At 43.9% G+C, this 132,867-nt stretch overlaps 2 protein-coding genes across 3 annotated transcripts; both read right to left on the reverse strand.

Annotated features, from left to right (window-relative positions):
* Window positions 1–2,430: 2,430 nt before the first annotated feature.
* Window positions 2,431–40,997, reverse strand: LOC115799966 (protein NLRC3-like). The gene is made up of 10 exons (XM_030757270.1): window positions 40,919–40,997; window positions 40,596–40,727; window positions 39,606–39,707; window positions 38,513–38,748; window positions 36,512–38,390; window positions 22,221–22,394; window positions 11,483–11,656; window positions 9,321–9,494; window positions 8,996–9,169; window positions 2,431–2,541 (listed from the first exon to the last, which is right to left on the reverse strand). Exons 1-10 carry the CDS (start codon window positions 40,948–40,950, stop codon window positions 2,520–2,522), a joined length of 3,099 nt encoding a protein of 1,032 aa, XP_030613130.1. The 5' UTR covers window positions 40,951–40,997; the 3' UTR covers window positions 2,431–2,519.
* A 14,236-nt stretch (window positions 40,998–55,233) lies between these two features.
* LOC115799965 (NACHT, LRR and PYD domains-containing protein 14-like) lies at window positions 55,234–118,026 on the reverse strand. 2 transcript variants are annotated; one of them, XM_030757269.1, is made up of 11 exons: window positions 117,987–118,026; window positions 115,051–115,182; window positions 107,363–107,494; window positions 100,518–100,649; window positions 94,711–94,946; window positions 92,807–94,589; window positions 87,978–88,151; window positions 86,154–86,351; window positions 67,762–67,935; window positions 56,924–57,097; window positions 55,234–55,948 (listed from the first exon to the last, which is right to left on the reverse strand). In XM_030757269.1, exons 2-11 carry the CDS (start codon window positions 115,161–115,163, stop codon window positions 55,933–55,935), a joined length of 3,132 nt encoding a protein of 1,043 aa, XP_030613129.1. In that variant the 5' UTR covers window positions 115,164–115,182; window positions 117,987–118,026; the 3' UTR covers window positions 55,234–55,932. The 2 variants fall into 2 exon arrangements, with proteins under 2 accessions (XP_030613129.1, XP_030613128.1); XM_030757268.1 differs by having other exon boundaries at window positions 92,807–94,592.
* Window positions 118,027–132,867: the final 14,841 nt, after the last annotated feature.

Consider the following 132,867-nt stretch of genomic DNA (forward strand, 5'->3'; position numbering starts at 1 on the left):
ACTGTATCATCTGAATAGCCGTCTTGTGCCAAAAAGTGATTTCCAGTATTTTCCCCAAAAATTACTGCTGGTATTTATATTGTTGTAAATTACTTGTTGACGTATGGTCTGTCAAGCATATCTCGAATATTATCTCTCATGAATGATGTCAACTCATTTTGAGTCATAAATAACATTCCTGTCACATGGTAGAAGCTGCAACTTTTGGCAACACCAGCGTATAGTGTTGCCAACTTAGTGACTGTCACTTGGACTTTTCAGACCCCCCTAGTGCCTTTTATTTTTTTTATTCAAAAAGTGACTAGCATCAAATTTAGCAGCTTTTCCATGCCATGTTGTGCCAAAAAGTAATTTCCAGTATTTGCCCAAAAAAAATTTTGTTTGTATTTAAATCGCTGTAGATTAATTTTTGGCCTAAAATCTGTGAAACATGTGTCAAACATATCTCTCGTGAATGATATTTATGTCATTCTGAGCGAGAAACAATACTCCTGTCACAGGTAGACGCTGCAATCACTTCTTGGCAAAGTGCCATTCATATATTCTTTATTAATGAGGTTAAAAATTATCATTGACATTAAAAATGTCAATGATAACAGACAAACAGACAAACTGACAGGTTACCAGTGTTGCCAAGTCCGCTTATTATAAGCGACTTTGGGCTTGTTTTTTTCTAAAGTCGCTTGTAAATCTCGTGAGTCTTGGGTTGCGGTTTTTTGGGCTTGTTTTTGAACGTGGAGTTCCTTATTTGGGCTTGACTTTCTTTCCAAGTGAAACTCCTTGATTGTCTCTCGGCGCCCTATAATAAAGCAAAAGACGAGTGGTAGGTAGTTTGTCCCTTCCAAGCCCCCGTTTCCTGTTTATCGCTCTTGCACAAGTTGACCGGGCGCACACCCAAACTAACACTCGTAACAGCCCAGAGTGAGGAGGCAGCGTAAGAATGAACTCCAGTAAGCGGGAAAATATAGAAAAAATGTAATAAAGAGTGGGAGAAAGAGAGCGCACTTACAGAATGGATCCGAGCTCAGATGGGAGACAGTGGCTAAAAGTGGGTATGCACTATATGCAATGCATAGGGGCGCCGCACAAGAGGGCTGCGCCAAAACGATGCGACCAAATTATTTATCTAGTCGCATTTACTGTATTTAACAGCTGTGCATATGAAATGATCAGTAACAGAGGAACGGCGCTGATTAGGCACCCCTGTGTGCCGTCACCTCCCCTCCTCCTGTGCACCCTTCTCTTCTATGAGGCTAAGAACCATGGTACTGTTTAAAAGCGGCCTCAGGTTTACACAGTGTTGTGGGTTGCCAGTTGGGCTTCTTTTGGGCTTGTTTTCATAGAGCTGGTTGCTTGTTTCTGTCACGAAATCTGGCAACACTGCAGATCGCATGCAGACGGGCGGTGTCATGGTCCTGGGCCGTCTGCCCAGCGTTTTGTGTTTAGTTTTATTTCCTTCAGTTTTGTTATTTCCCAGTTTGTTTTGATACTTTTGTTCCCTTTGTCCCTGTCTCCCCTACTTCCATGGTCTTGTCTGTTTTGTCATTTTGTCTTGACCCTGACCTCCTATGTTTTCTTATTGAGTTTTATTCCTAGTGTTGTGACTACTCTGCGTCTCTGTCCCATGTCTGTGTGCCAGTTCCCCGTATGTAGTCTGTGCCTACCTTGGTTATTCACTTCCTGTTTTATTTCACCAGTCTTGTGTTCCCTGTGCTTTGTGTTTAGTTTTGCTTCCCCTATGTTGTTAGTCTCATTTGCTTCACCTGCTGTGCCCTGCTGTTTCCTCTTGCCCTGATTACCTATTGTGTGTTTAAGCCCTTGGTTTTCATCTGTCCTTTGTCACGTTGTCTTCAGTGTTCCCTCACTGTGTGTCTCCCTGCTCCTCCCCGGTTTTTGGTTTAGCGTCCTTCCCAGTGTAGGTTTGTTTTTGTCTTCTGTTTTACTTCCAATAAATAGTGATGGGCAAAGCGAGGCTTTCTGAAACACTGAACCATTTGAAGTGATTGTGCCGGAATTGTGTCGAGGCTTCGAAACAATCTGAAACACATCTCTATAGTGACACCCAGTGGCTACTTTAGCTCATTCCACACCTGATGTTCTCTGAAGCAATGAAACGCACAAGTGCTGAACAATTGTAAGCGAGGGTACTTATTACACCACACTATCAATAATTATGATCCGCACATGTTTTGGGAGAAACCAGCATCCAACAAAGCAAGAAAAACTCTCTTGTCAAAGACCACAAGCTGTGACTGTAAAGAACTGTGTTTTAATATGTGTTTCAGTTGCTTATTAATTCAGTGTAATGCACAACAAATGTATGAAATAAAATATTTTGTAACAAGGCTGCCTTCACTTTCTCCTTGGTGATCTTGTACTGCTCCTCCACCATTTCTTTGAGTGCTTTCCTTGATGGCAGGTTGTAGCTGGGGTCAAGCTTTTGGACAAAGGCCCTAAAACCTTCATCCTCCACAACAGTGAAGGGCTGCAAGTCCTTCACCACCAAGTTCACCAGAGTCTCATCCAACTCTTTCTGCCTGCCTTTTAAAATAGAACATCAAATCAATCCCAAAAGAGTAAATGTAGAGTAAAAGTAGATGTATCTTCAAAAATCGCTTTGGGTATGAGGCTGTTACTTGGCCATACAACAGCACTGCCAAAATACGCTAAACAACCAAGCTGTGTTATAGGGAGTTTCTGTTCAGTGTGCTGTCACATTTCCATCTGAAAATAATAAAGTCTTTGGGAATTACAGTTAATATTATGTCAAATACACACAGACACAAATATATCGTGCCTTTGGTGGTTTATGCATAAATTCAGACAGGCAGGAAACACACTGATTCAATACAATTCTCATTTTTCAGCATTTGTTTGCTATTTCAGTGTTGACAGTGTAATGTGGCTGAGATTTATCATTGTTTGGGCATTACTGAGTCCCATTTCAAACTGTGGCCATTCTCAGTGAGTTTTAATGCATTAAGGCTCAATCTGAATAATCTTTCAAACAATGCATACCTTGATTAGATGGCCCAGGAGCAGGCCTGCGTACAGAGGGAACATTACCTCCCTCTGAACCCTCTAAAATGGCAGGATGGGCACTCCTCAAATGGCGCATCATAGAAGATGTATTATTGCAGTAGGCCAGCTGCTTAGCACAAATCATACACCTGACTTTATTTGGTGTTTCCAAATGGAAATGCTCCCACACTACAGATCGGATCTCTTACAGGGATGTTCCATCTTAATCTATCTAGTCTATGTGACTACACCTGAAATTGCTGCACTATCTCGTACCTATCTTTATCTCGCTGCTACTATCACTAACTATATTTACTGTGAATGCTGCAAAGCATTCACAGTATTGTTCTTGTACTCCAAAAACCTTCAGTCGCTAAAAACTCAAGCAGCGTTTGGGCTACAGACACCGTTCTGGTATCAAAACGTTCAGCCTGTCCTGGAGATTTGTGCTATTACTTTTCTTTTTTGTAACCTTTATACTTTTTAAGATATTGAACTTTTTATAATCTTCATTTTTGCCATTCAAAATGAATGGGGAAGTTTCAAATCCTTTTCAAATCCTTTCAGGCTTTAAAAGCTAATAACTTCAGCACACTTTCAGCTAGAAAAAACATTTAAGCTTTAAAATGAAGCCAAGCCTTTCAGCTATTCAGCTATTACTTTTTGTATTGATATCTTTTATGGTTTTTGAACAGTTACAGTTTAAGCATAAGAAGGTTTTTTGCTCTTTTTAGTGTTTATAATGGTTGTGTATGGGGCCGTCTAGAGTGCGCATTCCAAAGGTTAGAGTGGGAGACTTCAAATTCTTAAGCTGAAAAATTTCTCTCTAAACTGCCGCTGTGTCCACACTCTTCACTCTACAGCCATCGTTTTATGATCAAAACGTAGAGCCGCTTCTCTACTTTCAAACAATGTGTCTCTCAGCCCTGAGAAATGTAAACTTTTTAAACTGTGAGGCTTCAAGCAGAGGGAGCACCCTCCAACTCCTCCATCTGCCTCTATAGTAATTTTCGGGAGGTGATTTTCTCAAAACCAGAAAAGAGCCCTTTTTTAAAACTGCTCCCATGACCACATTTTAAAAGCCAGGAAAATAAAAATTATACCATTGTTTAGAGCAGGGCCTTGTGACACTCACAGTTCAAAAATTATTTTGATAGACGCTACGGGTTTTGATTTATAAGCAGTTGTTCGGGAGGTGCGCCAATACAAATTCAACAGGGCTTTGCCACAAAGTGCATTTAAACAGTTACACAGCTGTTTTGAGTTGGCAGAACTAAATGTCCAGCAGCATTCTGATTGGCTCATAAGACTTTAAACTGATTGGTGGATTTATCTTCTGCATGCAAGCTGTTCAAAGTTGAGCTGTTTTTTGTTCTCTCATAACTTCAGCACCGTTTATGCTACAGAAACCGTTCTGGTATCAAAATGCTCAGCTTCTTCTGCAGATTTATGCTAATACTTTATGCCATTACGTTTAACAGCTGTTAAGCTGTTTAACAGCTGTTCAGCATTATTAACAGCTGTTCAGCGTGTTTAACAGCTGTTCAGCATTATTAACAGCTGTTCAGCATTATTAACAGCTGTTCAGCAGTTTAACAGCTGTTCAGCATTATTAACAGCTGTTCAACATTATTAACAGCTGTTCAGCAGTTTAACAGCTGTTCAGCAATTTTAACAGCCGTTCAGCTTTTTAACAGCTGTTCAGCAGTTTTAACACCTGTTCAGCATTATTAACAGCTGTTCGGCATTATTAACAGCTGTTCAGCATTTTTAACAGCTGTTCAGCTTTTTAAACACCTGTTCAGCTTTTTTAACAGCTGTTCAGCAGTTCAACAGTTCAGCGATTCAGCTATTCAGCAGTTCAGGTATTCAGCAGTTCAGGAATTCAGCAGTTCAGGTATTCAGCAGTTCAGCAGTTCATTGAAGCTCATTCAGCAAATAAAGTTTCAGCTGTTTTAAGCCTTTCTTGGCATTTCAGCTGCAATCTTTCAGCATGCAGCATTCACAGTGCATTTTCTTCAGGAAATGCTTTTTCTAGTTTAAACTGAATTAATTTAATGTGATCCTACCTGTCTGCTGTTAAGTAACCTATGAATAAATATTCTAACTTGACTAATCTATCACTCACTAAATCACGCTATCAATTGCAATGTCACTATATCAAATTCTTCCTCCTCTCTCAAAACCGCTTGCCTCTCACAAAAACCCTCAAAGTTTCGATGTGTTTGGGTTGACTTTTACGCTTTCTGGTGGTGTCAGCAGGTAAGCCACCTGTCGCAGCTACGGTGAAATGTACCAAAGCCTCGCTTTGCCACGGTCACGTGAGATGGGTGTTTTGAACCAGGTTTCGGAGCAGTGTTTCGAAACATCTGCGCTTCGGAAGCTCGACACAGTGTCGGAGCGTCTGTTTCGAGCGTCCTATCCCTACCAATAAATCACTTTAAGTTCACCCTCTCCTGAGTCCTGCATTTTGGGGTCTACCCGCTCCTGCCACACAGCACCATGACAGAACAACGCGACCATTACACAGACCCCGTGGACTCAGACCTGCGTGACCGGCAGCTAGCTGTGCAAGCTCACCTGCAGGAAGTGGTGAGGAGGAAGCCGTGGCTAGCTCCAGAGCGCGAGACACAGTTCCGGAGCACACACCGTGTCCAGGGAGATCCCAGCTGGGATGAGGGATCTCCACATCAGCGCTCGCCACAGTCTCCACCTCTGCAGCCACAGCCCCGCTCACCAACCGTACCGCAGCAGCCTCTCGATACGTCAGCTGCCCCTCCTCTGCCCCAGCCTTTAGGGATTAAGCTGGGCGGTTTCTCCCTGGCATCAGATTCATTTCCACGTGCCACTTCATGTCCCAGCACCACATCGCCTTCACGACCTGCATTGCCTGCATGTAAGCAGGGTTCTCGGCGCCACAGGAGTAGAACAAAGCTACCAAACCCTGACTCCTGCATCGGCCACTGTGAGTACACTGTGAGTACACTGTGAGTACACGGCCGCCTTGTGTGAGTGAGAGTTTTGTTGACATGAACAGTAAAATGGTGGACTCTGAACCCAAGCCAGCCTCCGACACAAACTGTCCATCGGCAGTACTGAACAGTGATAATAACTCTGTTGTGGCACCTGTCCCCATAACCCCCACCTTACACGCCGCCACACCGCATCTATCAGAGTCTGTGTTCCCTCCGATTGATCCTGCAGACGCTGCTATTTTTATGGACAAAGAACTTGGACAGGAGGTTCTCAGATTTTTCAGAATCTCCTCCCAGATTTACAGCTGCTCTGACTTTTTCCGTTGAGTTTTCTGCTGTGCTCGGTCTTTTGAATGCTCACCCACGCTTGCTGCTGTCGCCCACTATTGCCGGCTGGATGGCCTCTGCCGTTCATGTGGAGGCACACATTAGAGCACTGAACTCTCAATCCTCGTCAGCTGCAGCAACCACCAAGCCTCACTCTGCACCCGTTCTGTTTCCTTGGGTGGGAGTGGCTCCGGACCAACCTGCTTCTGTTCCGTGGGTGGGGGCAACCACGGACCAACCTGCTCCTGCACCTGCTTCTGTTCCGCGGGTGGGGGCACCAGCGCCACAGTCATCCACGCCGCCTACAGCAGCCCCAGTGCCAGCCCTCCTTCAGTCAGCAGCAGCCCCAGTGCCAGCCTTCCCCCTCAGCCTTAGCCTCAGCTAGCTCTCCCTGCCTCAGCCTCCCCAGTGCCAGCTCTCCCAGTAGCTCTCCCTCAATCAGCCGCAGCCACTGCAGCTCTCCCTCAGCCAGCCGTAGCTCCAGCTCTCCCTCTGCCTGCCGTAGCTCCAGCTCTCCCTCTGCCCGCCGTAGCTCCAGCTCCCCCTCTGCCCGCCGTAGCTCCAGCTCTCCCTCTGCCCGCCGTAGCTCCAGCCCCTGTAGCTCTCCCAGTGCCAGCTTCCCTGGTCCCCACAGCCAGCGCCTCAGCTTTGCTCCCTTTAGTGGCTTCACCTCCTTGGTCTCTCCAGTCGTTTCTGTTTCCTCAGTTTCAGTCACAGTCCCCTCATCCTCAGCATCCTCATCAGTGCCCTCAGTCACAGTTCCCCCCATCCTCAGTATCCTCATCAGTGTCCTCAGTCACAGTCCCCTCATCCTCAGTCTTCTCAGTTACAGTCCCCTCAGCCCTCTGCTCCTGCGCCCTCTGTAGCTTCGGTCCCCTTAACTTCCTCGACTCCAGTACCCCTGCAGTCAGCGCCCACACAGTCAGCGCCCACGCAGTCGGCGCCCACGCCATCTCCATCACCTGCACCCAGGCTATCCCCTAAGCAGCCCCAGCTATCCAATAAAGCAGCTGTGTGGCAAGCACCGCAGTCCCAGCCTGCGCATCTGGGGCCTCGCCCTGTAGGCCCCGTTAAGCCCAAGGGTCACGCTCGGTCCAAGCGTCTGGCTCAGCCTGAACCTCCTGTCTGATCTTGCCGCCGCTGCTGGAAGCGCGGTCGGCCTCCTGCCTCGTCTCCTCGTCGCCGCCGCCGCTGTAAGTGCGGTCGCCCCCCAAGCCTCGTCTCCTCGCCGCCGCTGGTGCCGTGGTTGGACCCCTGCCTCGTCTCCTCGCCGCTGGTGCCGCGGTCGGCCCCCAGTCTTGTCTCCTCGCCGCCGCCACTGGTGCCACGGTCGGCCCCCAGTCTCGTCTCCTCGCCGCCGCTGGGACCGCGGTCGGACCCCAGTCTCGTCGCCTCGTCGCTGCTGCTGGAACAGCGCTCGGCCACCCAACTAGTTTGGACTCTGTGTTTTGGCCCCTTGGCCTGGACGGCCCCCCAAACTGTTGAACTGTTTCCCCTTTCCTTCCCAGTGTAGGTTTGTTTTTGTCTTCTGTTTTACTTCCAATAAATCACTTTAAGTTCACCCTCTCCTGAGTCCTGCATTTTGGGGTCTACCCGCTCCTGCCACACAGCACCATGACAGGCAGGCCAGACCCATGTGGAGAAATTTTTATTTTAGACTTTACGACTCATTTTATTTCTCCATTTCATAAGCAAACTTCAATGCACATATTAAACAAATATGTAGGACCGCTTTTTTGCATTTGTGCAATATTTCTAAAATTAGAAACATCCTTTCTCAGATGCTGAAAAGCTAATTCATGCACTTATTACTTCTACGCTGGACTATTGTAATTCATTATTATCAGGCTGTCCTAAAAGCTCCCTGAAAAGCCTTCAGCTGATCCAAAATGCTGCAGCTAGAGTACTGACAGGGACTAGAAAGAGAGAGCAGATTTCTCCCATATTGCCTTCTCCTCACCTAGAAGTTCTTGAATAATCAGGCCCCATCTTATCTCAAAGACCTCATAGTCCCATATCACCCCAACAGAGCACTTCGCTCTCAGACTGCTGGCTTACTTGTGGTTCCTAGGATACTTAAGAGTAGAATGGGAGGCAGAGCCTTCAGCTTTCAGGCCCCTCTTCTGTGGAACCAGCTTCCAGCTTGAATTCGGGTGACAGACACCCTCTCTATTTTTAAGATTAGGCTTAAAACTTTCCTTTATGATCAAGCTTATAGTTAGGGCTGGATCAGGTGACCCTGAACCCTCCCTTAGTTATGCTGCTATAGGCCTAGGCTGCTGGGGGGTTCCCATAATGCACTGTTTCTTTTCATTCACCTTATTTACTTTGTTTATACTCCACTCTGCATTTAATCATTAATTGATATTAATCTCTGTCTCTCTCCCCTCAGCCCCCCCTCAGCAGATGACTGCCCCTCCCTGAGCCTGGTTCTGCTGGAGGTTTCTTCCTGGTAAAAGGGAGTTTTTACTTCCCACTGTCACCAAGTGCTGCTCATAGGGGGTCGTTTTGACTGTTGGGTTTTCTCTGTATTATTGTAGGGTCTTTACCCACAATACAAAGCGCCTTGAGGCGACTGTTTGTTGTGATTTGGCACTATATAAATAAATAACAATGAATTGAATTGAATTGATTTAGATTCATCTCAGCACAACTAAAACATGGAGACTGACCTCAGAGTTTCAGAAACACATCGTTGACTCTCCAGAAAACCACACAGCTGCTTCACTCCCGAATCCTGCAGCTCATTGTGTCTCAGGTCCAGCTCTCTCAGATGGGAGGGGTTGGACTTCAGAGCTGCTGCCAGATAATCACAGCTGATCTTTGACAAACCACAGTTTATCAATCTGTATAAAGAATCAAAGATGTGAGTTTATCAGCCGTTTTTTTTTCTTGAAATAAATACTCTTTATTGTGATTTGGCACTATATAAATAATAATGAATTGAATTGAATTGATTTAGATTCATCTCAGCACAACTAAAACATGGAGACTGACCTCAGAGTTTCAAGAACACATCGTGGACTCTCCAGAAAACCACACAGATGCTTCACTCCTGAATCCTGCAGCTTGTTTCCCCACAGGTCCAGCTCTCTCAGATGGGAGGGGTTGGATTTCAGAGCTGCTGCCAGATAATCACAGCCGATCTCTGACGAACCACAGTGCACCAATCTGTATAAAGAATCAAAGATGTGAGTTTATTAGACAAAGTTTGAGCTTGAAATCATTAATATTGTACCACTGTTAACAACATCACATTGTGTTGAAATAAAGTTTAGTTTTGTGAATAAATGTGTGAAATGCTCCTAATAATTCTCCTAATATAACTCTCTGATCACATACGATCATCCTCTCATTGATTGGATGACGCTGAGATCGTTCCAGTCTATTAAACAGTGCTGAAACAAACAGGCATGTCCACGTGTGATCACAGCAGAACACTGAGTCCATGTTAAATATGAAGCGGCTCACTGATGACTGTGGAAACATGGAGTTTCCTTCCAGCTGCTGAATGTGTTTCATTCCAGCGTTATGGCTTCATTTTGGTCCTTAGTTTGGTAGGAAAAGTGTTTTTGGACATACGTGTTAATGGTTGGACAGCGACGAGTAGTTCTATTTAAAGATGAACTTTGGCTCCTCTAGTTTTACACACATTATCAGATTAAACAGTTATTGTCAGTGGAACACAGGATTATGGACACTGTGGCATTAATAATAAATCTTCTTTCCTTGGCTGTTTGAACACTACAGCACCATTTATCATTTTTAGTCCATATTCAGGTAAATATGAGCTGAAGCTGCTGTCCTGTTGGAGGCTGCAGGTCTCCTCGAGGGCCTGGCTGACTGCCACAGATGTTGGGCTGATGTTTGCACTGCTCTACACTCTCAACACTGAACATCCAGAGAACTGGAACTAATCTAAGAGCTGAGAGCCAAACTGATCCAGGAACAGCCTCTGAGTGTTGGACTCAGACTGATTAGATTTAGATTTAGGTTGGTTTGAGCACAAAGCCCTAAAGACACATTTCTGATATGTCAGCACTACTGAGGGGCAGCTGGTCCCATCTGTGGACACACAGTAGTACACAACTCATCTCATACTCAACACACACACTTTGCATAAATCAGCAGCAGTTTGACTGGTTTCCAGGTGAGCTTCAGGTGAGCATTTAGGATTCCTCCAGTCTCTGAGTCACAGAGTCACATGACCTCACAAAAGCTGATTGGTCGGTTGCGGTGACGGTCCTGGAGCCACATTAATTGTGATGTTGTAGGAAGAACAGGAACACGGGGATATCAGCCTGTTAGTGGGTTTAGTCGTTCCTGTTTGTCCTTCTTATTGAAGTTACCTGCTGAGAGCTCACACTGTTCTCTGTAGGAATGATGTCAGTCTGACTCGGCACATGTTTGGAGGCAGGTTTGACTCTGCAGCACATTTTGGGGCTGATGTTTGCTCTTCTGGAAACTCTCAGGATAAAATATGGAATATGCAAAGGAGTGGAGACACATTTCAGTCTTTATGGACCTTTTTCTGTACCTGCCACCATCATTCTGCATCTTTGTGTTTAAATGGACTTTATGGTTTTTCTTGCTGTCTGATGGTTGCTGTTCAAAAATGTTTAATGCCATCAGCTGATCAAATCCTGTCTGTGGTTAAAGTGCTGATTTATTACTAATTTGTTTCAAATCAAAGCTTTCAAAAAGAAATGCTTGTATGCTCGTACATGTGAGGCTGCTCATTCACCGCAGTCCTTCCATTACAGTAGAAACAGCACAGCACACATCGAGGCAGCAGTTAATACAGCCACAAGGGGGCGAGCTCGCTCTCAGCTTCCTGCAGCCATTCAGAAAAATGCAAATGAGGGAAAATCTGTGACGGCTTCGGTACTTAATCAGGGTACCCGGACTCTGAATTAAGAAAGGTCGGCAGGCTGGGCGGCACCCCGTGGAAGGGCCACATTTGGGCAGTGGGCCATAAGTTGAGTATCTTTGAAATGTGAACATTGTTCTGCTACAGTCAATGGACTAAAGCATAGAAGAAGAAACCAGGTTTTACCATGAAGATCCTCAGTGTGGATCAGTATAATATCAGCCTTATGTCTGCAGTTTAGTGTTTCACATCAGATTCATCTCAGCACAACTAAAACATGGTGACTGACCTCAGAGTTTCAAGAACACATCGTTGACTCTCCAGAAAACCACACAGATGCTTCACTCCTGAATCCTGCAGGTCGTTGGTGGTCAGGTCCAGCTCTCTCAGATGGGAGGGGTTGGACTTCAGAGCTGCTGCCAGATAATCACAGCTGATCTCTGACAAACCACAGCTCCCCAATCTGTATAAAGAATCAAAGATGTGAGTTTATTAGACAAAGTTTGAGCTTCAATTCAATTTTATTTATATAGCGCCAAATCACAACAAACTGTCGCCTCAAGGCGCTTTGTATTGTGGGTAAAGACCCTACAATAATACAGAGAAAACCCAACAGTCAAAACGACCCCCTATGAGCAAGCACTTGGCGACAGTGGAAAGGAAAAACTCCCTTTTAACAGGAAGAAACCTCCAGCAGAACCAGGCTCAGGGAGGGGCAGTCATCTGCCGCGACCGGTTGGGCTGAGGGAAGAGAACTGTGGAAGAGAGCCAGAGATTAATATCAATTAATGATTAAATGCAGAGTGGAGTATAAACAAAGTAAATAAGGTGAATGAGAAACAGTGCATTATGTGAACCCCCCCAGCAGACTAGGCCTATAGCAGCATAACTAAGGGATGGTTCAGGGTCACCTGATCCAGCCCTAACTATAAGCTTTATCATAAAGGAAAGTTTTAAGCCTAATCTTAAAAATAGAGAGGGTGTCTGTCTCCCGAATCCAAGCTGGAAGCTGGTTCCACAGAAGAGGGGCCTGAAAGCTGAAGGCTCTGCCTCCCATTCTACTCTTAAGTATCCTAGGAACCACAAGTAAGCCAGCAGTCTGAGAGCGAAGTGCTCTGTTGGGGTGATATGGTACTATGAGGTCTTTGAGATAAGATGGTGCCTGATTATTCAAGACCTTGTATGTGAGGAGAAGAATTTTAAATTCTATTCTAGATTTAACAGGGAGCCAATGAAGAGAAGCCAATATGGGAGAAATATGCTCTCTCTTTCTAGTCCCTGTCAGTACTCTAGCTGCAGCATTTTGGATCAGCTGAAGGCTTTTCAGAAAGCTTTTAGGACAGCCTGATAATAATGAATTACAATAATCCAGCCTAGAAGTAATAAATGCATGAATGAGCTTTTCAGCATCACTCTGAGAAAGGATGTTTCTAATTTTAGAAATATTGCGCAAATGCAAAAAAGCGGTCCTACATATTTGTTTAATATGTGCATTGAAGGACATATCCTGGTCAAAAATGACTCCAAGATTTCTCACAGTGTTACTGGAGGCCAAAGTAATGCCATCCAGAGTAAGTATCTGGTTAGACACCGTGTTTCTAAGATTTGTGGGGCCGAGAACAAGAATTTCAGTTTTATCTGAATTTAGAAGCAGGAAATTAGAGGTCATCCAGGCCTTAATATCTTTAAGACATTCCTGCAGTTTAACTAATTGATGTGTGTCATCTGGCTTCATTGATAGGTAAAGCTGAGTATCATCTGCATAACAATGAAAATTGATGCAGTGCTTTCTAATAATACTGCCTAAGGGAAGCATGTATAATGTAAATAAAATTGGTCCTAGCACAGAACCCTGTGGAACTCCATAATTAACCTTACTGTCTGAAGAAGACTCCCCATTTACATGAACAAATTGGAGTCTATGAGATAAATATGATTCAAACCACTGCAGTGCAGTACCTTTAATACCTATAGCAAGCTCTAATCTCTGTAATAAAATGTTATGGTCAACAGTATCAAAAGCTGCACTGAGGTCCAACAGGACAAGAACAGAGATGAGTCCACTGTCAGAGGCTCTAAGAAGATCATTTGTAACCTTCACTAATGCTGTTTCTGTACTGTGATGAATTCTGAAACCTGACTGAAACTCTTCAAATAAACCGTTCCTCTGCAGATGATCAGTTAGCTGTTTTACAACTACTCTTTCAAGAATCTTTGAGAGAAAAGGAAGGTTGGAGATTGGCCTATAATTAGCTAAGACAGCTGGGTCAAGTGATGGCTTTTTAAGCAGAGGTTTAATTACAGCCACCTTGAAGGTCTGTGGTACATAGCCAACTAATAAAGACTGATTGATCATTTTTAAGATTGAAGCATCAATAATTGGAAAGACTTCTTTGAACAGTCTAGTAGGAATGGGATCTAACAAACATTCCTGTGGAACAGGATCAAAAATGTTTGGTTTTTGAGATCATTAATATTGTACCACTGTTAACAACATCACATTGTGTTGAAATAAACTTTAGTTTTGTGAATAAATGTGTGAAATGCTCCTAAATAGGGCTGAAACGATTCATCGACGTAATCGATGACGTTGACTACAAAAATTTGTCCATGAAAATTTTTATTATCAAAGCTTCGCTTTTCTAAACCCCATGTAAATTTGTTTTTGTAACTGCAATACACTACAGGAAGATAAGAGGGCAGTATCACCTCTATTATCTGCCAAGACTGCAATCATAATAATGAAGAAGAACGTAGCGCGAAAAACAGAACATTTGCAAAACACAGAGAGAAACAGAGAGGAGGTGAAGATGGAAGAAGAAAGAGACAAAGACTTTCAAAAGTGTGGGAGCATTTCATACAACACAAAAACAGCGTTGAGTGCAGACAGTGCAAAGCCCAGCTCTCTTTCCATGGCAGCACCACTGCGATGCATGAGCATTTAAAATGCCGGCACCCTGGAACCGTGACGTCAGCTTTGGATAGGTACGTTTTAGAGTCAGTGTGTCATGTTGATACCTCGTTAATGTTTTTAAAATAATTCTTATGTATGTTAGTTTACCTGTCGGAAACAAGGTTTCATGGATGAGGCATACTAAGCAAACTTTTCAGTTATGTTAGCTAATGAGTGAAGTGTAGTAGGAGCTGCTACGTTGTCTTCATTCTGAAGAGTTCACCTCTTCCACCTATCTGTGGGCTTGAGCATATCAATAATTATATATAAAATGAGTTAAATTCTTTAAATTGCATTGGAAAGTAGACTGAGCTAAACTGATGCATAGCCTTAAATTTGTGATAATTAGTAACAGCTTTCTGTTTTGTCCTGTTTTAATAGTACTAAGCAAAGGCGTGTAGACGAGTTTGTCTTGAAGAGAGGCTCATGCATCCCTCAAATGGCTGGAGTTTTGACAGAGAGCGTGCTCAGTGTGATTGTCAATGACATGAGACCACTATCCATGGTTGAAGATGAGGGTTTTAAGCAGATGATCAACACATTCCGTCCAGGTTACACCTTACCTTCCAGAACTCATTTTACAAACCTCATGGAGGGAAAGTATGAAGTCACTCTTGGTAAGATTAAAGAAACTCTTAAACCAGCCAAGAACAAGATTGCCCTGACAGCTGATGCCTGGACCAGTGTTGCCACAGAGGCATATCTTGGCGTCACTTGTCACTTTATAAGTGATGACTGGGAGCTCAATAGCTTCCGCTTCACAACCATGCCACTTGGCACACTGGGCCAAGCATTGCTGCTTGGATTGAGCAGACTGTGGAAAAGTTTGAGATTCCACCAAGCAAAATTGTGGCAGTTGTCCATGACAATGGCCCCAATGTAGTGCTGGCTGCAAACATCCTGCAGGAAAAACATGGGTGGATGTCTGTCCGCTGTGTAGGTCACACTTTACAGTCGGTGATCAATAATGCACTGAAACACCCTCAGATCAGTAAAGCACTTGGAGCAGCAAGGTGTCTCGTGGAGCACTTTAAACGAAGTGAACTGGCTTCAAGCAAGTTGAAGACCAAGCAGAAGCAGATGGGGGCCCAGGAACACAAACTTGTCCATGATGTTTCGACCAGGTGAAACAGCACCTATTAAAATTATTTATCTAGTTGCATTTTCTGTATTTAACAGCTGTGCATGTGATATGATCAATAACAGAGGCACAGTGCTGATTAGGCACCCCTGTACTCCTTCACCTCCCCTTCTCCTATCGCCCCCCACTTAGAAACACAAACATTTTTTTTGTTTGTGACTGATAGAAAATAAAAGCCTGGAATAGAAACCTTGTATTTTACAAGTCCATGAATAGGTGAGATCTGGAGGCAGAAACACAGTAAACCTTGAGTGTGTGTGTGTGTGTGTGTGTTATGAGGGGGCTAAAATTGTGTCCACAAACACCTCAGAAAGCAGCTGGGGTCCTGATTGGAGACATATCAAAGGCATTCTGCTGATTTTGCAAGTGTGAAATATGTTCTCACCATGCTGATTTAATGCAACATGCTAATACAGAGAAGCACACAAAAAAAAAACTGTGCACCCTTCTCTTCTATGAGGCTAAGAAACATGGGTTTCACTGCTCCGAAACATGATTCAAAACAAAGAAATGAGCTATACTACTATAGAGCTATACTGTTTAAAAGCGGCCTCAGTTTTACACAATGTTGTGGGTTGCCAGTTGGGCTTATTTTTGGGCTTGGTTTCATAGAGCTGGTTGCTTGTTTCTATCGCCAGATCTGGCAACATTGGATAGTACTCATAAAAGCGAAACAGATGGGAAAAGACGTCTATGGAGGACAGCAAAGGTCTCGGTCATAAGGTGCCTGCTACTTTGGCATGCCCCCCGCTACTCCCAAACAATTTGAAAGCCCTGTAACATCTAAACTGAACTCCAGCACAGCCTTGCTTCTAGATCTTAGTTTCAGAGGTTCTCCAGCTCCTCTGGATCCACTATATTTGAATCCAACATGTTCCACTTGTAGCGCTTCCTATGTACCCCTGAGATACAGCGCCCTGGGTCCGTTCCCTTTAATAACACACAACTAGGGAAAATTTCACTCTCTTGGATCTGACAACTGAACGTAAAATTATTTAGCAAATTGTTGTGTGCTTTTACCTTTTTAGTTCTCCCACTGTAAATCCCTCACATTCAAATAAACTACTTATTATTACCACAAATGAAGGAAATAGGGCCCAAAGAACAGTATTTATTTACAAACCTCAGCGGCACATTAAAAGAAAACCCACCCACTTAAACAACTGACCGTTAAAACTCAATACAACAGAAAATATTCATTAAACTTCAAACACATTTACATTTGTGGACCCACATGAAAAACAAAAGAAAACATTAAAGGGAAAAGCCGGTAATACCATAAGCTAACCCGTTGCAGGCCTGATCATCTGATGATGGCGGATGATGAGAGTTAGTGAGCTCACAGTCTGTGCTAGTGTACTCAATGTGTGCGTGATAACAGGGTCACTGTTACACCCTCTCAGCAGTCCATACTTCCTTGTTGCTGCTAGCAGTCCCACAGACCACGCAGTTGCCTCGTGGTAGCAAAAAAAAAAAAAACAAAACAAAAAAAACCCCTCAGCTCCACAAAAATCCAGTCCTGTACACGGCGGCAAAAACAAAATCTGATTCTGTGTGGGCGACAAACACACAGTCCAGCTCTTTGTCGAACAAACCAACAACCCCAGCCTCTTACTGACAGGAGAGGCTACTGCAGGTGATGTCCTCAACTGGAAACAGTCTCTCGGCTCACTGTTAGCTAATTGCTATCAGCAGATATTTTGCATGACACTTAAATGTCCGCCAGAGAGCACGAACTGCCTCTCGCTCCCGCTCCGTTCACCGCCCCCCCACCAGCTAGTCTCTTGCCGACCAGCCAATCAGAGTTCAAAAGGTATGACTTTGGACCAATTTCTGGCATTACACCAAATATAACGCAAGCGTCCGTTCATGGTTCACCACTAGATATAGCTGTGGTGCTGTTAATGCTGTGGAGAAAGTTTATACATCACGTTTTTTTTTTGAGTGCTTTGTTTTCTATTTTCAACATTTTCACGGCATTTATGAGAGCAAAGGATTAATAATATTTGATATCGAAGTGGTAGTAAAACGGCCATCTTGAAAAGTTTAGTTTAAAGTGACGGTGACATCACTTCCGGTTCAAAAGGACTCGATAGACAGTTCATATGAGCACACCCGATACGGAGCTAATTAAGAACAGCGAAGATGGAAAATAAGTGTTTCCAAGTCCACCGGTTTGTACATTTGCAGGCCAAAGTGGTATGTTTACTCTGTTTGTAAATTGTATATTTTATATAAGCTGAGACAAGTAAGGTAATATTTTGTACATCTGTGTGTTTATCAGTTCTACGGTGTACTTGTGGTGTAACGGGCTCGACACACGGGGAGCGACAAACGACAGCGACAAATGGGCCGCATCGCCACTGGGGTGAAACCGAACACACGGGAAGCGATAGCGGCGGCAGCTTTGCGAATCGCGCTCTCACGTCACTCGTCTCCAAGAAATGTGATTGGTTATGAAACTGGAGGGATTTAGACATTTTCAAAGCAGTCCGTGTCAGACACGGGAATAAAGATGAGGAGTCTGAAGATTTTATTTGAACTGACAGAAATCTTGCTGTTAAGTCTCCTCTACAAAAGAAAAAGACAACCTTGGTTCATCCTATATTAGCACAAAAGTCCTCTCTATCCGTCTGTTTAACGTTGGTCTTGCACCAACACGTTGCCGTATGGCTGCCTTTTATGTGTAACTCGATAATCACTGCGTGAAGTGTCATATAATATAGGAAAGTCAAACACAGCTAAAATGATGCTTTCCTTCATGCTGAAAGTGGTTGCAGACTGCAGTGTGTAGCATACTCTCCGCTCATTGGTCAGTCAATGAAACTCTTGCTGATTGGTTTAGTGCCACGCGACAGCGACAAAAGTAGAATATTTTTCAACTTTGTTGTGTCGCGTCGCCTGGTCGCATGTGCACGTCTACGTGTACGAGCTCGAAATTTCACATGCACGAACGTCGCCGGTCGCTTAGCTGGAGGAGGGCAAGCGATTGTCGCCTCATCGCACAAGCTCCATAGGAAATGAATGGAGAGCGAGCGACGTCGCTCCCCGTGTGTCGAGCCCCTAAAAGAGAAGCAAGCTGGAGATTCAAGACCACAGTAAACATCAGTTGAAGGAACTCTCGTGTCTTGTGTTTGTGAACAAGCCGGCATACCAAACACTTCACAAACTTTCACATAATCCATCGTAAAGTAAATACTTGCAGAAAGTATGCATATTACAACTTATTTTTATACATTGACACCCACTATGAAAAGGGGGAAATATCTTAAAGTAACACAGTTTATTAGGATCTCAATCAAAATTTCACATTTTCACCAAACCTTTAAACACTGGAGGGTTTCCCCCGGGGTTACACACTGTTTCCCTCTCTTCATGTTCCACACTGCCCTGGATTAGTTTTTCCTACAAGCTGCATAGTTGACTTTAATCCTGTGTGACCTTCCTGACCTGCAAAATACAGCTTCTTCCCTTCTCTTTCTAACTGTTGTCTTGACTCCATCCACTTCATTCCAGCCCTTCTGCCGCTTTCGTAACACATTCTTGGTTTTAAGACCAGCTAGCTTGCGGGGCCAGAGATGAACCTGTTTTTCAGCGAGTGCATTTCCGGGGGAAAACCGTTGAATGGTTCAAATGCTGGTATCACCGGCATCTCTTCCTTGGAAAAGCGGCAAAAGAGACTGTGGCCTCACAGCAGGGGGGTCCTGGGTTTGAATGCAGCAGCCGGTCGGGGCCTTTCTGTATGGAGTTTGCACTTTCTGGGTACTCCTCCTCCCACAGTCTAAAAACATGCTGGTTAGGCTCACTGCTGATTCTGAACTGGCTGCAGGTGTGAATGTGAGCGTCTCTGTCTCTGTGTTCGCCCTGCAATAGACTGGACCATACCTGTCAAGTTTTGTATTTAAAAATACGGGAAATTTTCCGCTGCTGAAAATAGAGGTCACTATATGATGTCATCACCTAATTTGCATAATTGTTAATTTGGATGTACTGTAGTTGCAATCGAGGCTGCAGGAGCAGAAAAACATCTTTGGAGAGACAAAAAGTGAAGAAAAAACACCATAAATATGTTTAGAACTACAAATAAACTTTATGAAATAACTTAATAACTTTAATGCTTTGTGTAGACCAGGGATCCTCAAATCCAGGCCTCGAGGATCAGGTGTGTTGGATCAGGTACACATCTAAAACCTGCAGGACACCGGCCCTTGAGGCCTGGATTTGAGGATCCTTGGCCTAGACCCACATTACATAGATCAATTTTGTCACATATTGTTTAATATTAGAATATCAAATTTAGCGAAAACACTGTGGGGTGAGACTGCTAGATAAGTTCAACCCTCCTCCTTTATCTGAGCCACTGTTGCCAACTAAGAAAACTTGCTGTCGCCTGTCTCAAAGGTTGATAAAGGCCGAAGCGAGGACCGGGGAGCGGAGGGTGCGGGTAGGCAGGCTTGGTGTTTAAGTGAGGTTCGGGGGTTGGAGGGTGGAGGGTGGAGGGTGGAGACAAAGTGAGGTCTGGGTGATGCCAAAGCGTACGAAGGGATGCAGTAAGAAGGCTTTATGTACACAAAACATGGTGACAGCGGAGGATTTTGCTGTATCGCTTTATGGGCCAAAAAAAACCCCCGCTAAGTTGGCAACACTGAGCCCTAGCGCAGATCTTTTTACGCTGCTAAACTAAACCAGAAACACATCACCGAACTCTGTGATAAGGGCACACTGAGGTCCAGTTGTTTTTACGGGTTTGTTCCCGCTGTCGGCACTAACCTAGTGATAGTGACAATGCAGTTTGGAGCGGCACAGGTATGCTTTAAAAAAGAAAATGAAAATGAAAAATTGAAAACTGAAAATACGGGAAAAATACAGGAAAATAAAATTACAGGATGATGCCGGGACAGAGGGGTAAAATACGGGAATTTCCTGGCCAAAACGGGACACTTGACAGGTATGGACTGGACACCTGTCCAGGTGTACCCCTCCTCTCACCCTGAGACAGCTGGGATAGGCTCCGCCCCCAGTTAGACTGCAGCTGTCCTCTCTGCCTCCCACACTCACATGCTGCACTCCACCCTCTTCCCTGCAGGTGTCGCTGTTGGAGGCATTTTAATCTGAATTCCAATCAGGAATACTTTCCAAAAATGATTTTATAAATGATGGTGAGATTTGGTAAAGATTGATTTCAGTCACTTCCTGTTTGGAACATTTTGACCTCCCTCATGTGTCGCTAAAATAAAGGAGGACCAACCTCCTCTGCTTCAATGGACCAGCCACCACTGATGGAGAATTTTGAATATGTGCTGATGCAGAAGTGAATGGGATAATATAACTTTATTGATGTCACCATGCTGCAGTCACAGAGATGGAAATAATCACAGAGGTACCCTGGGTAATGATGAGCCAGGATCTGGTGGAGTTCACCCCAAACTGGCATTTCTCCTGAACAAGCTGACGGAGCGTTTTGGGGGTGTTTCCTCCTTTTATTGTTGTGTTGATCAAATGTGTGCTGACAGGTGTGAGTTGGTTCTCCAACAGTCGATGCTGCCTAAACAGCCTGTAAACTTCCTCTGTCTGATTGTGGCTTTGGACCAAGACATGTAACGCAACCCGACACATCAAAGCATCGACTCGTTCCATTATCTGACTCTACAATGAGACCTGAACAGGAAACAGAGACAGCTCTCCTTCAAAGTAAAAGCTGCTCCTGAACACAGTATCAAAGAAAGTCTTCAGAATAAAATATCAAAGAAAGAAAAAAGTCTGACATTCAGATTTTTGGCTGTATTTTTAAATTGGGCAAAAATGAAAGTACACTAAGCTCAAATATCTGACAGACATTTAATCCCAGTTTGGCCTCATCCTGGGCCGGATTATCCAACACACACTCTGGCCACAGGCCCGACCCACGCACAGCTGGGGGTCCATCCAAGAGGCCAGAAACCAAAGCAACAAGCAAATAAAGCCAATCTTACTAAAACATGAGGATCTAATTGTATCTTCTGAGAAATCTATTGAATTGGTAGAATCCAGTAAAGTGTTGGTGTTCCAGCCTCTTCTATGGTTTTAATCCCGTTGAGCCAAAGTGAGAGAAAAAGGAGCTTTATGGAATGAAGAACTCTGATGAATGAGTCATTACAGATATACCTGAATCACAACACTCACAACACTCCAGCAGTCGCACCCATAGGCCATCAGCTGTGCAACAGTGACACAAATATATGAACTGTGTTCAATATTTAGGCACTTTGTTCATTTCTGTGCTTCAGCTCTTCTTCAGTTTCACCGCTGCAGCCAACATGTTTCAAAAAGCTTTTACTTTGAAGGCCAGCTGTCTCTGCTTCCTGTTTGTTCCTCTGCTTTAACACACACCTCACCACAGCAGCTGTGTGGGTGTCTCTGTAGCAGCCATATCAGCTTCTGATCCATGAACATCATCACAGCTCCTAACTTCACCTTTATTAGCTTTGACATTCATGTCTTTCTCTTCTTTCTCTGAGCGTCTCTCTCTCTGTTTCCACAGAAGCTCAAAGTCTCTGCAGCCTGTTTGGATCTGCTATCATCACATCTTCAACAGCCTCATTCACATCCCTCACACACTCTACAGCCTCATCAGGACTGACTTCATCTTCACTGACTGATGGAGCACAACATGAACCTGTGGAGGCTGAAAAACTGTCCTGTCAAACATCTCCCCGTCACCGCTCCACTTCTGTCAGCCTTTAAATGAACTGCTCGAGTCTGTCACTTCTATTTGGAGCCAAAAGGAAAAAGTGTTGTTCAGTCGTTTGGAAAGACACAACATTTCTGAAAGCACTCAAACTTCTTCACATTTGTCTTCAGACACATCCTGAACATTTAGGAACCAAAGAAAGTTTCAAACATCAATCAAAGATCTGAAATATAGAAAAACAACAACAGCTGCAGTGAACTGACCTCAGAGTCTCCAGTTGACAGTTTGGACTCTCCAGTCCAGCACACAGAAGCTTCACTCCTGAATCCTGCAGGTTGTTCACACTCATGTCCAGCTGTGTCAGATGGGAGGGGTTGGACTTCAGAGCCGAGGCCACAACTTCACAGTGAGTCTCTAAGAGTCCACACTGAGTCAGTCTGTGATTAGAGAAAATATGAAATGTGTTATTGTAAAAGCAGAAATGTGCATTATAAACACAGACTGAATGTATATGAAGACAAAACAGAGTGAGGTCATAATGTGATGAACATCTGCTCTGCACATCTGTGCTTCAGCTCCTCTCAGCTTCCTGTGTTTGACACAATGATTGTCTGCAGCTCTCTCAGACCTGCACACTTTTAATGAGAAGCTTTGTTTGGCTGCAGATCTGCAGATGAAGGAGGAAAATGGCCTCACATTTAGGCTCCATAATGTCCACAGTCTGTCAGTCACAGCTGATCCAGAGTCCCGGCTCAGTGCTAACATGATTAGAGCTGAGCCCGTCAGTGATCACAGCTGAAGGAGGTGATGTGTCTGATACATTTAATAATACTTCTTCCAGACCAGCCGGTCTAAAGCTCAGCAGAGAGAACCAGAAGCTTCTGGGCTGCACAAAGAGGAGTGTTTAAAAAAGCTGAGAGTACATCTTACATTAGGTGATGAGTAGCTGCCCTCTGTAAAACCAGTCTGACTGTTAGCAATCACAGAGGGAGGATCTTTGTGAGAAGTTTCAAATCTAAAGGACAACAGGAACAGGCCTCTATGAAGAGCACTCTGCAGGGATCAGAGCTTTTTTAATAGCAGGGAGGTTTAGCCTGTTTGGGGGGGGGGCTCTGACTTTGTTAATCCTGAGCTGAGATTCACCTCAGAGTCAGTTAACATGGTAACCTGCTTTCTGGCAGGTTTAGTTCACCAAACTCTGAGAGTCTCTCTCTGACTCCTCCCCCTGCTGCACCTGAACCACCTGTCTGACCCTCTGACTCAAAGTCAAAGGTCAGAGCGGAGCCCATCAATCTGCAGGTTCTTACACTGAAATCCCAGTTAGACGTTAGTTTGTTGTATTTGTGCTTTTATGATGGTTCAGGTGTGTGAGGGCCGAGACAGCGATGACATCACAGGTTTATTATGACCTCAGCATCAAATCTATATTCTCCATCTGTGTAACTGTGCAGTGATGCAGCTGCAGACTGTCAGCTCCTCTGAAACATTTGCTGTAGCATCTGTTTAAATCACACTGATCTGTATGAAGCTTTGGACACAGAACTCTGATCAATGATCAGTTATCCTGTTGGAATGAGTTCTCATCATTAAATGCTGCCAAACAACATTTTAAAGCTTCAGAGTCTGAACCTTGAACTGCGACATATTTTCCTCTGAAATCACCTAAATCAGTTTGAGTGGGTCGACCCAGAGCCGATCCACCTGAACGCATCACAGGCTCAGTAACAGGTCAGAGCAGCTCTGCATCACAATCTACTCACAAGAGAGAGAACGATCCCAGCTTCTGTCAGAGTACACTGATTTATGAGGGCAGTAAAAATATGATGACATATTTCTATGGCTGGAAATATAATTATAATACTTCATAGTTCATAATTCACAGATATATCATAAACAGGCGGTGAAATGCATGTTGGGAATGACCGTGCATCTGTGTCAGCAGAGTTCAGATGAAATTGTGAACTTTTTCATGAAAATTTTTCCTTTTTATTGAAAAAAATGCTTTTATATACAGTGATCAGGGTGATTTTTAAATGAAAATAAGACCAGCTCTTTTACCCAGAATGACTCAGTACAGCGTGTAGATTTGTCCTTTCCATCCACATGGCCAAAATGCACTGCTGTGGACTGCGGTGGAAATCACTATTTCATTTTGTTTGTATATTTTTAATTCCTTCAAAAATAACTGAAAACAATATTTGTCTTAAACACTGGCATGCTTCCTCCCAGGTGACGTTGTAACTGCACGATAGGTGTTTGCAGAGTGTACAGAGTCAGCTGTTTGCAGCCTGACAGTGAAAGCAGAATGAGAAAGAAAGCAGGCCAGCCGTGCTGCTCGGGTCCCCCACTTATAATAATGAAGAAGTATTGCAGTTGGTGAATGAATATTGCACTAGTGAATGAATGCTGGATATTACACAATATAGGAGTGATAGATATTGTTCAGTATGAATAATATAATATTGCACAGAGATGTGGGTGTTGCACAGTTACAGTGGGTGAGTGTGAGGTCAGGGTGGTGATTGCTCTGGTGAAGAAACTGTTCTTGAGTCTGTTTGTTCTGGCTTTGATGCATCTGTAGCTCCTGCCAGAGGGCAGCAGGTCAGAGGTCAAAGCCAGGGTGTGAGCTGTCCTTGATGATGTTCCTGCTCTGCTGAGGCAGCGGGAGGTGAAGATGTCCATCAGGGAGGGGAGAGGGCAGCCAACGATTCTTTGTGCTGTCTTGACTACCTTCTGAACAGTGGCAGATGCTGGTCTTTCAAAGAGGGGAAGCTCAATTTCGGCCTACATCATAAAATGTATCAGTTTATTTATACAGCAGCACCCGCTGGACAGAAACTGCGATAGAAGCCACAGAGTGATAGAAGTCAGTCTCCAAACACAAGCAGCTACAAAAAACCACCAGAAATAGAAGCTCGATTTGTCTCTAGTCGTTTTTAACAAAGAAAATGCCACTAAGACGATTAGGAAAGTCTCTGGTTCAACTCAGAACAGAATGAAAATTTAAAAATTCTCCGACGGATGTTTACACCAAAAGATCGCTGATTCGCTCATTTCGCTGTCAATCAAAAAGGGATTCAGCCTCAGACAGATCATCCAATCATCATGCAGAAGCTGAGCGTCCGGGCCGGCCGAGGCCAGCCCACTGCCCCATAGACCCCCAGAGACGCTGAGTGTCCGATGGGCGGGACAAAGCCCAGCAATTATCCAATGACTCGTCTCGTTTCGCTGCAGTCTTTGCTTCACTATTGAACTCTGTAGACGCTCAGTGTCCACACTGTTTAAAGCACTGTGAAGCTGCGGGAATGAGTGAGAGGAAAGCCGCGTCGTTACCAGTGATAAGAAGCTGATTCTGAACAAAAGTTGAGCGCGTTGTAGCGCACATTTAGTCAATGACATGTACACACAACAGTATATATTTGATCACTTATTTTTTGACATTTTAGGGGAAGCTGAGCTTCCCTTGCAGTCTTAGAGCAATCGCCTCTGCTCAGAAGCTTCACCCTGTCTGCCTCAGTGCAGCTGCCGTACCATACTGTGATACAGTACGTCAGCAGGCTCTCAATGGATGAGCGGTAGAAGGTCAGAAGCAGTAAGCCAGCAGTCTGAGAGAGAAGTGCTCTGTTGGGGTGATATGAGACTATGAGGTCTTTGAGATAAGATGGTGCCTGATTATTCAAGACCTTGTATGTGAGGAGAAGGATTTTAAATTCTATTCTAGATTTAACAGGGAGCCAATGAAGAGAAGCCAATATGGGAGAAATCTGCTCTCTCTTTCTAGTCCCTGTCAGTACTCTAGCTGCAGCATTTTGGATCAGCTGAAGGCTTTTCAGGGAGCTTTTAGGACAGTCTGATAATAATGAATTACAATAGTCCAGCCTAGAAGTAATAAATGCATGAATGAGCTTTTCAGCATCACTCTGAGAAAGGATGTTTCTAATTTTAGAAATATTGCACAAATGCAAAAAAGCGGTCCTACATATTTGTTTAATATGTGCATTGAAGGACAAATCCTGGTCAAAAATGACTCCAAGATTACTCACAGTGTTACTGGAGGCCAAAGTAATGCCATCCAGAGTAAGTATCTGGTTAGACACCATGTTTCTAAGATTTGTGGGGCCGATTTCAAGAATTTCAGTTTGATCTGAATAGAGGGGAAGGGGGCTGGGTCAGTCCTGTGCTTCCTGAAGTCGATGATGATCTCTTTGGTTTTCATGGTGTTCAGCTCAGGTTGTTCTCTGAACACCAGGCTGTCAGCTTCAGGACCTCCTCTCTGTAAGCTGCCTCATCTCCCTTTGAGATGAGTCCAACCACTGTGGTGTCGTCAGCAAATTTGACGATGAGGTTGTTATTGTGGGCCGGACTGCAGTCATGGGTGTCTCAACACATTTACTGAGCTGGCTAGAACTCTGCTGACTGAAGGAAGGAATTTGTTCATTCAGTCTGTTTATATGTTTATTTGCACAGAGTACTGGATGTACAGGAGTACACACAGGAGGAAGTACTTTGGTGAAGTCTACTTCACTGCAGACTGGCTTTGTAAAGAATAAATCAGCCTTTTGCTGTTTTTGTTCTGATCTTTTCTGTTTACATTTCAATAGCACAGCTGTGAGTCTTTGTTATGGAGGAAAAAAGCATCAATTTATTTGAGGAGCATTATTATTTAAATATGCCAATAGTTTATTTTGAGCAGTTTCTCATGTACATCTACAGCTGAATGTTAATAAAAGTGTCTGTGTGACATTTGGGACATGTAGCTTTGACTCAGAAGGGCCTTTTTGCTTATACCTTTGGGAAGAAAAATATCGAGATATATTTCATATATCGCCATTCAGGTAAAACTTACTGAGATATTACTTTTGGTCCATATCGCCCAGTCCTACCTCATCTTCACTCAAACATTCCCAACATCTCCAGGATCAGACATTTTTCCATCAGTGAGCTTTTCCAACACGACCAATGATCGATCATTGATCACTGATCAGTGTGTTCTGTGTCAGCAGCTTCATCCAGATCAGTGTGATCTAACAGTGATGCTGCAGTAACTACAGTAAATGTTTCAGAGGAACTGACTGCAGCTGCCTCATTATAAATGCGTGACATCATCGCTGTCTCCGTCCTTACAGCCTGTTGACGAGTGAACGACTGTAAAAGCTTCATGTTACAAAAATAACAAACTAACGTCTAACTGGGATTTCAGAGCTTGTAGAAACATAAACGTCTGCAGATGAATTCGCTCCTCTGACGCTCTGACAGCCACTTTATGAAGGAGGAAATGAATGGGAGTGTCAGACAGGTGGTTTAGGTGCAGCAGGAGGGGCGGAGTCAGAGAGACACTCAGAGTTTGTTGGATAAAACCCGCCAGGTTAGGGTCACAGAGGCTGTTACCATGATAACTGGCTCAGAGTTGGAGTTAGCTCTTTCTGGAACTGAAAACCCGAGTTTCCTCATTTTAGGGTTACAAACAAGAGTTGGAGCTAAACCTGCTTCCTGGAATAGGCCCCAGAACACGACCACAAGGTAATTGACAGATTTGCTGCAAGGTGGGATCTGCACCATCCACAACACAAGCACCACAGCACTGCCAGTATAGCCAGTATAACCAGTATAACCAGTATTTCCTGTGTCGGCCTGAATAATTCAGATTCAGTCTGAAGCTGAACATTTTCTGTTTGCTCTGGGCTGTAATGAGCCAGTCTGACCAGAGTCAGGGATGTAGAATTAGGCAGGGATAATAGAGACACATTCCTGCCAATAAGAGATAACGTCTGTTATGTCCCGGCCAATCACGGGGCAGGATTAGCTGAGTGTGACCTTTGCTCCTCATCACTGCTAAAGCCCTGATTCTACCCTAACCCTTTGAATACATGTACAGGATCTGATAACTGCCATTACATATCTATTTATTTATTATTTGTTTAATTTATGTATTTATTTATGATTTATTTATATATTTATTTTCAATAGACTGCAGAAGTGTTCTAGATTTCAAAGTATTCACTGCTCTTTAAGTGCAGTAAATTCAGTGTGTTTCCAGTCAGTGAGTAATCGTGTTAAATAATCATGATTTCATTGACCAAAATAATTGTGATTATGATGTTTTCCATCATCAGCCTGAAACACGACACAGCAGGAAGTTTGAACCCAAACCTTCTTCCTGTCAGCTGACAGAGCTAACCGCAGCCCCACCCCGACCTCAGGACAAATACTGCATTTTATTCTTCTTAGTACATGGGAACCTACACTAACATGTCCTGGTAAAACACTGCCACCTACTGGTGAAGGTATTAGCTACAGATTCTGATTACAGTGTGTCCATTTAATTCTTACCATAAAATAATCAGTTTGCTGTTTTCAGAAGTGTTTTATTCTCAGTTAGTTTGAAGTCTGTCAAACACTGAAGTACGGCTGCAGCGATTCATCGAGGAACTGAAATAACTCGATTATAAAAAATCTTCGACTCAGTTTTTGCTTCGATTCTTTGTTTAAGGTGTCACCGTGGAAACGTGAGTGTTTCTCCCACATTTACACTAAAAATAGACGTGCAGTAGAAATGTGAATGAAAGCCAGAGGAGCCCACAGTCGTCTCTACGTGAACATTAATAACACAGCAGCAGGTACCGTGCTGCTGTAGTTCAACACAAAACCATTTCTAATCCTATAATTCCTTCAGTTAATTGAGTAATAAATAGAATAACCAATACCAATAAAATAACCAATAGCTGCAGCCCTACACTGAAGACAGCTCTCTGCTCTCTTCTCAATGATACAATCATACTGTAATAAGCTGTTTGACTGGCAGCGTTTTTATGGCAGTGATGGTGCCATGGGGGGCAGGTGAGGCAGTGCCTGCCCTGTCATTTTGACAAGTAAAATACTAACATTGATAAAAGAAAATACATTTGACCAGTTGACAGTTCTATAAAACTGTTTTCTGAATTATTTCAGCACTTTAATGGTCCAAATCACGGAATTTATGCATCACCTGTTCAAACACATGGAAGAAATGCCGGGCGAGGCAGTGCAGTGCTGTGGATCACCTTTGGGGGCGCTGTGTCACATACAATAATGAAGCAGACGGTTAGCGCATGCCCATTGCTGTCTCTCTTTATATCGCCTATATACATGTTTGATTACACATGTGCTGCACATGCTGATGTTCCACAGTCTGTCTAATATACAGAATGAATGTGTGTGACATGTTTATTCTTTGTGATCGGTCATAAACGCACAGTGAAAATACACAGGGGGAGACAGGAAGTACCATGGCGCACCAATAGGGGGCAGTGCTGCGGCAGTGCTGCCCCGCAGGGAGAAGGATAGGCGAATGGACTTCATCTTCAAATAAAGGTCAGATAGTACATGTTTTATGTTATTTATTTAAAAAGAGAAACACCCCCCCCCCCCCAAAAAAAATAAATAAAAATAGCTTGACCTTACATTAAATATTTTCTTTTTCTTGCCATCATTGTTGAACAGTATGGACTTGATTAAAGCATAATTATTCATTAGCATAATTAAAATTGAAATATAAGCTTCTATTTATGGTTCTTATACACTGATAAAAATATCCTGCCCTATCGACATAATAAAATTAAGGCAACTATTTGCATAATTTATTTATGTTGATCAAGCAAGACTGTTCTGTGTTTCTGTTTCTTCAGCTCTCAGTGGAGACGGTCACACTTTTCTTCTCTTCCAGCCCTTCCTTTTTCCCCTGCTTTGCTGCTTAGAGCCTCTCTTCACACAACTTCACACAATTTATAATTATGGATCTGGTCAGCTGGGCTCTCAATGCCATTGTTTTGATCAAATTTTCACCATGAGGAGATTGGGGGAAGGAGAACCCTATTCCCTCTTATCAACTGACATTCCAGCTGGCTATGTTATGGATTCCTGTGTGGTGTGGAAGATGACGTGCCTGGCCGTATTGTCAATGGAATATACACACACATTTGGTTTATTGACACTGGGATTTCTCTGAATTGGACCTGGAGATACCTGGCTTGTCGTTGCAATTCAGGAAGTCTAGGCAGCTGTCTGGCCTTGGTAAGGCTGCTTATGACGGGAATGCAGAAAGGTACAGACTCAAACTCAGACTCTGTATATCTGGAGCTGATTCTGAGGGGTAAGATCTTGGAGATGTATGTATCTGTTTCTGCACGGCGAAGGAACGAACCAAGAAGATTCGGATGAATTGGATTTTTCGCCACAGAGAGGTGCCAGTAAGACTGAAGCCTGTCAACAAATTAATCAGTACAGTCTGCACCAAAACAATTGTAGAATCAGAAATTTGGCTCCCTGGCGGCCTTGGACTGCCGCTTATCTCATTCTTCTCCAGGATGTTTTGTAAACAGATGCTCTTCTTCTGACCTGTGTTGGACTGATCTCCCTGACCTAGCTGCTGATGAACTCTACATTTTATCAGAACTGTTAGCTGAGGAGGGAGTTTGAGTCAGCCCCACAGTAGCCCAACCCCCCCTCTCCCGCCTCCGCTGGCTCCCCTGTCCCTGACCCTAACCCACCCTAGTGCTCCCATGCTATATGTTTCTGCTCTGTCGCAGAGGTTTTTGTAACCTTATACTGTGTATATGCATATGTATACAAAGTATGAGATGATTTTTTTCCTCACTCATCCATATATGTTTTCACTATTGTTTCTGTCTTTTTAATGGCAGCACCTCCAAAAGGGGGGCAGCATGGCCACAGTTCACCTATCTCCCCATGTTTGTTCTGTTTGTCTTCTTGGATGATGTTCTGTCAACTGTAATTTCCCCATTGTGGGATCAATAAAGTATCATCATCATCAAGTACTTATTTATTTCTTTACATGAAATATAAAATCCAAGTAAAGTGAATTTAATTTTGTCAAGTAGATTAAGCAAAACTAAACTTTGTATAAATCACTCAACTTTTTCAATGTAGTAAATTAAATTAGCAAGTCAAAGCAACTTCATTGCATTATGTAGATCAAACAAAAAAACCTTTGTATAAATTACTTAATTTTGTTAAATGTATTTAATGATTTTTCTTAAGTAGAATTAACTTGATTTTTGCATGTACATGTAAAGCAAAAGTATTTGGTAAATGGACTAGATCTTATATAATGCTTTTCTAATCTGTGTGAGCACTCATACAACACATTTACCACTTCACAGCAATTCATACAAGTGCTTCTATGAGTTATTGTCTAACATTCACACTCCAATGCTTGCATTGGAGAGCAACTTGCCCAAGGATACTTTGGCACGCAACCCAGGAATTGAACCGCTGACCTTCTGATCAGTAGGTGACCTGCTCTACCGCCTGAGCTACAGCTAATTTTATATTCATATTTATTTTTAGATATCTAAAAGTGAAATTTATTGAATTTATAACAGATTGAGCACAAATATTCTATTATTCTATTCACTATTTTACTATTCCTAGCATAAAATGAGAGTTGTTATTTTAAAGTAGCATTTCATATTGAACATGTATTCAATCTTATCTGAATTGCATGCCTGATAATGACAAAAACTTCATAAGCAAAGGAGTGATATTGGGGGGAAAAAAAGCATTTCTCATGTTAGAAATTATCACTTTTTTTTAATTTTGAATATGCAAATATGTGAACAACACACCAAAAAAACTGAAATTTTGTCTCCCCTAGACGTGCCAGACCGATTGACAAAGATGTGTAGTATGAAAGCAAAAAGAGGGGTAACAAACAAAAAGAGGAAAGGCTTCCAAGCCATCAGGATCTTTTTTCTGTATCAGAATAGAAACACATACAACAACAAATCAAAACAGCACGTATAAAAAAAAAGATGCTTTTTCCCAAACTTTCTCCTATCAAAGGAGAACGAATCATTTGAATCTTCTAGAAACATTTGACAAGTAAAACAAGAGGCAACAGAGTAAAGAACTGCTGACTCATGTGTTCAGTTCTGCTCCCTGGCTTCAACATGAGCTCCACAAATCAAGTAGCTAGCTCAAGCAATTATACAAAATACAAGCTAAATAAAAGCACTGAGATTAAAGTGGTTTCCACGGGTAGAACAGAGGAAACATAAAATACAACCAATCAGGCTCAAAAACAACTGTGAGCAGAAACAAGGTCTGTGGCAGTTTATTGCAAACATTTAATAATTCTATTAAACACTGTACATGGAGCAATGATTGTTAAAAAAAAGAAAAAAGCTATATGTGTGTGTGTGTGTTTGTGTGTGTGTGTGTGAAGTACATACACAATTTAAGTCCATTTTGCATTGGCAGAGAAAATGTATTTACGAAAGGCATATCAATTGCATTTCAATATTAACCTACATTCCTCAGGGTTTACAACTTAAGAAGACATCCATGTAGATATCATGATAGAAATGATCGAGCCTCTGTCTCATTGAGAGGATAAACTCCTCATCCCCTTCAAGTCCATGCAGCAACTTGCATATCCCTGGTAATGGACATGTTTCTCCCTGCTGGCCATGATGCGAGGATCTGGAAGAGGACCTGCAAAGTGACATATGTCAATTTTAACATAGATTTCATTTTGTCATGTGACCTTTCATACTATGACAGTCACACTAATCACCTCCCTGTACATGTTTGTAATGCAAAATAACTCTTTTAATAGTTAGTTTAAGCTGCTGCAAAATTTAATAGTAAAACTTTATTATAAATTGGCAAGGATAATATACAGGACATATATGGAAAGCAATACATACTATTCACTCTTATGTTCATCTTGGAAATGCATTACCATCTTTAAATAGCTGGGGGCTCATATATATATATGTGTGTGTGTGTGCGTTCCATGTATGCCCTGCCTGCTAGCATCTTGCACCCTGCTGTTATGTGCTGGATTGTCTCAGGGGCATCTCTGTACAGCCTGCACCTGGGGTCCTGCCTGGTGTGGTAGACCCCAGCCTGTATTGAGCTCGTACTTAGAGCTTGCTCTTGTGCTGCCATGATTAGTGCCTCTGTGCTGTCTGTCAGTCCAGCCTTGTCCAGCCATTGGTAGGATTTCTCTATGTCAGCCACTTCTTCTATCTGCTGGTGGTACATGCCATGCAGAGGCCTGTCCTTCCATGATGGTTCCTGTTCTTCTTCTTCTTCTTTCTCGAGTTTCTGCTGCCTGAGGTACTCACTAAGCACATGATCCTTTGTGGCCATCTTCCTGATGTATTCATGGATCTTCATTGTTTCATCTAGGACAGTGGTTCTGACACTCACTAGTCCTCGGCCACCTTCCTTCCGCTTAGCTTACAGTCTCAGGGTGCTGGATTTGGGGTGAAACCCTCCATGCATGGTGAGGAGCTTCTTGTCTTAACATCAGTGGCTTCCATCTCCTCCTTTGGCCAGCTTATTATCCCAGCAGGGTATCTGACAACTGGCAGGGCGTAGGTGTTGATAGCCCGGATCTTGTTCTTCCCATTCAGCTGACTCTTCAGGACTTGCCTTACTCTCTGCGGGTACTTGGAGGTTGCAGCTTTCCTAGCGGCCTCTTCATGGTTCCCATTTGCCTGTGGGATTCCAAGGTACTTGTAGCTGTCCTCAATGTCTGCAATGTTGCCTTCTGGTAGTGTAATCCCCTCAGTTCTGACTACTTTTCCTCTCTTAGTTACCATCCGACTACACTTCTCCAGTTCGAATGACATGCCGATATCATTGCTGTAGATCCTGGTGGTATGGATCAGTGAATCGATATCTCGTTCACTCTTAGCTTACAGCTTGATGTCATCCATGTACAGGAGGTGGCTGATATTTGCTCCATTCCATAGTCAGTATCCGTAGCCAGTCTTGTTGATGATCTGGCTGAGGGGATTCAGGCCTATGCAGAACAGCAGTGGGGACAGAGCATCTCCTTGGTAAATCCCACACTTGATGTTGACTTGTGCAATGGGCTTGGAGTTGGCCTCTAGTGTTGTTCTCCACATACCCATTGAGTGAAGGCTCTTAGGGTCCTGTTGATCTTATACAGTTCTAGGCATTCCAGGATCCATGTGTGCGGCATCAAGTCATAGGCTTTCTTGTAGTCAATCCAGGCGGAGCACAGGGTGGTCAGTCTGGTCTTACAGTCTCGAGTGACTGCTTTATCTACTAGTAGCTGGTGTTTTGCTCCCCTGGTCTCTCTGCCCATCCCTTTCTGGGCCTCGCTCATGTATTGTGCTACATGCCTACTCATCTTAGCTGCTATGATGCCTGACAGGAGTTTCCATGTTGTACTGAGGCAGGTTATGGGCCGGTAGTTGGATGGGACTGGTCCCTTCTGGGGGTCCTTGGAGATCAGGACCATCCAGCCCTCAGTCACCCATTCTGGGTGCGTCTTAGTCTCTAGCAGCTGGTTCATTTGTGCTGCCAGGCGCTTGTGGAGTGCAGTTAGCTTTTTTAGCCAGTAGGTGTGAATCATATCAGGGCCTGGTGCTGTCCAGCTCTTCATGTGTGAGACTGTTTCTTGGATGCCTGCCACTGTGATGGTTACTGGGGCCTGTTCTGGGAGGTTGCTGTGGTCTGCTCTTAGATCCACTAGCCACTGAGCATTGGTATTGTGTGAAGCATCCTTCTCCCATATGTTCTTCCAGTATTGCTCCGTCTCCAGCCTCGGTGGGGGTGCTATACTCATATTGTTCCCCTCATATTGTTTTGTATAATAGTAGGATCCCCCCTACATGTGTTTTATTATCTGAAGAGATTTTTTTTTTTTTAGGAATAGAAACTTTTTTAGAAAGACTCTCTGGTTCCCCTTCCATATATATTTATATATATATATATATATATATATATACATATATATATATATATATATATATATATATATATATATATATATATATATATATATATATATATATATATATATATATATATATATAATTTTGTTGAAAATATTTCTTTATTTACTGTTAATCTATTAGCATAACTCGTTTTTCAAGTAGCGATTTAGATGACTGGGGGATGTATGAATGTGACTGATGCCTGGGTCTTCTAGGTTCTTGTTTGTCTGCTGTGTTTATCTTGTGACATCAGTTGGCTCACCGTGCGCCGTTCATCCTCGCTCAAGCTGTTCAGCCTGGGATAAGCGTTTAACTTCTTAGGACTCGGTGTAGTAGCGGGTGGACAGTAATAAAGGCGCCGGTGTGTGGTGTCTGTCTGTAGGCAACCGAAACTGCAGGACGCTCAGGCAAACACCGGGAAAACACATTTAACTGCCAAATAACAAACGATTGCGTATTTATGGTGACGGGTTGCAACCCTGGATATACTATAAGGATCTAATCAAGATTAGAGCCTAAAGATGTTCTAGTTGCAATGCAGAAAGGTCACATAATGTTAGCTAGCTAACAAACTGACTAATGCTATCCTAGCATATTAATTAATAGCTAGAAAAGACAAAAACACGTACCTCCATGACGTTCAATGAAGAATTTGTAGCCTTTGTCCAGTTTTGAACGTGTTGTCTGCATGTCATAGTATATCCCAATACCGTATTTGTGGCAAATGTATTGGACTGCGTCCATCCACCGGAAGTAAAGATCCCCAGCATCGAGGCCAAACACAAGTTGTGTGACGTCATGTAAAAAGGGTCTACAGTAATCCCTCACTTATCGCGGGTGTTACGTCCCAGGATCACCCGCGATAAGTGAAAATCCGCGAAGTAGGGACGCTATATTTATTTCAATACTTATACATTATTTTAGTAGTTATATACTATTTTAAGTTTTTATAAACCCTCCCCACACACTTATACACCAAATATATACATTACTGTACAACACGTACTACGCATATGAAGAACGAGTACCGCAAAAACCCGCGAAACAGCGAAAATACCGCAATAAATATTTTACACTAATATTGATTGATAACCCGTGAAACAGCAAGTCTGCGAAAAGCGAACCGCGAAGTAGCGAAGGATTACTGTAAACCAAATGAACAACACAGATGAAACGCAGTAAAGATAACAAGATTATTTTTTGTTGTGTAGATGAACTTAAAAACATTGGCTCCTAGTATTTGAACAATTTACTTTCTAAAAAAAAATTACAATGTCTTGTATCTTGAACAAATGTGTTTGACCTCATTACTATGTATATTTGTGTAAAGATACTAACTTGATTTTTTATTGTTGATTTCACAGATTCAGTTATGTTAGATTTACTTCACCACAGAATCATTTTTATCAGTGTATGTGAACATCGGACACCAGGTGAGTCAGTGCCTCACCTGTCACAAACCTCACCGCACATCACTGGTTTATGGAGATGTCTGCATTTATTTTATACAATCAGCAGCAAACTGATCTCCACCACCATCATCTCTGTCCTCCACCCAGGTGTACTGAGGTGTCATGACTCTAACCCCCCTCCATCTTTCAGTGGCCTCAGACGACTCCCTTTACTGAGTGAAAATACTGCAAGAAAAACTACTGATGTTAGCTTCAGCCAGTTAGCATCACTGATTCCTGCAGTATGAAATTAAAACTAATGAGAGTCATGTAGTCCTGTGACTATGTGAAGAACTATAATACTAATCTACTCTGATGAATGATGTTAATTAGCACATATGGACTCACCGAGCCTTTCTGCAGTTCCTCACAGCTGGAATCAGTCTCTGTCGTCCCTGCTTTGATGTGTTATACTTGTGCAGGTCCAACTCATCCAGAACCTCCTCTGACATCTGCAGCATGTAGGCCAGAGCTGAGCAGTGGATCTCAGAGAGTTTCTTCTCTGATCTGTTCCCTGACTTCAGGAACTTCTGGATCTCCTGATGTACTGAGAGGTTGTTCATCTCCATCAGACAGTAGAAGATGTTGATGCTTCTGTCAGGAGAGATTTTATCACTGTTCATCTTCTTCAGGTTCTTGATGACTCTCTGGATGGTTGCTGGACTGTTCTCTGTCTGACCCAGCAGACCTCCTAAGAGTCTCTGGTTGGACTCCAGAGAGAGGCCATGAAGGAAGCGAACAAACAGGTCCAGGTGGCCATTTTTACTCTGGAGGGATTTCTCCATGACTCTCTTTAGAAACACACACTCAGATGAGCTGTCATCATCATCATCATCAACATCATCATCAGATGAAGAATAATAAGGATTATCCTCACAGTCTCTCCGCAAGACGTTCTTGTTCTTATGTTCCCAGTCTTTTCCCAGAAAGCCCTCCAGCACCTCTGTCTTCCTGTTGGTGTAACAGTGGAACATGTAGACTGCAGCCAGAAACTCCTGAATGCTCAGATGAACAAAGCTGTAGACTGATTTCTGGAAGATCACACACTCTCTTTTGAAGATCTCTGTACAAACTCCTGAGTACACTGAGACCTCTGTAACATCCAGACCACACTGCTCCAGGTCTTCTTGGTAGAACATGATGTTTCCTTTCTCCAGATGTTCAAACGCCAGCTTCTCCAGTTTCAGAAGAACTTCCCTGTCAGCCTCTGTCAGCTCCTGTGGACTCGTCTCATGTCCCTCATGGTACTTGTTCTTCTTCCTCTTTGTCTGAACCAGCAGGAAGTGTGAGTACATGTCAGTCAGGGTCTTGGGCAGCTCTCCTCTCTGCTCTGTAGTCAACATGTGCTCCAGAACTGTAGCAGTGATCCAGCAGAAGACTGGGATTCTGCACATGATGTGGAGGATCCTGGATGTCTTCATGTGGGAGATGATTCTGCTGGACAGCTCTTCATCACTGAATCTCCTCCTGAAGTACTCCTCCTTCTGGGTGTCAGTGAAGCCTCGTACTTCTGTCAGCCTGTCAACACATCTAGGAGGGATCTGATTGGCTGCTGCAGGTCGGGAAGTTATCCAGACGAGAGCCGAGGGAAGCAGCTTCCCCTCGATGAGGTTTGTCAGCAGCTCGCTGACTGATGACTTCTGTGTGAAATCAGACACGAGCTTCCTGTTGGTGAAATCCAATGAAAGTCTGCTTTCATCCAGGCCGTCAAAGATGAACAGAAGCTTCCAGACAGCGAGCTTCTCTGCTGGGACCTTCTGTAATGTTGGATGGAAAACATGGAGCAGCTCCAGAAGACTGTACTGCTGATCTCTGATCAGGTTCAGCTCCCTGAATGAAAGCAGCATCACCACACTGACATGTTGGTTCTCCAAGCCCTCTGCCCAGTCCAGACTGAACTTCTGCACTGAGAAGGTTTTTCCAACGCCAGCAACGCCGTTGGTCAGAACCACTCTGATGGGTCTCTGTTGGTCAGGGAAGGCTTTAAAGATGTCGTGGCACCTGATTGGTCTGTCATGGAGGGCGTCCATCTTGGAAGCTGTCTCCAGCTGCCTCACCTCATGTTGGGTATGAACCTCTTCACTCTGTTCCTCTGTGATGTAGAGCTCAGTGTAGATCCTGTTCAGGAGGGTTCCACTTCCTGTTTCATCACTTCCTTCAGTCACACGTTCACATCTGCTCCTCAGACTGATCTTATGTTCATCTAAAACCTCCTGCAGACCAGCATCTGCTGAAAGACAGAAAAACACCGAGACTAAAGAGAAAGAAAATTCTGAAATGTGTCAACAACACAACAAGAAGTCCAGTTTTCAGAAATGAGTCCATCAGCAGACAGATGTTCAGTCTTACTTTGTCCACAGCTGCTCTGACTGGCTGTCTGCAGTCCAGCTCTGGTTCTGGGTCTTTTTCCACACTGGGGACAGGAGGAGTCTCCTGATGAAGCAGACTGGTCCCAGTATGAGGAGATGCACTGTCTGCAGAACCAGTGTCCACAGCTGGTAGAGACCGGATCCTTCAGGACGTCCTGACACGAAACACACCAGGACGGCCGCTCCTCCACACAGACCCCGCTCCTCTTCCTCTCTCTGTGAACACATTTCTTTATGACTAAAATCATTTGCTGACTGTTGCTGACAAAGATCCAGATGTGAGGACACTGTGCAGAAGCTCGGATGGTCACAGAGAACAGGAAAAGTGGAGCTACTTTTCTGTTTGAATCCAGCATTCAGGCTGGAACCAAAGTGATGCTTCCTTTGATCTCAGCAGCACTAATGAACTGCTTTTCCTGTCTGATTAAACACTGAGTGATCTGCCTGCAGATACTGAATACTTTCAAATTGTTTCTGACACAAAATAAACAGGGTTTCATTTGTTCCTGAGCCAATCAGTTTGTTTGAGATTAAAGTTAAGCTTCATAACAGGAAAGTTTTATTTAAACTTAATGTCTCACTGAAGCCCCGTCAGGACATTTGGAAATGAATAATTGGCTTATATTTACTTGTGGATGCAACAATGTTGCAGTTCCTCAAGGAATAAATAATTAAAAACAAACAGAGAGCCAAAATTTGGGCTCCATTTTAACAGCTGTGCTTTGCAGTCTCACAGTTGCTAGGTGACAGAGCTACACTGAGGTAATGGCATGAACACCTGTATGAAGGTGAGACCGTCCAGTTTAACAGCTGCTCACTTCTGGCCTATGAAGGATGCAGCTCCTGAACTGGGACACAGCTGATGTCCTTCACTGTTTCACAGAAGAACCCAAATAAACAGATGAGAGAAACTTGATCATCATCATCATCATCATAATGCATGTTTACAGTATGAGGAACAAAAAGTAGCTGAAGCTTTCAGTGTCTGCTGTGACCTCACTGTGGAACAATTAATGCTGAAAATGATAAAGTGGTCACAAACTTACAAACACCAAAATAAGCAGTTCTCTTACACTGTTGCTGCAGCTTCATCACTGAAGTGTGGAGGTTTGTCTTTGGACCCATCACTCCTCACAGACACACAGCTGGATACTGGAGACTGTGACCTCTGACCTCTGCAAACACAAACAGATTTTATTCACATCACTTACTGAGTGATTCTAAATTCTGTTGAGGTTCAGACTCTGAACAGCTCTTTGTAATCAGATTACATTCAGACTCTGCAGCTGCATTTAAAACATCTGGTTCAGTTTTAGAGTCTTAAAGTTGTTTCTGCCTCATCTTCACTCAAACATTCACATCATCTCCAACATCCACCAGTGAGACATTTTTCCATCAGTGATTCCAACATAATATATGATCGATTATTGATCAGTGTGATTTAAACAGTGATGCTACAACAGTGGTTCTGACCTTTGACCTCATGTCCACTTCACCAGATGAGAATTTCACTAGTAGCTACCGGCTAATGTATGCTAACGTCCTCGTTCCGCAGTGAGAATTAATCCCAGCAGGGGGAGGAGTCAGAGAGACACTCAGAGTTTGGTGAAGAAAACCTGCCAGCGAGCAGGTTAGGGTCACAGAGTCTGTTACCATGGTTACTGACTCTGAGATTAAGTTAACTCTCTTGTTGGCTAAATCAGAGCCTGTGAGCCTATGATTTGGGCTAAAATGCCCCTTTTAGATGGGTTAGATGCTGCCAGCCCCGCCCCTTTCATGTGAACACACAGGATAAACCCTGGGTTAACTCAGCGAGCTGATAACCAGCTTCATTTATCCTGATCACCAATGTTAGAATAAGTGAATCCAGATAACACACAGAGCCTGGGTATGTTGAACTCTCTTTGTAGTGCACGGCCCATTTTTATGCAACGATCCAGCTAAAAAACTGCAGTCAGTGCTTTTTCCAATAAAAGCAGCCATTAGGGATAAATGATGATGTCAGAGGTAGAACACATTTTTATAAATGACCTTTGATCTCTGTGAGTCAGCAGTTCTCTTACTTTGTCAGCTCAGGTCCATGATTGAAGAGCATTGTTGGCACAGCTTCATTACTGAAGCCTGGAGGTCTGTCTTTGGAGCAGTCACTCCTCATAGAGAGACAGCTGGGTGCTGGAGACTGTGACCTCTGACCTCTGTAAATACAAAAATCTATTAATGTCACATCAATTACTGATCAATAGTATCAGGAAACCCATATAAGCAGCACAGTATGAAGGTAAAATTTTGCATGGCTTCATTAAATCCAATAAAGTTATTGGAGAAAAAGAAAAATGAGCTGATAATTATTTAAAATTATTTTCACAAATATATTCAGTTCTCTTACATTGTCAGCTCAGGTCCATGATTGATGAACATTGTTGGTGGAGCTTCATTACTGAACTGTGGAGGTCTGTCTTTGGAGCAGTCACTCCTCAGAGACACACAGCTGGGTGCTGCAGATGGTGCTCTGTGCTCCTTCTCCTCCATCTTCTGGATGGCTGTAAGGCTATAATTACATTTACAGATGTAGTTAAACATTTTTATTTGTTCATTATTATTTTATGCAGTTCACAGTTACTGACTGATCCATGTGAACCGTGTTCACTGAAAGGATGCTTTTATTTTATTTATTTTATGTTCTTCACACAGCAGATGTTCTCTCAGCTCTGTGAGGTTCAGAGTTCAGTCAAAGCCTGTTGTTGGAGCTTCAGCACATTTGAGCATTAAATGCAAAACTTCTTGTTAACATTTCTGTGATCTGTTGATTGTTTTTAATGAGGGAGAGAAGGATCTCCTTTCCTTTCATGAAGGATGCTCCAGTGTATCCTTTGCTAAATAACCTGAAGCTGCTTTCCTTGTTTAGAGTATGTGAACAACTCTGATTATGGCTGCAGATACTTGGCCTACATATGATTAAATTAGATTAGATTAGATTAGATTGAACTTTATTGTCATTGTACACAAGTATACAACAAAAACACCCATCCAAGAGAAGACAAACAACAGAACAAACAGAGTACATATAGCATATATCATGGGAGCACTAGGGTGGGGAGGGGCAGGGATGGAAGGAAGCCAGCGGAGCAAGAGAGGGGGTCGGGCTACTGTGGGCTGACTCCCCCCGCTAACAGTTCTGATAAGATGTAGAGTTCACAGCAGCTAGGTCAGGGAGATCAGTCCAACACAGGTCAGAAGAAGACAGGATGGTGTGGTGTGGAGCATCTGTTTACAAAACATCCTGGAGAAGAATGAGATAAGCGGCAGTCCAAGGCTGCCAGGGAGCCAAATTTCTGATTCTACAATTGTTTTGGTGCAGACTGTACTGATTAATTTGTTGACAGCCTTTAGTCTTTCTGGCACCTCTCAGCAGCGAAAAATCCGATCTTCTGAATGTTCTTGGTTTGTTCCTTCGCTGTGCAGAAACAGATACATCTCCAAGATCTTACCCCTCCAAATCAGCTCCAGATATACAGTCTGAGTTTGAGTCTGTACCTTCCTGCATGCCCATCATAAGCAGCCGTACCAAGGCCCAGACAGCTGCCTAGACTTCCTGAATTTTGTGAAGAGAGGCTCTAAGCAGCAAAGCAGGGTAAAAAGGAAGGGCTGGGGAGAGAAGAAAAGTGCTGAAGAAAAAAAAAACTGTTCAAGCACTACCCTGTGCATGTGTGAAAGGGCAGCATCATCTGTCCTTACAATTCATAAACTGATTTTGTCTTTCAGTTTAGAAAATAGAAGACTGAAATATTTATAAGTAATTTATAAGATGATAAAAAGCAGTTCCTGCATGATCAGAAGGAAACAGCTGCTCAGGAGACAAGACTGAAAAAACAGGAAGTAAAACAGTGACTCACTGCAGTTTATAAAATAAAAGACTTGAAAATTGGATTCCTGCATGTTTGCGAAAGAGAAAAGAAAGAGTCACAAGACAAAACAGGAAGTAAAACAGGCTACATTCACAGTGCAGCCTGAAGAGACCCAATTCCAATGTTTTGTGAAATCTGATTTTTTTTGCGTGGTCGTTCACATTTTCAAATATATGCGACCTGGATGTGATCTGTGTGTGAACTGCAGATAAACCTAAAAGTGTCCTACATGCGCAGTAGTGGACACGATAACATCACACGTAGTGAACGTGGTCAATCTTTGCGGAAGTAAGTTTGTTTTCCTTCCCGCGTCCTTGTAACGGGATGCAGAATAGTGACGTTTGTCGAGTATCAATGAGGTGCAGGTCGGATAAATGCGACCTGGCCGTACACACACAGGTCACATTTGAAAAGATCGGATACTTTATCAGATTTAGGACCACATATCCAAGTGGCCTGGGTCACATTTGAAAAAATCAAATCTGTGTTGTTCAGACTGGCATGAAAAGATCGGATACAGGTCGCATGAGGGCAACAAAATCAGAATTGGGTCACTTCAGGCTACAGTGTGAACGTAGCCACAGATGTAGCTGAAATTAACGTTGGTCTTATTGATGTTTGTTCAGTTTCAGCTCATGAAGAGACAAACTGCACTGGATGCTGTGCTGCATGAAAACCTGCTGACAGTCATGATGGTCTGAACCTGAGCAGTCAAGCTACAACAGCAGGGATGAGTTTGCAGAGCTCTCATCTGTCATGATCCTGGGCCAGTGGCCCTAGGCGCCTTGTTTGAGTTATGTTTTTCAGTTCTGAGTTAGGATTTTAGGTTACTATGATTTTCTGTTATAGTGTATCTGTTGTCATGCCTTAGTCTTTTGTATCTTGTCGTGTGTGTTGTTTTGTTATATTCTTCAGGTTGTGTTTCTGATAGTTCCGTTTCTCAGTTATTGTTTGGTGATCTGTTTAGTTATTTATGTATTCTGGTTTTTCCATGTATCTTGTCTGTTTTGCTCCCATATTTTGGCCCGTCTGTGTTTAGTTTTCCTTCCCATTGTTTCCTTGTGTAATGTTTGATTCCCTCTGTCAGGTTTTCTGTGTTAAGTCTGAATGTATTTGGTTAGGTCACTTCCTGTTTACCTTGTGTTCATTGTGCCTCGTGTTCAGGTTTACTTCCCCTGTCTCGTCAGTGTATTTCGTTCACCTGTGTTCTCACCTGTTGCCCATTCCCTCGTTATCCCTTTGTGTTTCACTCATTTTTTTGTCGCGTCCTCGTCTCTGCATGATTAGTGTTGTCTTCACTGCCCTACTGTGTGCTTCATGTTTCATACCATGTTCTTATGTCCATAGGTATGCTTATGTTTATGTTTAGTAATAGGTACTGCTGGCACCCGTCCAGACTGTGTTAAATAAAATCCAAGCTAACGTAACCTCTTGCCTCTGAGTCCTGCATTGGGGTCCTCTGCCTTGCCTGCACCAGCAGAACGTGACACTCATCATCTTCTCTGTAACACTCACCACAGCATCCACAGCACCCACAGCATCACCCTCAGCTTTCTATGCAATGAACTGCATTAATTTTGGCAATATGAACAAATGTTCAGTATAAAAATTTTAAAAGACGTGCATTTTTCAAAGCTCTGCTGAGGCTGAAGAAGCATCATCAGTGATCCACCAATCAGAGCACAGAATGCTGTAGAAGAAGGCAATGCTCAGCCTCCATCTTTATACAGAGAAACAGTTCAAGCTTCACACACTCAGCGAAACTGGACGAGACACAACACAAAGCAGCTGAGTGTGTGTGAGTGTGGTGAAGCTCATGTTTCTCTCAGCTGCATCTTTTTATTCTCTCCTTTCACTCCTGTCTTCACTGCAGGAGCTCATCTGTGGACACCACGCTGATCAGCTGATGAGCTCCATCAGGTCACTCCTGCCTTTATAACATCGCTGCTCAAACTCACAGCAGCACAAACCAGCCGGCGCTGATCTGCCCACTCAGTAAATCTGACCCTTCTTAGTCACATCTGCAGTTCATGGAGCAGCAGTCAGTGTGCTCATTAATTAAGCATTTCTAATTCCTGCACACTTGCACTAAATATATGTTTTCAGACTCTTCTGCATCACACAGGAAGGCGTCTGATTGATCCCACTAAACTGCAGTAAACTCTGTAATTCACATCTGTGACTCATTTAAATATTCTCCTCCTGAAAGGGAAACACCTACAAACACATCTGCCATAAGGACAGCCACACAAATCCTCCTGTCCACAAGCTTCAGTCCCAAACTGACTCTGAGCCTCTTCAGTGACTCCAGCTGCTGTTTCAGCTCACAGAAGGCTTCGTGCTGCTGCAGACATCAGGAACTCTGGACCTAAACGTTCCTGACGTCTGGAAAACTCCAACCTTTGGAATGAAGGCAGATTTTTCACAGGCTGCTCTCCTTTAAATGACCTGCTGAGAACAACAGGATCAGAACAAGATGCACATTTTGTAATTCATCTTCTGCATAATGTAGTTTCTACATAGCGGACATCCAGAATCACACTGTTAGGAAAAGAGAAGAGCGCTCTTTGTCCTTATCACCTCTCCTATCCTCCTTAGGAAAAGGAGAGAGGAGGAACTGTTGGAACGCATCCAGAGACTGACGGAGCAACATGGCGGTAGAGCCCGAGAAGAGGAAGTGAGTCAACAGGAAGTTTGTACCGAGTCAAAGTTTCATCATCAGAATCATTGTGATCTGTTTCCTTCAAGCTTTATTGAAGCAGACATGTTATTGAGAACTAAACCTTCTTCCTCTACAGTCCACACAGACAAACACACTCAGAGACTCTGACAGGACAACAACAACATCGTGTTACACTCACCCTGCCTCAGCTCCTCTTTCCTCCTCCTGCTCTCTGAAGGAAAATGGAGGCTCAGCTGTGGGTTTCTACCTTTAACTCCTGTCTGCATACCTGCTCAGGTGTGCCCCTCCCCTCTTCATTTACAGGAAACAGGGCGAGTCTCTTTCTCGCTCTCAAGAATCCAGCTGAGCAGGTTCTCCTGCAGGTTCCTCTGGATCTTCATCTTTCTGTGGGTCATATGACAGTGAGTCAAAGTGAACAAACTTTTATGTGACCTTTGACCTTCCAGGGCTGTGCCCAGTCCCCCTGACTCCATCACAGGTCTCATATCCAGGAAGAAGCAGCAGTTAGGGGGAGCAGGAGCCCAAGCACAAGATGGCGCCAGTGTGTACGGCCGACCATCTGTCATACAAAATGTCAAGTCGCTACTGCTGTACGATTATCAAACACTACTGGAGCTTCGTCGGTTTGCTGGAAAACTCGGGCAGTACCACCACAAAGAACAAGATTCTTTGCCCCCGCTCTCGTCAGGAATACCGGTTTTTCTCCAGGTCCACTTCTCTAGAGGAAGCGTCACAGATATCGGGGAAAGCGCAGCGGGCGGCTCTTGAAGCTAAAGGTATATTTGGCCCACTCTTCCAGAGCTTTCCTGGCCCAAAATGAACCTGCTCCTCATTTTTTTGCTTCGTGCTGCTGTTTGGATCCTGTCAAATCCTGGCTGGTACCTGTTGTTGGCCCAGATCAGGCTATCCCACCCCCGCACTCCTACTCGCTACACCTGCACTGGCGAGGAGTAAACCTCCAGAACCTACGGCCTCTGGCCCGCGCTCCCCCCACTACAGCTGTTCTGGATCCGACTCCCATCAGGATGGGTCTGGTGAGTGCCAGATCTGTAATGAACAAAACTTTTATTATAAAAGATTTCTTCACTTCCCATGGACTGGATGTCCTCTGTGTGACTGAAACCTGGATGTCTCCTGGTGAGTCCAGTGTCTTTTCTGAACTTCTGCTGCCTGACTGCTTGTCCTTCAATTCTCCGCAGTCCTCGGGTCGTGGTGGAGGTTTAGCGACTGTTTTCAAATCGAACTTTGACTGTAAGCAGTTGTCTCCTTCAGTCTCGTACTCCAGCTCTGAACTGAGTCTTTTTGAGTTGGACCACTCTCCTATCGTCCACTGAAGTATAATAAAGACTTTTTAAGTGACTTCTCTGATCTCTTGGCTGAAATCATGCCAAAATATGACCAAGTTTTAATGGTTGGGGATTTTAATATTCATATTTGTTGCCCCAAGAAGCCTCTGGTGAAGGATTTTTTAGATTTAGTGGAATCTTTTAATCTAATTCAGTCTGTGAATGGTCCCACTCAGGAACGTGGGCACACATTGGATCTTGTTTTATCCTCTGGTTTATCTGTTCTTAATTTGGAAATTGGTAATGCAGTGTTCTCAGATCATATGCCTGTTTTATTTGATTTTCCTGTTCGGCACTTCTGTGCTCTTAAACCTTCCACCGCTGTTCATTTCTCTGCTGCTTTTGACCACAAAGTGACCTCAAACCTTTCTGTGGCCTCCTGTACCGAGGAGCTGACCCTTCAGTTTAATTCTATTTGCCGAACCGTCCTGGACACTGTAGCTCCATTAAAAATCAGGCAATTAAAGCACAGACCAGAGCCATGGTTAAATGAGTATACCCGTGCCATTAGACGGGAGTGCAGGAAAGCTGAACAGAGGTGGAAAAAGGACAGGTTGCAGGTTTATCTTGAAATACTGAGAGAAAGATTGCAGTGCCTCCTGTAGGCCCACCACCCGCAGGAGGTGTCGTAGGGGTCGGGTGCAGTGTGTGTCGGGCGGTGGCCGAGGGCGGAGGCCCTGGCGGACCGATCCCCAGCTATCGAGACTGGCTATTGGGACATGGAATGTCACCTCTCTGGTGGGGAAGGAGCCTGAGCTAGTGCGTGAGGTTGCGAGATACCAACTAGATATAGTTGGGCTCACCTCAACGCATGGCCTGGGCTCTGGAACCAGTCTCCTGGAGAAGGGCTGGACTCTGTTCCAGTCTGGAGTTGCCCTCTGTGAGAGGCGACGAGCTGGAGTGGGTATTTTTGTATCCCCCCGACTTGCTGCCTGTACGTCGGAGTTTTCACCGGTGAACGAGAGGGTTGTTTCCCTGCACCTTCGGGCCGGGGAACGGGTCCTGACTGTTGTTTGCGCTTATGCGCCAAATGATAGTTCAGAGTACCCACCCTTTTTGGAGTCGCTGGGCAGGGTGCTGGAGAGTGCTCCATCTGGTGACTCCATAGTCTTGCTGGGAGACTTCAGCGCTCATGTGGGCAATGACAGTGAGACCTGAAGGGGCGTGATTGGGAGGAACGGCCTGCCCGATCGGAACCCGAATGGTGTTTTGTTATTGGACTTCTATGCAAACCACAGTTTGTCCATAACGAACACCATATTTGAACATAAGGATGTCCATAAGTGCACATGGCACCAGGACACCCTAGGTCGCAGGTCGAAGATCGATTTTGTAATCGTATCATCAGATCTGCGGCCGTATATTTTGGACACTCGGGTGAAGAGAGGAGCTGAGCTGTCAACTGATCACCACCTGGTGGTGAGTTGGATCAGGTGGCGGGGGAAGATGCTGGACAAACCTGGTGCACCTAAACGTATTGTGAGGGTGTGCTGGGAACGCCTGGCAGAAGCCCCAGTCCGGGAGATCTTCAACTCCCACCTCCGGTAGAACTTCGACAGCATTCCGAGGGAGACTGAGGGCATCTGAATGGACCATGTTCTGCACCTCCATTGTGGAGGCTGCTGCTCAGAGCTGTGGCTGCAAGGTGGTTGGTGCCTGTTGTGGTGGTAACCCCCGAACCAGATGGTGGTCACCGGATGTGAAGTGACCCATCAAGCTGAAGAAAGAGTCCTATCGGGCTTGGTTAACCTGTGGGACTCTGGAGGCAGCTGACAGGTATCGACAGACCAAGAGGAACGCAGCTCGGGCAGTGGCCGAAGCAAAAACTCGGGTGTGGGAGGAGTTCGGTGAGGCTATGGAACAAGACTGTCGGACTGTCGGAAGCGATTCTGGCAAACCGTCAGGCGACTCAGGAGAGGAAAGCAGTGCTCCACTCACACGGTTTATAGTGCGGGTGGGGTGCTGCTGACTTCAACTGAGGCTATAGTCGGGCGGCGGAAGGAATACTTCGAGGACCTCCTGAATCCCAGTGACACGCCTTCTGTAGTGGAAGCAGAGTCTGGGGACGAGGGGGATGACCTGGCCATCACTGGGGGTGAGGTCACTGAGGTAGTTAAACAACTCCTTGGTGGCAGGGCCCCTGGGGTGGATGAGATTCGCCCTGAGTTCCTGAAGGCTCTAGATGTTGTAGGACTGTCTTGGTTGACACGCCTCTGCAATATCGCGTGGAGATCTGGGGCAGTGCCACTGGATTGGCAGACCGTGGTGGTGGTCCCCATCTTTAAGAAGGGAGACCGGAGGGTGTGCTCCAACTTTTAAGGGATCACACTCCTCAGCTTCCCCAGTAAGGTCTATGCCAGGGTGCTGGAAAGGAGGGTCCATCTGTTAGTCGAACCTCGGATCCAGGAGGAACAATGCGGTTTTCGTCCTGGTAGCGGAACACTGGACCAACTCTTTATCCTCTCAAGACTATTTGAGTGCGCATGGGAGTTTGCCCAACCAGTCTACATGTGCTTTGTGGACTTGGAGAAGGCATTCGACCATGTCCCTCGAAGTATCCTCTGGGAGGTCCTGCAGGAGTATGGGGTGTCTGGCCCATTGTTGCGGGCCATTCAGTCTCTGTACAACCACAGTGAGAGCTTGGTCCGTATAGCCGGTAATAAGTCGGATTCGTTTCCTGTGGGTGTTGGACTCCGTCAGGGCTGCCCTTTGTCACGATTCTGTTCATAACTTTTATGGAGAGAATTTCTAGGTGTAGCCAGGTGGCGGAAGGCTTCTTCCTTGGTGACCTCAGAGTCTCATCTCTGCTCTTTGCAGATGATGCGGTCCTGTTGGCTTCATCAGGGGGTGGCCTCCAGCTCGCAGTGGAACGGTTCGCAGCCGAGTGTGAAGCAGCCGGCATGAGAATCAGCACCTCTAAGTCTGAGGCCATGGTCCTCAGCCGGAAAAGGGTGGAGTGCCCTCTCCGGCTCAGGAACGAGTTCTTGCCCCAAGTGGAGGAGTTCAAGTATCTCGGGGTCTTGTTCACGAGTGACGGGAGAAGGGAGCGGGAGATTGACAGATGGATCGGGGCTGCTTCTGCAGTGATGCGGACGCTGCACCGGTCTGTCGCTGTGAAGAGGGAGCTTAGTGTTAAAGCCAAGCTCTTGATTTACCGGTTGATCTACGTTCCTACCCTCACCTATGGTCACGAGCTTTGGGTAGTGACTGAAAGAATAAGATCGCGAATACAAGCGGCAGAAATTAGTTTCCTTCGAAGGGTGGCTGGTCTCTCCCTTAGAGATAGGGTGAGGAGTGCAGCTATCCGGGAGGGGCTCAGAGTAGAGCCGCTGCTCCTCCACATCGAAAGGAGCCAGTTGAGGTGGCTCAGGCATCTGATTAAGATGCCTCCTGGCCGCATCTTGGGTGAGGTGTTCCGGGCATGTCCCACCGGGAGGAGGCCCCGCGGCAGACCCAGGACATGCTGGAGAGATTATATCTCTCGGCTGGCCTGGGAACGTCTTGGGGTCCCCCCGGATGAGCTAGAGGAGGTGGCTGGGGAGAGGGAAGCCTGGGCTTCTTTGCTTAGGCTCCTGCCCCCGCGACCCGGCCCCGGATAAGCGGAAGAAAATGGATGGATGGAAGATTGCAGTATTATCAGAAAACTGTGAAAGCAGCTAGGTCAAAATTCTTTTCAGATATCATTGTCTCTAACTCTCACAACCCCCGTGTGCTTTTTACCACACTGTCCTAAATGTCCATGAACCTCTCCATCTGGAAGCCTCCAGTGAAATTTGTGACTGATTCCTTCATTTCTTTTTAGAGAAGGTGGTAAGCACTAGGGCCCTAATTTCACCACCTTCTCATGATCCATCTACCCTAATATGCTGTTCAGCTCAGTTTGACCACTTTGAGCCAGTCTCGCTCTCCTTTTTAGAGCAGCTGGTTTCCAGTTTGAAACCATCAGGTTCCCCTTTTGTTGTTGTTCGCTCTCGACTTGTTAACCCTTTAACGCTGGGGGATCAATGCTGAAGCGCCTGTTACTTGCCCTCAATAGCGGTGAACAGCTGATTGAGACGTGGCGTATCGGCTCGGAGTCGGCTGATCAAAGGAACGTTGATCAGCTGGCGTATTACCGTAACTCCGCAACCGTTTGTCCTAGCGAAAAAATGCAAACGGTTCCTGAAAGCCCAGAAATTGCACGTCACAGCCATATAGCGGTAATACGGTATTTGTTGCCGGAAGTCCACGAACGGCGGCACTTTTGAAGTATGTCGTGTCACAGTGGACACATTCGGTGTCAAAGAAGATTTTCCTACCCTTGGTCCATTCATTCTCAGCATTATTAATAGTAGTTTGACTTCTAGTGTGGTGCCAAAAAGTTTTAAACATGCTGTTGTGCAGCCGTTGCTGAAGACACCTGGCCTAGACTTCTGTTTTATCAAACTTTAGGCCCATCTCCAAGCTAACATTTCTGTCAAAAATCCTGGAAAAGCTTGTTTTCACCCAACTAAAGACCTCACTGGATGAACATGCACTTCTGGAAGTGTTCCAGTCTGGGTTTAAAACCCATCACAGCACTGAGTCCGCTCTGTTAAGGGTCTTTAACGATATTCTGTTAGCAGCCGACTCTGGTGACTGTGTGCTACTTGTGTTATTAGACTTAACAGCTGCTTTTGACACTGTGGACCATGAGATCCTCATCTCCAGGACGACCGCTGGGAATGTCGATGCTTTTCCGCGGCCCGATGGAGTGTTTGCTCCAAAGCTGCGCGGTCTCATCCAGCTCATCCTGCTGGAAAGAAGACAGAAATGGAAGAAGTGTGCATACATGCCGCTCTGAAAAAGGAGGAACAAAGATCATTTCCTCTTTTCCTTTCCTCTCCTGCTCCTCTACATTCCTCTCTCTCCTCCATCTCCCGTCTCTTCCTTCCTCCAAGTCTCTCCTCACTCCGCCCCTACTCTCATGTCTCGCTCTGCTTCCTCTCCTCACTCTCTATGCTTCCTCCTCTCCTTCACTCCTTCCCTTTCTCTTTCACTCACAGTCACATGCATCCACACATGGATTAAAATCATTGATTAGAATCATTGATTAGCTCACCTGGATAGGTCCCAGGTGTAGCTTGACCTCCACTGTACCTGGACTGAGGGTCATCTCCCACAGCTGTACCCTTTGGGAGAACATTGTGGTCAAACTCCAAAGTACAGTAATGTATTTGCATTATATGGGCATGTTTGAGCTGCATTGACAGGAGCACTGTTGGAGGGCACACAGCTGTTTCTCTGGCCTTTTTCACAGCTCAGAAGGTTTTCAGATGTGCAGAGGAGGACCTGCAGCTCCATCAGATAAAGGATGGTGCAGATGGAGCTGTGAGGCAGGAGGAGGAGAGAAATCAGACAGAGGACACTCATGGATGTGTTGAAGGAGCACTTGCAGAGGGATGGTGTGATGGAGGACGAGGAAGATGATCCAGTGTGGTCCCAGCTGAATGAAGAAGAAGATGAAGAAGAAGAAGAAGAAAAGTCTTCCTGATCTTGTAGTGAAACAGACATATTTAGGGCCACAGCATCTCTGAGAGCCTTGGCTGGTTTCCTGTGGTCACATCTGCCCAGTTCTCCTGAAGACGCTGCCTTTGAATGCTGCTGTTTGCATCCTTATTTCATCTGGGTTTGTCCATCAGAGGCAGAGCTTTAATAATCCTGTCAGCTCAGCTTTGCTCTGTCTGCAGTCTGTGCTCATCTCTAGACAGCATCTAGAGCTGAGGTAGGAAAACTGTCCCATTGGTGCTCAGTGAACAACCTGACACTGGGAGGAGGAGGAGCCAGCTGAGGGATGGAGAGGAGAACAGGAGGAGAATAGACGGGCTGACCTCTCTGACTCAGGGACAGCTAGAAAAGTTTAAATTCTAAGTTTCCTGCATTCCCAGAGATTTCTATCATGAACTATAACACTGTGGGGAATTCCAATCAGAAACATTCCGAGATAAAGAGAACATGGATCAGCTGAAAAAAGCATTTTGGATTCTGTCAAATCTAAAGTTTGATGAATCCAGCTGAGCAGTGATTCTGTGGAGCTGCTGCTGGATAAAGAGCCTCCTGTCCACGGCTCTGTGCCTGCTGAGGAGGTCCAGCAGAGCACCGGGACCGCCCCGCTCAGCCTCAATCACCGAGGCTCATCCTGCAGAACGGGATGGATCTGTTAGGGAAGGACGGGAAATAAATGTGACTGCTGCATGAGGCTCAGAGGAAATCTAGTTCCTGCTAAAAAGAACTTTGCCATCATGGCGGGATTGTGGCTGTTTTTCAGTCGTGGGAAAAGTCCTTGGATCTCTGAAGGAAACAGTTTAAAGGGCAGTGAAGAGTTTCTGTTCAAACCTTGAAGTGTGTCAGAATGTAGTGAAAATAAAGGCCAAGCTAAAGAACTCCTGTCTGTTTCCCAGTTATGGGACATGAATATTCCTGCTGAATGCTGCTGCAGATGCTTCTATGTGTTCTGTATTTGAGGCTCAGCATCATGTTTGGGATCATCTCTGTCCTGTTGGATCCATTTATCAGCCTGTTTCCAGCTCTGAGATCCTCTCCGTCTGACTGAAGAACTCATGAGAGGAGCTTCGATGTTCTCAGATTGACTCCATTAGGTCACCTTCAGACATGCACAGCTGCAGCTTCCACACAGATATAGAGGCTCAGATGGATCAAAGAACAATATTTTTCTGATCTGAGATGGAAAAAATGGATGTTGAGTTGTTGCTCAGTGTTGGAGTGACTGCTGAAATCCAGGGAGCATCAGAAAGGATGCAGCCTTGATTTCAACCTGCTTTCATTCTGCAGCCATTCAGCTGGAACGTGCTGTTAGGAAGAGACTCTATTTCTGTGCCTCCCCTCCAGCAGCTGGATGACCTGTGACCCTGCAGAACAGCTGCAGCCACCACAAACCTGTGACTCGTATGGACATCTATCTGCTCATTGGAAGTTTGCTGTGGAAAACTTTGGATTCAGCCAGATTTTGAACTTTTCCCACGAGCTTCTGTGTCCATGACTTTAAACAGAGCCTTTGGAAACTGGATGATTCCATTTAACATATTAATATGAAACAGATTTGAACCCACAGACCAACTTCAAAGGCTTTAAAAGAATGCCATGGTGGATGAGGTCAAAGGCTGAAGTCAGCGACACTAACATGGTGCAGGAGCCAGAGTCAAAGGTCAGAGGTCATCAGTGCATGCTTCTGAAACCAAAGGATCAAAGACGTTAAAGTATTTAAGCAAAAGAAACTTGGAGAACAACATTTCCTTCTTCACTGCAAAAACTGACCGAGTCTCACAATCTGATATTGATCCAAAAAGTATTTTGATCTTGTTTTGAGAGATTTACTAACAGCTGAATGTGTCAGATTATTAAACTTGTTCTCACATTTCTTTGATTTCTTACTTAGTTACTAGAAGAGGCACTACAGTTTCATACGCTCAAAGATCTGATTCCAGACCAGCGTCTCCCAAAGCTGGGATTCAAACAGTAGAATGAACTGTCGACCACACAGATGTTTGTAATAAGTCCAAAGACAGGAATTGTGTCATTCACACTGCTGATTATTAGAGACCTTTCACTTATGGACTCGTTCTCTTTGCTTTGACTCCATGTTGTAGGCCACCTGTCCCCAAACATCTCTCCTCTCTGCTAAATCGTACTCAGTATTTGTCCCTTCAGAGACACGACCCAGTCCTTTCTCAGGCTTAGAGCCCATTTCATTTTGGCAGCATTCAGAAAGCTGATTCTGGTTCACAAATGGATCACAGACATTTGTGAAGTTCACTTTAGATGACCACTGTTTACAAAGACACTGCTTTGACTGGAATCTCATGCACATGTGCCTTATCACAGGCCCCAGATAAACAACCTGAGCAGGGAGATGCAGCAGGTAATGTTGCTCAGGTATTAGATTATTCTCAGGGAAAGTTTCTTCAGCTGTGTCAATCATATTATTGAGTCCTAACACACTGTACAGATAAAACAGGCCAACAGTATCTGAACCATCTCAGTGAGGTCCAAAACAAACTGCACACATTCATTTTTCTCTACTGCTGAGCAGAAAAGACCTGATCTTCAACAATATCAGCATTTGGCCTGAGGACTGTTTCACTTTATTGGAATTAGATGCTGAGGTCATGACCCTGATAGGGCAGGTGTGTCACGCATGTCTGTCAGTGGCAAAAGAAAATTCTGCATGTCTGAACTGAACACATCCAACACATCTGTCCAGAGAGAACATTTTAACACACAATTCATTTCCACCCTCAACAATGATGTGCATTATATCCTGTGGAATTTGTGAATTAGGTCAAAGGTCGGGAATTCAATCAGTTGTTTATACCAAAGGTATAAACAGCTGATTGGTTTTGGGAGCTGATTTCAAGTCTGTGTGAGTCTGTTCTAGTTCACAGCTCCGCTTAATATGTTTTTCATTCTTTTAGTAAAACTTAGTTCATTAAAATTCATTTGCATTCACAATGGCTACATTTACTGTATGCAAACCAACTCCTTCATTGAAACCGGCAAGCTGCTTTAATTCCAGTCAGCACATTTATTGAACATTAGTATCCACATATAGGCTCTGCCCACTGAGGTCACATGATTCAAGGACTCTAAATATCTCAACCACAACCACACCTCCACCTCCTGCAGTTCTCCCACTGAACCACTAGATGTCTTTATTATATAAATGATTGCAGACATATAGCCCCCCCCCCCCCCCCCCCCCCCCCCCCCCCGAGGTGACCCCCAGCAGGGCTCAGATCCCGTTTCCTGTTATTATGTGAAAAAGCAGAAAAAAAATCTACCAGTACAGATTTTCACACTTTTTTCATGTGCTGAACAATTTTGACCTGATGGACGATATAAATGAAGCAGGTGAGACAGACGGTTGGTATCAATATTAATGTTCTGCTAATATATGAAAAACTACTTTAAGGAAAACATTGAAACTTATGGATGGGCACATATTTGATCTCCAAGCACCAAAACCTGATGTGTAAGTCCTAAAAACATTGTGTCTGTGATGGAGATGTTGTTGGAGGCCTTTCCAGGTGATGTTCTCCTGAGTGTGATCCAGAATGAAGCCTGAAAAGCTGAAGCCAGTGTCAGACAGAGACTCTGCAGAGACTGTGTAGAAGGACAGAGCAGCAGCAGAGCATCCAGATCCACTGATGATCCTCTGGCAGATCCACAGGGACACACAGGGATGATGGTGGACTCTACATTGTTTCTGACAGTGGAGCTGTTCTCAGAGCAGTTCACTCTGCAGCACTGACAGTCATCTGCACTTCTTCTCATTCCTCTGTCAGTCACTGCTGGATGAAGCTCTCCTCTCCACTCCACCTCCCAGTAACATGGCCCAGTCAGAGCACTCTGCACACAAGCTGCTGCTGCTTCAACCTCTCTGGATCATCAGGACACAGCTCCTCCTCTCTCAGCACACACACCGTCCTGTTTACCATCCTCGCCACCTGCAGAGAGAAGAAGAAAGAGCAGAGGAGATAAATGAGTGTTTCCAGAGACTCTTCATCAGCTGTCAGTCAGTGATGCAGCACATCCACTATACAGAGCAGCAGGGCCTTCAGTCCTGGGACTGTACTAGTACTCATTGTTGTTTCACTTTGGATTTGGATTGAAGTTCATCCAAATGTTTTTCCCTCCTAGTTTTAGTTTGGAGTCTCATGAACCCTAATAACCTTGGTCTGTCCACTCTGAGCTCTTTAGGAACCCCAACAACAACCCCAACAATTCACAGGAGATGTTTCAGTCCCTCATGTAATGGTTCCAGCTGTTAACTGGAGGAACTCCATCCAAACATCTGCTCTCACAAAGTTCTTCATCACCTACAGACTGTTTCCTTCACTCCTTTAAACTGGAAAATGAATGCAGTCATTGGTCCATGTTGGGAAAATGTCTGCATGCTGCTTTGTTCAGAGAGCTGATTGGCTGCTGACAATGAACTGATGCTGCATCAGAGCATGTGAGCTTTCCAGGAGCCGTTACTATGGTGAGCTAAAAGCTCCCAGAGTCAGCCAGTGTTTGTTAGAGCAAAAAGGCCCAAACAGGAAGTGTTTGTGTCCAATCCTGAAGCCTGTCACCATCCTCCTCTCACAGCTTCACTGAGGAAAGCAGCCACTGCTGCAGCTTTACAGGAAACACTGGATCTTTGCTTTCATACTAGTTTCATACTTCATATTAGTGGTAGTGTAGGCGCTCGCCTTGCAGCCGGAGAATTGCCGGTTCAAACCCTTGTCCCTGCGGTGTGTTGTGTCCTTGGGCAAGACACTTAAACCACATTGCCTAACGGTAGCGCCGGTCTCTGGCTGCATGACCGCAGATGCTCGTCTCTGGATGAGTGATCGTTGTGTGCCTTGTGTGCACAATGACAACGAGTTTAGTACAGTACTGCTGAGAGCAGCATGGACTCACTCCAACCGTCTACTTACTGCAGTTTTTCCAGTCTGCAGTGTGGACTCTCCTTAAGATCAGACAGCTGCTTCACATCTGGATCCTGCAGGTTATTTCCCCTCAGGTCCAGCTCTCTCAGATGGGAGGGGTTGGACTTCAGAGCTGCTGCCAGATAATCACAGCTGATCTTTGACAAACCACAGCTCTCCAATCTGTATAAAGAACCAAAGATGTGAGTTTATTAGACAAAGTTTGACATTTTTAGGGATTAAAAATTTTTTAAATTAATGGGTAAAAGAAACAAAATAAGTAAAGTGATAAAAGTTGATGTGAGTGCAAAATGGTTGTGAGAGATACTGGGAATATAAAATTGTCCTATGGCATTAGGCTATTGATCAAATTTATTTATTGATTAAAATGTTGTGTGTTTGGAAACTTTTCTATTGAAAAGAAATAACTCCTGATATCTGCAGCATGAAGAATGGTGTGTGAGAACTGGCTTTTATACCGTGAAAGATGACGAGTATTGACGTTTGTGCAGTAAAGTCTAGATATTATTGTGTATTTTTGTCAAGCCCAGGGCAGTGGCGTATTTATAGCTGCCGACCCCTGTTAATTTCATTGACGAAATATTTTCCTCATAGTTTTCTTCAACGACCCTTTTTTTCATGAGGATAACAAGACGATAAGTAAATTAAAAACTACCTAAAAGGATAAAACCTCTGACGAAATTAATTGACACTTTCGTCAACAAATGAAAACAAGATGAAAATACTTGGCGGGGACGAAATCTAATCAGAACTTGTTTAATTTTGTGACAGGGTGGGACAAGTTAGGAAAACATTCAATCAAATGCACAGTTGCACAAATTTGCTCTAAACCCGGGAAGACCAAACTAGCCTGTGATTGGTCGTTACTTCCACTAGAACTAAGTGATGTAAACAATGTCAGCAGGGAGAAAGAGAAGAGCCGATGTATGGACACATTTGTCCTTTGACGTTGTGACAAACAAAACGATGTGTAAACCATGTGGGCGACTATCTCGGGTAAAAACACCACAAATCTTAAACAACACCTGCAAACCAGTCACCCAGATCTCCATGCAAAGGTCAGCATTTTAATGTCCTGCAGGGTAAAGAGTTTTTCCCAGTTTGTGTTTAGAGAAAATCTCCACACCGCGGTGGATTAGCCTTTATAATCTTAGTCCTGAACACTGCCCTGTACCTTTCAGAGCGTCCTGCTGTAAAATGCTCGGATTATCTCAGTAAGGTGGTGTTAATGATCAGGTGTGTGGGAAGCAGGTGAAACGCTAATGTTAATATTATTAATAATATTCCATAACTTTGAATAAATGTTTAATTTTGTGTAAGTGTGTATAATGACTAATTCAAGGGAACTGAAGAAAAAGCATTTATATTTTACACCCTTTATATTTTAGTCGACTAAATCGACTGTAGATTTAGTCGACTATATTCTTACGATAATTCGTCGACTAAAACTAAAATTATTCAGATGACTGAATTCTGACTAAAACTAAATCAAAATTTGCTGTCAAAATTAACACTGCTGCCGACTGATAATAACAAGCTTATTTTTTGGTCGAGCCTGGCTGGTGGCATCGTATTTGGTGAAAGACTTAAAAAAATGACTTGCTTGTTTGATAGACTGATTATAACTCCCTCCAAGTTGAAATACGGACACAAGGCGTTCTTGATTTTTACTGGCATTTAATTGGACACAGGTGTCACCAACGATGCCGTGAGAACTGTACAAAACATAAAATAATACATTTTCATACAGTAAGGGATTCTCATAGAGAACAGACAATAAAGTATATGATTCAACAACATAAAATATTCACAAATGAGTGGCTTGACTTACAACAACATCAGTAAATTCTGTATACTCTTTGAGGGCACGTAACTAACAGAAACCTGACAAGTCCTTCACAAATAAACATCTTATTTCCCATACAAACACATAAATACAAACTGCATACCTCATTGGCCGCATTAACTTGAAAGGGTTAACAAAACACACATCTCGGATTATGTCTTCTTGAACCAAGAGTCGAAAGCTTTGTTGCACGCTTCTCCAAATCTCTAGCTTAGCGATAAAAAGGAAGACATGTTGCCCTCTACTGAGTGTGACGTGTAACTGAAAATATCGCTCTAACCCAAACAACAAATTAAACATTGGTTCCACCCTGGAAACACTTGTAGAACTTTTAAATGTGCAATTTTAAACAATACATATTACAATCATTTTAATAAACATAAATTATTTTACCTTCCTTGAATTTATTTATGGTAACTTAAATCATGAATTTAACAAACTGTATAACTGCCACTAACGGCAGCCACACTGATGGTTGTCTTTTAGATAAAATTGAGCATAAGCAATATTTCGGGTGATCTTTCATGGTATATGTTGGCAGAGAAAAAATTGTTTCAAAAGTCTTGGTTGAATAAAATAGAGACTAATAAATTGGCATGAAATTGTTAGTTAAAGTTGCAACTAAAATTGTGAATGAGAAGGCCTCTGAAGTGCTGGAATGCTGAGTTTGTGTGTGTGTGTGTGTGTGTGTTTGTGTTTGTGTGTGTCTGTGTGCGTGTCTCTGAGCATAGCATTAAAAATCAGTATGCCCTTTAGATAAATAAGGTAAATTATTGAGACAAAAAACAGAGTTTATGTCTCAAAGGAGGGAGATAGACTAGGAGAAAATTAAAGATTTAACTAATAAAGATTTCTCAGTTTTATTGTAACAGGAGCCTGAACAACATCACTGCAGGAGACTGAACTGATCAATTATCAATAAAGAAACTGGTGCAGATTGAGGTGTTCAAGATCATACCAAGCTCTTCTAAACACATCTGTGTTTATCCAAACCAGAAACCATGGATGACATGTGAGGTACAATCACTCCAGAGAGCCCAAACTCTGCCTTCAGGTCAGGAGACAAAGCCCTATACAGCTGAGCCAGAGCTGACCTGAGGACAGGTATCAAAGCTGCAAACAGGCCTACAAAGACAGAGTGCAGCAGCATCGCTGAAGATAACTCAGGGTTTCAAACATATAACCAATCACTGCGACTGCCAGCCCCGATACCTCACTGGTAGAGGAATGAAAGTATTTCTTCACCCGGTTTGAAACAACAAGTCACAGTCACACTGCCCACCCAGTCTGCAGTCACCCACCCACTCTGCATTCAGGAACATCGAGTGTGTCGGTGTTCAGAACTGTGAATATGAGGAAAGCTGCAGGGTCTGATGGAGGACCTGGAAAGGTCCTCAGAGCCTGTGAACAGCTCTCAGCAGTCTTCACTAAGATCTTCAACCTTTCCTTGACACAGGTCACAGTCCCACACTGCCCCAAGACAGCCTCCATAATCCCATCCCAAAAACTCCCATCAGCGGTCTAAGTGACTACAGGCCCACTGCACTAACAGCAGCAGCAAATGCTTTGAGAGGCTCGTGTCACAACATATCAAAGCCTTCCTCCTGACTTTGATCCCCATCAATCTGCATCCAGAGCAAACAGATCCACTGATGATGTCATATCCATTGTTCTCCATCCTGCTCTAAACCACTCAGAGCTCCCAGGAACCTCAGTAAGAATGATCTTCATAGACTAGAGTTTTACATTCAATACTATCATCCCTGACATCCTGATAAACAAGATGGCTGCTCCAGACTCCGCCCACTGCCACCTGTCAAACCTCCCACAGTCTGTGAAATTCAGAAACACCAGCTCCTCCACCCTCACGCTCGGTACGGTGCTCCTCAGGGTCCAGTTTTCCATCTACACTCATGACTGCACCCCCTCCCATCCCACAAACTCCATCATAAACTTTGATGATGGTGCGACTCTGGTGGGCCTTATAACTGGAGGGGATGGAAGGGCCCACAGAGACGAGGTGCAGCAGCTGGCAGAGGGGAGGAACAACTTGTCCCTCAACACAAAGAAAACAAGGAGGTCATCATCGACTTCAGGAGGAACCAAACTGCGCCCACCCCCCTCCACATTAAAGGGGATTGTGTGAAGAGGGTCTTCTCCTTCAAACTCTTGGGGCCTCCATCACAGAGGATCTCTCCTGGTCAGACAGCACAGCTGCACTGGTGAGAAATGCCCAACAGCAACTTCCTGAGAGTCGTCAGGAGAAACAAACTGGAGGAGAAGCTGCTGCTGACCCTCCACCGCTCCACCATAGAGAGTGTGTTGGCATCCTCAGTCTGTGTGGTCTGCCAGCTGCTCTACAGCAGACACACACATGTTGCAAAGGGCAGTAAGGACGGAAGAGAAAATGATTGGCTGCCATCTCCCCTCTCTCGATGACATCACCAGCTCCCGATGCCTCTCCAGAGCGAAGAGGCTCATCGAGGACCGTTCTCATCTCGACCACCACCTCATCAGACTGCTGCCTACTGGAAGAAGGTACAGGAGCAGAAAAAGCAGGAGCAGCAGACTGAAGAACAGCTTCTTCCCAGGAGCCATCAGGTTACTGAATACCCAAAATAGACTTTCAGCAGTCACTGAACACTGCTGATCCCAGTGCAGTACCTACCTGAGTGCCTCTATTACACCATCTACCTGTATTACATCATCTGTCCCACTGCCTGCCTATGCCACTGCTGACAGGATTAGGATTACTATCCATTTCTTCTCTTCCTGCTCTTGTCGGAGACGGTCGCACTATCTCTCTCTCTCCCTGCCCTCCCCATCTCTCCGCTTGCTGCTTGCTGTGAGAGCGTCTTTTACACACTGTCCGAATAAGAACAAGATTGAACCATGGATCTGGCAAACTGGGCATTCTCCATCATTGATCGAATTTTTTCCACTATGAGATCCGGGACAGGGGAGCCTGCGTGTCCGAGTGGAACAGACCCGGTTGGATACGTCATCGACTCTTGGAGCTCGTGGAGACCGGTGTGCTTCTCAGCCCTTGGAGTGGAAGACGTGGAAGACGCCTACATATTCGGCTTTTTGGTAGCAGTATCTTCTCTGTTTGGGCTCGGTGGATACCTGCTTTACTGGCAAATTAAGAAACTCTGGACGGCGGTTCGACATCTGCAGAGGCTGCCGACCCAGGTGGAAGGGCTGAGCAGAGCCGTACAAACTCAGACTCAAAGCCTGGTGGACCTGAGCCGCAAGATTAGCGAGCTCGCAGGCGAGAGGGGTTAGATCAGGAGATATAGTTCGGTTCTGCACAGTGAGGACGGCAATCAACGAATTTGGAATATTGGATTTTCGAATGGTTTCCCAGTAAGACTGAAGGCTGTTGGAAAAACAAGCAGCCTGTTCCAAAACAACATTTGTTATCAGGAATTCGGCTCCCCTGCCGGCCTTGGGTTGGCAACCATATCTCTCTCCAGGGCTCTGTGTGCGGCTGCTCTTCCCCCCACTCCGCGTTGTGATTTGTGAAGCTGGGTCTGGTGTATCACGGCCGCTGATGAAATTCCACCGCTATCAGTGAACTGTTTTGGCTGGATCATGGCATCTGGCTCCACAATGCCCCCACCTCTCGTCTCCGTCTGCATCCCCTCCTGACCTGACCTCACCTACCGCCGCTGTCCTTGCTTTACATGTGCAAATGCTTTGCTAAGGTGGTTTTTTTGGACCCTGGTACAGTGCTCTTTTGAGCACTGTACCAGATGACTTTTTTTTAACCTAACTTCCCCATGATGTGTTGTTTTCTCCTCCTGCCAAAGGTAGCGCCGCAAGAAACGGCTGCATGACCCAAGGACACATATCCCCCTATGTGTGTTGTGTTTGTGTATTTGGATGGTGTTCTGTAACTGCAATTTCCAATGTGTGAACTTGTTCACCCACATGGCAATAAAACTTCATTCATTCATTCATTCATTCATTCATTTATTTACAGCTGTCACTCACTATATCACGGTTCACTTATTGCGGCTTCCCTGTATAGCAGAATTAAAAAAAAAAAAAAAATCTATTTTGGCATCACAGAATTTTCACAATATCGGGGGATATTGAGATCAGTCTCCCCTATACCAGGAAACGTCAACTGGCGGCCCGCGGGCCATTTCCGGCCCGCCAGAGCTTTATATCCAGCCCCCCGAATAGTCCTGCCACAGGTACTATACACCAATCAATCATCATAACCCAGTAAATACCCATCTCTGACTAGTCTGAATAATCAAAGGCCTCAAAACGTGAATTCCCAGTGCCCATAAATGCCTCAATATCCAATCAGAATGCAAGATCAGACCATGTGACTGCAGCCGGCTTTTGTAGGTGGTGATCAGATTGTAAACACAGCTGAAGGTGAGTCTAATCTTGTTTTGTGTAGAAAAGATGTTCAGACTTGTCTGACTAAAGGAAGTAAAAGTTGTAACGAGGTTTCTGTCGGTGAACCTGCGGGAGGATCGTTACTGGCTGCAGAGCGTACTCCCCGGCCTGGGCGGGGCTCCGTCTCCTCTGCTGTGAGGTCTCTCACATGGTCTGCTCACGGGGGTGGGATATGTGTGTGTGTGTGTGTGTGTGTGTGGGGGGGGGGTGTCAGCATGTACCCCCACGCGGTCAAAACTCCCCCCGTGCGTCCGTCCCTCGGCTGTCACGGCCCCTGCAGTCCAGTATCTGCTATTCTGTTATTGTTAAAATAAATGTGCTGCCATTTGGTGCTGTTGTGGTCGTACTGTGTGAATCTGTGTCGACATCTTTTTATCAGAGTCTGATATTTGGGCCTTTGCCTTCATTCACACTGGGCAGAGGACGGAAAACAAAATATTATGTATTAAAAAGCAGGAAAATTAGTATATTTACATTTTTGAAAAAAAAGGCTCCTCACCATTGGCTGTGAATTTATTTTAAAAAAAAGCTGTTTTAAAGAAAAGTATCCAGGGTGATTTAGAGGGTTTTACATTTGAGCTCTTCATGTTTCTATCGTCATTTCAAAAATCATCAAGAAAAACGTCGTCTGAAAAGTAAATTGTGCAGAGATAAACTCGTTGCTCTCATTTTATTGTTTCCCTGATCATCATATCAATAATGAGAACAACTGAACACAACTGTGGTGTCAACATAACAGAGGAGAACATGTGAGTGAAAGACCTGCACATCACATCATTAAAAACAGTATAAATTTTAAAAGAAAATATAAATATATGAGATCCTAATATATTACTTAGGATACAAGATTAATTTTATTTTATGTTACGAGAGAATCTGGCCCTCACACTGTCTGCAGAGAAAAATTACAGCCCTTGGACAGATGTAGTTGATGACCTCTGACCTACGCCTTTAGCAGAAATAGAAGTTATGGGCGAGGTTGAAGATACTGCAGCACCATGAAGCACCTGATGAAGTGGTACCTTCAGAGGAGCTGGACTGCTTTCTTTGGCTGTGCAGTGCGGTACATTCATCTACATGCTACATCATACATGCTGTTAGAATTACGCAGGTTTCAAAGTGTTTAAGAGCAAATGAATCTTATTCTTATTATTCTTATTTAGTTTGGTTGGAGGGTTATTGTTTATGTCCAAGAATTCAACATTTTCTCTCATACTTTCTGCTGTGTTTGACCTCTTGACCCGGAACATGGTGGAGATGCAGGACCTCCCTAACAGAGGGAGTCCTGGTTTCAGTACCTCCAACACCAATGAGACCTGTTTGTCCAAACTGCTGCATTTATGTTTCTGAGCTGTGTGACCTGTTTATGGTGACTGTAAGGGGCTGAACAATGTGATGCTCTAAGATTTTGTATAAGTGAGGTCTCACTCCTTTGTTTCTTTGAATTCCTCATTGCATCGCTGCGTGCTCTGTACTGACCGAATTCCTTCTTCCAAGAATACATTTTCTAAAGAAAACTATGGCAGTAGACTTTTTTATTCAGTACACTAAAATTTCCACAACACAGGGAAGGCTGAGAAAGAGGGCGGATCCAGAGACCTGGAAGGTGAATATCCAGGAAAAGGAGAATGAGAGGCCAGTCTTATGTGGGCAGGAAAAATCAAGAGCCGGATTGAAAGAAGCGAGACAAAAATGGGGAAGCCATGCCAGCCTGTGGTCTGTAGGAAGTCAGCTAAATCACACTGCAAGGAACTGCAGATCTAAGAGGGAGGAGACTTGGAAGGATTTCTGGGAAAAACTGGACTGGAAAGAAAGGAAGATTGTTGTTCTGTCTTTGGTGGAGGTGAGCAGGGTGAAGCAGCCATGAACAGAAGCAGATGAATCCAGGAGGTCAGCATCAGTGTTCTGTCTCCTTGTGGTGGATGATAAAAGAATCAGAGTGAGCCAGCGAAGGCTCCTGTCCACCTTTGGCATTAAGCAGTGGTGATTTTGAAATGAGCAGGAAGAAGAGGGAAAAGTCCAGAGAAGACAGAGACAGTAAAGATGAGGGCTGGGACAGAACAGCAGGGCTTCCTTCAGACCTTCCAAAAGCTCCATCACACTGCTGTAGGTCCTCTTCATCAAACATGGACCTGCAGCCTATCTTCAAATCCATGAGTCACCTCCACACAGTGTATGAGCTCCTCTGCAGACCATGGAATCCAGCCTCTGTCAAGGCAAGTTTTCCCAAAGTTTCCAAAGACTTCAGTCTGTCTCTTTCCCACCCGAGGAAAGACCAGCGCCATACTTGTTGTGCATTCAAGGCAGGAACATCAGTGCTGCCACGTGGGAAGAACACTGCATGCAAACAGACACAGCACGGGCTATGAAGATCCACAAAGCGAAGAAGACCCTGGTGGTGTGTATGGACCTACAGGAGCTCCTGCTCTGCCGCAAGCTGCAAGCCTCTTTTTTAGAAAACTAAACTAAGTGTGCAGAACTTTACCATCTATGACATCACTTGATGCAACAAGTTCCCTTTGGCCTGAGGGTGAAGCTGGCCTCTCTGCCAATGAGTTTGCTTCATGCATTGGGGTGGATGTGGAGGAAGAACAAGTCAACTACTAATCGGAAGGTTGGCGGTTTGATTCCTGGCTGCTCCAGTATGCATGCCAAAGTATCCTTGGTCAAGATACTGAACCCCACGCTGCTCTCCGATGCAGCTGTCAGAGTATCAATGTGTGTGAATGGTAGACAGGAAGCACTTACCTACAGAAGGAAGTGTTTGTATGACTGGGTGTGAGTGGGTGAATGCAAACATGTTGTATAAGTGCTTTGAGTGCTCAGAGTAGAAAAGCACTCTATAAGAACAAGTCCATTTACTATTGTACATTTTCTTGAAGCAAAGCCCTCGTATGAAGAGAACATCCTGTGGAGCCGTGGATGCAGCTCCCAGAACCCAAACCTCCTCTTAAGCAGCGCCCTCCTCAGGTTTGCTCCTGAAAACAAGAAGCAGCTTCCACAGAAGGATCTTCAAAGAGGTCACACACAAATGCAGAGTGATTGGCTGCAGCGAGTCACTGAGAGCAGACTGAGGAACAGAGACATCCATGTACCAGCTGAGTCTGCCACAGTGAACTGGGGAGCTCGGTCCAATCTGAGGCCGTACCATGTGACCTACGTGGACCACAGTTTCTTCACAGACTTCAGCCGAGTGAACATCTGCAAGTCAATCTGACCGGGAAAAGCGTCGGAGATCCAACAGTGCACGACCTCGGAGCCATCAGGGATTTGATCACATACGATCATTCTCTCATTGATTGTACGACACTGAGATGGTTCCACTCTATTAAAAAGTGATGAAACAAACAGGCATGTCCACGTGTGATCACAGCAGAACACTGAGTCCATGTTAAATATGAAGCGGCTCACTGATGACTGGAAACATGGAGTTTCCTTCCAGCGGCTGAATGTGTTTAATTCCAGCGTTATGGCTTCATTTTGGTCGTTAGTTTGGTAGGAAAAGTTTTTTAGTCGTTCCTTTTGCACTGTTTGTCATTCTTATTGAAGTTACCTGCTGAGAGCTCACACTGTTCTCTGTAGGAATGATGTCAGTCTGACTCGGCACATGTTTGGAGGCAGGTTTGACTCTGCAGCACATTTTGGGGCTGATGTTTGCTCTTCTGGAAACTCTCAGGATAAAATATGGAATATGCAAAGGAGTGGAGACACATTTCAGTCTTTATGGACCTTTTTCTGTACCTGCCACCATCATTCTGCATCTTTGTGTTTAAATGGACTTTATGGTTTTTCTTGCTGTCTGATGGTTGCTGTTCAAAAATGTTTAATGCCATCAGCTGATCAAATCCTGTCTGTGGTTAAAGTGCTGATTTATTACTAATTTGTTTCAAATCAAAGCTCTGAAAAAGAAATGCTCATGTGCTCGTACATGTGAGGCTGCTCATTCACCGCAGTCCTTCCATTACAGTAGAAACAGCACAGCACACATGCAGCAGGTAATACAGCCACAAGGGGGCGTGCTCGCTCTCAGTTTCCTGCAGCCAGTCAGAAAAAATGCAAATGAGGGAAAATCTGTGACGGCTTCAACAGAAGTAACGACTGTTTTTACCGAGCAAAACCACGAGCAACACGTCAGCAACGATCCATCCATATGTTAGAGGAGAAACAGCTGTTAGCCTCCAGGAGCATCTTCACCTGCTTCACTGTCACTGTGTGGGTGGAGCTGCCTGAGCCCCGCCCACACAGTTTTATACTTAGAACTATGAGTAAGAACGGTACTCAGTTAATCAGGGTCCCCTCTCTCTGAATCAAGAAAGGTCGGCAGGCTGGTCGGCACCGTTTGGAGGGCCACATGTGGGCCGTGGGCCATAAGTTGAGCATCACAGTGTGACGCTTTGAAATGTGAACATTGTTCTGCTACAGTCAATGGACTAAAGCAGAGAAGAAGAACACAGACTTTACCATGAAGATCCTCAGTGTGGATCAGTATAATATCAGCCTTATGTCTGCAGTTTAGTGTTTCACATCAGATTCATCTCAGCACAACTAAAACATGGAGACTGACCTCAGAGTTTCAAGAACACATCGTGGACTCTCCAGAAAACCACACAGATGCTTCACTCCTGAATCCTGCAGCTTGTTGTTTCTCAGGTCCAGCTCTCTCAGATGGGAGGGGTTGGACTTCAGAGCTGCTGCCAGATAATCACAGCTGATCTCTGTCAAACCGCAGTACCCCAATCTGTATAAAGAATCAAAGATGTGAGTTTATTAGACAAAGTTTGAGCTTGAAATCATTAATATTGTACCACTGTTAACAACATCACATTGTGTTGAAATAAAGTTTAGTTTTGTGAATAAATGTGTGAAATGCTCCTAAATCTAAAATGAAAATAAAGCTGATGACATTTGATTTGCTGCAGTTTCTTTGTGAGGGAGCAGTACATACAAACAGCTGCAGAGGGCGTGTCTGATGGATTGAACATCAAACAGGAAGTGTTGAGCTGAAATCTGCTCAGAATGAATGCAGGTGCAGGTGTGTCACAGGTGAATGTGGGTGGACTGTCACACTCTGTCACAGCGTAGCACGAGCGCACTAACATCCACTCTGATGGGAGTTTATTAGACAAAGTTTGAAATCATTCAGTGTTTCATAATCAGAGCTGAAGAAGCTTCACAATGTACAAGTTTATAAAATCTCTTCTTCTTCTTCTTCAGTGGAAACAAAACTGTGTCATCAGGATCTGAAGTTTAAATTAATTTCTTGCACTGAATTTAAAGACAGTCCTCCCCAAATGTGTACAGTTACAGTGTTCCACCAGAGGAAGTAGCACACTGGACCGAGTCTATTCCAACCTGAAACATGCTGACCGGACAGTCTCCCTCCCACACCTGGGACTGTCTGTCCACCTTTGACTCGTCCTCATCCTAGCCTATCCTCCCCTCAGGAGAAGAATGAAACCAGCCAGAATGAGGGTCAAATCCTGGCCAGCAGGGTCACTCTCCCAGCTGCAGGACTGCTTCACTGCCACAGAGTGGAAGGTCCTAGAAAACCAGGACCTACAGGACCACACGGACATGGTACTGTCATACATCAGATTCTGTATGGATGTCACGAGTGATAAACACATCTGTGTTTATCCAAACCAGAAACCATGGATGACATGAGGTACAATCACTCCAGAGAGCCCAAACTCTGCCTTCAGGTCAGGAGACAAAGCCCTAGAACCTGGAGCTGAAGAAGCTTCACAATGTACAAGTTTACAAAATCACATCTTCTTCTACTTCAGCGGCTGAAAGCCAACATAAAGATGCATAAAGACATTGCTCTGTGTTGTGAGTGTGTGTTTGTGCGCACACATCATTACTTGTGTCACGCAGCTCGCTCTAGTGGTTAAAAATCTAATTTTTAAAGCTGGTCTATACAGAACCTAGCCCCTTGTCAGCCACCTGTTAAGCAGTTGTTACTTGTGTGTGGTGGACAGTGCCTAACCGTGAACACCGGACTGGGTTTGTGGGGGTCCACAAGGTGGGCTAAGCGCTACTTTCAATGGAGGACAGAGAAAGTCTAGCCAAAAATATGTACAATATAGTCATGACAGTGTAACCTCATGTAATATGGGTTACCATTTTGGCTTTTATTGTGCTAGCTGATTGTTAAGGGAATATTTATCCCCAGCCATTAATTTACACTTATAATTTAAAATATATGGTTAGTCCAATGCCTGACTATTCTGAAGGGATGTATGATCACAACCGTGAGGGAGCTCGTCAGGTTTTGGTCAACGAAATGTTGAAGATAAAGCCAAAAGCATCCCTGGTTAAGAAAGAAATGGATACAACTTTTGCTCTTCGCAGAAAGAAAGTTGTCCTAGACTAGCCTGCGATCAGCCAGATGATACATCACTGGCCTGCTCTTTTCACAGAAAGTCAGCTTTGTATGAGTATTGTTTCGAATATTAACTGCTGCAGATTTCATGTGTGTGTGTTTGTGTGTTGTAAATGAATAAGGACATTAATTTTGCAGGCAGCTTCTGCTGCTTTACTCTGATTTTAAACTTGCTGTTTTTAATGTTTCAGGTGTATCATGAGTTCAGCAGAGTGCTTGGTGAAAATCTTAAAGAAGACTTATTTGATGCATTTGAATGGATTTCTCCAAGCCTGATGGACCTTTTATTTTTTTTGCTCCTCAGCGGAGACGCGCTTTTTTTCTCTCCCCAAGCCCTTCCTTTTTTTACCCTGCTTTGCTACTTTGCTACTTTAGGGCGTCTCTTCACACAACGTCCAAACTAGAATTTATAATTATGGATCTGGTCAGGTGGTCTCTCAACATCATGTTTTCTTAATCAAATTTTTCACCATGAGGAGATTGGGGAAAGGAGAACCCTATTCTCTCCTATGCAACTGACATTCCCGGCCGGCTACGTTATGGATTCCTGTGTGGGTGGAAGATGACATACCTGGCTGTACTGTCGATGGAGGACATGCACACTTGGCTTATTGACACTAGGATTTCTCCAAATTGGTCCTGGCTTTTCGCTACACTTTGGGAAGTCTAGGCAGCTGTTGGGCCTTGGTAAGGCTGCTTATGACGGGAATGCGGGAGGGTACAGACTCAAAGTCAGACTCTGTATATCTGGAGCTGATTCGGAGGGGCTCCTCCATGAATCGCCACCTTATCGTGGTGGAGGGGTTTGTGTGTCCCAGTGATCCCAAGAGCTATATTGCCCGGGGGCTTGTCCCCCTGGTAGGGTCTCCCATGGCAAACTGGTCCTGCGTGAGGGTCCAGACAAAGAGTGGTTCAGAAGACCCCTATGTCTTTAACAACAAGGGAGCAGTTTACCCTGCCCTGGATAGGGTTACTGGGGCCCCACCGTGGAGCCAGGCCTGGGGCGGGAGCTCGACGGAGGGCATCTGGTGGCCGGGCATTAGCCCATGGTGCCCGGCCGGGCGCTGCCAGAAGAAGTTACATGGGCCCGCCCTCCTGTAGGCCCACCACCTGCAGGAGGCGTCATAGGGGTTGGGTGCAGCGTGTGTCGGTTTGGCCCTGGCGGACCGACACCCGGCTATCGAGACTGGCTACTGGGACATGGAATGTCACATCTCTGGTGGGGAAGGAGCCTAAGCTAGTGCATGAGGTTGAGAGATACCAGCTAGATATAGTTGGGCTCACCTCAACACATGGCCTGGACTGTGTTCCAGTCTGGAATTGCCCTCTGTGAGAGGCGGCGAGCCGGGGTGGGTATTCTTGTATCTCCCTGGCTTGCTGCCTGCACGTCAGAGTTTTCACCGGTGAACGAGAGGGTTGTTTCCCTGTGCCTTCGGGCCAGGGAATGGGTCCTGACTGTTGTTTGCGCTTATGACAGTTCAGAGTACCCACCCTTTTTGGAGTCGCTGGGTGGGGTACTGGAGAGTGCTCCATCAGGTGGCACCATAGTCTTGCTGGGAGACTTCAACGCTCACATGGGCAATGACAGTGAGACTTGGAGGGGCGTGATTGGGAGGAATGGCCTGCCTGATCTGAACCCGAATGGTGTTTTGTTATTGGACTTCTGTGCAAACCACAGTTTGTCCATAACGAACACCATGTTCGAACATAAGGATGTCCATAAGTGCACGTGGCACCAGGACACCCTAGGTCGCAGGTCGATGATCGATTTTGTAATCTTATTATCAGATCTGCGGCCGTATGTTCTGGACACTCAGGTGAAGAGAGGAGCTGAGCTAGCAACTGATCACCACCTGGTGGTGAGTTGGATCAGGTGGCAGGGGAAGATGCTGGACAGACCTGGCACACCCAAACGTACTGTGAGGGTGCGCTGGGAACACCTGGCAGAAGCCCCAGTCCGGGAGATCTTCAACTCCCACCACCAGCAGAATTTTGACAGCATTCCGAGGGAGGCTGAGGACATTGAGTCCGAATGGACCATCTTCCGCATCTCCATTGTTGAGGCTGCTACCCAGAGCTGTGGCTGCAAGGTGGTTGGTGCCTGTCGTGGTGGTAACCCCCGAACCAGATGGTGGTCACCAGAGGTGAAGGGAGCCATCAAGCTGAAGAAAGAGTCCTATTAGGCTTGGTTAGCCTGTGGGACTCCGGAGGTAGCTGACGGGTATCGGCAGGCCAAGCAGAATGCAGCTCGGGTAGTGGCTGAAGCAAAAACTCGGGTGTGGGAGGAGTTCGGTGAGGCTATGGAAAGACTTTCAGATGGCATCGAAGCAATTCTGGCAAACCGTCAGCGACTCAGGTGGGGAAAGCAGTGCTCCACTCACACGGTTTATAGTGCGAGTGGGGAGCTGCTGACTTCAACTTAGGCTATAGTCGGACGGTAGAAGGAATACTTTGAGGACCTCCTGAATCCCACTGACACGCCTTCTGTAGTGGAAGCAGAGTCTGGGGACAAGGGAGATGACTTGACCATCACTGGGGGTGAGGTCACTGAGGCAGTTAAACAACTCCTTGGTGGCAGGGCCGCTGGGGTGGATAAGATTCACTCTGAGTTCCTGAAGGCTCTGGATGTTGTAGGGCTGTCTTGGTTGACACGCCATGTTTAAGAAGGGAGACCGGAGGGTGTGCCGCTACCAGGACGAAAACCACATTGTTCCTCCTGGATCCGAGGTTCGACTAACGGACGGACCCTCCTTTCCAGCACCCTGGTATAGACCTTACTGGGGAGACTGAGGGGTGTGATCCCCCTAAAGTTGGGGCACACCCTCCGGTCTCCCTTCTTAAAGATGGGGATATTTGAGTGTGCGTGGGAGTTTGCCCAACCAGTCTACATGTGCTTTGTGGACTTGGAGAAGGCATTTGACTGTGTCCCTCAGGGTATCCTTTGGGAGGTCCTGTGGGAGTATGGGGTGTCTGGCCCATTATTGTGGGCCATTCAGTCTCTGTACAACTGCAGTGAGAGCTTGGTCCGTATAGCCGGTAATAAGTCGGATTTGCTTCCTGTGGGTGTTGGACTCTGTCAGGGCTGCCCTTTGTCACCGATTCTGTTCATAATTTTTATGGACAGAATTTCTAGGCGTAGCCAGGTGGCGGAAGGCTTCTTCCTTGGTGACCTCAGAGTCTCATCTCTGCTCTTTGCAGATGATGCGGTCCTGTTGGCTTCAGCCGGGGGTGGCCTCCAGCTCGCAGTGGAACGGTTCGCAGCCGAGTGTGAAGTGGCCGGCATGAGAATCAGCACCTCTAAGTCTGAGGCCATGGTCCTGTTAGGCATTATTTTTTACTCAGTGAATAAAGGACGAATGTTTAAAGGTAAACTCCAGTAAATTAATTTAATAAACAGTGGATCAACCAAATAATAAACAATTAAATAATACATTAGACAAAGAGTAACTGATCAGAAAGTACTAGACTAACTTCCCTGTTTCAGTGCATCTATCTTGAGGACCAGCCACAGAACGTACAATTAAAAAATCACCAACGTCACCATGTTCTGTCATTAATCTGGACCAGATTTCTCTGTATTGATTAAATTAATCAAACATCAGGAAGAAGATGTGCTCATGACTGAGAGGAATCTGGGTCATGAAAAACCAGCCAGAACAAGACTGAATGACGAAGGTCAACTCATAACGCCCAGAGATTGTTTATGTTTAAGATAACAGGCTGTATAAAGATGTTTTGGTTGACAGGAACACGGGCTCAGGGAGAGAGAGAGCACACTCTTACTCTGGGTCTCCACATGGCCATGTGTGAATATTTTCTGATTCTTCAATATATTAAATTAATTACTTTTGTTGTTTCAGGTGTCTTCCTTCATAAAAAAACTGTTTACCTGTCAGATGGTGACCCTGACATGATAAGGACTGATAACAGGTAATGACAGGTGATTTGTGAAGGAGGATGAGTGGCAAAAAAGGATAAAGGGGAATATTTTCTCACCTTGGGATTTTAACTCCTCAAAACACTCACAGGAGGCCTCATAAATAAGGTAAGCAGAAACCTGTTGTTTTTAAATAACCAAATTCTGCAGAATTGGCCGTTGAAATATTTTGTGAGTGAGGAGGAGGAGGTAAGGTCTTGAGAAAACAAATTTTAGAGAATCTGTTAAACTGTTCAAACCTTGAAAATGTTAAAGTGTCAGAAAACAAAAAGTGGTTGACATAAAAAAATGAATAAATAGATAATGGGTAAAAGAAACAAAATAAGTGGTGATAAGAGTTGAAATGAGTGACAAAAAAAAAGAATTGTGAGAGATACTGAAAACGTAAAACTGCCCTATAGCATTAGTCTATTAATCAAATTTATTTATTCATTATAACCAAGAAATTTGTACTGTATGGAGGTCCACAAAATTAATTTCTCTGAAATGCATGAAAATTGGTTTCCACATTCTTCAGATTCTTCTGATCAAAAAAGTCAATCAGACCCATGCCCAATTTTGCAAGCCGAATGTGTCCCCCCCCCCCCCCCCCCCCCCCCCCCCGAAAATGTGTTGGGTTTATATAGAGAGCCAACAATTTACTTTCTTGGAAATGTATGAAATTAGGTAGAGACATTCTGTACCCCACTATGATCAAAAAAGTCAATTACACCCATGCCCACATTCCCACAAGAAATCCGCTGGCTTGGCTTGAAATTTGTTTTTTGCTGATTTTACAATGTTGGACACCTCGTATTTGAGACACCTTCTCCTAGGGCATTTAACCCAGTGACACCATAATGGTTCAGCATCATCTAGAGAAGTAGAGCATCAAAAGTTATCAAAGGTTTTGTAGAATATTCAACGGTCTTCTCACACCAGGACACTGAATTTGGCCTTCTTTTTCCTGTCTCGCTACAACATTGTTTGTGCAATTGTTGGCACGTGCTTTGCCCGATTAGCCTAAAAATGTTATCACTTCTGTACAGACCCCGGCTGAACCCATTATTACAGATACAAGGCAATAGACATCATTGACATCATCCTGAACAAAAAAGCCAATGACACACATTGAATTTTCTAAGCTGTTGCCATGATATTGCCCAAATGTCCCATGTTATTCCAATGGGAAATTCTGCATTTTCTCTAATAGAAAAACATTCTTTAGTTTGCTCAAAACACATGAAATTTGGTACAAACGTTCTCTATATCAACCTGATCACAAAAGTCAATCAGACCCATGCCATATTTTGCACATTGTTGCCGTGACGATGACAAAAAGTGTCCCACTGTTTTCCAATGGGAAAAATCCTGAACATTTCACCAATACAAAAATGTGCCTTTTGTTTCTTGGAAATGCATGCAATTTGGTACAAGCATTCTTCACCTCACCCTGAACAAAAAACCTGAGACAAAAATATTGTAATATGTAAGACATTGCCATGGGGAAGCCCGAAATGCCCAATTTTCTTCCAATAGACAGACAAAGCAGCCACTGCAATACAGCAATTCCTCACTTATCGCGGGTGTTACGTTCCAGGACCACCCGCGATAAGTGAAAATCCACGAAGTAAGGATGCTATATTTATTTTATTACTTATACATTATTTTAGTAGTTATATACTATTTTAAGTTTTTATAAACCCTCCCCACACACTTACACACCAAATATATACATTACTGTACAACACGTACTACGCATGTGAAGAACGAGTACCGCAAAAACCAGTGAAACAGCGAAAATACCGCAATAAATATTTTACAGTAATATTGATTGAAAACCCGCGAAACAGCGAGTCCGCGAAAAGCGAACCGCGAAGTAGCGAAGGATTACTGTATTGCACACTTCGCAGCTATTTAAGGGGCTAAAACTGAAATCCTTGGCAAACCTGGGTTCAAACTGGCATCATCACTGGGCCAGCTGCAGAGAGGCGTGGCCCTGCTGCCACTGCGAGCTTCGATCCCTCAGGTGAAATTTTCTTTGAAATTTTCTTTTGTCAGCAAGGATTACACTCGGCAGGAAGAGGGCCTTGCAGGCGGGTCACAAGGGGCTCGAAGGGGAGGCGCGGGGGGCTCGCAGGGAGTTTGCGGGGGCTCACAGGTGGCGAGTGCCTTTAATTGCCGCTTTAATGTCATGTTGTTTTTAGTTTTAATCAATAGGTTAATAACCATAGGGGTATTAAATTTTTCACACCTTTCCAGGTGTGAAAAAGGAGGGAGCCGGAAAAGGGTGGAGTGCCCTCTCCGGCTCAGGAACAAGTTCTTGCCCCAAGTGGAGAATTTCAAGTATCTCGGGGTCTTGTTCACGAGTGACGGGAGAAGGGAGCGGGAGATCGACAGACAGATCAGGGCTGCTTCTGCAGTGATGCGGACGCTGCACCGGTCTGTTGTGGCGAAGAGGGAGCTTAGCGTAAAAGCGAAGCTCTCGATTTACCAGTCGATCTACGTTCCTACCCTCACCTATGGTCACAAGCTTTGGGTAGTGACCGAAAGAATAAGATCGCGAATGCAAGCAGCAGAAATGAGTTTCCTTCGAAGGGTGGCTGGCCTCTCCCTCAGAGATAAGGTGAGGAGTGCAGTCATCCGGGAGGGGCTCAGAGTAGAGCCGCTGCTCCTCCACATCGAAAGGAGCCAGTTGAGGTGGCTCAGGCATCTGATTAGGATGCCTCCTGGCTGCCTCTTGGGTGAGGTGTTCCGGGCATGTCCCACCTGGAGGAGGTCCCGTGGTAGACCCAGGACATGCTGGGGAGATTATATTTCTCAGCTGGCCTGGGAACGCCTTGGGGTTCCTCCAGATGAGCTGGAGGAGGTGGCTGGGGAGAGGGAAGCCTGGGCTTCTTTGCTTAGGCTCCTGCCCCCATGACCGGGCCCCGGATAAGCGGAAGAGAATGGATGGATGGATGATTCAGAGGGGTAAGATCTTGGAGATGTATCTGTTTCTGCACGGCAAAGGAACAAACCAAGAGGATTCGGATAATTGGATTTTTTCGCCACTGAGAAGTGCCAGAAAGACTGAAAGCTGTCAACAAATTATTCAGTACAGTCTGTACCAAAACAAATCGTAGAATCAGAAATTTGGCTCACTGGCGGCCTTGGACTGCCGCTTATCTCAGTTTTTCTCCTGGATGTTTTGTAAACAGATGTTCTACGTCCCACTGTCCTGTCTTCTTCTGATCTGTGTTGAACTGATCTCAATGACCTAGCTGCTGATGAACATTTCCACCTCTTATCAGAAATGTTAGCTGAGGAGGAGAGTTTGAGTCAGCCCACAGTAAATGGCAGCATCTGTGACGGCAGCAAGGCCACGGAACACTTACAGTGATCTGCAAAAGTGTCAATGAGTCAATACTTTGTGGAACCACCTTTTGCTGCAGTTACAGCTGCAAGTCTTTTAGGGGTGTGTCTCCACCAGCTTTGCACATCTAGTGACTGAAATTTTTGCCCATTCTTCTTTGCAAAACAGCTCAAGCTCAGTCAGATTAGATGGAGAGCGTTTGTGAACAGCAGTTTTCAGATCTTGCCACAAATTCTGGATTGGGTTTAGGTCTGGACTTTTACTGGGCCGTTCTAACACATGAATATGTTTGGTTTGAAACCGTTCCATTGTAGCCCTGGCTTTATGTTTAGGGTCGTTGTCCTGCTGGAAGGTGAACCTCCGCCCCAGTCTCAAGTCTTTTGCAGACTCCAACAGGTTTTCTTCCTGTATTTGGCTCCATCCATCTTCCCATCAACTCTGACCAACTTCCCTGTCCCTGCTGAAGAGAAGCAGCCCCAGAGCATGATGCTGCCACCACCATATTTGAGAGTGGGGATGGTGTGTTCAGAGTGATGTGCAATGTTAATTCTCCGCCACACATAGCGTTTTGCATTGTGGCCAAAAAGTTCCATTTTGGTCTCATCTGACCAAAGCACCTTGTTCCACATGTTTGCTGTGTCTCCAGCATGGCTTCTGGCAAACGGGACTTTTTATGGTTTTCTTTTAACAATGGCTTTCTTCTTGCCACTCTTCCATAAAGACCACATTTGTGCAGTGCACGACTAATAGTTGTCCTGTGGACAGATTCCCCCACCTGAGCTGTGGATCTCTGCATTTGGTCCAGAGTCACCGTGGGCCTCTTGGCTGCATCTCTGATCAGTGCTCTCTTTGTTCAGCCTGTAAGTTTAGGTGGACGGCCTTGTCTTGGTAGGTTTACAGTTGTGCCGTACTCTTTCCATTTCTGGATAATGGATTGAACAGTGCTCCGTGAGATGTTCAAAGCTTGGGAAATCTTTTTATAGCCTAAGCCTGCTTTAAACTTCTCCACAACCTTATTTCTGACCTGTCTGCTGTGTTCTTTGGACTTCATGATGCTGTTTACTCCCCAATATTCTCTTAACCAATCTCTGAGGCCGTCACGGAGCAGCTGTATTTGTACTGAGATTAGATTACACACAGGTGGACTCTTTTTAGTCATTAGCAGTCATCAGGCAACTTCTGAATGCAAATTGGTTGCACTCAGAGAAAAGGGGGCTGAATACTTTTGCACACTGCACTTTTCAGTTTTTTATTTTTAAAAAATGTTTTAGATCATGTATAATTTTCTTTCCACTTCACAATTGTAACCACTTTGTGTTGGTCTTTCACATTAAATTCCAGTGAAATATATTTTGAAAATATAGTTTGTGGTTGTAATGTGACAAAATATGAAAATATTCAAGGGGTATGAATACTTTTGCAAGCCACTGTATCTCTTACTTGTCTCTGTCTGTGGATGGGTGTCCTGAAACACTCGTTATATGTTCTGACATGTAACAACAATAATTTGGCTCTTAGTTGATTCTTGATTCTAAAGTTATGTACAATGATTTGGTCCTAAATTGATTCTAAATTCTAAATTTATGTACAGCACTTTTGGTCAACTGTTGTGTTAAATGTGCTGTATAAATAAACTTGACTTGACAAAGGTGAGTTGATTTGTTCACATCAGTCTTCTCCCTTTCTTCCCATTATGTATTTCTCATTTCTCTTCCACTCATCTCCAGTCTTACTTGCTCATCCTATTTTTTTGTCTTCTCTCCTTTTTGGATGTAAAGTTTCTTTTGTTCTCTTTTGTGATTTTCAATTTGGAAAACCTGCAGTTTGTGACACATTAAACTGTGGAAGAATTTGAGAGAATGTCTTTTCTTGGGATAATATTCAGCATTCTTATTCCTCCAAACACAACAAGTTGAGTTTTTACCAAAAAGTTCTATTTTGGTTTCATCTGACCACAGGATATTCTCCCAATCCTCTGCTGGATCATCCATATGCTCTCTGGCAAACTTCAGACAGGCCTGGACATGTACTGGCTAGCAGGGGGACATGCCTGGCACTGCAGGATTTGAGACCCTCTTGGCGTAGTGTGTTACTGATGTTAGCCTTTGTTACTTTGGTCCCAGCTCTCTGCGGGTCATTCATCAGGTCCCTCTGTGTAGTTCTGGGATTTTTGCTCACCGTTTTCAAGATCATTTTGACCCCACGGGTCCTTCCTGGTGTCCTTCAACAGCTCTTTGGTCTTGGCCATGGTTGAGTTTGTGGTCTGTCTGTTTGAGGCTGTGGACAGGTGTCTTTTATACAGATGACGAGCTCAAACAAGTGCCATTAATACAGGTAACGAGTGGAAGACAGAAGAGCTTCTTAAAGAAGAAGTTACAGGTCTGTGAGACCCAGAAATCTTGCTTTTTTGTTATTGACCAAATACTTATTTTCCACCATGATTTACAAATAAATTCTTTAAAAATACTATAATGTGATTTTGTGGACTTTGATGGGAATTACATACCTCTCTCATCTTTCTGTGTAGGGGAACTTGCACCATCAGTGGCTGAACTCCAAATACTTCTTTGCGCCACTGTACTGTTGATCATTAGCATGATTTAACTGACATGGTTTTGTCCTTGTTTCTTTCTATGTTAGGATGGAACTGACCGGGATTAATTCCAACTCCAGTGGGAATCCTCTGCCATGATCAAAGTCTTCAGAGAAACCTGACAAGAGTGGCGATCATCTTGGAAGGGAGTGCGGTCATGGCTGAGCTAGCCAGCCTTTCTCAGGCCTTCTGTGTCCTTTTTGGACCTATTTATGCCTTACACCTGGACCACCCCAAGTACATGAAGAATAGTTTCCACTTTATCCAGCAGGTGATGCTCAACCTGGGTCCCCAAAATTCAGACTGAAAGACCAGCTTGCCGTGTAGGAATCCTGCTGTTCCATATATCAAGTGGTTTGGTTTTTAATGTTGGACTTTTAGAAAAAAAACATGTCTGCCCTTTTTGTATTTCAGTATTGGCAGTGATATCTTGTTTGAATTTTCATCTGGATTCAGCCATATATTTTACTGTCATTTAGTTGTTACAGTACTTTACATGTTAAAGCATCAGAACTGCTGTTAAACAGTTGAGAAAGAGAAGTTGCAAGAATTATGGGATCATGAGCTGATTATTCAGTGTTGTTGGATCTCAAACAGCACAATGCGTGCAACCTTTAAGGGAATTATTAAAATAAAAAATGAAAATTCAGTAATTACTTAACTTTCATGCTTGACATTATAACCTTTAAAGAAATAAAATGGAAAAAGGATGTAATTTTGTAATTTTCTTAATGCAATTGAAATCCCACATGCTTAAGCCTTTAAGTTAAATTCACTCAAGTGCTCACAGTGGACACACATTATCAGATTAAACAGTTATTGTCAGTGGAACACAGGATTATGGACACTGTGGCATTAATAATAAATCTTCTTTCTTTGGCTTTTTGAACACTATAGCACATTTATCATTTTTAGTCCATATTCAGGTAAATATGAGCTGAAGCTGCTGTCCTGTTGGAAGCTGCAGGGCTCCTCGAGGGCCTGGCTGACTGCCACAGATGTTGGGCTGATGTTTGCTCTGCTCTACACTCTCAACACTGAACATCCAGAGAACTGGAGCTAATCTAAGAGCTGAGAGCCAAACTGTTCCAGGAACAGCCTCTGAGTGTTGGACTCAGACTGATTAGATTTAGATTTAGGTTGGTTTGAGCACAAAGCCCTAAAGACACATTTCTGATATGTCAGTATGTTGGGATTTATTTTTATCAACCATACTGATATTTAAAGTTATTATTCCTACTTCTGTTTATTTGCAACTAAACTGCTTTCTACACTGTAATAAATGCATATTGTGTGTCTAAGAGTAGCAGGAAGATTTGAGGCCTGTTTGAATTGCTCTTATTTGTGTTCAGGGCCCCAGAAGCTCTGCTACCCCTCCCTAACAGTCTGCTGTGGCCCAGCAGGCCCTCTCAGACCATCCTCAAAGCATACTCATCTTCTGCTCTAGCCCCGTGATGAACCTGTTGCTCATTCAAATTAATGCTTAGGGGTCTCAGCTCATAAAGCTGCCTTTTTTGGGTTCGTGTACAGGACACCAGTCATCCTGTTTGCCCATTTTTTGATTTATACTGGTTATAGGGATAAATCTGTCCAGTGGACTTTGGAAATGCAAATCAAGAAAGTATAAATCTGTCCATGCAACAAGTCCGGGGGCAAAATGGGCCTCACTTTCTCCCTCATATCTGCTCATTCTCCCTCATATCTGATCAGCGTAAGTGTGGGCAGTTGTAAATCCTTCTCCAAGAGTGCCTTAGGGTAGCCTCAAGGAGGTTGTTGCTGACAATTACTGTGATGAATTTTTCTTACTGTCTTGTTGATGGATTGAAAATCCCCCGGGATGTTTGTGCCCTTTCAGATAATGACAGTAGAATTAATAGCAGTTTCTAATGAAAGTTTGTAAATCGCTGACTGTGCACAAAACCCTAGACAAAGAAAGGGAAAGAGTATAAATACCACGGTTAGGAGAGGGAAGGGAAGAGAAGAGAAGATGTAGCGACTGTCTTTGTCCGTGTTGTCCGTTTTTCCAGCAACTACTAAGGCACAACCTCCCGGGAGGGCTTCTTGCTGTTACCTTTTTGCTTTTTGCTTTTTGTCCTTTGTTTTTTGTGTTTGTATATTTATAAGTACTTGTAACTTTTTGCAACAGAGCTTGCTCATCGCCATGGATCATTTGGACAGTTTGATTTTATTTAGACTCATACTTAATCTCAGCACGGGCTCTCCTCGGTCGGAGGGAGTGATGAGGAAGCCGGGGCATGATCAACAGGTTCTTTCTTCCTTTCTGTTTCTCTGTGTGTGTAACTCAGTCTTCATATGCTACTGTCTGTCTTTTTAACTATTTGTGTGCTACTAAGATGTCTAATAAACAGCCTGCATCAGAACCTGCTCAACCCTGTGATTTGTTGGTAACTATGGTTTTAATTGGGTTTTAATTTGCTGTCAAAAAGGAACATGGAGACCCCTAAAATGTATCCTACAAGTACTACTGAGGGGCAGCTGGTCCCATCTGTGGACACACAGTACTACACAACTCATCTCATACTCAACACACACACTTTGCATCAATCAGCAGCAGTTTGACTGGTTTCCAGGTGAGCTTCAGGTGAGCCATTTAGGATTCCTCCAGTCTTTGAGTCACAGAGCGTCACATGACCTCACCAAAGCTGATTGGTCGGTTGCAGTGACGGTCCTGGAGCCACATTAATTGTGATGTTGTAGGAAGAACAGGAACACGGGGATATCAGACTGTTAGTAGGTTTAGTCGTTCCTGTTTGTCCTTCTTATTGAAGTTACCTGCTGAGAGCTCACACTGTTCTCTGTAGGAATGATGTCAGTCTGACTCAGCACATGTTTGGAGGCATGTTTGACTCTGCAGCACATTTTGGGGCTGATGTGTGGGCGGAGCTGCCTGAGCCCTGCCCACAGTCTTATACTTAGAACTGTGAGTAAGAACTGTACTCAGTTAATCAGGGTCCCCTCTCTCTGAATTAGGAGAGTTCGGCAGGCAAGGTAACACCCTGTGGAGGGCCATATGTGGGCCGGGGACCATAAGTTGAGTGTCACTGTTTGAAGCTTTGAAATGTCCAATCCAATCCAATTCAATCCAATCCAATCCAATCCAATCCAATCCAATCCAATCCAATCCAATCCAATCCAATTCAATTCAATTAATTCAATTCAACTAGCACCAAATCACAACAAACAGTCATCTCAAGGTGCTTTGTATTGTGGGTAAAGACCCTACAATAATACAGAGAAAACCAAATAGTCAAAACGACCCCCTATGAGCAGCACTTGGTGACAGTGGGAAGGAAAAACTCCCTTTTAACAGGAAGAAACCTCCAGCAGAACCAGGCTCAGGGAGGGGGGGTCATCTGCTGAGGGGAGAGAAAAAAAAGACATGCTGTGTAAGAGAGCCAGAGATTAATAACAATTAATGATTAAGTGCAGAGTGGAGTATAAACAAAGTACATAAGGTGAATGAAACGAAACAGTGCATTATGGGAACTCCCCCAGCAGCCTAGGCCTTTTGCAGCATAACTAAGGGAGGGTTCGGGGTCACCTGATCCAGCCCTAACTATAAGCTTGATCAAAAAGGAAAGTTTTAAACCTCCATCTATCCATCCATCCATTCTCTCCCGCTTATTCGGGGCCAGGTCGCGGGGGCAGGAGCCTATGCAAAGAAGCCCAGGCTTTCCTCTCCCCAGCCACCTCCTCCAGCTCATCCGGAGGGACCCCAAGGCGTTCCCAGGCCAACCGAGAGATATAATCCCTCCAGCGTGTACTGGGTCTACCACGGTCCAACAACGGGCCAGACACCCCATACTGCCTCAGGACCTCCCAAAGGACACCCCGAGGGACACAGTCGAATGCCTTCTCCAAGTCCACAAAGCACATGTAGACTGGTTGGGCAAACTCCCACGCACACTCGAATATCCTTGAGAGGATAAAGAGCTGGTCCAGCGTTCCGTGACCAGGACGAAAACCGCATTGTTCCTCCTGAATCCGAGGTTCGACTAACGGATGGACCCTCCTTTCAGCACCCTGGCATAGACCTTACCGGGGAGGCTGAGGAGTGTGATCCCCCGAAAGTTGGAGCACACCCTCCGGTCTCCCTTCTTAAAGATGGGGACCACCACCACGGTCTGCCAATCCAATGGCACTGCCCCAGATCTCCACGCAATGTTGCAGAGGCGTGTCAACCAAGACAGCCCTACAACATTTAGAGCCTTCAGGAACTCAGGGTGAATCTCATTCACCTCAGGGGCCTTGCCACCAAGGAGTTGTTTAACTGCCTCAGTGACCTCACCCCCAGTGATGGTCAAGTCATCTCCCTCGTCCCCAGACTCTGCTTCCACTACAGAAGGCGTGTCAGTGGGATTCAGGAGGTCCTCGAAGTATTCCTTCCACCGTCCGACTATAGCCTCAGTTGAAGTCAGCAGCACCCCACCCGAAATACAAACCATGTCAGTGGAGCACTGCTTTCTCCTCCTGAGTCACCTGACGGTTTGCCAGAATCGCTTCGATGCCGTCCGAAAGTCTTTTTCCATAGCCTCACCGAACTCCTCCCACACCCGAGTTTTTGCTTCGGCCACTGCCCGAGCTGCATTCCGCTTGGCCTGCTGATACCTGTCAGCTGCCTCCGGAGTCCCACAGGCTAACCAAGCCCGATAGAACTCTTTCTTCAGCTTGATGGCTCCCTTCACCTCTGGTGACCACCATCTGGTTCGGGGGTTACCACCACGACGTCTTTGAGATAAGATGGGGCCTCATTATTCAAGACCTTGTAGGTGAGGAGAAGGATTTTAAATTCTATTCTAGATTTAACAGGGAGCCAATGAAGAGAAGCCAATATGTTAGAAATCTGCTCTCTCTTTCTAGTTCCATTGTCCAACATTGTTCTACTACAGTCAATGGACTAAAGCAGAGAAGAAAAAGTCAAGTCAAGTTTATTTATTAAGCACATTTAAAACAATGGCGTTTACCAAAGTGCTGTACAAGATCTATAACCCCAAGGTCTATACTCAAATTAAAATAAATAAATAAATAAATAAAAACATTAAAAGACAATAAATAACATAAAATAACTAGAAACATTTAAAACAAATACCATAAAAATATCATAAAGCAATCGTCTAAAAGGAGGCAGCACTGCAGCCAAATGCCAAGGAAAAGAAATGTGTTTTCAATAAAGATTTAAATGTGTGTATCATCTGAGCTGTGCATATATGGAGAGGTAGATCATTCCATAGCTTTGGTGCTGCTGCTAAAGCTCGATCACCTCTGTTTTAGTCTAGTTTTAGGCCTCTGTAAGAGCAGCTGGTTAGATGACCTCAGAGCTCTTACAGGGGTGTGACTGTGAAGCAGCTCAGACAGATACAAAGGTGCCAGTCTGTTTAAGGCTTTAACAGTAAGCAATAAAATCTTAAAATCGATTCTTAAACGGACAGGGAGCCAGTGAAGGGATGACAGGACCGGGGTAATGTGTTCATGCTTTCTTATACCGGTTAAAAGACGTACTGCCGCATCCTGCAGGTGGCGCATAGATGATTGATCTATGCCAAAGTACAGGGAATTACAGCAGTCCAGAAAGGAAGTGATAAAAGCATGAATAACTTTTTCCAGGTCCTGCTGTGGGAGATAAGGTTTTACCTTGGCAATAACTCTGAGTTGGTAAAAACTGATTTTGGTAACAGCACTTATTTGCTTCTCCATTTTAAAACTGCTATCTAAAATGACACCCAGATTTTTCACAGCATCACGACAGTGAGGAGCCAAATGACTCAGAGTGCCAGAGGAGTTGCTTGAGGGGTCAAATTTACCAAAGCATATGACCTCGGTTTTGCTTTCATTAAGATTTAGGAAATTGTTTCTCATCCAGGACTTAATGTCACTGAGACAGTTCAGCAGCGGTTCCCATGGATCTCTGCTGTTCAGTTTGATGGGCATATACACCTGGATGTCATCAGCAAAACAGTGAAAAGAAATATTGTGTTTCCTAGAAATCGACCCTAGAGGCAACATATACAATGAGAAAATAATTGGACCCAAAATGGACCCTTGAGGCACTCCACAAGAAAGCTTTGCTGTGGTAGAAAAACAGTCTCCTAGATTTTCAGAGAAACTTCTGTCAGTAAGATACGATCTGAACCAAGTCAGAACCGTGTTTTTAATGCCGATTTCATGTTCTAGGCGGGATAGAAGGATCTCGTGGTCCACAGTGTCAAAGGCAGCTGACAGGTCTAGAAGTACTAAAACTGCGGGGCTACCAGAGTCAACAGTTAAAAGCAGATCGTTTAAAACTCTTAAAAGAGCCGTCTCTGTGCTGTGACGCAATCTAAAACCTGACTGAAACTTTTCCCACATTCCATGTCCACTTAAAAAATGCTTGAAGTTGCTTAAAAGCAACTTAGATATCGGTCTGTAGTTTGAAAGAACATCAGGGTCAAGGTTCTTCTTCTTGATTAGAGGCTGTACAACTGCATGTTTAAAGGCAGCTTGAACACAACCAGATGCAAGAGAACTGTTAATCAGAGCGAGGATAGTTGGTCCCACTGAATCAAAAGCCCTGCTCTTTTTTTTTTTTTTACCATGAAGACTTTACCATGAAGATCCTCAGTGTGGATCACTATAATATCAACCTTATGTCTGCAGTTTAGTGTTTCACATCAGATTAATCTCAGCACAACTAAAACATGGAGACTGACCTCAGAGTTTCAAGAACACATCGTGGACTCTCCAGAAAACCACACAGCTGCTTCACTCCTGAATCCTGCAGCTTGTTGTTGAGGCCTGAGGACTTGTACCTGTTACCCAGGTCCAGCTCTCTCAGATGGGAGGGGTTGGAGTTCAGAGCTGCTGCCAGATAATCACAGCTGATCTCTGACAAACAACAGCCCTCCAGTCTGTATAAAGAATCAAAGATGTGTGTTTATTAGACAAAGTTTGAAATCATTCAGTGTTTCATAATCAGAGCTGGAGAAGCTTCACAATGTACAAGTTTACAAAATCAGTTCTTCTTCTTCTTCTTCTTCTTCTTCTTCTTCTTCTTCTTCTTCTTCAGAGGCTGACAGCCAACATAAAGATGTATTACTGCCACCTAGTGGCTGCACTGATGATATGAGAGCAGCAGCAAGGATGGGAGGTTCCAATCTCACAAAGCCTTTGGGCACTGATCTCCACAGCCCACTAGTACATGTGACCTTTGACCCCTGATTCTCTGAAGAATTCCTGTTTCCCTTCCAAAGCTCCAAAGTGCTGCTGTGCCTCCATTGATAACCCCCTGCAATAACACATCTAAACTGAACTCCTGCACAGCCTTGCTTCTAGATCTTAGTTTCAGAGCTTCTCCAGCTCCTCTGGATCCACTACATTTGAATCCAACATGTTCCACTAGTTCCCTCTCTTCATGTTCCACACTGCCCTGGATTCGGTTTTCCTACAAGCTGCATAGTTGACTTTAATCCTGTGTGACCTTCCTGACCTACAAATACAGCTTCTTCCCTTCTCTTTCTCCCTGTTGTCTTGACTCCATCCACTTTTCCCTCACTTCTGTGGAAGTGTCTTCCCTTTGTCCCTGTGTCCCACCTGTGCTGCCATTTCTTTGGCATGTTGAATCCTATCCGTGCTTTTCCTCCCACTTTACAAAGAGCCACCTCCACCTGCTCTCCTTTAAGTTCCTGTTTAGCCAAAGTGTCTGCCATTTCATTTCCTTTAATATCCACATGTGCTGCTCCCAAATCCATTTCATTTCCCTGCCCTTCTCCACCAGGTGAGGATCCAGCAGGAGTGCTTCATCCAGGAAATCTGGCCGGCTCTTTGAGCTGAAATGATGTGAGCTAGTAAGCACTGAAGCTGCATCTGAAGCAAAGATCACTGTTTCTTCCTGTCACTTTTCTGTCCACTGCAGAGCCGTTATTATTGCTGTCATTGCTGCTGTGTATACTGCTGTGTGCTCTCACATCCTTTCTGATTCACTCACTCTCAGCTTTGCTGTTGCACATCAACTTCCTCCATGACCTGTTTCCATGCCGTCTCCTAACTTCACCTTTATTAGCTTTGACATTCATGTCTTTCTCTTCTTTCTCTGAGCGTCTCTCTCTCTGTTTCCACAGAAGCTCAAAGTCTCTGCAGCCTGTTTGGATCTGCTATCATCACATCTTCAACAGCCTCATTCACATCCCTCACACACTCTACAGCCTCATCAGGACTGACTTCATCTTCACTGACTGATGGAGCACAACATGAACCTGTGGAGGCTGAAAAACTGTCCTGTCAAACATCTCCCCGTCACCGCTCCACTTCTGTCAGCCTTTAAATGAACTGCTCAAGTATGTCACTTCTATTTGGAGCCAAAAGGAAAAAGTGTTGTTCAGTCGTTTGGAAAGACACAACATTTCTGAAAGCGCTCAAACTTCTTCACATTTGTCTTCAGACACATCCTGAACATTTAGGGACCAAAGAAAGTTTCAAACATCAATCAAAGATCTGAAATATAGAAACACAACAACAGCTGCAGTCAGTGAACTGACCTCAGAGTCTCCAGTCGACAGTTTGGACTCTCCAGTCCAGCACACAGAAGCTTCACAGCTGGATTCTGCAGGTCATTTTCACTCATGTCCAGCTGTGTCAGATGGGAGGGGTTGGACTTCAGAGCTGAGGCCACAACTTCACAGTGAGTCACTAAAGGTTTACACAGAGTCATTCTGTGATTAGAGAAAATATGAACTGTGTTATTGTAAAAGCAGAAATGTGCATTATAAACACAGACTGAATGTATATGAAGACAAAACAGAGTGAGGTCATAATGTGATGAACATCTGCTCTGCACATCTGTGCTTCAGCTCCTCTCAGCTTCCTGTGTTTGACACAATGATTGTCTGCAGCTCTCTCAGACCTGCACACTTTTAATGAGAAGCTTTGTTTGGCTGCAGATCTGCAGATGAAGGAGGAAAATGGCCTCACATTTAGGCTCCATAATGTCCACAGTCTGTCAGTCACAGCTGATCCAGAGTCAGAGTCAACACCAACATTTGGACTGTTTCCTGCTTTGAATCTGACTCCAGGTCAGCTCAGTGAAGAGTTCCAGCTGGGAAAGATGATCTCTCTTTGCTACCTGCTGCTGTCAGGTACACTTGCTCACGCCCACACGCAGGAAAAACCTGCTGACTGTTAGCAAACGGAGCAGGAATCAAACTCATCACTGGACAATGATGATGAAGAACTCAGAGCTGCTGAGAGAAGATCTGATGTATGATGTATCACAGATGTTGGTTATTTCACCGTCCTGATGTTTCAGATATCAGTGAGTTAAAAATAAAAATCAGTATCACACCTGTCATGATCTTTGTTAGCGAACAGCTCTGAGTTTGATAGTTTGATATGATTTGATATTTGATTTGAGCTCTGATCAAATTAGATTCTCTCCTAGAAAAACACAAGATATAATTTCATGTTAATCCATTGTCTGTTATCCCAGTTAATTATATTCTTCCTAAAATACATAAACCTTATCCGACATTCCTCCCAGTCAGGGCTGGACAGGTATTTGGGCATATTGGGCATTTGCCCGGTGGGCCGAGTGTCCTCAGGGGCCGATGCTGTTGGAATTTTTTTTTTTCCCTTTTTTTGTCTAAGAGCGGCCCACAATTTAGAGGGTGCAGCTCATTGACCCATCTTCAATATAGACAGTGGACTGAAACAATCAGGATATAGGATGGAAGCGGCCCCACCCTTTCTCTGCGTGGTGCCCTGTAACTCCCACTTGTTTCAGTGTGATAAAGGAGAGGCAATGTGGAGAAACTGAAGTAGCAGAAAGGGGGTGTGGAGAAGTTACGTGCGACAGAATTGAAGTGTGTCACTGTAGAAGCTATAAAATGTGTAAAGATCACAGAGTAGAATGGGAGGTAAAGCCTTCAGCTTTCAGGCCCCTCTTCTGTGGAACCAGCTCCCAGCTTGGATTCAGGAGACAGACACCCTCTCTATTTTTAAGATTAGGCTTAAAACTTTCCTTTATGATCAAGCTTATAGTTAGGGCTGGATCAGGTGACCCTGAACCCTCCCTTAGTTATGCTGCTATAGGCCTAGGCTGCTGAGGGGTTCCCATAATGCACTGTTTCTTTTTATTCACCTTATTTACTCTGTTTATACTCCACTCTGCATTTAATCATTAGTTATTATTAATCTCTGGCTCTCTTCCACAGTGTGTCTTTTGTCCTGTGGAATCTGTGGAATTTTAAAATGATTCAGACTGTTCAGTTATCAGAGTGTTTTTGATCACCTTTATACTGATGGACCTTTTTCGGGTGGGTTAAGAGCAGCTCAGTTCTTTCTCCACAGTGGACCTGAGCAGATAAAAGCACTGCCTGTATCGCAGATCTGACTGGAATCCTTCTAACTTCGAATTATTTCATGTTCACATCAGATTTTTCCTAGGTACTGGCAATCAAAAATAAAAAAATCTAAATATAATATGGAAAATTGCTTTACTGAAATCATGTGGGCATCAAATAATTACACACAAAATTTCAGCCTAGTATCTCAAATGCTCTTTGAGCTATCGCATATCAAAGTAAGGTTTGATTGTGGCGTGCTCAACACCGTCGGTTCCACGATACATTTATGTCGTAGTTTTTGGATTTATCAGTGAGAATAACAATCATAGCAACTAAAAATGTCAGCACAGTCCCTGAATGTGATTTGTTTATATTGGCCATCACCGGCTGTGAAGCACCGGGACATGACCACACGGTAATGTAGGTTACCGCTGAAGCATGTGTTTAAGCAGGGACTCGTATTTTTAAAACGATCACGCTCTTGATTCAATGTTATTGATACAAAACCTTTGAAAAAGCCTGTTTGTTGCACTTTATTTTGGTACCAGATTTTTTTTTTTTCTTTTTTGCCCACAGCAGCTTTATTAGCAGTAAAGAGAGAGACAGGAAACTGAGGAAAGATACGGGGGAAGACACTCGGGCAAGCTGGCGGCAGGCCGGGACTCAAGTCCGCACCACCCGCACTGCAATGTGGCATCTACATGTGGTCACCGGCTTCACCATTAAGCCACCCAGGTGCCCATTTTGGTACCAGATTTATGTGTTTTTTTTTAATTGTTCATATCAGATTTTATTGGCAAAAATCTGTCGTAACTGATTGAAATTCATGACTCTTCCTAAAATTTTATACAATGCAAATATGGTATGTACTGAGAGCTGGGGTTCTGAGGATGAATATGAAATTTCTAAACATTGCCCAAGGTCAATGGCAACTGAGCGCAGAGAGATTTTCAAAGGGGGGTTGTCCTCTGGCCCTATTAGGCACTGTGCAATCAGGAGGAAGTGAGTGAACATTGACTTTTCACGTCTTTATTTCAGAATCAAAGGATACACCAACTCACATTATTTTATATCATTAAGAGAAGAATTAAAGGCTCTTTTAAATAATTTAACAATTTATTTTATGGGGCCAGGTTTTTTTTTATGATCACACTATCTGAAGTTCGCCCAATTTTATCCACTCACTGTGTGGCCATTATTATCCCCTAAAGAGTCTAGGGGGTTCGGGGGAAGTAAAAAAAAGTGACCGGGTTGACAAAGGAGACATGAAAGCAAAACTGGTAAAATAAAGGATTTTTATTAATGCTCTAAGAGACGGAAAAGCCGCTATCATCTTAAAAACAAAAAGGAAAAAACAAAACACAGGAATTAATAACCCAAACCAATAAGGTAAGGTGAAGGCCTCAATCCAAAAACACCCTCCTCTCCACTGAGCTCCCTCTACTCTCTCTGGCCTTAAGTACCCCAGCCTGATTGCTGAGTCGCTTCATCTTTACAAAAAGGGAAGGCACCTAAGGCTGGAGAAAGCAAGCCACACCCAGTGAATCAGCCACACCCAGGGGCCGTAGCACCCCCTCCCATAAATACAAACCAATGGTTTGTTACAGTGGGTCACAAGCACACACCAGAGGTGAAAGGTTCAAACACAAGTTTTCAGATGCCATGCCATTTCAACAAAATTCTAAAATGCCTTCACCAAACACCAAAGTAATGATTAGCCATAGCTCGTGGAATTTGCCAATAGCTTCTCAATGGGCCCAAAACACTAACAGAGGTTTGCCCAGTGTGGCCAAAGTAAGGTCCCACGGGACCACCAGCAGGTTGGGGTTGCAAGGAGGCCTCATGAAAATACTCTATTTGCCTTTCCACCCGGTCAAGGCGATTGGCCTGCTAGCTAGCCAGATCTGCAGAGCTAAATGCTGGGGGTACAGGCAACACATCAGTGTGGATCAGGTGGACCAGGAACATGGTTAAGCGACAGCGCAGAGTTAGCCAAACTGGCATTTACCATGTGACACTGGGCACCTATGCTCTGAATGTGGCTGTTTTCTCTTATACCAGGCCTCCTAGTCAGTCTGAGAGCCACAACTCACCGTTTTTTCCAAGCTAGGCCCTTTCTTTATAGGGCGTGCTGCTGCCTGTGTTTTAATTTTGGACAGCTGGCGACGAGATGATTGGATTTATGGCAAAAGAAACTCTGGGGTGCACTATGAGAGGAGAGGTCATTTTCTGCAGCATTCATATTGAGGGACAAGATAAACTCATCCACCAGGGTGGCAGCCTGCTGCATAGTGTAAGCCCTCAGTTCACTCAGATATAATGTAATACACTCAGGCACGGAGTTCTTAATAACCCAAACCAACACGTTAAGGTAAAGGCCTCAATCCAAAAACACCCTCCTCTCCACTGAGCAGGAGTAAGCAGCTGTACCACAATCCACAAGCTGTCACACAAAGCACTATCTGGCAGTCACGGGGCAGGAGCTCTACTCTCTCTGGCCTTAAGTATTCCAGCCTGATTGCTGAATTGCTTCAGCTGTACAAAAAGGGGCGGCACCTAAGGCTGGAGAAAGCAAGCCACACCCAGTGAATCAGAAAGCCACAACAGGCCCTGCTAGGGCCATAACAATCCACATTAACCTGGATTTGGCAGTACCTTTTTTTACCCACAGATCCTGGGAACAAGTATGGGAGCAAAGATGGCTCAGAGTTCTGCTTCTTCATATGTGGTATTCTTCAAAACAAATATTATTTTAATGAGTCTAATAATTCATATATACCCTGCATTACTCACTGGAAAAGCCCCATTGATGGGATCTTTTTCATTTGGTTCTGAGGCTCAATTAGAGGGTTTTTTTTATAGTTTTGTGAATACAAATAACTATTGTCAGAGATTTAACATGGATTACGAATTAAAATTAAAATGAATACACTCAGACATGGTTTCCTTATCAAAAACTAAAATAACTCAAAATGAAGATAAATATTTTTCTGATTAATGATGTTAATGAGCACATCTGGACTCACCGAGCCTTTCTGCAGTTCCTCACAGCTGGAATCAGTCTCAGTCGTCCCTCCCATGTTGTGTTGTACTTCCTCAGGTCCAACTCATCCAGAACCTCCTCTGACATCTGCAGCATGTAGGCCAGAGCTGAGCAGTGGATCTCAGAGAGATCCTCTAATCTGTTCTCTGACATCAAGAAGTTCTGGATCTCCTGATGTACTGACAGGTCGTTCATCTCCATCAGACAGTGGAAGATGTTGATGCTTCTATCAGGAGAGGATTTTGTCTTCATCTCCTTCAGGTTCTTAATGACTCTCTGGATGGTTTCTGGACTGTTCTCTGTCTGACCCAGCAGACCTCCTAAGAGTCTCTGGTTGGACTCCAGAGAGAGGCCATGAAGGAAGCGAACAAACAGGTCCAGGTGGCCATTTTTACTCCTGAAGGATTTTATTACTGTTTTCATCAACAAATCATCCAGAGCTGACTGATCAAATTCTTTCCCCAGAAAGTCCTCCAGCACCTCCATCTTCCTGCTGGTGTAACAGTGGAACATGTAGACTGCAGCCAGAAACTCCTGAATGCTCAGATGAACAAAGCAGTAGACTGATTTCTGGAAGATCACACACTCTCTTCTGAAGATCTCTGTACAAACTCCTGAGTACACCAAGGCCTCTGTCACATCCAGACCACACTGCTCCAGGTCTTCTTGGTAGAACATGATGTTTCCTTTCTCCAGATGTTCAAACGCCAGCCTCCCCAGCTTCAGAAGAACTTCCCTGTCAGCCTCCGTCAGCTCCTGTGGACTCGTCTCATGTCCCTCATGGTACTTGTTCTTCTTCTTCTTTGTCTGAACCAGCAGGAAGTGTGAGTACATGTCAGTCAGGGTCTTGGGCAGCTCTCCTCTCTGCTCAGTAGTCAACATGTGCTCCAGAACTGTAGCAGTGATCCAGCAGAAGACTGGGATTCTGCACATGATGTGGAGGCTCCTGGATGTCTTCATGTGGGAAATGATTCTGCTGGACAGCTCTTCATCACTGAATCTCCTCCTGAAGTACTCCTCCTTCTGGGCATCAGTGAAGCCTCGTACTTCTGTCAGCCTGTCCACACATCTAGGAGGGATCTGACTGGCTGCTGCAGGTCGGGAAGTTATCCAGACGAGAGCCGAGGGAAGCAGCTTCCCCTCGATGAGGTTTGTCAGCAGCTCGCTGACTGATGACTTCTGTGTGACATCAGACACAAGCTTCCTGTTGGTGAAATCCAATGAAAGTCTGCTTTCATCCAGGCCGTCAAAGATGAACAGAAGCTTCCAGACAGCGAGCTTCTCTGCTGGGACCTTCTGTAATGTTGGATGGAAAACATGGAGCAGCTCCAGAAGACTGTACTGCTGATCTCTGATCAGGTTCAGCTCCCTGAATGAAAGCAGCATCACCACACTGACATGTTGGTTCTCCAAGCCCTCTGCCCAGTCCAGACTGAACTTCTGCACTGAGAAGGTTTTTCCAACGCCAGCGACGCCATTGGTCAGAACCACTCTGATGGGTCTCTGTTGGTCAGGGAAGGCTTTAAAGATATCGTGGCACCTGATTGGACTGTCATGGAGGGCGTCCATCTTGGAAGCTGTCTCCAGCTGCCTCACCTCATGTTGGGTATGAACCTCTTCACTCTGTCCCTCTGTGATGTAGAGCTCAGTGTAGATCCTGTTCAGGAGGGTTCCACTTCCTGTTTGATCACTTCCTTCAGTCACACGTTCACATCTCCTCCTCAGACTGATCTTATGTTCCTCTAAAACCTCCTGCAGACCAGCATCTGCTGAAAGACACAAAAACACTGAGACTAAAGAGAAAGAAACTCTGAAATGTGTCAACAACACAACAAGAAGTCCAGTTTTCAGAAATGAGTCCATCAGCAGACAGATGTTCAGTCTTACTTTGTCCACAGCTGCTCTGACTGGCTGTCTGCAGTCCAGCTCTGGTTCTGGATCTTTGTCCACACTGGGGACAGGAGGAGTCTCCTGATGAAGCAGACTGGTCCCAGTATGAGGAGATGCACTGTCTGCAGAACCAGTGTCCACAGCTGGTAGAGACCGGATCCTTCAGGACGTCCTGACACGAAGCACAGCAGGACGGCCGCTCCTCCACACAGACACCGCTCCTCTTCGTCTCTCTGTGAACACATTTCTTTATCACTAAAATCATTTGCTGACTGTTGCTGACAAAGATCCAGATGTGACGACACTGTGCAGAAGCTCTGATGGTCACAGAGAACAGGAAAAGTGGAGCTACTTTTCTGTTTGAATCCAGCATTCAGGCTGGAACCAAAGTGATGCTTCCTTTGATCTCAGCAGCACTAATGAACTGCTTTTCCTGTCTGATTAAACACAGAGTGATCTGCCTGCAGTTTGCTATGAATACCGCTAAATTTGTTGCTACTCGCTTTTTGGAAAAGAAAGTCGCTAGGTACTGAATATCGGATCAGCGCATCCCTAGTACAAAGTGAGACAAAACAACGTTTCTCTATGGATCAAGTGGTGTTACATATAGGTATATCAAAACAGTTTACAATAACAAAACACAATTTACATTTAGTGCACACATAAGCTAATTAAGTGGAATTTTTACTTAAGGTAGAGATTTTAAGACAAACATGGGTGTGACAAAACAGGAGACAGGGCATAGGTACATTTGTACATAGGTACATAAGTTAAGGCACTGGTTATTATAGCTTAATACTGTCAGTTAAATACACATTGAGGTGGAGGTAGGATATATAATTAGCAGCAGAGAAAAAGTCCAGGAGTGTATTTCAGCTCAGTGCGAGGCTTTGCTGTTCAGCAGTCTGACTGCTTGGGGGAAGAAACTTTTCACCATTATGGAAGTGCGCCCCACTATGCTGGCATACCTTTTCCCTGATGGCAGCAGGGAAAAGAGTGCATGGGATGGGTGTGGTGTGTCCACAACAATGCTTGTGGCTTTGCGCAGATATTGGATGCTATAGATGTCAGAGAGGGTGGGAAGAGAGGTCCCGGTGATCTTTTTGGCCGTTCTCACAATCTGCTGGAGGGCCTTCCTTTAAAGAGCAGTGCAGTTTCCAATCCCTGATGTGATGGCACTGCTGAGGATGCTCTCAATAGTCCCTCTGTGGCCACTTTTCCACTGACGGGGTTCCGGTGCTGGTGCCCGTATTTGAAACGTTCAGCGGTTTTTCCACCGTGAACGCGCTCGGTGCTTGGCCAAAAAACAGGTTCAACTCGGGCCCCACAAGGTAGCTGGTTTTAAACCCAGAACACGTGATGAAAGCTGCAGAAGGGCGTGACTCTGCCATCTCAACATAAAGTTTTCTACCGCTATTTCACAGCATGGTGTGTATTACATGAGAAAAGGGAACTGATTTTCATGGCTGTGAATTAGGTTGGGCTCTAAGGCTGAACTTGCTGCTTTGTATCAGTTCATATCACAGATAAAAGGACACAAAGTGCGTACTTGTTGTCTTGCTCTAATCGCTGTCTGTGTTTACCTCTGTGTTGCACACAGATGCTGCAGTAGATTTGTTTGGACTGTAAAATGTGTTCGCAGCCCAAGAAAGGGGAGCATGTTCTCTCACATTTGTGCGCTTCAGCTTCTGTGTCCAGACGAGGACCCGCCCACACTCATACGTAAAGGATCAGTTCACAAAGTGTGGTGGAAACGCGGGCTCATTATTAAGCAGTTCTCCGATTCATTGAAAACCGACACCAGCACTGGCACAGCACCGGCACCTTGGTGGTGAAAACGTAGCATGTAGCATGTAGAAAGTTGTCTGGATGGGCTTTCCAGAGGTTATGCAGGAAACAGAGTCATTGCTGGGCTTTCTTAGTGATGTGTTTGGTGTTTGTAGTCCGTGAGAGGTTGTCTGTGATGTGGACGCCCAGAAACTTAGTGCTCTGGACAATCTCAACTGGGAGACTGTTATTGATCAGTGGGGAGTGTTTGCCTGGAGGTCGCCTGAAATCAATGATTAGTTTCTTTGTTTTGTCCACATGAATGTGTTGAATGCTGAGCTGAAGTCTATGAACAGCATTCTTGCATAAGTGTCTCTTTTGTCCAGGTGGGTGAGAGCCAGGTGAACAGCAGTGGTGATGGCATCCTCCATGGAGCGGTTGGCTCAGTATGCAAAATGCATGGGGTCCAGATAGCTGGGTCTTTATGTGTTTTATGACAAGTCTCTCAAAACACTTCATGATAGTGGATGTGAGTAAAGCTGGGCGATAGTCACTGAGACAGGTCACTGTGGTTCTCTTTGGTACGGGGATTTAGTACAGTTGGTCTGCACATTCTCTCAGCACATGACCTGGAATTTGGTCTGGTCCGGCAGCCTTCCGTGGGTGGACTGTAAGCAGAATTTTCCTCACTTCAGAGGTGGACAGATGTAGCACCTGGATGTTGGGTGGAGGGATGGCTTTCCTTGCTGCTGTGTCATTCTGTTTCTCAAATCTTAAATAAAACTGATTCAGTGCCTCAGGAAGGGAGCTATCTCCAACACAGGAGAGTGGAGTTGGCCTGTAATTGGTGATCGCTTGAATCCCCTGCCACAGGTGTTGTGTCTTTGGTGTCTGTGAAGTGGTTGTGGATTTTCTGAGCATGGGGGCGCTTTGCTGCTTTGATGGTCCAGGACAGCTTGGCTCTCACTTCCCTCAGAGCTGCCTCTTCCCCGACCTATAAGCAGCATCCCTGGCTTTCAATAGCGCCCTCACCTCTGCAGTCATCCAAGGTTTCTGATTGGGACGTGTGATAACGGTCCTAGACGTTGTCACATCATCAATGCACTTGCTAATGTAGCTTGTGACGACTGATGTGTATTCCTCTAAGTCAACTGTGTTGCTGTATGTAGCTGCCTGCTTCAATATGTACCAGTCAGTGCTTTCAAAGCAGTCCTTTAATGCAGACATGGCCCCCTCAGGCCAGATCGTTGTCACCCCAATGGTTGGCTGGCTTTATGCGTTTGAATAAAGGTCAGTAAAGGCTGGTATGTGGGAATTACCATAACAGTGATGTGGTCGGAGTGACCAAAGTGGGGGAGGGGCATGGCTTGGTAGGCATCACTGATGTTTGTATAGACACAGTCTAAGATGTTTCCAGCTCACGTTCCAAAATCCACATACTGATGAAACTTTGGTAAAACTTTGAGATTTGCATCAACGTCGGTAGCAACAATAATCAGTAAATCCGGATGATTCCACCAATTTAGACGAGCACCGCATCCGTGCACAAGTCTGTGCTTACATATATGCATAGTCCCCTTCCTCGAGTCTTACCTGACAGGGTAGCATCTCTATCTGCACAGAAAGCTAGCAGGTGAAGGAATTTAAATAATAAGTGTGTGCTGCTGCTGTTTAAGCCTTCAGGTTTCTGCGTGTTTTCATCGAACAGGAATGACATAAGACAATCAGAATAAGGAGTCCAATTATTAAATTTAATAAAGCCATTTCAAACAGTTTACAGATTAATCTGGTTCAGAATTGTCAGAGCTGTCTGATGCAGTCAGTGCAGCTTCACACAAGTCTGACACCGCTCTCTATCTTAGTTCAACTTTTATACAGACTTAGACACGGTTACACAGTTATTGAAATATGCAAGCATGTAGCATGCTTATCAGTTCCATCTTCTGTGCCCTTCACTGTCGCCTGTTAACGGCCTCATCTGGGTCCTGTAGACACAAAACATCAGACCAAAACACACATTCTTTTCCAGTAAATCATCGGCATGTGATTTTGTTGTCTCTCTGCTATGCAGTCTTATTTCTGTCTGCTGTGCAGTGTTATTTCAACACTTTCACCTTGTTGTGAAGATTAATTCTGCAATATGCTACTTAATACTATATTTCTATTTAAATTGTTGTATTTATGGTATGTCTAGTGTGCAGCTTATTTACACTTCTCCCTTCACAGGCCTGGTAGCTGGATACCAGAGTCCGGTACCCTGTTGTTCAGCCATGTTTCCACAAACTCAAAGATACAGCAGTCTCTGTACTCACGTTGGCAGTTCCGTTGGAGGTCGATTTGGTCCAGTTTGTTGTCTAGTGAGCAGACATTTGCAAGGAGGATGGATGGGACAGTTGTATCAGGAAAGCCACATAAGCAGCACAATATGAAGGTAAAATTTTGCATGGCTTCATTAAATCCATTAAAGTTATTGTAGAAACCGTGGATGGCCCGGGTCCCCTGGAGGGGTGGTTGCGGCTTCTTGCCCTCATTGGTGAATATTGTCACGTCCTGGGCCGTTTGCCCAGCATATTGTGTTTGGTTCTTATTTTCAGTCCCCAGTTTGTTTTGATGTCCTGTTCCCTTTGTCCCTGTCTCCCCTGTATCTATGGTCTAGGGTCTCTTTTTTCATCTTATGTTTTCCTGGTGTCAAGTCTGCGTCTTTGTCTCCCTCTTCTGTCTTCCTGTTTTACTTTGATAGTTGTCTGGTCCATGTCTATTATCTTCAGTTCTGCTTCCCCCAGTTAATGTAATCAGCGTCACCTGTGTTCCCACCTGTTTCCTCTTCCCTCATCAGCCCCTCTGTGTATTTAAGTCCTGTGTTTTCTCTGCTTGTTGTTGTGTCGTTGATGTTTCTGCGTCAAGTGTTCCCGTGCTGTGTCTCTCCCGTGTTCCTCAGTGTTTCCCTTTTTGTCCTGGTTTTTCCTGTGCTGGTTTTGTTCCTGGTTCCATTCTGCACTACGTCAAATAAAGTCTGTTTTTTCCACCTACCTCGTCTGCCTTGGGGTCCCCTTCCTGCCCGCTACACAGCTGTTCCGTGACAGAAGGACACGACCACTATGGACCCCGCAGACTTTGACCACTACAGCGGCACTCATCTGGTGCTGGGGGGGCCCAGCATTTTGGAACCGTCCCCAGCGTCGCCACTCACCTCCTCCGCCTGAGCCAACGATGATCCGGACCGGCTGGGAGCACGCTCGGCTTCCAGTCCTGTCCTCTCCTCGTCGCCGCCGCGGCTGGGTTCTCTGGGGCCCTTGCTCCTCGGCTGGAGGGGGGCTCCGTCTGGGCCCTCGCTCCCCCATCTGCTAGGGTGGGTGTACAGTTCTCTTTGAAATGAGTGGCCTCGGGTCTTCGTAGGTCTTGATGGGCTGCTGGTGGCCTGGGCTTCCTGGGGCTTTCTTTGCCCACCTCTAGCTTCTGATGGGCAGGGCTGTGGCGTTCTGCCCTCATTGGTAAGTACATTTCATGACACAAACACATACATCCACGTAATAACACAAAATGGTTGGTTTGTGTAACCACGCTTCTTTTATTTTGTTTTCCCCACACAATTTTTAATTTTGCAAATATTGTCAGTATTTTATGTTTAACAAGTGATGAACTATTTGGTTTACTTACTTACGCTCTTTTGTTTCTTTTTTCTATTTTCTCTTTTTTTCTTCTTCTTCCTCTTCCTCTCTCCCTTTCTCTTTTCTTTCTTTTCTCTTTTCTTTTTTCTAAGCCTGTCAGCTCCAGCACAATTTGTCACATAGCATGTTAAAAATAATTCAAATAAAATAAAGGGTCACACGCTAACAAGAGGAGCCTATAGAGAACCTATAGAGCTCATCTTGAAATAGCAAATATGTTTGGCACAACAATGCATTCAGATCACAGTTCTGTTTGCAAGATCTGCCAGACATGACAGGCTTAAAATTAAAAAAAAAAAAAAATTATTGTAGAAAAAAAAAATCAGCTGATAATTATTTACATTTTCATTAATATGTTCATTTTCTTACGTTTTTGGTGCAGCTTCATTACTGAAGTATGGAAGTGTGTCTTTGGACCAGTCACTCCTCACAGACACACAGCTGGGTGCTGGAAATGCTGCTCTGTGCTCCTCCTCCTCCATCGTCTGGATGGTTGTAAGGCTATAATTACATTTACAGATGTAGTTAAACATTTTTATTTGTTCAGTATTATTTTATGCAGTTCACAGTTACTGACTGAACCATGTGAACCGTGTTCACTGAAAGGATGCTTTTATTTTATTTATTTGTATGTTCTTCACACAGCAGATGTTCACTGAGGAGTGTGATGTTCAGAGTTCAATAAAAGCCTGTTGTTGGAGCTTCAGCACATTCCTGTTAACATTTCCATGATCTGTTGATTGTATTTAATGAGGGAGAGAAGGATCTCCTTTCCTTTCATGAAGGATGCTCCAGTGTATCCTCTGCTAAATAACCTGAAGCTGCTTTCCTTGTTGAGAGCACGTGAACAGCTCTGATTATGGCTGCAGATACTTCCAGGCCACTTCTCTCAGTTAATGACCTTCATATGAAACCTGCTCAACCACAACCCTGATCTGCTCTGTGCATGTGTGAAAGTGCAGCAACATCTGTCCTTACAATTCATAACTGATTTTATCTTTCAGTCTAGAAAATAGAAGACTGAAATATTTATCAGTAATTTAAAAGATGATAAAAAGCAGTTCCTGCATGATCAGAAAGAAACAGCTGCTCAGGAGACAGGAGACTGAAAAAACAGGAAGTAAAACAGTTTACAAAATAAAAGACTCAAACTGAATTCCTGCATGTTTGAGAAAGAGAAAAGATGTATGTATATAGTCTGTATTAGGGCTGCAGCTATCGATTATTTTAGTAGTCAAGTATTCTATCAATTTTTCCATCGATTACTCAAGTGCGTGCTCCTCGTCGCCGCTGGGAGCACGCTCGGCTTCCAGTCCTGTCCTCTCCTTGTCGCCGCCGCCGCTGGGAGCGCGCTCGGCCTCAAGTCCTGTCCTCTCTTCGTCGCCGCCGCTGCTGGAGTTGCGGTCTGCCCCTCTGAACTGTGTGTTTTTTGTTTTGGGATTTCCCAGTGGACCCTCCTGGACGTTGTAAACTGTTTTCCTGGGCCCTGTGTTTTTGTTTTTCTGGCCCTTGACAACTCCCCGGACTGTTCAGACTTTTCATGTTCTCCTCCTGATTTGTTTGGACTGTCTGTTCCGGCCTTTTGTCACTGATTTTTAGTTCCGCTCTGTGGTTTTGTTTTGTTTTTTTTGGGCTCCTGTGTTTTGGTTTTGTTCCCTGCCTTTGTTGCTCCCTGCCTGGTTTTTGTTTTTGTTTTGGGTCCCCTTCCTGCCCGCTACTCAGCTGTTCCGTGACAAATCTGTTCAATGAGCGAGGCACATACAAATTGCTACAAACTACAGTGTGTGTGTGTGTGTGTGAGTGTGTCTACCCCTCTCATTATACCTGATTATTCCCATTCTGTCTATTTTTCTCCTCTTTCCCCTCCCTACCTGCCTGTCAGACCTGGCATTAATAAATAAAATCCATCCATCCATCCATTCGCTTCCGCACATCCTGTTAAGGGTCGCGGGGGGGCTGGAGCCTATCCCAGCTGTCATAGGGCGAGAGGCAGGGTACACCCTGAACAGGTCGCCAGCCTGTTGCAGGGCCAACACAGAGGGACAGACGACCTTTCACACTCACATTCATGCTCTCATTCACACCTATGGGCAATTTAGATTAGCCAATTAACCTAACCCCAGTAAGTGTATGTCTTTGGAATGTGGGAGGAAACCGGAGTACCCGGAGGAAACCCACGCAAGCACGGGGAGAACATGCAAACTCCACACAGAGAGAGGGAGAGACCTGGGCCAAGGTGGAATCGAACCCAGGCCTTCCAGATGGTATTCTAACTGTGAGGCAGCAGTGCTAACCACTACGCCACCGTGCTGCCCTAATAAATAAAATAAAAATAAAAAAATACAAACATTAACAGGAATTGCCTTTAGAAAACAAATAGAGCTCTTCTTTTAAAATCAAATATGTTTGGTACAACAGTGCATACAAATCATCATTCTGATTGCAAAAATTGCCAGACATGACAGGCCTTAAAAAAAAAAAAAGTTACTCCATTTATTGTACATCCAGATCAAACAGGCTTTATCAAGGGTCGGCACTCAGCCAATAATACACATCGACTAATAAATATAATAGACTATTGTTCTATTAACAAATTCAAGACTACAGTCGTGTCTTTAGATGCAGAAAAGGCATTTGATCGGGTAAATTGGAAATTCTTACTAGCAGTTCTACACAAATTTGGATTCGGTTCATCCTTTATAAACTGGATCAGAACACTACACAGCTCCCCAAATGCACGTGTTAGGACAAATGATCTCATTTCCCAAAGCTTCAGTCTGCAGAGGGGCACTAGGCAGGGCTGCCCACTCTCTCCATCTCTTTTTGTAATTTTCATTGAGCCACTAGCAGCAGCAATCCGTCAAAATGTAAATATTAAAGGGATTCAAACTGAAAATACGGACCATAAAATTAGCCTTTATGCTGATGATGTATTACTTTTCCTTGGGAATTCACAAGCTTCTCTTTTGAAGACTATCACACTGATAGATAAGTTCTCACCTATATCTGATTACTCTATCAATTGGAGTAAATCAACAGTTTTGCCTCTGAATTGTAATTTCCATAGAACCTCTAGGACCCCACTAAAGTCAGGAAATATTAGATATTTAGGCATAAATTTTTCCGCCAGGCTCTCAGACTTGGTACGATTAAATCATATCCCCTTATTAAAAACAATAGAGGATGATCTCACACGTTGGAACAGTTTACCTATATCACTCATGGGGAGAGTTGCTGCCATTAAAATGATGGTTTTACCAAAAATTATCTATTTTCACTGATCCCCAATAAACCTTCTATTCCTTGGTTTAAGTCACTAGATTCAAACATCTCAAAATTTTTATGGAAAAACAAACCGTCAAGAATAAGCTTAAAAACTTTACAAAAGCCAAAACACAGTGGCAGTCTAGAATTACCAAACTTTTATTACTATTTCTTAGTCAGTAGATTGCAGTATATTTCAAAGTGGATCAAATCGAATTCATTAGACAACCCATGGCTGGATCTAGAACAGGCACTTTGTGGAAAAATAAAAATCTCGGATCTACTTTTCATTAGTCCCAATATTAAACATAACTTCTATAAAGTCCTTAGTATAAATACCTCTCTGACAGCCTGGTGGGAATTTTTAAAAATAACTAAGTCTTCACTTATCCCCTGTAAACTAACAGCCATTTGGAACAATCCAGATATTTGTCAGAAAAAGAAAATGCTGAATTTTCCATTATGGCATGATAAGGGTGTAAATAATTTAGAACATATTATCCAAGATGGAAACCTTATTACATTCCAAGAACTTATGTCAAAATAAAGAATTGGCAACGGTAGATTTCTGGAATATCAACAACTTAAGCCCATCTTACAGGGAAGATTTAACCTCAATAAACTGAATCTAGAAATACCTACATGGGTAACAGAATTTCTTAACCTCTGTACCCCAATATTGTTGTCAAAATTATATAAATTATTACTAAAAACTGATGATTCACTTTCCCTCCCAATTGCAAAATGGGAGTGTGATCTTTCTGTTAACCTGAATCAAAATTTATGGACAGAAATATGTTTAAATATCTTCAAAATGACTAAAAGACCCCAAGTACAACTTGTACAATATAAAATTCTCCATAGAACACACTATACTGGACAAAGAATGTTCCAAATGGGCCTTACACATTCAAACATATGCACCCACTGTACAAGCAATTCAGAGGAGAATTATCTACATGCTCTGTGGTCTTGTGTACCTGTTCAGAGATTTTGGCAGAGGATATGTGAAGACCTATCCACATGGTTTAGCTGGTGTGTCCCAACTTCCCCCACATTATGCATCTTAGGTGACGTCAGTGAATTAGCTATGGAGTCAAATATATCACACATAGTGTTTACCACCTTGTGCATCACTAAGAAAAAAATCCTCATGAATTGGAAGTCAAAAAATAAACTCTGTATTACTCAATACAGAAATTTATTTATAGATCATATTAGTTTAGAGAGAATGTCTGCTTGTTCTAAAAAACAATTGGAGGAATTTGACTCTCTTTGGTTCCCACTGATCAGCTTACTTAGTGGGGGTGGTTGGCTGTGGGCTCTGCTCCTGATGTGCTTTGTAGGCGGTCGGGTGAGGACTCTGGGGGCCTGTGTAGCTGGTAGCCTCCTGAGACTGGAGTCCTGAGGTGACCTTCTGGTGATGTCTGTGTGCCTGTTCTGGTTGATGGTGGTAGGGGGCTTGGATGGTGCTGCCTTACGGTCCTGGGGTGTGGGCCAGGGTGCTTGGGGGGGGGGGGGCCCTCAGTCGCTTGGCTGTTCTTCCCTGTGTGGCTCGGGGGCTGGGGTCTGAGGCCCGGGCCCTGGGGCCACACCGGCTCCCGGTGGGTCCCCCCTGGCGCTGGGGGGTCTCTGCTGTCCTGGGCACACCACCGGGTGGGGTGGGTTGGCCTGACCTGCGTTGGGGTGTCCGGTCTGCGCTTCTGGGGCCCTGGGGTGCCTGCATTGTGTGTGTGTGTGGGGGGGGGGGTGGGGGTACTGTGGGGTGGTTGGCGGGGACAGGGCACCATATTTTCCAACTCAGGCCAGTATGTCCTGTCACTTGTTTGTGTCTGTTGTCGAGTGAACGGGCGTCTAGTGTGAGTGGGCTACCCTCTGCGGTGGGTGCGATGGTGCCAGTCTCAGGTGCTGCAGTGCTCCGGGATGCTGTCGCCATGGCCCCGGGCTAACCTCCCCCTGCCCTGTGCTGGGGTGTGGGAGGTCGGGGTGTCTATTGAGCCAGTGGACAGCTGGCTCGCTTCTTCCAGGTTGCCTTTTTTCTTCCTGGTCATATGACCCCACCCCCACCCCACACACACACACACAAACAAACACACACGCAGGAAACACATCACTCACAGATGTAGGGTGGAGAGGCCACGTGCAGCCACTTGCCTCTCCTTTTTAATTGCACCATAGTCATTATACACTGCTCAAAAAAATAAAGGGAACACTCAAATAAGACATCCTAGATCTGAATGAATGAAATACTAACACACTACAGTCTGATCCAACTTTGATGTAATGTCCTTAAAACAAATCAAAATGAGGCTAGGTATTGTGTGTGGCCTCCACGTGCCTGTATAACCTCCCTACAACGCCTGGGCATGCTCCTGATGAGGTGGCGGATGGTCTCCTGAGGGATCTCCTCCCAGACCTGGACCAAAGCATCCGCCAACTCCTGGACAGTCTGTGGTGCAACGTGGCGTTGGTGGATGGAGCGAGACATGATGTCGCAGATGTGCTCAATCAGATTCAGGTCTGGGGAACGGGCGGGCCAGTCCATAGCTTCAATGCCTTCATCTTGCAGGAACTGCTGACACACTCCAGCCACATGAGGTCTAGCATTGTCCTGCATTAGGAGGAACCCAGGGCCAACCGCACCAGCATATGGTCTCACAAGGGGTCTGAGGATCTCATCTTGATACCTAATGGCAGTCATGCTACCTCTGGCGAGCACATGGAGGGCTGTGCGGCCCTCCAAAGAAATGCCACCCCACACCATTACTGACCCACTGCCAAACTGATCATGCTGAAGGGTGTTGCAGGCAGCAGATCGCTCTCCACGGCGTCTCCAGACTCTGTCACGTCTGTCACATGTGCTCAGTGTGAATCTGCTTTCATCTGTGAAGAGCACAAGGCACCAGTGGTGAATTTGCCACTGGTTTCTAACCTTTTGTGCAGACACATGCTTGTGGCCTGCTGGAGGTTATTTTGCAGGGCTCTGGCAGTGCTCCTCCTGTTCCTCCTTGCACAAAGGCAGAGGTAGCGGTCCTGCTGCTGGGTTGTTGCCCTCCTACAGCCTCCTCCACGTCTCCTGGTGTACTGGCCTGTCTCCTGGTAGCGCCTCCAGCCTCTGGGCACTACGCTGACAGAAACAACAAACCTTCTTGGGGTGGGGCTGGCTTCTCATTGCCTTGGGTTCTCTGGGGCCCTTGCTCCTCGGCTGGAGGGGGTCTCCGTCTGGGCCCTCCCTCCCCCATCTGCTAGGGTGGGTGTACGGTTCTCTTTGAAATGAGTGGCCTCGGGTCTTCGTAGGTCTTGATGGGCTGCTGGTGGCCTGGGCTTCCTGGGGCTTTCTTTGCCTGCCTCTAGCTTCTGATGGGCAGGGCTGTGGCGTTCTGCCCTCATTGGTAAGTACATTTCATGACACAAACACATACATCCACGTAATAACACAAAATGGTTGGTTTGTGTAACCACGCTTCTTTTATTTTGTTTTCCCCACACAATTTTTAATTTTGCAAATATTGTCAGTATTTTATGTTTAACAAGTGATGAACTATTTGGTTTACTTACTTACGCTCTTTTCTGTTTCTTTTTTCTATTTTCTCTTTTTTTCTTCTTCTTCCTCTTCCTCTTTCTCTCTCCCTTTCTCTTTTCTTTCTTTTCTCTTTTCTTTTTTCTAAGCCTGTCAGCTCCAGCACAATTTGTCACATAGCATGTTAAAAATAATTCAAATAAAATAAAGGGTCACACGCTAACAAGAGGAGCCTATAGAGAACCTATAGAGCTCATCTTGAAATAGCAAATATGTTTGGCACAACAATGCATTCAGATCACAGTTCTGTTTGCAAGATCTGCCAGACATGACAGGCTTAAAATAAAAAAAATTAAAAAAAAGTTATTGTAGAAAAAAAAAAATCAGCTGATAATTATTTACATTTTCATTAATATGTTCATTTTCTTACATTTTTGGTGCAGCTTCATTACTGAAGTATGGAGGTGTGTCTTTGGACCAGTCACTCCTCACAGACACACAGCTGGGTGCTGGAAATGCTGCTCTGTGCTCCTCCTCCTCCATCGTCTGGATGGCTGTAAGGCTATAATTACATTTACAGATGTAGTTAAACATTTTTATTTGTTCATTATTATTTTATGCAGTTCACAGTTACTGACTGAACCATGTGAACCATGTTCACTGAAAGGATGCTTTTATTTTATTTATTTGTATGTTCTTCACACAGCAGATGTTTACTGAGGAGTGTGATGTTCAGAGTTCAATAAAAGCCTGTTGTTGGAGCTTCAGCACATTCCTGTTAACATTTCCATGATCTGTTGATTGTATTTAATGAGGGAGAGAAGGATCTCCTTTCCTTTCATGAAGGATGCCCCAGTGTATCCTCTGCTAAATAACCTGAAGCTGCTTTCCTTGTTGAGAGCACGTGAACAGCTCTGATTATGGCTGCAGATACTTCCAGGCCACTTCTCTCAGTTAATGACCTTCATATGAAACCTGCTCAACCACAACCCTGATCTGCTCTGTGCATGTGTGAAAGTGCAGCAACATCTGTCCTTACAATTCATAACAAACTGATTTTATCTTTCAGTTTAGAAAATAGAAGACTGAAATATTTATCAGTAATTTAAAAGATGATAAAAAGCCGTTCCTGCATGATCAGAAGGAAGCAGCTGCTCAGGAGACACAAGACTGAAAAAACAGGAAGTAAAACAGTTTACAAAATAAAAGACTCAAAAACTGAATTCCTGCATGTTTGAGAAAGAGAAAAGATGTATGTATATAGTCTGTATTAGGGCTGTAGCTATCGATTATTTTAGTAGTCAAGCATTCTATCAATTATTCCATCGATTACTCAAATTATTGGATAAGGAATACTTTTTTCACATTAACAGTTCATCTGCATATTTTAACTTCCGTACTGCAGTTTTTCCATGTGTGAAACAAACAGGGTGGATGGAGCAGCTACAAAGTTCTCTTTTCTTCACTTGATGATCAGCTGGTTGATGAAGGACCTCCAGCTGTTTCCCAGTAAAGGTTTAATCCAGTTGTTAAGTGATGATGTAGAATTCCATTTTCGGGTCCAAACTGTCACGTGATTAATATGCCGCAATGCTGTGTCCCTGGTTGTTTTAACCGATCCGACTTGAAAAAAACACACTCAGCTGTGATTTTACTGATGAGAAAGAGAAGCGGTAATGGCTGCAGTTGATAAGGTATGTTACAATCATCTTTAATAGTGAACAGTCATTGGTTATGATGTAACTCTTCATTTGGCTTCAAGAAATCTTGCAATCAGAGGCAAAACCTCATATTTGGATGATGTCTATAATGGCAATTTTCTTGGAACTCTTGAGTTGTTGGCCCATTATGATCCCTTCTTACACGAGCACTTGTAAAAAGTAAGACAAAAGATGAAAGGGTCATGTTTAACTCACTACCGAAGTCCAGACACACAGAATGAGTTCATTGAGCTCTGTGGCAAAAGAGTGCTCAACACTATCCTGAAAGAAAGAGAAGATGCAATATATTACTCTGTCATATGTGACTCAACACCAGACATATCTCATACAGAACAGAACATGCTATTGGTAAGATATGTACATCACGACAAAGAAGACAGTGGTGTTTGGAAGATAGTTGAGAGGTTTATCGAATTCAAAGATTTTCACAAAGACAGGCCAGGAAACATCCGAAATGATTCTAGAAGCGTTGCAGTCCAATGGCATACCTTTACAAGAATGTAGACGACAAGAATATGATAATGGAGCCAACATGTCTGGGAAGGTGAAAGGAGTACAAGCTCAGATTTTAAAAGTCAATCCACTTGCTACATTCTCACCCTGTGCTTCCCACACCCTCAATCTGGTTGGTCTCCATGCAGCTGAGTCACGTGCAGAGGTTGCAACATTTTTTGGCTCTGTAAACCATCTTTATAATCTCTTCAGTGCTAGCCCAGAGCGATGGGCAACCTTGAAAGAAAAAATGGGATGCTCTCTTCATCATCTCTCTGACACTCGGAGTGCCCGCAGTGCTGCAGTACGAGTTGTGGTAGCTCACTTGCCCTCCATCCTTGAGGCACTAGAATGTGTCTTAGCCACCTGCAGTCTGACAAGTGAAGCCAAGTCCGAGGCAAATGGTTTGATCAGTTATTTCGAGACCTTTGATGCCATCATCCTTCTTACTGTGTGGGTAAAGATTTTGCAGTGCATTGAAAACCGAAATGTGATTCTTCAGGCAGGAGATATTTCTCTGGATGTTGAGGCTGCAAACATCAAGGCACTACAAGAGGAAATGCAGGCTCTTCGTAATTGATGGGACTCGCTGCTTGCAGAGGTCTCCCTAGTAGCACAAGCAATGGACGTCCCTGATCATTTCCGGAGTGAAGAGAGACGAAAGCGGAAAATGGAATGCATGTCTGATGAGATGACACAAGAAGATGCAACTACTGAAGACAGTGCTGAAAATGCATTCAGGGACAATATATTTTTTGTTGCAATGGATAGCATCATCAGTGCGTTGAGTGCAAGGTTCCAGACCACAGCAAACACATGTGAAACATTTGCACCTATTCTGAAGCTGACTGATATGACTGAAGCGCAGATAAAAACAACACTGTCAAAAATATATCACATGGATCTCTCACAAGAATTTGAAAATGAAGTGCTACACTTCTGCACCATATATGATGCTACATTTCCAAAACATCTGTCCTCTCTTGAGCTCCTGGAAGATGCAGCTACAGAGCATTTTTGGAGAACTTTGTATTGCTTTGAGAATTTTCTGCACACTTCCTGTTACAGTTGCAGGGGGTGAACGGGCTTGAAGTTGAAGCTGGTTAAGAACTACCTGAGATCAACAATGGGCCAGGATAGACTGAACAGCCTCGCCATTCTGTCGACTGAAAGCCAATTAGCCAAACAATTGGACTTTACAGATCTTATTAGTGACTTTGCAAACAAAAAGACTCGTCAGTGGGCATTTACTGGGATGTAAATTACATCTTTACATCTCGTGTCAGCAAGGCTTTATTTCTTTTTCTGCAAGCTGAAGAACAATTTGACAGTTGACATTTTGTACTATCGCAGGCTCTATTGATAAGATGACAAAGCAGTGGCGCAGTGTCAGAGTGATCAGAGAGTGAAGTGAAGAAAGCATGGAAGAAGGAGGGGTCATCAACATTTGGCCCGTATATACTAGCAATACATAAATCTATATTCCAGATGGATAAATTAAGTATTATAAATCTACCATCTGGGTCTACTGTAGTGTTGTTAATGTTAAAGTTTACCTTCCTGTTAATCAATATAGCTACACCTCTTTGTTTGGAATTGTAGCAGGCTGAGTACACATGAGGGAACTGTGGAGAGGAGAGAGTGTGTGCAGATGTTTTGGACACGTGTCTCCTGTAGAAGCACAACATCTGCTTTTAAGTCTTTTAACTGATTAAAAATTTTTAGTCTCTTTTCCCTCGAACCAGCTCCGTGTACATTCCATGAGACAAATCTGAAGCATCTTAATGTTAAACCTGGAGCTTCAGGGATGTGTCTGCATGATTACACACATGTATGACAGTGAAAGCTTTTCAAGACAAGTTGCACCTGCGAGCGGCGCAGATCCAAAAATTTATGAAACTTTAAGTGTTGCCAGAAAAACCCGAGCAGGTCTGCACCGCTGTGTTTGCAGCTGAGAAACTGGACACACGCAGCGTTTTTCTGACTTTGAGGCTCAGATATTCACATCACAGATTTTTGAAGAAAAATATATTTTTATATTTTATTGAATGTGTTGAGGAAACTTTGCTGTGTTATGGCCGTTCAGATTCATATCGCTGATTAAAATATTTTCAGTTTTAGATGTTCAATAAATCTTAATCCTGTTCGACCCTCGACTCAGACTGTGTCTTCAATCTCGGCCGTTCTGTGATTGAGTTTGATGCTCCTGATTTAGAGTTAGTGCGTCATTGATACCTGTTAATGTTTCTGTTTACCTGTCAGAAACAAGCTCTCATGGAGGATGTTTGCTGAGCGCCACCATTTCAGTGATGTTAGCTAATGAGTGAAGGACAACAGGAGCAGCTACAGTGGCTCCTATTTGTTTCTCATATTATTATCAGCGTTCATTCTGAATAATAAACCTCTGTATGAACTGAATCATCTGTAAACTTTTCAGCTGTTTTGAATGGAAAAATCTTTTTGATATAATTTGAAGCCTTATTTGAACTTTTGGACAGAGGCCATTTTTATTTATTAACACATATTTTCATTTAAAAATAAAAATTCACTTTAATAGCCATTGTTTATTTGATATTTACATTAATGTTAACATAGATTTGATTAATTTCAAACTTTTATTTTTATAGGTCATTATTTTAATTGATAAGAGACAACAAGGTGATGGTAACAGGTGGGAAGGCTCGAACAGGTGAGGTCACATTGAAATAATCATAAACTCCACCTTCAAAAACTCACCTGTGTAAGACCAGCTCCTCACTCTGGTTCCCAGGTCATTTTTATTATTATTATTATTATTATTATTATTATTATTATTATTATTATTATTATTAGTCGTGGTAAATTGGCATTATCTTTCTATTTATTTATTGTTTGTGTTTAATTCATAATGTATTCATTTATATTGCAATTTATTTATGCATTATTTACACTGTAGTTATTTTATTTATATAGTCCCGTATTTTATTTTAAATTTAGAATTTATTCTGTAGAGACTGTAGCAATTTCAAAGTATTTCCTGTTCTTTAACTGCAGTGTGTTTACAAAGTCACTGAGTAATCGTGTTAAATAATCGTAATTATGATTTTTTTCCATAATCGAGCAGTCCTACCCAGAACTGTACAGTTTGGGACAAAATTAGAGGCAAAATCCAAAATCCACCTATATTACAGTGCTGTGTTTCTAATGCTGCAGGAACGCTGTTGGGCTGCTGGTGGCCTGGGCTTCCTGGGGCTTTCTTTGCCTGCCTCTAGCTTCTGATGGGCAGGGCTGTGGCGTTCTGCCTTCATTGGTAAGTACATTTCATGACACAAACACATACATCCACGTAATAACACAAAATGGTTGGTTTGTGTAACCACGCTTCTTTTATTTTGTTTTCCCCACACAATTTTTAATTTTGCAAATATTGTCAGTATTTTATGTTTAACAAGTGATGAACTATTTGGTTTACTTACTTACGCTCTTTTCTGTTTCTTTTTTCTATTTTCTCTTTTTTTCTTCTTCTTCCTCTTCCTCTTTCTCTCTCCCTTTCTCTTTTCTTTCTTTTCTCTTTTCTTTTTTCTAAGCCTGTCAGCTCCAGCACAATTTGTCACATAGCATGTTAAAAATAATTCAAATTAAAGCCGCAAGCGGCGATAATAGGCCCTCGCCGGCCGCCGCCCAAGCGCCGGTGCCGATTTGAACCGTGCTTTTCCGGCCGTGCCAGTTTTAGCGGTTTTTTTGGCTGCTACGTGTGAAATTTTGAAATGCATGAATTGTCTAACTCAACGAAAAAGATGCCATATTCTGGGCATCGCCATGGCAACGCCTTACACATTACAGTATTTTCACCTGTAGGTTTTATGTTCAGGGAGATGTGGACAATGCGTGTACCAAATTTCAGGCATTTGTATGCATTTTTGAGAAAGCAAGGGTCATTTTTCCATCGCAGAAATTTCACATTTTTTCCCATAGGGATAAAATGGGGCAGTTTTGGCATCGTCATGGGAACAGCGTCCAAAATATGACATAGGTGTGATTGACTTTTTTGATCAGGCTGACATCAGCAATCTGTGTACCAAATTTCATATATTTCGGGCAAAGTAAGCAGAAACTTTAGTATGGGGGATTTTTCGCTTTTTCCCATTAGAATAAAATGGGGCATTTCGGGCTCCGCCATGGCAACGTGTTAGAAAATAGAGCATGGGTGTGATTGGCTTTTTTGATCAGGATGACGTCAAGAATGTTGACACAAATTTTCATGCATTTCAGTGAAACTAAAATTGTGGACCTCCATACAAACTTTTGTTTGCTTCTGTAGGGGGCGCTATTGCATGTAGAAACTTGATTCCCTAATTGTGGGTTCAGGCCGGTTCAGTAAACAAGTTATTAAATTTTGAGACTGATCGGCCAAAGATTGTGCGAACGAATGCACAAACAAAATTGCGGCGAGAGACAAAAACGAAGACCAAATTCACACGGTTGCCATGCCAACACCGTTGAATATTCTATAAAACCTCGCACATCTTTTGATGCCCAACTTGTGAAGATGTTCCTGAGCGATTTTGGTGCCAGTCGGTTTAATGCCCTAGGACAAGTTAATTCAAGTACGAGGTGTGCAAAAATGCTGACTCTGCGCTTCACAAACTTCAATTCAAGATGGCCGACTTCCTGTTTGTTGTCCGGAGTTGGTGTAATATATTTTTTTGTTGGGTTTCACAAGATCTCCGTTTGATCCGAATTTCATGACTCTTGGGCTAACTTTACATGGCAAGGCCTCCCATAGGCGCAATGTATTTTGATTTTGACAGGGGGCGCAGTTGCACTGGTTTTTTGAGTTTTTTAATGGCGATATTAAAAAACAAAATTTTTCACCGGTCCTGAATTTTGTGCAAAAATTGGTGCGTTTTCGTAAATGTTCAGGGGGTCAAATTTGCGATCATTTGCGGAAAAGAAAAATAATAATAATAATAATAATGGAGAACGCCAACGATTCCAATAATGCGCCAGTCCAGTCACCTTCATATATACGTTTTCGGAAACGTCTCGACACGACCCACGTTGTCGTGAGGTCCATGGTCAATGACGAGCGCGTTGCGCTCGTCATTGACCCAATTTCATCGCGCAAGCTAGCTCATGACGCTAATGATTTCAATTATGGGCTGCTCCATTCACCCCCATATATACGTTTTCGAGAAGCGTTCGACCTGACCTACCTTGTTTGAGGGTCCGTTGTCAAAGTCGAGCGCTTTGCGCTCGACTTTGACCCTTTTTCGTTTTTCGCGCGAGCGAATACAATAGGCTCCTCGCCGATCCCTTCGGGAGGCTCGGGCCTAATAATAATAATGGAGAACGCCAACGATTCCAATAATGCGCCATTCCAGTCACCTTCATATATACGTTTTCGGAAACGTCTCGACACGACCCACGTTGTCCTGAGGTCCATGGTCAATGACGAGCGCGTTGCGCTCGTCATTGACCCAATTTCATCGCGCAAGCTAGCTGATGACGCTAACGATTTCAATTATGGGCTGCTCCATTCACCCCCATATATACGTTTTCGAGAAGCGTTCGACCTGACCTACCTTGTTTGAGGGTCCATTGTCAAAGTCGAGCGCTTCGACTTTGACCCTTTTTCATTTTTCGCGCGAGCGAATACAATAGGCTCCTCGCCGATCACTTCGTGAGGCTCGGGCCTAATAAAATAAAGGGTCACACGCTAACAAGAGGAGCCTATAGAGAACCTATAGAGCTCATCTTGAAATAGCAAATATGTTTGGCACAACAATGCATTCAGATCACAGTTCTGTTTGCAAGATCTGCCAGACATGACAGGCTTAAAATAAAAAAAAATAAAAAATTATTGTAGAAAAAAAAAATCAGCTGATAATTATTTACATTTTCATTAATATGTTCATTTTCTTACATTTTTGGTGCAGCTTCATTACTGAAGTATGGAGGTGTGTCTTTGGACCAGTCACTCCTCACAGACACACAGCTGGGTGCTGGAAATGCTGCTCTGTGCTCCTCCTCCTCCATCGTCTGGATGGCTGTAAGGCTATAATTACATTTACAGATGTAGTTAAACATTTTTATTTGTTCAGTATTATTTTATGCAGTTCACAGTTACTGACTGAACCATGTGAACCGTGTTCACTGAAAGGATGCTTTTATTTTATTTATTTGTATGTTCTTCACACAGCAGATGTTCACTGAGGAGTGTGATGTTCAGAGTTCAATAAAAGCCTGTTGTTGGAGCTTCAGCACATTCCTGTTAACATTTCCATGATCTGTTGATTGTATTTAATGAGGGAGAGAAGGATCTCCTTTCCTTTCATGAAGGATGCCCCAGTGTATCCTCTGCTAAATAACCTGAAGCTGCTTTCCTTGTTGAGAGCACGTGAACAGCTCTGATTATGGCTGCAGATACTTCCAGGCCACTTCTCTCAGTTAATGACCTTCATATGAAACCTGCTCAACCACAACCCTGATCTGCTCTGTGCATGTGTGAAAGTGCAGCAACATCTGTCCTTACAATTCATAACAAACTGATTTTATCTTTCAGTTTAGAAAATAGAAGACTGAAATATTTATCAGTAATTTAAAAGATGATAAAAAGCAGTTCCTGCATGATCAGAAGGAAGCAGCTGCTCAGGAGACACAAGACTGAAAAAACAGGAAGTAAAACAGTTTACAAAATAAAAGACTCAAAAACTGAATTCCTGCATGTTTGAGAAAGAGAAAAGATGTATGTATATAGTCTGTATTAGGGCTGTAGCTATCGATTATTTTAGTAGTCAAGCATTCTATCGATTATTCCATCGATTACTCGAGTAACTGGATAAGAAATACTTTTTTCATATTTTTTACAGTTCATCTGCATATTTTAACTTCCGTACTGCAGTTTTTCCGTGTGTGAAACAAACAGGGTGGATGGAGCAGCTACAAAGTTCTCTTTTCTTCACTTGATGATCAGCTGGTTGATGAAGGACCTCCAGCTGTTTCCCAGTAATGGTTTAATCCAGTTGTTAAGTGATGATGTAGAATTCCATTTTCGGGTCCAAACTGTCACGTGATTAATATGCCGCAATGCTGTGTCCCTGGTTGTGTTAACCGATCCGTCTTGAAAAAAAAACACACTCAGCTGTGATTTTACTGATGAGAAAGAGAAGCGGTAATGGCTGCAGGTGATAAGGTTTGTTACAATCATCTTTAATAGTGAACAGTCATTGGTTATGATGTAACTCTTCATTTGGCTTCAAGAAATCTTGCAATCAGAGGCAAAACCTCATATTTGGATGATGTCTATAATGGCAATTTTCTTGGAACTCTTGAGTTGCATTTAAAAATAAAAATTCACTTTAATAGCCATTGTTTATTTGATATTTACATTAATGTTAACATAGATTTGATTAATTTCAAACTTTTATTTTTATGGGTCATTATTTTAATGGTGGCACAGTGGTTAGCACTGCTGCCTCACAGTTAGAATACCATCTGGAAGGCCTGGGTTCGATTCCACCTTGGCCCAGGCCTCTCCCTCTCTCTGTGTGGAGTTTGCATGTTCTCCCCGTGCTTGCGTGGGTTTCCTCCGGGTACTCCGGTTTCCTCCCACAGTCCAAAGACATGCACTTACTGGGGTTAGGTTAATTGGCTACTCTAAATAACCCATAGGTATGAATGTGAGTGTGAAAGGTTGTTTGTCTCTCTGTGTTGACCCTGTGACAGGCTGGTGACCTGTTCAGGGTGTACCCTGCCTCTCGCCCTATGACAGCTGGGATAGGCTCCAGCCCCCCCGCGACCCTGAACAGGATAAGCGGAAGCGAATGGATGGATGGATTATTTTAATTGATAAGAGACAACAAGGTGATGGTAACAGGTGGGAAGGCTCGAACAGGTGAGGTCAGATTGAAATATTCATTAACTAATGGATAAAATAATTGACAGATTATTCAACTACCAAAATAATCTTTAGTTGCAGCCCTAACATCGACTCACTCCACCTTCAAAAACTCACCTGTGTAAGACCAGCTCCTCACTCTGGTTCCCAGGTCATTTTAATTTAATTTCTTATTCTGTGCTTTTATGTGATTGTTGGTTTTTATTTCTGTAAAGTGTCCTTGGATGTTTTGAAAGGTGTTTAGAAATAAAATGTATTATTATTATTATTATTAGTCGTGGTAAATGGCATTATCTTTCTATTTATTTATTGTTTGTGTTTAATTCATAATGTATTTATTTATATTGGAATTTATTTATGTATTATTTACACTGTGGTTATTTTATTTATATAGTCTGTATTTTATTTTAAATTTAGAATTTATTCTGTAGAGACTGTAGCAATTTCAAAGTATTCCCTGTTCTTTAACTGCAGTTTGTTTACAAAGTCACTGAGTAATCGTGTTAAATAATCGTAATTATGATTTTTTCCATAATCGAGCAGTCCTACCCAGAACTGTACAGTTTGGGACAAAATTAGAGGCAAAATCTAAAATCCACCTATATTACAGTGCTGTTTCTAATGCTGCCGCTGTTGGAAGTGACGCAGCTCTTTAACCTGATTCCTCCTGTATCACCTGTACCGAGTGTAGAATAAAAGCGCAACAGAACTTTTGGTGCGGCTGCTTTGACCGTGACTGCGGTGAAATGAGGACCGCAGCAACATAGCGGCAGAGCCGCGAACAGGAAGTGCGCAGTTTGAAAAAGCAGCAAGTTTGCACGGAGTCAAAGTTTCAGCAACAGCAGAATCATTGTGATCTTTGTTGAAGCTTTATTGAAGCGTAATTCAGACCTAAACCTTCTTCCTCTACAGTCCACAGACACAAACACACTCAGACAGCAACAATGTTGTGTTACACTCACCCTGCCTCAGATCAGCTCCTGGTCCAGCGTTCTAATGATGTGCGGATTGATACTGAAATATAGATATGCTTTAAATACCTTATACTTTATAAATACCTTTAGGCTTTAGAATCGATTCTAAAATCCAAGTATTAATACTTTCAGTACTTCAGTCATTTGAGATAATGTATCAAGAACACGTTAGAAAATAACTTAATTATTGAGATCTTGCCTGAGACGGAAGTGATGGGAACTACTTTTTCTTCCGCCTGGTAAGTGTGTAATAAGGACGTAATGCCCAGCTGTTCACTCACTCAAACACAGACACAGTGGCAAATGGTCAGGCATGGAGCTATTTTAGCTCCACAAGTAGCCAAGATGCGATCTGATTGTGTGAAAACAGTGAGAAGTTGTGGCAACACGACAAACCTGGTTAAACACCTCAGAATTCACCACAATACTGAATACGAGGCATACATGATGACAGAGGAGGAGGAGAGCCAAATGTCAGCTGCTGATGTCATTGTTGTAATGTTGCTGTTCTTGATGGAACCATAAATCTATTGATGTGTGATCACAGACGTGCTGATATGATTTGGGCTCTATTTAGGGCCCGAGCACTGTGCTCGGAGCACAACCTGTGCAAAGGCCCTATTGTATTTGCTTTGTACATTCAGGCAAATAAATTGCTTTTTCGAGGGTCTAAACATCCTCAAAAACTCGTGAAATTTTGCTCACATGTCAGGTCTGGTGAAAATTTAAGTATTTTAATGGTTTCAGGCATGGCTCTTTCAAAATGGCTCTACAGCGCCACCTTTAGTTCAAGTCTCACTGCTGTGTTTCACATACATGAATGAAATTTGGAACACATATGTAACATGTCCAGATGAACAAAAAAGACCACAGGGTCCAATGGGCTAAACTCAACAGGAAGTCCAGCATTTGAATTAAATGGGTGACTTTAGCGATTTCCTGCCCTCATACTTTCTCTAATAACTCAGGTTTTGGATGTTATCAACTTCATATTTATTTTCTCTTATCTACACACCAGGGGGAATCTAAGTTTAAAAAATGGTGAGTTTTCACCAGAGGGCGTGGCCGTGACACCACAGTGAATTTCGATTATTCGCCATGAAATTTTTATTGCCTCTCATTCAAACCTACATTATTCAATCTGGATAAAACTTCTTTAGTATGATGACGGTCCACCTCTGAACCCATACATATGATAATATTTACTGACAGTCGCAGCGCCACCTAGTGGGAACAGGAAATGTCATGTTTTACACTTTGAGGTACAGTTCCAAAAGTGGTTGAGCTGAACCATCTCAAATTTTCCCTGGAAAGCCTTAAGGAGTTGTCGTTACATTGTTTTCAAAATTGTGAGTTTTCGCCAAAGGGCGTGACCCTGGCAGGATGGCAATGTTTGGTGTTTCGCCATGAAGACAAAAATGGCAGCAACTCAAAGCCACATTCCCCAATCTGCGTCAAACTTTAGTGGTTTGATAAGCCTCTCGCTCTGAACACATTGATATGCACAAAGTCCCTTAACATTAGAGCGCCACCTAGTGGGACCTGGAAATATCATGAAATACCATATTTTTTGCATAGCCCCAGAGCTACATTTTATCTACATATTTGAAATTGTGCAGGCTCATGTAACATCCTACGACGTACAAAAAAGTTTCATGGACCCATACCCGAAACCCTACAGGAAGTCAGCCATTTTCAATTGAAGGTGTTAATTTTTGCCAGTTTCAGGCCTGATATTTAAATCATCTCCTCCTAGGGCATTTCACCCAGTTAGAGAAAAATGGCTCCAGATCATCTAGGCAAGTAGCCCATCAAAGGTTATTCATGATTTTGTAGAATATTCAATGGCCTTGTCACACCAGGCCATTGAATTTGGCCTATGTTTTTCTCCCTTGCCACAAATTGCACTCGTTTGCACATGCTTTGCTCGATCAGCCTAGAAATGTAATCACTCATGTACAAACTCAGGCTGAGCCCATAACTCCGGATTCAAGGCAATAGGTGCAATAGTGCCCCCTACAGAAGCAAATGAAAATTTGAATGACGGTCCACAGAATTAGTTTCTCTGAATTTAGTTTCTCTGAAATGCATGAAAATTTGTTTCAACATTTCTGACATTATCCTGATCAAAAAAGTCAGTGAGACCCATGCTCTATTTTGCATGCTGCCGTGACCACCCTCTAAATATTGCATTGGGTATATATGAAGAGCAAAAGATATAGTTTCCCGTAAATGAATGAAATTGGTTACAGATATTCTGTACACCATCACAATCAAAACAAACCTCAGAGGGCGGCATGGCTTGAGCGCACTATGGGTCGAACCGCACCGGGTGTGAAGGCCCGATCATCGTAGCTTGCGGCTTTAATATTTGTTTGGAATTGTCTTTAAATTACAGGATATTTACGTTTGCAGGATTTTAAAGGTGAGTGTTTGAACTCATTTGGGTTCTCTTTACCTTCTTTTACTTTTTAAATAATGATTTGAAGTTTGGAAGTCTATTTTGCACTCGCTGCATATTAATAATATGCGTGTTGTGTTTTACATTAAAGGCCAGACGAATTTCCAAATCCTTGCCAGTTCTATTATCATCATTATCATTATCATGTTCCTTCTTGCTCTCAGCAGAGAAGGTCACATCTTTCTCTTTCCCTTTCTACTCTGCTCTGCTGCTTGCTGCGAGTGCCTCCCTTACACATCGACCAAATAAGAATCAACATGGATCTGGCAAACTGGGCCCTCAACACCATTGATCATATTTTCTCCACTATGAGATCGGGGGAAGGAGAGCCCACATGTCCTAGTGGAACAGACCCTGTTGGATACGTAGTCGACTCGTGGAGTGTGTGGAGACCTGTGTGTCTTTCAGCGCTTTCGGCTGAGGACGTGGATGTGGAAGACGTATACATATTCGGCTTTTTGGTGGGGGGATCTCTCCTGTTTGTGCTTGGAGGATGTCTGCTTTACCAGGAAATTAATATAATCTGGACAGCAGTTCAGCATTTGGTGACACCGCACAACCAGACGGATGAGCTATGCAGAACCATACAGACTCAGACTCAATACCTGATGGACCTGAACTGCAAACTGGATGCTTGCAGACCAGCCACAAACATGCTCGCAGGTGAAAAGGATTAGATCTGGAGATAAGGGTACGGTTCTGTACAGCGAGGTTGGGCACTTCTACAATAAAGTGGTGTTTGTTTTATTCAAACTAATAAGGATCATACTTTTATCATTCTGTTTGAAGTTAGGAAAATAAAGTCAATAATATTATTCACTAGAACAGTTATTCCCACACTGTGGATCAGCCTCCTGGTGGGCTGTGAAGGTCCTGCAGGTGGACTGCAGTAATAACAAAAACTCCTGTGAAATGACTCACAAGTATGTACAGTTACATATTTATATAAACTGGAAAACCATAGATGAGTGGATATCTGACACTCATCAATGATCCAAACTGCAGCACAGTGGCGCGGTGGTAAGCACGGCTGCCTCACAGCAACACAGTCCGTGTGTTAGAACACCGGTATCTTTGTGTGTGAACTCTGCATGTTCAACTCTGCGTCTGTGTGGATGTGTGGATGATCTTCTTCCTGCCACAGGCCAAATTCAGCCATTCAGTGGGATCAGGTTAATAGCAGAGTCTAAGTGTGACATGTCCAGGGTAAACCTCCCCTCTTGGCCTTTGGAAAGTGGGATCATCTGATAAGGTCTGTAACACAAAATTGCAATAATTGGATATGTTTGTATTCACTTGGACTTATTGGTTTATTTCTTTCTTAGATTGATGCTGATGTTGATGACCCTCAAAATTCTCTGTGGTCTGGAGACAATCAACAATTTTCCCTTTCAAAGAAAGAGCTACATTGTTTCAGTTTGTTTGTTCTTCTGATTATTGTCCAAGAAAATCATCTGTAACCTTATAAGTGTGTGAGCAGCTTTAAAAATGATCTTCCAGGAGGTTCCTTAAAATCGTGCAGAGAGTGACAGCCATACTTTGGTCACACAACCCGTAGAGAGCGAAGACTCACACTCTGAATCTGCATCTTCAAACAAAGAGTTTACCATACTTTACGATCCTTCCATATCAACAACATAATACACTGATGTCTAATATCAGAAGGAACAGAGTTTATTGTTAAGTCTAGCAGTATATTAGTATTCCATTATTAGCATTATTATTATTTCAAGTGCTTGAAAAGAAATTTGTGGTTCCAGTGAAGAAAAAAGCTGAACTATTATTGTCAACATACTTGTTTGAAATGATCTATTTATGAACAAAGATTAGCTCTTAACAAATATAACAGTAACTCTGGATCATTGTTTAATCTGTTTTGGAGTCAGAGAACAGAACTAACATATGCAATCATATCTGATGCCTCACACTTCAGCAGAAAACATTCCAAAGTCTTCATCTGAAATCTTCTTCTTTGACTTGTTGTGTTGCAGGATGTTGGAAAGGACTCTGACTGTGACTCAGCTGTGGTCCACACAGACAGCAGCAGCTCTGAAGACAAACTCTTCACCTGCAGTTTGCCACAGCAGACATGTTTTGTTCTCAGAGGTGAAAACGAACAGTAGGACTTACAGCAAACTCAGAATGGAAGACTATTCCAAGGACTGCAGTGGATCCATGTGATTGTTGTGGAATCAGAACTCTCAATCCATACTGCACTTTGGCTTTTAGGAGACAGCACTTCATTCAACAACTGAGGCAGCAGTTTTCAGATGGATGGGGTGCTGCACATTTCAGCACTGCCCTGTCACGGTCAGTGTGTTGGTTTGCCATGAAAAGACACTAAAAGCTGAAGTTGGTTTCAAAGGATGTGAGGTTTGCTGTAATAGTGATGAGTACAAACGAAGGCCAGTACGTGCACATTCGTACTACCAGAGAATTCCTTGAAAAGAAGTTACCCAGAAGTCTCTGTTTGGAGTCTTTAGAGAAACGGCCACAAAAGGTGATTGAATCTGGCTGCAGGGATGATGCTCCGACTAAAGATGGGTTCAAAAACATGCCTGGTCCCAAAGAAGAATCCAGAGAAGCGATGCCAATGAATTTATCAATTTACACAGCAGAATTCAAGAGGGCAGAGAAAAAGACATCCTACAGGAGATTCCAATGCATCCCAAAGGCAGAATGCTACGGTCAGGAAAGCACTGTGTTTTTTTCATCACAGATGCAAAGAAGACAGAGTTTACTTTGATGCGACAGGAAGTCTGATCAACAAAGAAAGTGCTGGAAGGCCACCGTACTATGTTTATGAGTTCCAAGAATGCATCTCCTCTTCCTGTGGCTACTTCTGTCACATCTGACCACACCACAGCCTCTGTGACGGACTTCCTGCAGGCTTTTCAAACTGATCATGGAAGACTTTTTGGAAATGGGGCATCCAAACGGCTTGTGGAGTTCATGTGTGATGGCTCACTGTTACTCCTCCGATCCATTTCAGTGACATTCTGCAGAACAAGCCTTTTCTTTGGATCACTGCTCAGCATCCATCAACAACGTCTGACATTCCCATTCTTTATCCATGTACGAGCCACATCAGGAAAAATGCTGAGGACCTTTGTAAAAACAGTCTGTAACTTTAGAACAATAACTGCATTACAATCAATTTGTTTTGATCATTACTTATAGAAGTTTTTCCATGTCATTTTTCCCAGCATTCCAGAGCACTACAGTCTTGCAGTGCATGTGTTGGGCTGCTGGCATGTTGCAGGACTTTAAAAGACATGGATGAAGTTGTCCATAGTGCTGCAGTTGTCATGGCTCAGCAAGTGAGTGGACTCACAACGCAGACTCATACTGAAAGTTCAAAGGTTAATTTACATGTTTCAACAGTCCAGGAAAAACAGGGTTCAGTCTCCACTGAACGGTAAGTCCTCAAACAGCTGCTCGCTCTCACAGACAGGCCAAACACAAGCTCCTCACTCCACTTTTCTCTTTCTGGGAATGCCAGGGAATTCTGTGTGGAGGAAATGCACAGATGACATGGCAGGTAGTTCATTAAGCAGGATTTCTAACAGGAAAAAATGAGCCACTGTCACTGACATGCATCGCAAACAATCCAGCATTGACTGAAGGTCACTGCTCTGCATAAATAGCAGCCAGACGAGCAGATCACCAATAGGTGTGCTTCAGGGGCAGCGCAGGAACCCCAGAGGACCCACCCACTGAAACTCTAAGGTGTGGTAAACAGGCACACAGGGGAGCGAGAGAGCAATAAAAGCAAAGAGCAAGCAGTTGAGCCGACAGGCAGACCATGACAGCAGTGGTGTCTTTTTTTTTTTTTTTTTTGCAGTCCTTGCAAAGGAATTAATGTCACAAAGTGTGACAGGAACCTGAAACTACTGATGAAAAACGTGATCCTGGATGTGGATAATGACAAGAGTCCGAGGTCAAAACCAGCTAATTAAAGGGAGGGGAAGCAGCAGTCACCACAGCAGGGAAGCTACCTTGAAGAACAGGATTTATTTGGTGGGCCCCGGTCTGCAGAAGAAGCCAACAGAGAGCATGGTGTCCACTTTGGATAAAAGGAACAACAAACATTTGTCTCCGTCGCTTTTCCGGCAGCGAACTCCGGGATATTTAACTTTCCGCTCTCAGTATGTGCTGATGTTTTCTACTCGGCACAATCAAAGACAACACTGGAAAGAAGAAGCCCACAAGTGGTCCATCTGAGATCCACCTGCTGAAGAATGAGGAGCCAACAGTGAAGGAAATGGAAAGGGCCTTCAAGGAGACACTTTGTGTTGCTGAGAAGACTAAAAATCATTTGGGAAATCATCATGATTGTCCACACACACACACACACATACACACACACACACACACACACACACACACACACACACACACACACACACACACACACACACATACACACTTCCCTAATGTTAAGGCATTCCCATCAATTCAATCAAAGAGGTGCAAAGTGATGTCTGTGATGTTTGTGTTATTAAAAATGTAACCTCATCTTCTTCTTATCAAATGACTAATTCTAAATAAAACCCACAACACGAGGTGGCCCAAGAATCCCCAGCTCCACCTGAAAGGACAGTATGTGGAGAAAAACCCTGAGGGATTGTGGGACGGGACCTCATTCCAGGTGACTTTAGATGAACGAGAATTCCGTTCTGCATGTTCTGCCTTACAGATCCAACATTTTTGGATGTATCCTTTAACAGTGCAGCTTCTCATCTGTCTCTGTTGGGAAGGACAAATTACAGGACTGAATTTCTTCATCAACTACAAGAAGTCAAAAAGCTGATCAGGAGGTCAAAGGTCATTTTCCAAAGGAGCTCCTTTGGTGCTGTTGGCCATTTCAAATGTGTTTGCATTGTTTGTGCAGCGCCATGAACACAAATATTGGAATAAGTTTGAAAAGTTATTCCTGAAATTGATCCCAAATGTTGAATGTGTCCCAGGGAAACTTTGACAGCTAAAAAGCAACTGTGTCATTTGGAAACATGCAAATATACACTGAGAATTTCTGCTGAGTCCAAAAACATTGATGTTACTCTTCAATATGCTTCTTTTTTTTTGGGCCACAGCAGCTTTTATGAGCAGTGGAGGGAGACAGGAAATGGGGGAAAAATACAGGGGAAGACACGCGGGCAAGTTAGCGACAGGCCTGGACTTGAACCTGCACTGCAAAGTGGCGTATGTACAGTATGTGGTCGCTGGCTTCACCGCTAAGCCACCTGGGTGCCCCGACAGTATGTTTTTAATGTTGCAGTCCACATCATTGATGCACTTTTCTAAAGTGTTGATCTATCACAGCACATCAGTGCAGCAGACAGGCTGGATTTGGTGGATTCCACCAAAATTTCCTCAGAGAAGAATAAGTGTGAGGATGCAGCCCAAAGATTCTGCGCATCCCTGCAAGCTAAAGTCTTATTGACTCTGCAATGGAAGAGAAACACGGTGACAGCACCACAGCTTTCACACTCTGTCACTGACATGCTCTTCATATTGGCTTTAAATAGTTCTCTGAATCCCTTCATAAACAGCAGCTTAGAAATGCTTTCTTAAAGAGTTGCACTTAGAAAGAACTCAAATCCTTTCCTGGGATAAAAACAGCTGACTTATGGATCCTCACAGAATGGGATTAATAAACAGGTCAAAGAAGCTTTAAGAACACAGAGAATGACTGAGAATATGAATGGAATGATGGATTGGAAGCTGAATAGGGTTTCCACTTGTTTCTGGAAGGGAGCTGTATGTGTACAGGTGGGTGGAGATCACAGAAGACAACTAAATTCCAGGGAATCAGTGGGAGAGAAACAGGATAAGGAGCCATTTTCCTTCATTTGCTTTGTAGAAATGTTCCTGAAGGGAAGATCCAGATGACATCATCTGAGCGGAACAAATGGAACCAATAAGATTGAAGTCGGGCTCGTGTTTCCCATTTAAAGCAGAATAATTCTTTCTTTGATGTTCTCACATATTGAAATTCCTGATTTTCAGGCTGTGAGTGACGTCTGCATCTGACCACGTTCCAACACGGTTCACAGCATCCTGTCCATCAGCTGCTTACAAATATTGCAATGACAGTCATTTCCAGAAATGCACTCAGAGCTTTATTGATTTATTGGTATTATTTGCACTTGTATAAATACAGAGCACAGGGCATGTTTTCCCTACAATGTGTGTAAAAGATGTTTTTCTAATGAACTGTGCAGAGTGCTGATAAAAACCAATAAACTCAATAATATGAACTTTTATTATTCCAACATGAATCCAAAGCAGAGCATTAAGAACACGGTCACATTCAGACCATATGTGGCTCTAATTAGTATCAAAGAAGACAGGAAGCACATTGTTCCTTATTCTAAATAGGAATGGCTCAGTGACATCAACATGTGCTCCAAAAACACTCCAGTATGTTTGTGTCCATTTTAGAAATCCATGGAAACGAAGTGTGATTAAAAAAGTCAAAAGTTCTGCTCGCATAGTGAATTCTTCCAAATGAGAAGGACCTGCACCAAACAAACAGACTGGGTGGATGTCAAACTCAGAGGAGGAGTGATGCCACATCCATGTCAGCGTGATGCTTCCAGCTGCCAGCTGATACTCATAATGCTACAGGAACACTGGAATTTCATTCCAAAATCCCACTGAAAACTGACACAAAGTTTTCTTTCCATCTTTGTTATTCTGGAATTGTGTTGTAATATTTGACATGATTCCAATGAAATGTATAGAACAATCATAGAGCTGACTTTAGATGGCCAAAGCAGGAATGGAAGCATTCCCAGAGAAACCAAAGAGGAAATTCGGGAAGACTAAAACAGAGAAGGCCCGAGCACGAAGGTCTTTGGCCCAGACGATCCCTGATGCCTCAGGTGGATCAGATCTTCTTCAGTTGTATTAAAGGCTGCATTTTAAGCTCTATTATTACTAACTTTATATTTGATGTTTTAGGATGTGACAGTGACAACTGTGCCATCAATAAAGCAGCATATGCAGGGCCGTCCACCACTGACTGGGTCCAACGTTTGTTTCCATCCTTTTGTTGTCTAGGAAGAAGGATTTCCCTGTGTTGGAAAACATGGATGTATTTTCTGATCTGGTGAGATCATTGAGATGTTTTTGAAAGCCAATTATCCAGTCTGATAGCTGCAGGTGCTGCTTCCACTCAGAATGCTGCAGATGGAAAAAGCGCAGCTCCTCCATGCACATGACACACAGTGGAATTGTGTTGTGTCTAAAATAAGTCGACATGCTAGACATGCTAAAAATGTTGTATGTGCCTTGTTATAAGTGCTTTGGTTATTACTGCTTTATAACAGCACCTTCTGCCTTTGAGCCTTTTCTGTGAACATTTCAATATTACTCCTCCCTCATGAATATTTCCACAGTGTTAACACATACGTGGAATTCCTCTTTGTTGTTTTTCTCCCAGTTTGAAACTGGGACTTAAATAGTCTGACCTGGGGCTCAATACACGAGCACTAAATTCAGGTAATGAGTAACATCACAAACTAACCACCTCCTATTACCAGCTTCATGCTGAGAGGATTTAGAGAGTCCAACAAACTGCAGCAGGACTTGGAAAATGTCTTCTAATCTAAAATGGATCCAATGGAATCCAGAGTGAAACAGATCCAACATGTCAAACCTGTGTGCTTCTTTAACATTTTAGCCTCCATCACTCATATACGTCTGCAGCAGCCACAGCATCCATGCAGCATCCATGGAACTCTGCTCCACTCATTTCCCATCACATCCCATGCCTCCCTCCCTCCTTTGACCCCCATCAGTTCATCTATAGAGCAAAACAGTCCACAGAGGATGCCATCACAATAAAACTTCACAAAGTTCTTAGTCACCTGGACAGCTGGAAGAGCTCTGTGGGGATGCTCTTGGTGGACTACAGCTCAGCATTAAAACAGTTATCCTGCATATTTTAACCAGCAACCTGCTCAGACTGCAGATCCTCCTTCCCACCTGCATCTGGATACAACACTTCCTCACTCAGCGCCCACAATCTGTCACATGTGGCCCCGTCTCTGCTCCACACTCACACTCTGGCACTGGTTCCCCTCAAGGCTGCGTGCTCAGTCCTCTACTGTACGCCCTCTATACATATGACTGCACTCCAACTCACCCACCCAACACCATCAGTAAATATGTGGATGACACCACCGTGGTTGGGCTCATTTCAGATGGGGCTGAGACAGGAAAACTGTCCCATTGGTGCTCAGTGAACAACCTGACACTGGGAGGAGGAGGAGCCAGCTGAGGGATGGAGAGGAGAACAGGAGGAGAATAGACGGGCTGACCTCTCTGACTCAGGGACAGCTAGAAAAGTTTAAACTCTGAGTTTCCTGCATTCCCAGAGATTCCTATCATGAACTATAACACTGTGGGGAATTCCACTCAGAAACATTCCGAGATAAAGAGAACAGGAATCAGCTGAAAAAAGCATTTTGGATTCTGTCTAATCTAAAGTTTGATGAATCCAGCTGAGCAGTGAGTCTGTGGAGCTGCTGCTGGATAAAGAGCCTCCTGTCCACGTCTCTGTGCCTGCTGAGGAGGTCCAGCAGAGCGCCGGGACCGCTCAGCCTCAATCATCGAGGCTCATCCTGCAGGACGGGATGGATCTGTTAGGGAAGGACGGGAAATGAAGGGAACTGCTGGATGAGGCTCAGAGGAAATCTAGTTCCTGCTAAAAAGACCTTTGCCATCTTGGCGGGATTGTGGCTGTTTTCAATGGTGGGAAAAGTCCTTGGATCTCTGAAGGAAACAGTTTAAAGGGCAGTAAAGAGTTTCTGTTCAAACCTTGAAGTGTGTCAGAATGTAGTGAAAATAAAGGCCAAGCTAAAGAACTCCTGTCTGTTTCCCAGTTATGTGACATGAATATTCCTGCTGAATGCTGCTACAGATGCTTCTATGTGTTCTGTATTTGAGGCTCAACATCATATTTGGGATCATCTCTGTCTTGTTGGATCCATTGATCAGCCTGTTTCCAGCTCTGAGATCCTCTCCGTCCGACTGAAGAACTCATGAGAGGAGCGCTGATGTTCTCAGATTTCTTTGATTTCTTACTTAGTTACTAAATCCTTAAACTGGTTACTTTACATGCACTTTAGGCTAAACTCTCTCACTGAGACCCTGTGTGAGATCACATTGTATATTTCATAAAATTTTTAGATGTGAAGCTTCTTTCAGGACCTCCCAGTAACAAGTCACTGAGACTGTTGTTGTCCCATCATCATCACATTAATTTACCATATTTACAAAGCTGCAGTGGAACATCATATGCAGTAAAAATCCACAGCAACAACATAGGCAGGAAACCACAGCACATCTTCCACTGCTTCATTTCACCTTTTAGGTGCAGTGACATCATCAAGGTTAGACTGTGTCAGAACATACGCACTGCTTTGAAACTGACTGGATAATATGATGGAGGATCAAGCAGCTCTTCAGCATCTATAAACTCTGTTGCTGGGTAAGATTAGGCACTACAGTTTCATACGCTCAAAGATCTGATTCCAGACCAGCGTCTCCCAAAGCTGAGATTCAAACAGTAGAATGAACTGTCGACCACACAGATGTTTGTAATAAGTCCAAAGACAGGACCTGTGTCACTCACACTGCTGATTATTAGAGACCTTTCACTTATGGACTCGTTCCCATTGAGAATAAACCCTTTGCTTTGACTCCATGTTGTAGGCCACCTGTCCCCAAACATCTGTCTTCTCTGCTGCATCGTTTTCAGTATTTGTCCCTTCAGAAACATGATCCAGTTCTTTCTCAGGCTCAGGGCCCATTTCATTTTGGCAGCATTCAGAAAGCTGATTCTGGTTCACAAGTGGCTCACAGACATTTGTGGGGTTCATTTTAGATGACCACTGTTTATAAAGACAGTGCTTTGATTGGAATCTCATGCACATGTGCCTTATCACAGGCCCCAGATAAACAACCTGAGCAGAGAGATGCAGCAGGTAATGTTGCTCAGGTATTAGATTATTCTCAGGGAAAGTTTTTTCAGCTGTTTCAATCATATTATTGAGTCCTAACACACTCTAGACCAGTGGTTCTCAAATAGTGGGGCGCGCCCCCTTTGGGGGGCGCGGTGCGATACCTGGGGGGGCGCGTGTGACCCTGGGGAACAGGCTTTTTTTTTTTTTGGGCCGTACTAGTATAAAGTGTAATTGCGCATCCACTACAGTAGGCGGCAGTGGCGCTGTCATTGTTACAACAGGTTTGCCTTGGTTAGCAGTGTTGAGTCAACAGAAAGCTCCGACTGCGTTCTGTCTATAGCCTCCGTTATTCAACATAACAACCCCCAACATGAAAAAGTTTTTAACAGGGATGAAAAGAAAAGCGGAGAGAGACAAAGATAATGAGACAAAAGAAAGTCACCCGAAAGCTAAGACGAGGAAATACGACGAAGCGTATTTAGCGCTTGGCTTCACTGTCACTACAGTTGGAGAAGAGGAAAGACCGGTGTGTTTGCTGTGTCTAAAAATGCTCGCAGCGGACAGCATGAAGCCAAATAAATTAGCGCGTCACTTAAATACGTTACACTCCAATCACGCCGGTAAGCCGCTAGAGTTTTTTCAGCGAAAACGTGCTGAATATTGCCAACAGTCATCCCGCTTTGTGAAGGCTACTTCAGTAAACCATCGAGCGCTGTTAGCATCATATAAGGTGGCGTACCAAATTGCGCTGTGCAAAAAGCCCCACACCATAGCAGAGGAGCTGATACTGCCTGCAGCATTAGACATGGTCTCTGTCATGCTGGACGACGCCAGTGCAGCAAAACTAAAAACTATCCCTCTGTCCAATGACACTGTCGCCAGACGTATAGATGACATTGCTAACGATCTTCATGAACAGCTGGTAGATAAACTCAAAGACAAACGTTTTGCCTTACAATTTGATGAAGCAACTGACAGCAACAAAGACTGTCTGTTTATTGCTTATGTACGTTTTGACTTGTCAAACTCCCTGTGTGAGGATCTACTTTTTTGTAAATATGTCAGAGACAGAGCCACAGCTGAAGAGCTATTCAAAATTCTGGACTCCTTTTTGACTGAGAATGGGCTAAAGTGGGAGAACTGCATTGGTGTTTGCAGTGATGGTGCACAAACCATGGCAGGGAAGAGAAAAGGACTTAGGGCACTCATCAAGACAGCCTCACCTCATGCTGAGTGGACACACTGTATTATACACAGAGAAGCACTTGCATCCAGGCAACTTTCCCCTGAATTAAGTGAGGTTATGACTGACATCATAGGTGTAGTCAATTTTATAAAGACTAGACCACTAAAAACAAGAGTCTTCTCTGCCATCTGTGAGGAGATGGGAGCCGAACATCAAGCTGTGCTCTATCACAGTGAAGCAAGGTGGTTGTCACGAGGAAAAGTCTTGTCCCGAGTTTTTGAGCTCAGAGAGCAAATAAGAGTGTTTTTTGAGCAGGAGCACAAGTATGAAGTGGCAGAAAAATTTTGTGATGAGAACTTCCTGGGAAAACTGGCCTACCTGAGTGACATATTTGGAAAGCTAAATGAACTGAATCTACAGCTTCAAGGGAAAGATAAACACCTCCCTCAGGTCACAGACAAGATTAGCTCTTTCACCCGAAAGCTTGCAATGTGGGGCAGGCAACTTGATGAAGGAAACACCGATTCATTTGAGAACCTGCATGAATTTGTGGACACTAATGACTATGATGCTATCTCAGTGATTCCACACATTAAGCAGCATATTTCTTCACTGATTGGATTCTTTAAAAAGTACTTCCCTGAAAACAGTTCCCAGTATGACTGGGTGAGAGACCCTTTCAGTGCACCAGCTCCAACTGGTTTCAGCTCTGCAGAAGAGGAGCAGTTCATTGACATGGCGTCTGACTCCACATTGAGACTGAGGTTCACATCACAGACACTCAGTGCATTCTGGCTGAGTGTAGAGAGGCAGTATCCACTCTTAGGGGAGAAAGCTATAAGCATTCTGCTTCCTTTTTCAACATCTTACCTTTGTGAGATTGGCTTCTCTGCTGTTGCTGCACTGAAGACCAAGTACAGGTCCCAGCTAAACATTGAGCAGGAGCTGAGAGTTGCACTATCATGCTTCGAACCTCGCTTCGAAAAGCTGTGCACTGCAAAACGTGCTCATTGTAGCCATTAAACCTGACTTCCTCCTCATTTTGATCAAAAAAGAAAGAAAAAATGAGCACAAATTGTTTAATTCATTTTTGTTTTGTAGGTTCAAGTGTTTTATATATTGTGCTCCTGAGTTAATGTTGCTGAACTGAATATAAATTAGTTTTTTTTTTTGTTTTTGTAGTTTATTAGTTATTATAATTATTAAATATTATTTATTGATTTGATTTAATTTTGCAATGGTGCA

The sequence above is a fragment of the Archocentrus centrarchus genome, chromosome 20 (assembly GCF_007364275.1).
Source record: "Archocentrus centrarchus isolate MPI-CPG fArcCen1 chromosome 20, fArcCen1, whole genome shotgun sequence".
NCBI classification, from domain to species: domain Eukaryota; kingdom Metazoa; phylum Chordata; class Actinopteri; order Cichliformes; family Cichlidae; genus Archocentrus; species Archocentrus centrarchus.

Excerpts from the sequence above, each read along its gene's own strand:
- LOC115799966 (XM_030757270.1), bottom strand. The coding sequence starts at position 40,950 with ATGTTCATCAATCATGGACCTGAGCTGACAAT. Across the intron at positions 9,170-9,320 it reads TGTGTTCTTGAAACTCTGAG|ATTGATAAACTGTGGTTTGT; the intron begins GTCAGTCTCCAT and ends TTCTTTATACAG. Across the intron at positions 2,542-8,995 it reads TGTGTTTCTGAAACTCTGAG|GCAGGCAGAAAGAGTTGGAT; the intron begins GTCAGTCTCCAT and ends CTATTTTAAAAG.
- LOC115799965 (XM_030757268.1), bottom strand. The coding sequence starts at position 115,163 with ATGGAGGAGGAGGAGCACAGAGCAGCATTTCCAGCACCCAGCTGTGTG. Across the intron at positions 94,947-100,517 it reads AATGAAGCTGCACCAAAAAC|AGAGACGAAGAGGAGCGGTG; the intron begins GTAAGAAAATGA and ends ATGTGTTCACAG. Across the intron at positions 88,152-92,806 it reads AGGAACTGCAGAAAGGCTCG|AATGACTCTGTGTAAACCTT; the intron begins GTGAGTCCAGAT and ends CTCTAATCACAG.